At 30.6% G+C, this 102329-nt stretch overlaps 1 protein-coding gene across 2 annotated transcripts; it reads left to right on the top strand.

The window, feature by feature from the left end:
* Positions 1–3696: 3696 nt before the first annotated feature.
* LOC140046518 (pre-B-cell leukemia transcription factor 1-like) lies at positions 3697–97883 on the top strand. 2 transcript variants are annotated; one of them, XM_072091188.1, is made up of 9 exons: positions 3697–4297; positions 5072–5145; positions 59754–60004; positions 60673–60863; positions 78713–78848; positions 82523–82679; positions 86075–86199; positions 86568–86705; positions 93437–97883. In XM_072091188.1, the coding sequence occupies exons 1-9, from the start codon at positions 4059–4061 to the stop codon at positions 93608–93610; spliced, it is 1485 nt and encodes a 494-aa protein (XP_071947289.1). In that variant the 5' UTR covers positions 3697–4058; the 3' UTR covers positions 93611–97883. The 2 variants fall into 2 exon arrangements, with proteins under 2 accessions (XP_071947289.1, XP_071947288.1); XM_072091187.1 differs by having other exon boundaries at positions 3701–4297; positions 82523–82697; positions 93437–97882.
* The last annotated feature ends 4446 nt before the right edge of the window (positions 97884–102329 follow it).

Below are 102329 nucleotides of genomic sequence, written 5' to 3'. Positions count from 1 at the left end.
TCTTGTACTGCATTTACTCACGAATGTACCTACTGTATGGCATGCGCTAAAAGGCCTAGCTAGCTAGGCTGTATTAGATGGCTTGTTTCAAATATTTGTTGATTTTTTGTTATTTATTGTGTAATACCTGTACGTGACTCGATTCTAAAATTACATCAGGAATGTATAAATGTTATATCCGTAATATTGAGGTATTTATTTAAATAAATAAATATTTTTAATTAAATATATTGATATACAAATAATTGGCTATGTTTACAAACAAAATAGGCTATTGAACGTTCTTACGAAACTGTTAGCATACCTCTTAATCGATAACATTATCATAGCAATAAAATTATGAGGTTATCTAAAGTTATTTTTGAAAAAAAAAAACAAAAAAAAAATTTTTTTTTTTATTTTTTTATTATCCATACAAATAATTACGTCATGGGCGTCGGGCCATTTGTTACTGAACCAGGAGTTATTTCTTTATGCGAATTTTTATTTCAAAAAGAAAACGATACTCTGTGTGAGGTCTGCATAAACATTTGACACAAATACACTTTTTTATACCAATTATAATTCAAAATCAACTGTGAAATCTTAATGAATCTGTATATCCTTTATTGTATTATGGTTTGCTTCGTTTTTTGCTAGATGCAGTAAGCATAGATGAATTTTAGCTAATTCATATTCATAGCTAATCTGATATTTATTACACATGCGATGTTGTATCTAAGAATATTATCATTTAAGTACGATCACAATACTTTAGGTCCGATCAATACAGAAAAATAATAATCATGTATTATTAAATTATGATTACTATTTATTATACGATTATTAATAAGAGACAACAATTATTTTTATTGAAAATGTATCTAATATTATCAAATTATTGTCTCTAATCAGGTTTTTAGTTTTCAAAATAGTCATAAATATAGTGATCAGCATTTTCTTTGGCGTACCGTAACACATATCGCTTAGGCCTATTTATGCTGTATAATAAGCGTTGCAAATCATTGTTGTTATATATTTCTTTTTGTGTTTAATACATATAAATTTGATGCAAAATCTGTTTTATATTCATCATACAATCATCATCTATAATCAATAAGTAAATATAACTCAGTAAAGTATATAATGTACAGTAATTATTCTACTGTATCACAGTATTATGCCAAATGTAACAACAGTACTTGATATTGTAATATGTATACTGCCCTCTATAGGTATTATACAGTAATGAGAAATATTGTAAACTCATAATGTACAGTAGGTCCTACGCCTTTTCAAGAAGAATATATACACGTTTATTTTGTTTTGATAAATAAATACAATTAATAGAATTGTTTTATAAAGATAAAAACAAAATACCATAACTTCATAGGCATGGGCTATAGGTACTCTACATCTATACAATTGAATAAGAAAGAGCGAATCATAAGTGACTAACATTAACAAAATATAGAATAAAATATTGGTTCATTGTGTAAGATAAGATAAGATAAGATAAGATAAGACAAGATAAGATAACTTTTATTGATCCTCAAAAAGGAAATTCATTGCTCGTCATAATAACAAAGAAAACACAATAAAAACAAATATAGCATAAAACCATTCATATAAAAACATCTAAAAAAATACAAGATAAAATTATCTTCTTGACTTCCTGTTGTACTGGATGATACCGGAGAGAATAAAGGATTTGGCATATCGATTTATTTTCACACTGAGGAGCCTCAATCTACCACTTTGTGGAGAGGATGAGAGGCATCCGACTCAATGCGTTCGCCAATATAATGCACATAGGCCTATAGGTTAAATAATAAACAATGCGGGCCGTTTAAGCAGGGCTACATGGACCTCTGAACACTATTTGTTATTTGTGGCCTAAGCCAATCAATAATATCGGTATCATTTTCATTGTATGTCATGAAATTATCTAATAATATCGTATTCATAGTATTATTTACAAGAATGAACAATTAGTTCCGTTTTTTTGTCAATACGAAAGTTGGTACCAATAGTAATGTTACATTATTCTAGGCCTATTCATTATTATGATCATTGAAACATCGGAGGATATACCTCCATGATTGAACTGATACAGACACAAATTGTATCTCAATTCAATATGATAGTCTTTTCATTCAAAATAATAAGACATAGTACTTAGTATTTCAAGGTTCTCAAAGAAATGGAGGAGAGTGATGATTCTTTCGTTAAAACAATACTGGTAGAATTTTTAAAGAAAGTGTTTATATTACACCTTTATAGTAACATACGAAAATATATATGCCTAGGCTCATAAATGTCTCTGTCTTTTTAGCATTAAGCCTACTATATTAAAATTGTGTTTCTTATTAGGACCTATCGCATTGATAATATCTTATATAAAACGCATAATATGCAGAGACGCCTACGTGTTTATTTCTGTAAAGATGACACGGTATTACGCGGTAAACAAAACACGTTAAGTTCTTCATAAAACGTTTCATAACCACCATCAACTTTATGAATTTGTCTTTAAAAATATGAAAAAATGTTCGTACGTGGTTGAATCATGAAGAGAGTTTAAAGTGAAGCAGTTTTACCTCTTCTTCTTTCTTGGATACGTTATTTTAAAACTAGGATCGAGGAGGCCTGTGCGTTTCTTCACATGGCTGATAGCCAAAATATTATGTAAAACATTTACTTGCTGGCGGATAATATAACATTATGTTGAGAAAGAAACCGGATGAAATAACTAGACCTACAAAAAAAATCCCATTCCTTCGTATTTTAGCATTACAAAATATATATTTTTTTTAAAGTTGGAGGGTTGTACTTTGTACTAAGAGTTTTTGCTTATAACTAAGGAGTCAGTCATAAACGTTGTATCGGTAGCTGATACATGTTTTATACGCGGTTTAGAGCCACTTATATTTAATTCAACAACTTTTATTTCAGAAAATTGTCCATATATGGTATAATACATTACAAAAAAAAGAAGGAGAGAGGACCAAAACTTTTATCTATTGATATATAGTGCCTTTCTCTCTCCATTTGAAATGCTGATCTCTTTTTGTAGGCTACTACTAGTACTCTGCAGTAGCAAAAAAGAAGAGTAGTACACGGTATTGTCATTCGTTAAACGGCAAGAGGAGGAGCGAACAAAAAATAACAATGCGTTTAAGTTGATAATGACCTTATACGGCTTGTCACGCGCGCGTACACTTAAATTTCCTGGTTTCACTGATGAATTGTTGAAAAAGTTTTGATACCACATTTTAACAAACAATTTGAGAAACAATTAGGCCCACCGGTACTTAATTAATGGGCAGGCTGTCCTATTTATTCCTATACATAGGTACGTCTCAATGACAATGTAGTAGGCTAGTTAGTACACGAATATAAAAGAACGTGGATTTCTACTATTATTAATGTTAATTAATTAGGCATAATTCATTTATTCGCATTAGGCCCTATTTGTCGTTACCTATAGAAGGAATTAAGAATATAACATTAAATGGTTAAAATCATGAGGCATAGGCCTATTTAGTATTAAGTACTCAAACTGTACTAACTGACTTCGTGATTGGGCTCAACTTCAAATTGTATCCAGTGAAATTTTGTAACGAATTCTTGATAGGCCAATATTTAGACGATTATTTCCATATATAAATTGCTGTAGATAACGCGAGAACAGCCTGTGCTTATTACAGTACTTCAGTACAAGCTTTAATAGTACTGCGCTGCAGCTGAGCAGCGAATTGAATTTAATTCCAATAAGCTAGGTAGTTGCCAATGGTGACTGTCAGTCAACCATCATAGGCGGGGCTTGTACGCTTGGGCCTAGACACGTCTTGACTTTGAGTGGCGTTTTTGAGCCGTCAGGCCGTGGTTTTCCCACCTACAAATAACACTAGAATAAAAACAGTTCGTTTCATCAGCTTTTTACTACGGCAATTGACAGCCTGTTGAAGTCGTCCACGTGCTTATTTTCCTTCATCGTGTGATTTGTTGGCTGAACCTGACAGGATTTTCGCAAGCGGTGGATTTCAGCGGCGAAACATTTTTTGCCGTAAACGGTTATGGATGAGCAACAAAGGCTACAGCCTCACCACCATCACCACCCCGGTATGCATGTCCCACACACAGCCACGCCAGGCCATATTCACCAAGCTAGTATGCTATCCCATATGCAGCCAACGCAGCAACATTCGGAGCAAGGTGCTCCCCAGGACCAAGAGTCTAGAAAGCAAGAAATTGGAGATATTTTGCAGCAGATTATGTCTATAACAGACCAGAGTTTAGATGAAGCACAGGCCAGGTAAGCTAGCCGCGACAAGCAATCACTCGCGTGATCAGTCGCCCAGACTGTCTCATCAGTTGTGCTATGTTGTCGCGCTACACATCGGCCTAGGAAAATATTATCTTACGGAGATTATACTTAGTATTTTCAGTTGATTTTCTGAATTATTCAATATATTTATGCAGTGTTTATTATTCTAAAGACAGTAATGTATCTTTCGGATTAAGAAAATTAACATTTTTATGTTTTTTTCATGTGCCACACCAGGCATTAAACAGAACAACAATCCTTCATTTCATGTAACCATGAATGGAAGAATGTATACTCTAGGCTAGGTTTTATTTAATGCTTTATTTTATTGAGAAAAGTTGCTAATAAATTTTGAATTTAGAATTCAGTTGCACTGATGATAACCTACCTAGGCCTAGAGTACAGTAGAAGTAGTAGCAAGATGTATGATGATGATAATCATTTGTTTTAAAAATTAAATTAAACAAATAAACAAAATGATGCATTAAAAAAACGTAGCGTAAAATAAAGCATTACGATGCTCTTTAAACAATAGGTATACTTAATAATAATCTGCATTTAATTTATTCTAAGGCTTCATCCTCAACCTAATACAACATAATGTAAGATATCCAACAGTCAATGTCAGTTCTATTCTATTCTAAATGTATTTAAAAAAATGTTAGTTAATTAATGAATGTTCACAATGAGTAAAATTGTTACAAACTATACTTATATTTAAATTTAACATTAATTCTATTTGTATGACTTTGTTTTTGACAGAAAACATGCTCTAAATTGTCATCGTATGAAACCAGCACTATTCAGTGTACTTTGTGAAATAAAAGAAAAAACAGGTAAAAATTCTACCATCATTTTTAACTACAGTAACTTTACCTTAGGATTATATTTATCTGAGAAAATAAAAAAACAACAATTATATTGTTCTGAATATTACTGTACATACTGTAGGGAAGATTTCATTCAAAGTTTATGATAATTTAAGTAATAATTGATAATCGAAATAGAAAATACAAATTGTAATAAATTATTTGCTATCTGTGGCTGGTGTTCAGCATTTTTATATAGTGAGAGCAAAAATGTTCCTTGGGTTTTGCAATTGGGGATTTTGATACCTGTTACTTTAGTACCATGATATAACTAAGTTTTACACTGAAAATTCAGAGTGAAGGTGGTGTTTACAGTATAGTAATACTAGGTAATACCAACTTTTTAATCGTAATGTTGAATTGTATCCTTTTAAGTATTTTGCCCAAGGTAGTAGGATATCTACTGTATCTAGCATTACCTACCACATACTGATTCAGTCCACATAAGACTGTTGCCACTTTTCCATGGGATAATTTAAAAAATATATTGGTCTTTTGTTGTTCATTGTTATCAAGTTGACAGTATACTATATTAGTATTTCAATAACGCTAACTACTAAATGGTTTTACTCATTTTACAGTTTTTTAATTATAACATTTAGTTTTAAGAGAAATAATCACATTCTTTTTTCATTTGTTTCCATTTTTTTTTATTGAGTTTTAAATTATTAAATTGTACTACTGTAATATACAGTAGTTAGTTTAAAATAAAGTTTTCACAGTATAAAGATTATATCAATTATAATTTGTAATGTATTGGTTGTATTATGTAGATAGATAATACTGTACTTGAACAGTATCATCATACCATACAGTAACTCACTGTATTGCTGGAAAGCATTTTCAACAAACGTTTACCTACCAATAATGACATTGACACTTACAGTATCTATAATTTGAAAACATAGTGTATCCTTTTTGTAGTTCTAAAACCAACAGAAAATTTGCTCTAAGCACGAATGAAAAGTTGCGAGGTATCGTTTAGGTACCGACTAATTAGCAGGAAATTATTTCAATATCCGTTGCAAACAAATTGAGTATTGTTTTTTTATAGTTCCTGTGTAATCTGGTGATATTTCAAATATTGATGAAAGGGTAGCTGATAACTTACTGTAGTTTGTAAATACTAAAGATTGAAATGTACAATATTATGTGATGGGTGCTGAAGAAGTAGGTCTTTTATTGTGCCAACCATTGCTATGTAATAAGGCATCCAGGAGGCTAGTAAATTAGTGCTCTGTACTGTAGGCCAGAAAGTACAAATATTAAGTTAGCTACTGTAGGCTATTGTAGTAGAAATCTGGGCTAGACCAGTGGGTACTCTACACTTAAGTCTTGGTATTCCAGTGTGGCATGCTGACGCTATGGAATTATGTTTTGAACATAGAGCTTTGCTAAATTGTACAGCGTATAGTACAGTACTACTACTGTGACTTTATAGGTAAACATTCTTCAATACTCACAATTCTGTTTTTGTATTAAAAGATATGAATACAGTATCTACTGTATAAAAATGGTTTATTTACTTTTTTCAAATGCTTGATCTCTGTGACTGTTTCATATACTGTAGGCCTATTTTCACTTTTTCTTTTTAGACTTAATGTAGTTGGTTTATTTTCTATATGTAAATTAAGATCCAGACAATGTTACCTACAGTAGCTATAGAATTCTCAGGAATTTTCCTGTGATGAGATGAAACTGTTTAAAAGTTTAATGTGAGGGAAGCTGTTAGTAGACTTGTCACTAGGTAAAATCACAATTGATAACATGTTGTGTATTTGAAGGCCTTGTAGCCTGGAAAGAGCCTGTAGCTAGGAGGTAGCTAGTAAACTTGCCCACTATCAGAGTTCAGTTCTGGTCAATTTGCTTTTTAATTAGGAAGTTGCATATTACCGTGGGCCCTTGAATCTCTGTATGTTCTTCCTTTTTAGGTTAGACTTGTAATTCTGACAAACCTTTAAAACAAACAACTAAGATGGTTGGCCCAAATTACTGTAGACAAAGATGACAACTCTACAATCACATACTGAATTAAAAAAAATATTTAAAATCAATTGCATTGTGTATATTTTATAATAAAAAACAGTTTTTCTTCATTTATTTAATTACTACTGTACTAGTTATCCGGATTGAGAAAAAAACAAAAATAAGTCATTATTAAATTTATAATTTTATTTTGTCTAATCAGCAGTTTTCCAAACATACTATGAAAGATCCTGCTTGTAAAGTACAGTAAGAGAAAACAATTTTAAAATCAAACTTAGTAATTTTGTACACGTTTGGTCAGAAGTATAAAGTCTTCATTCTATTATTTTTTTTGTACAGATAAATAAGAAATTCAAAAATATTCGCACAGGACTTTTTTATAGATAAATTTTCTGAGATTTGATTATTGTACATTTAAAAAAAAGTCCTACAGTACTGGATAATATGCCAAACGCAATGAAATGTACAGTAAATTTTACAACTTTTATTATTATCAAAATAATTATTAGTATTGGTGTACAGTAGTGCATTTCATTAATATCTCAAATTAAATGTTTATTTTAACATTAATTAATAATAATTGTTTATAAACAGGAAGTATAAAACATTTCCAAATAATTAAAAAACAAGAAACGATTAATCACTGTCTTTCAAAGCATCCAAAGATGGCAATGTAAACAGTTTGTTAGAAAGTGGATAATTATATATCCATCTATGTATGAAGGTAATTTATCATTCGTATTCATTGCTGGTGGAGATTACTTTTATCTTATCTTCATCGGATTTTGACAACTTCTGTAAAGTGGTGATAAGACTTGCTTGCTTGCTGTTAGTACAGTATAGTAAGTACTGTATGTGTTCTCAATATAATATCAAAAGCACTGTTACTGTGTTAGTGTTAAATATTGTACTGTAGTACTAAATTAGGTTCTTCCTTTCCCAAGAAAGAGCCTACAGTAGTTCCGTCATAGTTCCAAGTTCTATCTTCCATAAATGTACTGTAGGTGTATAGCATCATGTTTGGTAAACAAGACATGTGACAGCATGACTACGTGTCCAGTTATTACAGTATTTATCGCTAATTTATTAACGGTAAACACAGTTATATTTTAGAATAAATAATTCCGAATAAATTATTATTTTATTATTAATTGTTTTCGAATAATTTTTAAGTTTGTACAGTATCCAGTTCTGTGGGAAAAAATTAAATGTCTGTAGTAATTGACAATAAGTTATACACTACAGATTTAGTTATTTTTACTGTAGCTGTGGATACCTACAGTACGTAGGGTGGGCTTAGACTCCGCCTAATTTGAATATAGAGAACCCACCCAAATCACTGGATTATTGGTGCCTGAACATACCATTTATTTTGTTAATCCAAACACCCTAAATTGTCCTAATCTGATGTTGTGATATTCACTCAGTCATTAATTGAAAAGTTTGATAAATAAAATGAACATTTACACTTTAAATTGACTAAATAATTACTAAATTATACCAGTTATTGTGAAGGTTGTATTCTTAATGCCTGTATAATCTTAACATGTTTGCCTATCATTTACATAATAGCATAATACTGTAATTTACCTAGTAATTAAGACTCCATTAAATGACTATAGCCTTTCTACTGTACTTGTCTGGCATCCCTTCATTATGCAAACAATAGTGTTGTTTCTGTCTTTGTTCATTCCACTAACACCTGTATTGTTAATTAATAAAGACTAGCCTTAATTATATGATAAGTCTAATTGATTTTACCATTAAAAATGTACACTAAGATGATAAGTAACATTCCTATAGTGTCTTCCTTCTGAATTAATTTATTATAACTGTGATGATAGCTAATAGGGCTACATCTGGTATGAAAGTTTATGAATGAATTCTCTTGTTTTAAACAATTTAGATAATTACTACTGTAGTACTAAAATAATTAAACTTTGCTTCTATGCCATACTATAAATCATTCAAATTTAATCATTCTGTAATTCTTTTTTTCCTAGAATTTTTCTGTAATTATGTAAACCAATCAACTCTTTGTTTATAATTATTTTAATGATTTATATTTTTGTATGTTTTGTAGTATCAATTGAAATTTCTCATTAATATTTATTATTTGCTCTTACTTTTACAGTGCTTACTTTCATAAACGGTCTTTAGAAAAGAAAGAATAATTTAATAATAATACTTTGCATTGCTTTGCAATATTATTCTAAATAGTACATAATTTATGATCATTGTAATTATTTAATTATATTTTTGAGCTAAAGTTTGAATTAAAATCGGCATACCATAATTAATAATATCAACTGGCCATTTTAATCCTTTCCCTCCTGTTATGCTTGGTGTCATTAACCTACTGAACATTCCTCTTACTGCTCTTGACCTTTGACATCGCACAAGAGCAATCCATCTCTTTGTGGGAGCCCAACAGTCAGACCAGACTAAATTCAGTTTCTGTGTTTCTCCTCCTGGGAACCTAGTGCAAAGAACGTTTTTATCAACTCCTCTTCCTAATGAAATTGACCAGAAAGGAAATTAAACTTTTTTATGTATCAAAAGCTAGTTTGAAATCTACTATCAGTATCACATTGAAGACACACAATTTATTGTTTGCTGTTCAGCTGTGGCAGAATAATTCTCATAAATCTACCACCAAAGAAAATCTAAACCTCCTCTATAGTTTAAAGTAAATGTTCAACATCGTCTCTCCTCAATGCTTTTAATTTACGGTTGCCTTTTGTCTACCCTAGCTTGGGAGTATTTAATCATCTTTCACCAAATTTGGAGGCCCATTATGTAGTGTAGGCTGGGTTGGTTGAGCCTGTACTGGATTCTGTTCCCAGCAGGATTTGCCTGATTTATGTAGTGTAAGTGTAGTGTCAGCTTGAATTTGGTGTGTAATATTTCACCTAAAAGACTAGCCTGTTGCTTTTATAGTTCCTCATTACAATTACTATAAGTAATTTATTTGTGATGCAATAATATTACAGTTCAGTAAATGGTTTCATTTGTATTATTAATAGTACATGTTGGGAATTATACTAAATGTTTTATTATTGGTTATCCGCAACGAAGTTGCAGGATAACCTCTTGTGATTGTACGAAATCATCTTTTTTTTCATCTTCTTTCTTTCTGTATGATTTTTGTGTAACGCTTTTCTCTAAAACTTGCAAACATAACATTTTGTTAACTATGTTAACATTTTGACATTCACGTAACGTCGTCAAGCGAAGCTTTTCATGATGTTTACAATTGCGCAACGCGACGTACGCGCGATTTAACGATTTTCTCGTATTTAACATATGTCGAAAACCAAACAACATTTTAAAATGAAACTTTGCAAAAGTTTAATTTATATCATGCGCTAACTGTCTGTTGAAAAAAAATTGCGTGTTTTACACAAAGTTACGCGCGCACGCGCATTTAAAATTTCAAAATGCGCAAAATTAATTTCTAATCAACTTTCTACGCGTTTCATGTCGTTTTGAGCATGTCAAAAATTCCCACGCGTGCTCACATTTTTACGTGTACGGTGCGCACGTAGCATTGAAAACGTATTTTTTTCGCGTGATTTATGTTTTTTCAGCCTTTTCTAGTAATTTTACCAAATTTTAAACAATTTAGACTTAAAGATACGTCATACGAGCACGTCGAATTGGACAATTTGCGCGCGTTTTTTATGAAAAGGTTAAAAAATTCGTTTAAAATATGCCTTTTTTTAAACAGTCGTAATTTCTAAACTAGACGGTCAAATTTTTGTGGATGACATATTCTGGAAGTAGATGAGTTGTAGATATCGGATCAGGTATTAATATGGGTAACCGGACATTATGACGTCATCGTATGGCCACGCGAACATAAAATTTAGGATTTTTGTATCTTTCGTCATAGCTCATCACATTGAATAGAGCGCATCTCCACTTATCCGTTTTCCATTTTCACCCCGATTTTGATATTGTCTAGGTCAATCAAGTATCTTTCGCATGAGTTAAAAATATTTTATTTTTTTTGACGTCATCGTGCCTTAAAATTTAAATCACGTGTGGCATTAATTTCATCTTTACAGTAAATTTTAATCTGTTATAGCTCGTAAGAATAAAATGTGATAATCACGATTAAAACTTTGTCTGGAAGCTATTGGATTGTAGATACGAAATTATGTAAAAATTTTGCCAATCGGATGTTGTGACGTCATCATATGGCCAGTTAAATAAAAAAGGTCGTATTTTCATCTTTTGCGTCATAATTCATTACATTTAAAAGAGCGCGCATCAATATTTCACGTATTCAAATTTCTTCTACACGCTAATACGTTGTTGCTGAGATAATTTCCTTTCGGAATTGCTACCTTCGCGTTTCATTTTAAAACCGTCAACATGTTAAAAAATTGCAATAAATAGCGGGTCCCGTAATTTCACCTATTCTACACTGTATGTGATATGGATACAGATTATACTGTGTATACTATATATGAATTTAAATAATAAAATTCAGCAATAACAACATATCATATTCTTCAGTTCAGGTCATAATGCCAACGTGAACACTTCCTTTTGTCCTCAACCTATCCCCTTAATGTTAATGTTGCACCACTTGCGCGGCGGATAACCAAACTCGTCAAAGTGACGAGTTACATGTCTAGTTATATTTAAAACTAAAACTACTATTATTTGTATTCAAGAAAAGATTTATTGATATATACTATAATAATACGTAATTTTTAAATGGAATAGTAACTTCAAACATTTTAATGTGAGACTGTTAAATTTGGATTAAAAAATATTGTTACTCATACTGTACTGTATTGTAGCGTTGATAATATTTTTTATGAAGATGAAAAGTTTCCAAAGTTTTGAACATTTACATTTTTGTTTTGAATATCATTGAGTTTTTGGACCAAAATTGACAAGAAAATAGTGCAAGTAAGAAGAAATCTAGATGAGCAACAAGGCTTAGGAATTCAAATGTTTAGGTTTTAAAAAGACACTTTGACAGCCAAAGAAACAATGAAAAGTCTGTGCCTTTATAAACCAACTCCAGTTTATGAAACTTGCAAAGGTGGTGAGAGATCAATGTTAGGAATGCTTGATTTGTTTATTGCTTTATATCCTAGATCCAAGCTACAGTATTGGCTGTCATGTTTTAAATATGTTGAAAATGTCAAATGCCCTGTATGGAATATGCAAATACCCAATGGTATCTCTCTTTGGAAACAGAGAGGGTGAGGATAGTAGGTTAAATATCAATAAATTTCACCAAAAAGTGAGATGATTTTGTAAAAATTTTGAAATTGAAACTTTTTATTCTGACTGGTGGCATAGTATTATTGAGGGAGTTCAGAAACATGCCACTTTTAGTTTTCCTACTTCTCTCTTGACCTGCATTTCTCAGTCTGGGCTATACCATGTTACAACAGGGTAAGCTACAGTACCAGTGAATATATTACTGTATGTTTGTTACTGCTTTGTCCTTTCTAGAATCACCCTAAGTTTATTGACCTACAGCAGTGTACAGTTGCTTGTTATTCTATAGAAATTGTATCACTTTTTAGGACAAAATTAGTAATTTCACTTTAATAACAATTGTAAGTAAGAAAAAAATCAGTATCTGTTGTTGATAAGAATTAGTGTTAATGTGATTGGATTTAGTACAGGAAATCTTATAACTTTGAAAAGAATAGTACAAACAATTTGTGAAACCTGCGATGAACAATATGGCGACTTAGATGAGAGTGTGCGACTATACTGTATGTAAACAGCAATAGATGGAGAGTTACAGAAACAAAGTGACTGAAGAAAAATAAATTTAGTATACAAGCAGGTGTGATTATGATTGTTAATGCTTTATATTGATTTTACCCTCCATAAAAAAGTGGTAAAAATTCTATCAATTGCGGAGTTGTACGAGATTGATTGCTGCGCGGAAAAACTCAATTGTTCATTGTCTAAACATTTCCTACGTCTTACACCAACTTGTTCTGTCGATTTTTCTTTCTTTGCACTTTAATGTTTTCCGACTTCATTTCCAGGCTGATGTTTTATTAATTATGAAACTGAAATTATAACGCTGCTGTTTTCAAATCAAATTTAGCCCGAGTTCTGACACTGACCTGATTTTTTTTTTCTATTTAATGACTATGTGTGAGGGTATGTTCTATTAAAGACGTTTTACCATAGCCGCAGTTACATGATGAATTGCTTCGTATCTACCCAAACAAGGACACGCTTTAGGAAAGAGGTCATAGCAGAGAAAGTGGAATACCCACACCGAATGAAAGAAAATTCAATGACATGTCAGTTTTGGCATCTAAAATCAATTTCAACTAGAGCAGTGAGATTTACATTTACGCCCATAAGTATTGTCTACTCGCCTTGATTAACAACTGAAAGGCTATGGTTCAGTCAAACTGCAAGTGTACAGTAAATTTACACTTTATAAAGTATGGTTGTACACTATGCAGAACAGCAACTGTGATAATATTAAATCATATGGTAGCTAAGTGAGATGTTACGCTTGACTGCCCAGTGTACATCATCGTCGCCACCTATAGTCTCAGACATTTCTGTACAAGGGGTTTTTAGCTTTAATAGTTTTTGTTTTGGTGAGAATAAAAAAAAATGAATCCACAAGGGAGCTACCCGTGGCTTAGTAGTGTCCAAATCACCTTCAACTAGGGACTTTGCCAATTTTATTTTGGTATTCCATTGGGTTTTGGCAAATTAAGATGTTACAGTACTTTCTTTTCTAGTTTTGTTCAGGAAAACCAATTTATCAGTCCTTCCTTGACATTTCAATTTATAATTTGGTAATTTTGCTTGGTGCTTGAGGGCTTATTATTATTGGACAGTGATACGCTAGTTAGAATTGGGACTCCCTAAAATTATTCGGAATTATTTAAAACAAGAGTCTTATTTATAAATTTATTCCATCACTTAATTTCTGCCTATGTTGTTTAATGCTACTACTGTATTATACTTAGCTACAGTAATAGGACTATCGGCCTAAAGTTAATTTTTTATAGAATTTAGAACGAATACAGACGCAAAGTACATGAACCATACCTCCATTCCTGAAATTATAAATTGATGTGTATTTATTTTATCACTGGATAAATTTTGATATTAATTAAAATTTAATTTTAAGCCGACATGCTTATTATAGTTATACTACAGTAATGATGTGAGCATTTAAGATGGGCAAAAATAGTACATCATTAATAAGCATTTCTGTATGTACAGGTATTGTATTGGTACTGTAGTCTAAAGTACAATATGAATAGGCCTACAGTATACTGTAGTGGACCATACAGTATTATTAGTAGTACTTAAAACCTACCAAGATTATCTAAGTAGTACGTGTAGACACAGTATTTGTATAACACAGCTGGTATTGTATACCAACACATGCCAAGTTTACTCAATAATCGTACTCTACCCACTTGCTATTTATAAGTATGCTTGCTGTCCACTTTTAATTATTACTAAATCTGGAAAAATGCATTTAACGCCAGTTAAGATGCAAGAAATTGCATTCGCCCTAACAGAATGATTTTGCTAACAGGCGAAATGCTTGAATTGCGGTGTGTATTGTTGATTGAACAAGCTAATGTTGAATACATGATGATGATCAATGTTTGCAGGACATGCTCAATTGGTATTTTACTATGTTATAAGACATTTAATACTTACTATTGGTGGTTAAATTATAAGCCTGTGCTAAGAGTAATATTGAGTCAATCAAATAACAGCGATTGTACTTTTTTAATGTCAAAACAGAATAATATTTAATTTATCAATTAATATCTTTTAGATCATTGTGTAGTAATTATTTAAGGTTTCAAATAATTAGAGTCTATTTCGTGCCAAGCTTACCTGGATAAACCTACAAATGCCTTATTCTCCTAGATAATGTACTTGTAATATTATTTGGTTTTCTGTTGGTGATATTGATTCGCAGTGGTCTAATGGCAGGTTGTCTAATGGCAGGTTGTCTAATGGCAGGTTGTCTGTTGCATTAACAGAGTTCGAAACCTAATTTTTTTATAAAAAATAGTTTTTTAGAAAATCTAATAAATTGCATAATCTTTATTCTGTTTAATTATTATACTTTTACTGTAATGTAATATACAGTAGTATAAAGATGAGAAATTTATTTGAACCATATCGGTCTTTTTTTAAACTGTAAATATTCTATGAAAATGAAATACAGTTGAAAATAGAATTACTACAGTAGTTTAAAACAATAATTATGCCTTAATTTCTACGGCTTCATTGTTAACATGTATTTGTAAATGAGATCTGAAGAGACAAGAAAGTCTACAATTTAGAATTAAAAGAGCCTTTGACCTATTGTAAATGATGAATTATTTTTAATACCTACCACTCGAAAAAACTATCAAGGCAATCAGTGTAGGTCTGAGTGGAGACAAACAGATTATTATAAAGAACATTTAGAACGGATAGAAATAGCAAATATATTATTGCTCATGTTTGAGAGGATTTCAAATGAAAAGAAAACAAATGGTTTTACTTTGTGTTGCTTCTAATCTAATTAATCTGATTGGACAATCAAATACCTACTGTAAGTATTGGCACTTATGTCAAAGGTCGTTCTAAGGAAGATATTTTTGGAAGAAAGGATTTATAGAAAATAAGAGGAGAATTGTAGAATGATCAACCCTCTAAATTTATAAAACATCATCTATACTGTGGATAATAAAGACAAATTCTTCATACAGTTACTGTGTTCTATACTTTTTAAAGTTTTTAACTTTATTTTAAATTATTATAGCTTTAAAACTTCAGTATTTTGAGAGTTTTACCAGAAAATTGGATATTTTTCAAAGATTCATGTTTTTAGCTACAGTAAGCCTGTTCTTTCTCTAGAGTAATGATCAAGCCACGTCATCCCATTGAATAAAAGTTTGTGGTATAAGCCAAAAGGTGTTTGTTGATTCTTGGGAAAAGCCAGTATGTACAGGTCACAAATTGGAAAACCAGACATGTTGGCCTCGGTAGTACTAGTAGTACTAATACTGTAGTTAAATACAGTATTGGAGAAAATGATAGTCACATAATATGGTAGTATAAAATCAAAGTTGTGTATTATTATAGTTCCATATCATGTACAGTATGACAGTTTTCTATCTCACAGAATAATTTGAAAAGTATTTATCAAGATTTCATATTTTGTCCTTTGATCTAATTACTTCATTCTACTGTAAGGTAAACTGAATAACAAATTGAGAGTACAGTAATTATGCAGGGATAAAAAAATAAGATGCCAAAATGCCTATGTGGATTAGGTGTGTAATTTCATACCAGCATTCTTTACATTTACATTCTCTACAGAACTGTAGCAAGTAACATTTTCTTGAATTGCAAAACAACAATAAACAAAGAAATGTCAAGAACTATGTAGGCTAGCATCATTTTGCATCATCAGCACTTTAAGACCCAGTACCTAACTGTGTATAGGGCAAGTGCAATAGGGACACCACTTATTATGGGGACAACAATATTAATGGCCAACCCTTAAAGCTTGGTTCCCACTAGCAACGCAACGCGAGGAAGCAACGTAAGTGATTTGACCAATCACAATCCACTTAAAAACATTTCTGGGCCATATTTTATATGTGGAGACCGGATTCAATGATAGGTTACCTGCTAGGCAAGTGTGTTAGGCTAGGCCATATTTTATATGTGGAGACAGGATTCAATGATAAGTTACCTGTTAAGGAAGTGTGTTGGGCTAGGCCATATTTTATATTGGAGGTAATATCTCAAGGATCAGCTATACCTTTTGCAATGGTGGGAAGAAGTGATGTATGGTAGTCAGCTTAGCTTTATAAGTAGTATACCAGTACACTTTAATGATGATCACTTCCTCTTATTGGGTACAGTTAATTTCTAATCACCAACATGTATTTTCTCACTAATTGGCTTAGTGACACTAATGATGAATAGTCTTGGTTTTTAAATCAGACATTTTTATTAGTGAAAGTGGAGTAACCCTTGGTGTGGTCCTCCATCTTTAAGAAATTAATCATCAAATTTGAGTGGTTCTACTAAAGAATACTGTAGGTTTGTTTTGACCTATCCGTGGTCTAGCTTAGTGAAATTTGCCTACTGGGTAAGATAGGATTAGGATTGGGCTAAAAATTCATGAGCTAGGCTTATTACTAGCGCTTCTGCCTACAAACAAACTATGTCACACATTCAGTTCTTTTGAACATCAGTATTTATTACATATAAAGTGCTTTTTTTACATCCATATTCCAATTTTTGTTGATTCTACATCCTTGTCTTTTTGTTTCCTATTCATTTTATTTTCTTTCTTCAGTTACCATAGATTAACAGTGATACAAAACTGCTTGTGGTACACAGATGAATGACAACATTTTAAAAAGTCCTTTGGGGTTATCATTATGGGTTGGGTCCAGGGTTAACATTAGCTTGGCAAAAAGCCCTAAAATGGGTGATAGAAATATTAATATTATTCAATTATTTAAATAATGTATACCTATGTCTGAAATGTTTATAAAATGCAAATTAATGCAGATTATCGAATTATTCATCTTTAAATATTTTATTGAGGTCATCCTCATTTTTGAACACAAAATGACTCACGATAAGACTGAGATAAATTATGTAGATCTTTAAATGCAAATCAGTATCTACATCAATAAAATTCCATTCCTCAGGGATATTATGAAGGTTATGTTTTAAAAAATACTTAAAATTATTAAAATATTTATATAAAATCACAATTGCTGAGACTTTAATATTATATTAGAGTATTTGATGAGTTATCATCGTTTGTCTTGATGTGTTTTTTGAATAAAATATAAAGCATACCCAGAACATAAATTATGAAGACTCTTCTGGCATGTTTCTGCTACATACGATTTTAATACCATATTTTAAATAAATGAATAGTATTTTTTTTGTCAACAAAAATAGGTCCTACATAAAAAGCACCGATTTGTAATACAGTTTTAAAATCCTAATTGATTCAGTACGATCCTGACTTTCCAGATTTCCAGTTTTAAAAAGGTTTTATCTACAAATAATGCGGTTTTTTTTTTCAGGAGAGACCGGCCTGTATATTACAAAACCTCTATAATGCAGGGCCTAGGCTTACTTAGAACTGTAAATAAATGTTCTACTTTCTTTTTCTTTTCTTTCAATTTTTTTTCTATTTGAACATACCTTTGTATATAATGTCACTGTTAGCTCCATTATGATAAATCATGAGAAGAAGGTACCCTACCTCTTTTCAATGTCTGATCCTATTTCGCCTATGATTTAGGTTCTGTGACATTTCTTTACAGTGATTGTTTTATAGTTGATTTATATTGCGCTATGTGCTTTACTGTCACTGTTTACGAGTAGGCTACATTTTAAGGTTTTAATGTGCAATGTTACATTTGCTATTGCATTACTTCACCTTATAACAACATACATCATACAATAATAGATTAAATCTAGCAACCAGTCAATTTTTTCCTGTGTTGTTTTGACCGATTTCAGACACAAACTATTTTATTTCAATGTTCTACTACACTAAACTATGAAAACAGCAGAATATTTGTTTCAGTGCCCATGGGCACTACAGTTCAATATTAGATATCTGGAGTTTATAAATATTTTTATAATGTTGTTTGTACAATCCGGTGCTGTTTGTACGCACTTTTCAGAGGGTACTATACAATAGTACTGTACTGCGCTTATTAAATACAGTAAAATAAAAGCGGCAAAGAATTTATTCATACTATAGTATTTTACTAGAATTGTAGAACAAGAAGGAATCAAACCAACACTAGGGTTCCCCCAATAGAAACATTACATAATCTATTATTAAAAAATTACATATGAGTGTTGTACAGGATACTAAAATATTAATTATTAATATCAAATCCGCTCTGTACAGTAGCCAGTCTTATGTATTTTTTAGACTCTTTGAAATAAGAATCTAGTTTTAAATGGTTTCTTCATAAATTTTAATTTGATATGGGTTAGAGTTTTTTTTCATCTTCTGTTCTTAAATGTTGAACATAAATCTTCAGATATAGTATACTTTGTCTAGAACATGTGCCGCAAATCACTTTCAACAGTTATATATCTTGACGTTAGATCAATGTTTTGCTGATCAAATCTATTGTTGTATGTGTCTTCATATTACATTACAAACATTTTCAAACAATGAAACCTATTTGCAATACAGTTGTACTACTGTATGCAGAAAATGTATACAGTAGTCTCTGCAGTACAGACTATAGTACATGTCTCTGCAGTACACACTGACATAGCCTCTGCAGTACAGACTACTGGTATGTATGTGGTACATACAATACTGTGTAAATGTACAGTATAAGTCATAGACTATTGCAATGCTTAAGTATGATATGAGTACTGACTATATTATACACTATAGTACGTTTGTAAGAGTATGCTTTTATTACACATGCTAGGGACAGGTAATGTGACATAAGTTAAAGATGCGCTGTAAATAACAGCACCAGCAGCAACTTTTCGCTGTCCCCTACATATTCTATAATAAGAGTAATTTGCATACAGTACAATCAATTAATACTGTAAAGTTAATTGATGTATAGTATTGTCATTATATATGGTCCTCACAGTGAGTGAAACCTATAAAAAAGTAAATAACGTACAGTAGTACTGTACAATAAAGCTACTGTAGTGTATTGTATGTTGTACGTGGATGATTTTTAGGTGTCTTTACATACACTAAAGGTATACAAGTACAGTATATTATTGTGGTGTAAATTTTATAGTATTTTTATCGCTAATCATCACAATGTTGAATGAATGAAGGCAGATATTAAATATGTGGTACTCGCACAGTCATGGAATTGAAACTGATTTTTGTGGATTTAAGCACAGCAGGTCCAACTGCGGTAGATTCTTTATAAACCACAAGTTTCAATATAGTACTGTACATCCAAGTTGTTTGTATGAAGTCTTCCTTTACTCTATTATGCTACCAAAGTTTTTCATTTGCACAGTATAATAACTGCAGTGAATTAGATAATAATTAACCATACTATAATATGTTCGCAATTACTATATCATTTAACAACATGCCTACATTATCCTTTTTCTTTATTCTTAGTATGTATAAACAGAAACTTTCCTTTTATGGATGTCTTGTTGCAATCATTTGCATACAAAATATTTAAACAATAAATGTGGTGTCTCCCATTAGAAAAAAAGAAATAGGTATAAAATGTTGTATTTAACTGAGAGTGAGACAGTCAATATCTTTTATTTTACCAAACAAAATGGAGGTTTGTTCCTATAGTAATTAGTTTCCTATTGCAGTATAATACCTTTGACAATAGAGGGCTGTGTGAAGTTTAGATAAAAATAAAGTTTTACATGAATTTTACCAATTTTAATAGTGTTGCCCAGTAAATTATGTTTGTGTGAATACCATTAATAATTGTTACTGTACAAAACATGAAGGAGGTTCTTACAAAAATATAATACGTGTATCGGCCAAGTAATGAAATACAGGCCATCGTGATTCAATATTTCGACATTGTCATCATCAGCTGATGAATCCTGCAACAGTAATGTGTATACATTTACATGGAGATGTACTTTTGTATTGATTACTACTACCAGACAACATTACCAGGGAAGATCAGATTACTATGAGTACAGTATTGTTTTTACTCTAGAAAAAAAGAATTCTTCTTTATTAATATTACTGTACTGGGACTGGGAGGGAGTAGAGTACAAAATGTAGTAATAAGTAAGTTCTGTGGTATTGGTTTTTATACTGTAGATTGTAGTCGGTATGTGTGAGGTTCTGATATATAAGTTTATATTCTGACTGGTAATGTGCTTTGTGTTGGAATCTATGTAAACAATGCAACTGAAAAATGTCACGACCTTGTCCTCTTTCACCCTCCCCATATTTGCATGAAAACAACAATGAGTACATTGTCTCATTGCACAACTCTTCCCCACTTTTTGTGTACCTTTTTTTTTTTTAAACTTTTATAGTGTATGCTTTTCTTCTCTTATTATTTTCTACACATACGCTTTTCTCGCATATTATTTTTACCTTTCGTCTTTTCTTCCTGTAATGGTCTTATTATATTATTTTACTTCATAATGATGCATTTTACAATACAGTAATAAGAAAAAGCCCTCTAGTGTCAAAATATGTGTTCATTCTTTTCAAAAAATAATATACAATAGTATTGTATTATAATAATGTTCTCTTCTGGACAAAAACAAAACATGTAAAAAATCAATTGATTTCTAAAAAAATAATTAAATGTATCCAATGTTACTGTTAGTGTTACTAATGTAAGATTTCCTATTCTGTAAAGTATTTCTAGTTTCAAAATGAGTAATGCATATAGAAATTTAATAAAAAAACTATTTTTTGTGGCATTATTGGTTGACCAAAGGGGGTTTAAAAAAGTATGCATACATTCAATTTTTCTAAATAATGTCAAATATACTTCGTGAGACACTTATCTCCAGTAACCGGTTACTTGTTTCGTTGCATTATTTTGCGGAAAAAAAAATCATAATTTAATAATCATTTTGGAGGCATTATTGGTTGGCCAAGCTATGTGCTGTTTAAAAACTACTGTATGCGTATTCAATCTCTCAAATATTCATTATTCAAATAATCGAGAAATTAATTTCTTTTAAAACAATGTGCAGTGAAGCATTAGGTCTCGAAGTGTCAATGTTTCCCTCGTTGATCATCACTAGTCGCCCAAGAGACCATTTGCTTTAATTACAATGGAGATATTCCCCATGTCTTCCTATTTATTTCTAGTTAAGATAGGTTGACGACTCAAAGTATCCAACACGAAAATATTGCAAAGACACTGAGACTGATAAAGAGAGAGAAAATAAACTTACTGTAAAATATTATTGATGGTAATTTAGATGATGAAAATTAATATAAAGTTTAGGTCCCAAAAAAACCCTAAACATTTGTTTCTTAATACACTTAATGTATTTATAAAATAGTATTGATGATAGTAATTTGAATGAAACATATGACATATGAAAAGGTATTCAATGTTTGAAAATAATATTATAACGCCAATCATGTGTATTTGTTGGAGTTAATGTTTGTTTTAATAGTGTAACAAAATTTGTAATTATGATGTAATTAATTGTTGTTAATAGTGTCATGTCAACATGGTGTCCCTTCCTTTAATGAGTACATGCGAAAATCTACCTCTATGGTTTTATGCAACGTATGTTGAATAGTGGTAACAATAACATCCTTGTTGCTTGTGCAAAAATATGCTCCATAACTCCAAAATGTATTGTAGATGGAGAAGCATTCTATATACTTAAGTTTAGAGTTTACGATTTTTTATTTTTTTTTTCTGTTTATACGTTTATTAATATGGATGATATTTCCGAAATAAAAAGGAATTGAATTGAATAGCATAAATGCATGTCATTTTTATTCATACACTTCTTGCTTAATTGTTGTTAAATAAGACTTAATCCTTAAATTGAATTGATGATCAGTTATACCATGAAGCCTGATTAACTAATTATAGCTAGTTGGTTACACAATACTCTAGGCCTAATAAGCAATCCGACTTAAGGGACTAGACAAGCCTAGTTCAACTAGCAACTGTTCCGACCCCCTATGTGGTGTTGTTCCAAATCGGCCATCGCCCAGTTGCTTTGCATAGTCCGCCAGCAAGGTCTGAGCTCGAGTTGCATTGACCTTAAATGAAAAAAATGTGCACACTGTCGGGGGCTACGTGCAAAATTGATGAGTTCCGTGCCGCACGGCACCAGGTTAACTAAACACACAATGGATTATTCTCGTTGTTTTAGCTGCTCTTTACCTCATTGCCCCTGCGTTCGGTTTACGAGATAATGAAGATTCTGATGTCTTGTGACGGCGCAAATACGTGTACTGGCCGCTTGGGTGATGAGGTAACATAGCTTTTGAGAGTCACTATCGCAAAGTTAAATACATGATGTGTTTAGCCGTAATCATTTCTGACAATTGAGTGCTTTAAGTAGTATTTACTAAGTAAACATTTGATAATGTTACCATCTAACTGGTGTTACTTTATATACCTATTATACGTTCACCTGTAGAAAGAAAAACAGTAGTACATTATTCATACCAAAATTAACTGTCTTTATTATAGAGATGGCAATTATTTGATATACTTAACAGTAATCAACTTACTACCTACCAATTTAAATTGTTTTTAAAATTTCGAACTATTTATAAATAGCTAACTTACGTTGTATTATTTCATTCATTAAACATTTCACTTTGTGCTTGCTGTCAGGCTTGAGAGGATTGATAGATACAAAATAACATGGAGTTTAGAAAATCAACCTTTTCAAAGAATTCACTGTACATCTAATATTGTGTTATGGTTGTGTCATGTTTTGAATGAAACCAAATGGAAAGTTTAGGAAGTAGGCTGGTGAGGGGAATACATATATTGTCCCAGAGGAACTCGGGGTTGAATCCATTGTGTTCGTCTCTGTAAATAGTAACACAAGAAACAAAAAACATGTGTGCCAGAAGTTGGTGACGAATCTGAGTTGTGTTTAGAAGAGATTAGTAAGAATTGTCGCCGATATTCCCTACAGATTTTGTAATTAAATCATGTACTTGACTATCCTGATTAAACAATAAGAGTGGCTCTTGTAATTCAGTTACTTTGAAAGCTTGTTGTAGTGCCCCATTACCCATCGTTCACATTATAATATGTCAATAGAAAGTGTGCCACAAACCTATTATTATTTCATAATTTGTTTTAATTTAATTAAACAGATACAACTACATACTGTACTACCTGTATGCAATTATTTTACATACAGTTTTTAAAGTGATATGTGGTTATTGGTTTTCTTTTTAAAAAAAGAAAATTTGTTTAATAGTATATATTTTTGATGGTTTATGTGAACTATTATCCATTTTTAGTACAGTATGCAATGGTAATCAGTAAGTTAAATATAAATAATTTTCATTAGTATTATTATTATATTATATTATCCAGCAATGATTAAGTTATCAAAAATACAAATTTAATATTTTTCAAAATAAAAATCAATTTTCTCTACTATACTATAGTGAGAATTTAATGTCAGCTTAAATATGAAACTTATTTGGCTAATGGAACAATGAATTATAAAAATGAAAATTATACTCTAAAACCATGTCCTGTGTGTGATATTCCCATGAAATAGAATACACTTATGGAAAGCATTCAAGATTTTTTTTCTTATATAGCTTCAGGCAAGTGTGTTATCTCAGGCATACATTCTTGCACTACTGTATAAAATCTAAAATCCATTACCAATAATAAATAGATCTATGAGACAGATGGTTTAAAAGTTCTACAAAGTTATTTGAATTTGTAATTTGTAAACAATATGTGCAAAAAAAGAATGTGTTATAACTATTGTATGATTTTGTTTTATTTAATTGTTTTAAATAACAAAAATGACTACTGTACATCCTCTACTATATTAAAAAATAACATTACGTATTTCCTCTGTATGTAATCGCTGCCAGAAACATGTTTATTTTTCATGTACTGTTGTTTTTTTATGTATGAAGACCATTGCTATTTTAGAAGCAACTGCTTTTGTTTTTCCAAATCAGCATCTAAAAAAGGATTTAAAATATGCCAAAAATGAGTAGATAGCTGATACATCATCAGCTACGGTATCTCTTCCTACTGTACATTTGTACGGTATGTACTGCAGACTGCAGTATGATCCAGTATAAATATCATGTCTACAAATATCGTGCAAAGCCTTGAACATAGAGACAGCATTTGGAAAGCAGCTAGGCCTACTGATTGGTTGTCTTTGCTGTGATTGTTTATGTTTGAATACCATGTTTAGAAAATGACAATTCCAACTTTGTACTTGCATGGCTAAAAGGTATGGTTAAAAAGTAGTCTCCAGTTTCATAAACTGTAATATACTTAGAATTTCAGTTTGATTTTGATGTTTGTTATGGTAATCCATAATTCATCAGTGCAATCATGTTATACGTAGAATCTATCAATGACAGTTATTACACCCAATAATGAACATTAAACCAAAAAATTACAAACTTCATAAAAAATTAGAATTATGCTTAAATTTAAATAATTTTTACAATTTAACGTTTTAATAAAAGTAAACTATACAAAAAGAGAAAATATAAAAAAAAATAACATGACAAGATATTTTGTCCCATCGTGCCGTAATGAGCTGTAAAAATGAAGTTGGAATTGTTGCGGAGACAGCATGTAGCTATTATGCTAACCGGTTGATTTAGTGAGACTCACTATGAGCCCCTTTGCACTACTTAGCTATCGTCTTATTCGGTTACTATCTATGATGGTACAAATGAAACATGGGAATTTAATAATATTATGTATTTTTATTGGATTGAGATAAATTATTCTGGACAGCAATATTGTCAGAAAGTACAAAAGAAAATTGTATAATAAATAATTTTTATTTGAATTTATGATGTAATATGGTTACTAAACAGATTTTTTATTAATATTTCATTTTTAGTGATAAATGATTGAAGAGTTAATAATAGATACTGTAGGTACAGTATCTTGTGAAATGAATAAATTATACTTAAATTAGTAATAATATTGTTATGGTTGTACCATTTGTATGGGTAAATTAAAGTCCTATTTATGGTTATTAATAATATTTTGATAGTATATTATGCTATAAACAATAAATAACAGTGATATTATTGTTTTAATAATTACGGCTACATTAAATGTGTTAGAGTGAGTTGAATTACAATAAATAAAAAATGTTCTGATTATTATTATGATGTATGTTCTTTAGGATGCTATAAATTTGCTGCGTGAATCGGCCATCGTTAAATGATAAAACACGGCTCAGACAAAATGAGAGACATATTAACAACAATGCTACTACTAATAATAATATATGAAAGGAAGATATTCTAAAATCCATTGGAACACTTAAAATAAACCATTTGATTTCTTCACTTCACTTTTTTGCTTTTGTTATAAATGATTTATGAAGCGGACAAAATCATACATGTTTAATTTTGTTAAACTTGCTGAAATAATATTTTGTGTTGATTGTAGTTTTAAATTAGTCTGTCTAAACATGTTATTGTTCAATAACATTGTAAAATAACATGTTAAAAATATACATTTAACATCCGATTTATATCTGTGATTTTATTTGATTTTTGTAGAAATCAGTTTTTGCTGTGAGGAACAGTTTAACACCAAATCAGTGACCCCATACTATTATAATGCCTAGTTTGTTTATATTAACACATAATCCAAGAAATGTGATATTTTTCTCAGATTAAATAAAACAAAATCACAGTCAACTAATGAATTAAAGGAGCCAGACAGGCTATTGTTAAATTGCTGTAAAACAGTCAGAATTTTTCTAATGAGGCAAATATTTACAACTTATGTCAAAGGGCAATCTAAGTGATTTTGTACCTTGATATTGTACGGTATATGATGGGCCTACCCACGCTATTGTTGTAGGTGGTAGCACTAGACTTGCCCCAAGTCTGTATTATCTTTTTTTTTTATTTATTTGTTTTTATTTCAACCGCGATTTTTGTCTGAAAATACAGACTTGTGAAACACGTATAGAAATCGATTTGCAGACCGCAAACATCTGATAAGAATGACGTAGGTTATCATACCGTATTTGGCTATATGGGGCGGGCGAATGTAAATATGGATTTCGAATCAACCAATGATCATTTTGTTTCAAAATGAAAAAGATCGAGTACGTACAGTGCTGAATGTACGATCAAGACTGTTGAAATATAAAATCGTAATGCCAAGTTGTTTTGTTTATTAATTGTTTAGTCCTTGTTCGTAGGTCCTACTCAACTCGCACGTATGACCTGCCAAATAAAACGCCAATAAAGTAGGCCTACATACCACCGGCACACAACAACAGGGCTACACCACCACACAGAACAGGACAGGGTCTGGGTGGGAATTAAATCAAAATTATCTCCGCGTAATAAATGATCCATTCAATGTTTGATTTGCGGAGAAGCTAGCCTATCATATCAAGACGAGTTTTCATGTTCTTGGGAAAAATCCCATCAAATGTTTACCAGACTACTAGGCATATAAAATAATTTCTAGCCTTCAGAAACTTTCATAAATGTACCCAAGTACACATTGTCTAAACGTAACATAGCGCATGCGCATCATCTTAGTTGTTGAGTCTTTGAAATTCTGAAATATGAATATTAAAACGGTGTACGAGTGAGTAGCCAATCGCATGCAGCTGAAACTAGTCAACCGGATAATCGTATGCACCAAGAATTCTTGGTGTCAAACCACGTGACTTGTGCGTGTTTCCCCAGACGGAGTATCCAAAATCAAGTAGTATACGTATGAAACGCCATAGGTGCCAAAATATTTATCTTTTTACTAATATTAAGACAAAACTCCGTCTGGAACCCAGACTAGTGGTAGCACTAGCAGCAGGGCACAAAAATGTAAATTTAACAAATTTGAATATTAATTACAGTAGATTTATAATAAAAGTATAATTACATAGTACTTTAGTACTATTATTAACAGTTACATTATTTATACTTAGCTATAATGTAATAATTATTATTAACTGGCATGTGGTATTTCTGGGATGAAACGCAAATTCTTCTATATACTTCTAGCATATACAATTATAATATATGTTAATTAAATTTATTTTCTCAATTGCATGTTATTTTATACTGTTGATAATATTGATAATAAATGTTTTTGTTGTTGGTCATACACCATACAGTATAGTAATGTACAGTAATTTAATTTTGTACCGGCACTTTAAACTGTATAGATTCATAATGTACATTTGCACATGTTTAATCCCTTCTTGGGCAAGACGGCTAGTGTTTTACAGTTTTCTATAAAAAAATGTTTAGGTAAATCATTCTAGTATATTTCAGAATGTCAGTGTCGTTAAATTAGGACTAGTAAGATCAGTATTGCTAATAAACTGTATATGTGCAATTTTGTGCATTTTAAGACACCATATTTTTGTGTGGCTTACGAGATGTTGCGTCTTCATTTTAGAGTGGATTTTACGATGTGTTTTGTAGGCTTGTATAGCTTATTTGCAGTGTGTTCTGAATATTAACTTCCGGAATTGTCTTGAGGACATTCAAAGTATTTACCATAAGTAATCACAAATTACTTATTGATAAAAATGAATAATAAAAGACAAATCTGTATAAGACTATAAATCATGCATAATACCATTTTCATATCATGGATCCTTATTTTGCGCTTGACACAGAATCGTTTAATTATATTTTTTGGTCGTGCAATTAGGTAGCATTAATTTTTTAATGTAATGGAACAAGAGATTATTTTGTACTGTGATATATTGAAATAAATGATAATTTAATAAAAAAAATATGAACAAACTATCAATTGACTGAGAAGCAAACATACTCAAATAAGATATAAACTAATAAGGCTTTTGGATATCTAGACATCTGACCATTAGACTATTAGAGGGCCCAGTTATGAGTGGTTATGTATACTAGTACACCAGGGTAACTAACCTCCTACTCGTCTCGAGAGATGAACTACAGTAGGCTTTTTAGCAAAAGTGTACACTGAACCTAGAGTTTATAGTCTATCTGAGAAAACTTGTTTTACCACCAAAAGCATGAGACAAGTGAGCCTCGAACCCTTGCCTATGTTAAGGCTACTATTACGGTTCCAGTGTCTTAACAGCTCGGTCATTGTACTTACTGTACCCGAGAATTCATACTTTGTGTTTTCTTTCAAGACAATTTAAGAAGGTGAATTTGTTGGACCTGATGAAATGGAAATAAGTTACTGTGTAAGTCTTAATTCATTACTGTTTCTAAATAGGGACCAATTATGCCAAAAGTCACTTAAGCCTATTCGCAAGTGGTCGTTAATTAGAGTTAAAAAACGTGAATGTTACTAATACTGACTGTATTTTATGGTCTGTGATCTGTCTGTAGGATTCACATTATATTAATAATGTTTAATGCCCTATATTTCTCTATGAAAAAAAATGAAATATTGTTTTAACATTTTCTCTGGCAAAAATTATTGAATTAAATTATTATTGGAAAGAAAGTTAACATTTGAAAATTTTGTTAATATAGAAAAAAAAGAGAAATGGCCTGGATACACATTAAATACAAGTTGACTAATTCACTTTCATTCAGCCACATTTCTATATGTCAGTGTCAAGGGATGCTAGATGTTCCCTTGTCATGAATTTGCATTTTTTATTTCATAAATGAATAAATCATAAAACTGGGACCACTATCCAGCACACTTGTTTGTAATAAAATCATTTTGAGTGAAACTGCTTTTCCGTTTGAAGATAAGAATTTCAATTAATGTTGTTTCCCTGTTGGTATTAATATTGTTTATTATAAAATAGCTTATATCGACATGATATTAAACATGATAAAAAATGCCTCTGCCGAATAATTGATCACATTACAAAACACTGAACACTGAAATCTCAAAAAGGTTAATTTATATAGCATATTCTCCATTTTATTTTATAAATGAGAACTTTTAATTAATTTATTTATAAAATGATTCAGTCTAGGCCTAACATAATTATAATTTTACTGTACCGTAATGTAACCATGTCAATAATTACTCTTGAGTCTTTGTGAAGCATTTTCTGTGTTCCAATTACTCCAGGGAAAAACTCCTAACTAGGTAGCTTCCCCGGAGGAAACAAAAACTGGGAAGTTGATGAATATAGTAAAGGATAGGAAACTTTCATTCATTGCCTAGTCTCTTACTCTATAGTCATATTTTTACTTGAGTGTTGAAATATAATTCTAAATCTACTTCTTATTTTATGTATAGAAATAAAGTTTATATGGTCCTGGCTGCTGTATTCAGTGATTGTAACCGTATTTGTTTACACATTGTCATATGTGTTACTTTTATTATATACTTTCAAAATTGTATTTTGATTTATGTTTTATTATCTTTTCCTGTTATAAGTGATCTTTTTATTATTTATATAATATATTTATTACAATTCCTATTCATACTTAAAACATTAGTACATTTACCTTAGACTGCAAGTGGGTAGAAAAACAATGTATTACTGTATGAATACCTTTATATAAATCAAATTAATATTTTAAAGCCCTGATTTTATTTTTTTATTTACGCCCATAGTTTCCTATACTACAGTACAGTACATCAAAACAAAAATAGAATAATAATAATATTTATTCGGCAAAAGTTCATAAAAGTACAATTCACAATTTATCTTATACAAGTACAGTACTTTGCAATGTTATCTATTAGGTTAACGACCAGTTTCTGTAGAACAAAATCATAATGTGTAATTGTATTACATTTGAAAGTATGTTTTTTTTTGTTTCATTAATCAGATCCTCATTATAAAAAATATGAATTTAAATTTCATATTGATATTAGCATCAAATGACTATTTTATGCATGTGATTGATTTACGATATGATAGATCTTTACAAGTAATTGCCTCATTATTTCTAAAAGAGCTTTTCATTATTCTTCATATTTTGACTAATTTTCAAAAGTGAATTTCTATCTCTTCCACCGGCAACATTCCGTCAGAGCGGACACCTTTCTCACACAACAGCTACGCGTTCATATTTGTACGTTATGTGATTTCTATACTAATGAATGACAACCGTTTAAAAAATGCCGTTGATATGTTTCGTACGAAGTAATAAGCGTGTATACGCTACATGACGATATTGATAAAGTGATTGGATAGAAATAATCCTATGGCAAAACGTATGGCCCGCCAGTTATGTTTTGTGTAATTACACTTTTGAATAACATAGTTATAGAAATGTTATGCCATTAGTAGTCAGTTCACAATATTTACAGAAATGCATATAGAAAAACTGCTAAAGTGGCCTGATATAACCATGGGAATTATTTAGTCAGCGAAAGCCAGTTTTAACATAGCTGAAAAGACAATAAGTTAATGTAATTGATTCTTGGTTTTTGTTTTTTTTTTTGCTGTGTGTGATCAATGCTTATGAAAAGTCTTGGCATTTCTCATTCTTCTCACAAAGCAGTTCAAAGTTTTCAAGGCTAGAGATGTCATTAAAACTTGGTTTTATCCAGAAAAATTTGCATACTATGTCAAAACTAGTAGCACCTATTACAATGTAGGCTGTTTTTCTCATTTTAATGTCTCTCCTTAAGGGCAAACACTCTGACCCCCAACTACTCAAAGGAGGCTGATTTTAGATTTCCATTAAAATAGGAGCTGTGATACTAACCTATTTAACCCTGTCTACCTTTGTACAGAGTGTAAACTAAAATAAAGTATAGAACTTCATAGTTTTTAATTATTTATTTATAAATTTGAAAAATACTTTTTTTTTTACAAAGGTAAACATTTTGATATTTACTTACACATATTTAAAAATGATCTGAATGCATACTCTATGAATTAAATTTCAACTCTCCCAAAACACCCTTGGGCTGGCCTAAATATTCTGCGCTTTTTTTTCCCTAATGCAATTTCGATAAGAAGAAAGTAGATTTGATGTTGGTTGAGGTTAGCTTTAAACTCAAGCAAAAGATAACAAAATAATAAAAAACAAACTTAGGTGGACACCTTTAGGTGAAATTATAAAGTGTCCGCTTAAAAAAAGGGGTGTCCCCTGAATATGTGTTGACTGTAGTGTTAACATTATTTCTTCTCATTCGTTTCATGTGAAAGTGACCCCTATAGGAGTGTCTCCTTAATCGAGGTGTCCCAAATTAGGATTTCTACTGTTATGGCACTACTGGTAAAGTTTCACCAATGTGATATTTCCTATCCATACTATCAGTAACAAAGTACATTGTAAATAATTACTTTCAAGTCAATGATATGTCACATAGAAATGAAGGTTTGATAATTGCCAGGGTCAAACATTCTGTCATTTTCCTTGGGTTTTCAGAGATCCCATCTGGTAACCATTGAGGATCACTTAACACCAACAATGGATTGAGACATGTGCAAATTATCCATCTATCTTTTAAACTTCTGCCACAAAGATCATCCCCATAATCATGGCATTATTTTGATAGTTATATTAGCAGTATTATTAATTATCCTGCAAAGTAATAGCACTACTATAATTTTTAGTTTAACAGAAAGAAATGTGGGTGTGGGGTTCATATGGAATGGGGTGATGGTAATGTCACAAACACATTATGAAAGCAATATCATACGAATTGATGGTAAAATTGCACCACAATCCTCTAAGCGCTACCTCTTACTGTATATATTTCAGAATTGAATGTCACCTATAAAAAAGTCCATTTTCCTTTAATTGTAAGCATAGGACAATTCAGGCTTTTTTTTTAACAATATTCTATACAATTCCTTTTTTAAGGATAATGATTTATGATGTAAGATTGATGCAGTAGTTAGTTTTGGTAGTGTTCCTTTAGGCCTAGGGCGTTGCCCTAAACAAAGTTATTGACAGAGCAAAGGTATAATGATTAATTGTCTTTTCAAGATGTGACAGAGCCCACCCTAACAGCTTGATTACAATAGTACTGTATTATAAAAAATGATTACGATGAGCTCTAAGGGCCTGTTTCTGCTGCAACTGCTCAAAATACGGTATAAAAACACGATATTTTTTATACCGTATTTTTAGTACCCCGTTTCTGCTAACAATACTTCTTGGGTGGTCGTGTTAAAATATTTGGTCGATAATTAAAAATCGCAATAAAGGAAGTTTTACGTCTCACTTTCAACAGCCTAGCCCTAGTGATAGAGATGTTGAGAGCTTTGAATTTACTTGCTTTGGCGACTATTCCGTACTCCTGCTGCTTTATTTTTTTACAAATGTCTTTATAAATGTGGTTGTCTCTTTTATTACCTTTTAGTTGGCCGGACATTTTTAGCTTCCCCACCCCTTTCCCACACAGATTTATATAGTAAATACTGTGACGTCTTCGCTCCACATTTTCGCCGAATATATCTATACACATGTGTAAAACAGCTGACAGCGACAGAAAATAAAAACACGATGTTGACCTCATGTCACAGGTTAAACAAAATACGGTATTTTTTATTGGCAGCAGAAAAGGGTACAAAAAATCCGGTATAAATTTGTAAATACCGTATTTTATCCACAAATTTTGTGGGGAAAATACGGTATACAAAATATGGTATTTTTTTTATGAGCGCAGTTTCTGCTGCCAAACAAATACGGTCTATATACGGTATTCAAAAAATACGGTATTTTCTTGGCAGCAGAAACAGGGCCTAAAAGGGCCTAGTACCTGAATTTTTGTAGGGCAGGCCACTAATTGGTTCAGCTCAGATGGTAACATCTATTGTTTAGATAGGAATTAACCTGGCCCACTAACCCATCCATCATCTGCCTGTCGTGGTACCAGATTGTCAGATTATGTGATTTATCATCTACTAACTCTTGCTGTTGGCTATTTTTATTTCCTGTTTTATTGTGTCTTTTACTTCATCTTAATGATAATTATATTAATATGAATGAATATTTTCATAAAGAGAACTACAATATTTTAAACAATGTTTAAACTGTACATTCTATATTCTACTCAGGTACAAAACATATCTCGAAATTGTTAACAATTTTGACAATAAAGTTATCTTGTATCTTGTATGTTTTTTTTTATAAACATGGTTAATTATACAAAGAATGTTTTATTTACCATCTTTTACTTACTACTTCAATTCAAGTGCTTTGGTTATATATTTTATTAATCTATTTATAAATTAAATCTGTTCTGATTTTGTTTTTATTTTAATTCCTATCTTATTTAATACTGTGTATATACTTTCAAAATCTTCAACATTGCTGTTATATGTACTCTGGATCTTGGCATTTGACTTTACTAACTACTACAAGAGGGTGTGCTGTATTAGAAATAGAACCAGAATTTTAAAGAAAACGTGGAATGTACAGTCAAAGTGCTTTGTACGTGAAACTCTACTCAAGCTTCTACTACTAGCAAAATATCTTGGTTGCTCACGCGGAAACGGACGAGAGTATCTTAGTCTAGTTATTACAAATTTTTGAAGCATAAACAAAGCCTGATTAATAAATACGATCTTTACAGCGATTTGTATTGGCCAGGCTAATACGCTTCTATGTTTCTGAACAAGAAATGAATAACTCATTAATAGTGTTTTATTTGCCCCCTTGAAAGTATCTTAATGAGAAGTTAATGGTTTTTACTTGATTATCATTTTCTTATGAATTTGATTTCTTTTAGGTAGTAGAGTACACTTTTAATTATGAATATACAGTATAATTAGTAATTATGAAGGTAATTATCAATCATGAAAAAAGGCAATAATGTATTCATTATTCAGGATGTACTTCCTTGATTTTAATTTTGAAACAAGACATTTTGCTATTAGTCACATTATTTTTGAATTATAATTAATTTTGCATTTATTATGATACTGATAGTACACATTTATTAATTATTTATATTCTTTTTGTTATTAAACCTTAGGATTCATACCTTTTAATTATTTAAAGTACAGTCTATTGATTGTTCAATATTTTTGCAATTAAAATCTCTTATATAAATCAACTATTGTTAAAACAATGAAAATAAAAGCAATTTCTTTAATTGTTCTTACTGGTATTCATAAAGAGGTAAAGTTTACCTTTAATTAATTTGAAATACAGTTTATGATTTATTTAATATTTTGCAATTAATTTTGATAATATACTAGAATTTAAATAAAAATTATTAATAAAGTGTGTTTAAATCTTCTAATCAAACATTAACAATTTTGTTACAATACAACAATGAAAATTAAAACAATTTCTGATTATAGTCTAATTCGTGCCTAGCTTACCTGGATAAACTGACATTGGCCTTTCCTCCTATAGGGGAGAACATTACTTGAAAAGTAATAAAAACCTTGATCCAGGCAATTTCTTTATAATTTTTCCCAATTTTGATACTGCTGGCTGTATAAAAATTCTTTTCTTATTTTAAAAGTGATATTAATGTGTGATGGATAGCAAATATCTAAAATGACCTATTAATGAACCCAAGTAATTGTCATTAAAATCATTAAAATCGGGAAGTTTCATTGTCATAATCATGTCCAATTAACTACTTCATCACCATCTTCCACTAACGCATCTTTTATTCCTTAAGATTCAATAAAAAATGAACAATAATTCAAAACTATTACTGAGACGAATCTAGGGCAGAAGTTACCATTAATCACTGTCTTGTGAAGGATAGAGACAATTATCATGTACTGTGTGAATCTTTATCGACTCAGATTTACTTTAAATTCTAACCGAAAAGCCGGAAGATTTGCTAGCATTTACAATAACAAAGGAAAGAATAAACTTATTGTAAAATTAAGCCAAATTTGTACTAAATATGCTATGCTTCATTGAATCAGTTCACATCCACTTTCTCTTCACCCGCCGTATTATCCGGCAAACGATGGAAACACTAGCATTTTGCCGATCCATAATTAATAAGATTAAAAACAATGAGAGTAATTCGATGCCTCTTTGTAAAGCGCATCTAATAATGTTTTAATCTGCACTCAATTATTGGCCAGAATCGACTTCGATGAGCCGTTAGCCGAGAGCAGCGAATGAAAGATAGCGTCGGGAAGCCATTTGGCATGCTTTGCAACGAATTAGTGGTAGGAATACAGGAGAATTTACTTGCACGGCTTTTAGTTGTATTTGGTTAAATCCATCTAATTGTATCATAATGTTTGTTCTGCATAGCAACTGCTTGGAATATTCAATTAAAATGTCTGGCTCAAATCTGAACGATTCCGCAGAGTTGAAAATATCACAACATATTGATTGCACTGACTAATTCCAGCAGTCGTGTGAGATAACGACCAACAAAACAACAAATTAAAATTTACTAATTTTCTGTAATAGGTAATTAGTAACAGATTCGAAAATCTAATATTGTACACTATCATAAAAATATTTGTATTAATATTAATACCAGGAATTATATTTTTATTTAATAATTTATTTAATTGTAGACCCAATTGTGATTGATTTCAATAATTTTTAACAATCATGTCAATTAAAAAAATTAGTTTCTTTGATTGAAGAAAATATACACCATAATATTTTAAATAAAAGTTGTATTTTATTTTATTTAAAATACATTTTCATACAGTTAATTTGATACAGTATAATAAAAATTAAATAAGTACAAAAAATTATAAGTACATAAATTTAATACAAACAAATTGTAAGTAGAGTAATTAAATACAAATTATGACATCTATTTTTAATATTTAAAATAAAATAAAAAAAAAAAATAATAAATACCATAATGAAATATTGCTATATATCATATTTATAATGAGACAAAAAATGTAATAATGTTTAATAAAAATGTAATTAATGCTAAAGAGTTGTGAATGATGTTTAATAGGTAACAGGCGGTGATTTGGCAATGATGTCATACTTGCAATTGTGTGTGTGTGTTGACATTATGCAATACACACGTATACATTACTCAGGATCACCTACAGTATATCGAAGGAAGCTTTGTTTCCGGAAGTTACATGCTCAAAAAAGTGAAACATTACATTTAAAATCTACTACTGTAGATACTTAATGTAGGTCTACAGTACGTTTTATTGTCACAAAGACAATTATTTTGCTTTCTTGTACATGTAGACAAATTTAATATAAAATACTACAGATAAACATTAAATTGCTAGAAATTCTGCTAGTTTAAAACATACGTTTTGAACCAACTGAGGCTACTATTAGCGGCACACCACGAGTTGTCATGTTGAAAAGTTTCTTTGCGCTGGTTTAGAAATTTAGTTTAGTATTCACAGAATGTGTGGCATGTCAAAAAAATATGGTCGCAATTTAGAATTGTACAGTATACTATACAGAAAATAATAATAATAAATTTAACTAAATAACAATTAAAATTTAAATAAAATACTACAAAGTTAATAATGAATACATACAAAATAACACTTGACTGTAAGATTTCTTCTCATTTATTTGTCTTAAATATATTTTATTTTTGTAATACGCCAATTAATTTTCTTCAATATACTGTGATTAAATATTTGTATTTGTTTTATAAGCATCTTAATGCTTACATTACTTGACAACTTCTATGAAAACAAAGATCATCTCCATCAGCATAACATAATCCCTTTGATACTCTGCTGTATTTCTTATTATGAAAAGGTGTTGAACGATGATGAATGAATATATTACAGAGATATGCTGCAAGACGATTGAAGATGGTTTGTTAACCTACGATATAACCTTAATGCTTGATGGAATCCGTATAAAATTTTCTTCGACGAGCTTTTAATTTATTTAGTGTTAAATTTGCAAGCGATATCTGTTCATAGCGTTGTTTATTTCATATTTCACACGTATTAAGTGCAGTGGAAATAGACAGCAATCATTGTTCATAATCTGTATTATTAACAGGCTTACAAGTAGCTCAACCGAATTGAATTAAAATCTCTCTGAGATGGATACAGCTTGAATCAACAAAAACAGATATTGGCAATAGATCTCCGTTTGGTTTGACGAATCATTTAAAACTGACTTTTCATGTCGTGGCACGATCAAGTGCTATGTAGTAATGATAACATTTGTTAGAAATTGACATAAAAATAATCATTTTTTTAAACAAACAGGCATGAATTCTGCTCGGTTTTCCATAAAGCAGTCAACTGGAGAAAATTAAATGACAGCTATTCATAATAGTGATGCTAATGTAAATTATTTTCTGTTTGACCTGGCAAAAATGTCCCATAGGGCATTTGTCAGCTTTGTAAAGACAATGAATAGAAAAAAGAAAAAAAATCCATAATGTATATTTTGACATCTAACCAGTAAATACAGCTACTAATACTATAGACTACGTGTTTATGAATACCATTCAAAAGGCTGTATTATTATTCAGTATATATGCCATATCTTTGTATGATTGTTGCTAAAGCTTGCGTTGCGTCTATAATCTTGCGTTGCATCTCTAGTGGGAACCAAGCTTTATAACAGTTTTTTTTATTGTGCGCATCCATACACATATGTTATAAAAATGACCAGAATTATGATACAGTACTGGGAAGGTTTTAAGCTACATTTGAAAATGATCTACACCATACTATTAGGACTATGTATTGCTATTTTGTAAAGTATTGATTTATGTGTTGTAAAATATTTTTTCTGTCTATCAAATGCAAAAACCTAGAAAGATCTACTCTACTCAACCAATTTTTAGTGATCTATCATTGCCAAGCCCAGAGACATTTCAAACCTCCCTTTAGCCTAAAAATGCCCCTTTTAACTAGAAACCAGCAACAGCTGTATGCCTATAGTATCTGGCCCAGCTTGTTTTTGCCCTTTTTCTGGAAAACTGAACCCTGTAAAAACCATACTGATCACAATGAAACATTTCTGTTTAGGTGATACCAGCCAACTACCACATAAATTCATTCCATTAAGTAGTATTGTGGTGTATTCTACCTGTGTGGTACAGTTACATTAAGGGACAACACTTCTTTGTAACAACTCCTTTGGTTTAGGATTATTTATTTTGGATTATCCTCAAGTGTGCACTTAGTTTATGGGATTAGTTATTGGGATTATCTTCAAGTTCCTTCTTAGCTCAAGTTCATGTTCATGCAGTAGACAATGATGTTTGAATGACATTGAGTGTTCCGGTGGGATTTTATGTTTCTTTTTTCATAACATCATTAATTATTTATGATTAACATTAACAATAAATTATTAATTATTATTTTTATCACCTCAATCAAATTTCAATAACGTATTGTTATGAAATAGGATACAGTAAAACCTCGCCTTTGGGATATTCCTATAGGAGACACTTTGTTGTAATTCAAATGAGGGGAAATACAATACTAGCCAACCCCTATGCAAGCAACACCCCATTTAAGGAGGAACATTTAGGGTCCTGAAAGTGTCCCTTTAATGGGAGTTCTTCTGTATTCACATTCACATTCACTATAAACATACTGCCTATAAGTATAAGTGTGTGACATGTAAACTAAATTGGTTACAACAATAAAATATAATATTTTAAATGTATAATATCACCATTTTTTAATGTAATTTTGTTATTGACTCGCTCTAATTATTTGGTTTAAAAAAAAAGTAAATAACATGTTTTTGTAATCTAGATAAATACCACCGACATACAGTATATAATCACTAACGGTTTAATTTTAATCGCAGCAGTCGGTTTTCTCTGTATTATGTAATTTCACAGGTATAGTGGTTGTACTAATAGTACACATAGTAATGTGAAAAAAACACATTTAATGTTTTATTATGTTAAATGGACCATCTATAATGGGAAAAACAGAGTTATAGATGTTTTAGTGTACAAGTATTTATACTGAAGAAGTGAATAGTGATGGAATTTCTATTTTAAAGGTGTTCAGATTGGGTGTCTGTTTCAAAGATTTACTGTTTGGGCTGAGTTAAGCCAATTAAACATAAATTTAAACAAATTTAAAAGAATTACTTTGTGGTTTCCAGGGCTTATGAAATTTGTCATAAATTATCATCGGTTTTGTTTGGTTGCTTTGAGGGTAGTTGGGGTTTGTTGATTATGTTTAAAAAAATGATATATTTCAAGTAAGAAAAGCCATTTTTTGTTTAATTCAGATTTTTATAAGTTGCACAGTCATATACTACCACTTTCAGCTTTTGTTGTATTACTACACACACACATACAGTATACAGTTATTGTATAGGCCACACTTCTACAATTGGTCAACGAAAAAAAGCCTTCCACATTTTTGTATGCAATAAACAAAATACAATACAACAAAAGGTATTGACCTGAAGTTGACTGGGTAAATTTGATTCAAGCACTGTATGTATATTTATCTTAACAATCAATGTACTCAATTCACATTAATTGTTCAATTTCCTGTACAGTATTGGTATTATTTTTATCGCAATTTTTGTCGCGTAGGCTAGAAAAGGAAACTCTTTAATAAATACATCAATGAAAAGCAAAATGTTTATTATGAAAAATGCTTTGTGATGATCTATGGGTAATGATACTGTTCAAAGATTTTAAATTGCAGTTATCATCAGTGTCATAATTACTGTATTTTATTCAATTTAGATTCTACTAATAATAAACCAACCATCATTTTAAATTATATTTTGTGACCCCAAATTTTCATTCATGTGCATTCTCAATTGTTTTGCAGTTCATAACATTACACTCAATGAGTGTAAGTTAGATTATTTGAATGTTAAATTTATTTCTACCCCAATAGTACTTTATTCATTTTTTTTTGGAATTACATTTAAGATCTAAGCAAAGAAAGGACAATCACAATTACAGCAAATCTTCAAACAAAGTGGCATGTATAGTCTTTTGTATTAAAATTAGTAATGTGATTAAATTAATACTACTAACTTAAGTAGCAGCATGCATTTTGATACATCCTTAGATACAGAGTAATGTGCAGTGTGTATAGGCTTTAGATATCTAGAATTGTTCTTAGTCGTCTAATGGTGTGGATGTAGGGGAAAATAGCAGCTGTTCTATTCAGATATTTTTGGTTGCTAGTGGATAAAAATGAAGCAAAAGAGGGTTTCTGTAACAAATCAATGAAATAGTTGTAAACATACTGTTACTGTTAGTGTATAGGGGCATTGACCAGGCTATATTTGTAGTCATTGATTAAAACATTTTAAAAATAAAAATTGAACAATATGAACAAAATTGACACCAACAATTTAGACGGATTTAGATGAGACACCTTTTATCATGTATGATGATATAATAAGATCTCATTTAATTAAATAATTTAATAAAAAAGAATTTAATATTGAAATAATCGTGAAATAACTTAAAAGCGTAAAGAAGTATAATTAATATTTATCTCTACATGGAAATCTACTGTATTGTAAATTGTATTTTTTATTTATAATACAATTTTTATAGATAACTTAAAAGATTACATACTTTAGTATTACAATGAGTGTGAAATACTTTTATAATTTCTTAATACAATGGTACATCTACCGTATGTAAATTGTAAACATACAGTGTATTGAAAATGTTAAATAGCTGCCATGCTTTACTCTGACATTAGATATTGATAGATCTCATGCTGAAATAAAGTGTTGAAGAATTTGTATAGATTACACTGATCAACAACATGATGTGAATACAAGATTGCGTACAGAAAATGATTGTAACCCGCGAAAAGGCGGCATGTTCACGGCTGTTGAACCTTTGTAATTTCACAAGCTCTGCGCGATTTGCATCCTAAATTGAAGAAAGATTAGCGCAAACCGACATTTAATCTATCGCTAGAAAGTATATAGATCTGTTGTAATAAGTACAAAGGGTTGACTTGATTATTAAAGACAACTTAAGACTTAAGGGGTTGTACAAATAGGTCAATTATGGCCTAGAATTGCTGCCAGAAATTGCATATTCTATGTCCGTCTGCCAACAATTACATCTAATGAGTTACTTTGGCACTCGACTTGGGCTAAGTGATATTCACAAAATCTTCCTCGACATCAGGCTGCGACTTGAATTTTTAAAATCGAATTGCAAATTTGTTCCTCGCTACTTGACTATTGAATGTTGCTCTACCCTATAGCGTCAATTTACATCATTTGCATTGGAAATGTTGTAAACATTGCAACATCTATATTGATTTAAAAGCTACTTTTACCCTGGTAATATTAAGTGATAAAATATGTAAATAAACGCCAGCTTACGACAATATCAACTCTTGACATTAGCAATACATAAATGTATAACTAGTACTAGTTTTGAATAAATCTAACTTTATCTTTATTCGTAATCTTTAAAAATCTTTATAAACAAGCCAAACATACAGTTTTTCTGTGGAATAAAATATATTTCCTCTTTTATTATTTTTTATCTTATTGCACAAATTATCTCTCTACTATCTTAAATCTTGTTTAAGAGAATAAAACTAATTCCTAATACTGATAGCCTCCAAATAAACACCACTCTTGCCCAGAATTCAGTGTTCTCCTAATTATAATTCTTGAGTTACTGTAGGCTTTGGAAAAAAGTGAGGCAAGCCTTTAATGATCCAATATTTTACACTATTTGTTCATTAATAATAATAATTATTTTTGGACAATCAATTGACCAATTAAATTTCCTCCATTGTTATACAGTACATCGTCAATTCTATACTTTATCTTTAAAATAATAGGATCAACAATACAAAACTTGGTAGATTTAATTGAAATATCAAATCTCCTTTTGTTTTGAATTGTACATATCATTTATGTACTATCTATAAACAAAAATGACATGGTTATTTTACAATAGACGCCATCACGTCTACCATAAACAAAAAAGGAGAATACGAAAGTTTGTTAATTTCTAAACCTTAAAAAATGCAATCATAAAAAGACGTCTTTATAGTTTTTTCAATTTCACTAAAACTACCAACGAATTAATTTAAAACCTAAAGAATACTATAAACTAGCTAGCAGCTAAACTGGCCACCACTATTACGATATTCAAGGCAATAAATCATGACAATATGAGACAAAAATTAAACTCAAGCTGGCAAAATTAAATCTCATTTGATCCCTTTTCAGGTAATTTTCTTAAAGGTAAATTAATGCCTTAAGTTATGTAAGGCTAATAACATAGATATTTTTTCGGGGTCACACAGGAGAAAAAATTCTTTCATCAAATGTGATACTGTATGTTTATAATATAATTTGAACATACTGTACTGGACGTACTACAATTCACTTACTGTATGCTAACCTTTGTTTGTTTTTTTTTTTGCTTTAAAAATTCAATATCATTAATAAAATAGCTTTCGATTTGCGATGGCCGAGGACCGACGGCCAACCTACTGTTGGTCCGGTCAATTGATGTATCATCGGTCATCCCCCAGACTAACTAAACTTTAAAATCGATACTCTCAGTCTCGCCGACAACTATTATGGATTTAATATTTAAGATTTCTTTTAAAAAAAATGCCCTTGTTCATTTCACTAATAGCAGAATTGATTTTGGTTTTGGAAGAAAACCAAACTATCAGTATCATAGGGTCTGTTTCTGGTGAAAAAATCAAAATAATCAATTTTTTCCAGTCACCGCAAACCACAAAAATAATCGCGTTGCAATTGAAAATTGCTACGACTTTAATCGGTTATTCAGGTAATCGGTTTTTTAAATCACGTCATCATTCCCCCACAGCGCAGTTCAAGTTATGAAAGGCCGATGAGAGTTGGTTTGTTTACATCCTATCGCTGCCTAAAACTCTCACCATATAATATCTCTATGCTCTCACATGTAGGATTAAAAATTACTCTTACCTAAAGCTATATTATTTGTAAAATAAACATCTAGGCCTACTACCGTACCACATACAACAGAATAATGATGTTATATTAATAAGGACACGTCGGCGAAAAAAGTTCGTTTCGCCGTTCGTTGGTTCTACCTTCGGCCTGCTAGGCCTATATAGGCTATATATTTCTACCGAAACAAGTCAACAGACAACAGGCCTAAAAAATGACATGTAAAACATCGTTAGCCTGGACTGGTGGTATGTAACGGGTGTACTTGTAAAACAGAATCCTGGAGTCTCTCGGTATAATTCTCCCCCACAAAATAATAAAAATCAAATGTTTAACATTTGATTGTTATTCGGTCTACATCCCGATCGTGGTTTTGCTGATCGTCGTCGATATCGCGCAAATAAACAGCATGCTTTGTGAAGTGAAGTTTGTCATACTCTAGAGGTCAAAGTGAGGTCAATAATCGCTATTTGTGTTGCAGCTCAAAACTGCTCCGCAATAATCGGTTAAAACAAGAAATAATCGATTAAAACACGCAATGGATTGAGTGTTTTTAATCGGTTATTTTTAATCGGTTATTTTATTTTGCGCCGTTTCTGCTGCCCAAAAATAATCGATTAAAAAAATAAACGGTTAATAATCGATTATTTCTGCTCAGCAGAAACAGGCCCATAATGTGCATTGTGTTGGGCTATTTATAACTACAGTATGGTTTATTTCTGGTAACTAAATCCCTATTTTATTCTAAACTGTAATGATTATGATGCACCTGTCTGGAGTGGATAATACTCTATTTTGCTACTGCTAAAGTGTTGAAATGATGTCAATACTTTTAGTATTAATGTTATACCCAAAGTGCTCTATTGACCGGCAGCAACTAACAGTACCTACTGTATCCATAATAAACTTAGGTGTCTACCTCTGAGGTGTGATAGATTTTGTTGGCAAAATGCAGTTTATGACTATTTAAGGACATCTAATATTTCTTTTTGAATTTTAAAATATGTATTTGTATAAGATTTCTGACAATATAATAAAGTAACTTTACATTCTCCCATTTGTATACCAAAATACATGCATTTTATTATTTTGCCAGTTTTTATTTTCAACATTTAAATTCATTCATATTAAAAAGTTTTATTTTGTATATTAGATTTTATTATGATAAAATGTATGTATTAAAGGTAGGAATATAAAATATTGTAAAAATTAATCATGAACATGAAATATTAAAATAAATATACCCTTGAATTTTGCCAGTAAACCATAACAATTATCAATTTCTATTCATGTCCTCATCAAAACAATTATATACCATGATTGTCTAGTTTTGGTTCATTAACAACATCTAGTAGTCTCACAATTAGTAATAATAAAAATTGTAAAAGGCTACTGCTTTTAAAGTACTCTGTTGCTACATTAGTACCCCGTCATTAGCTATATGACCTGATTAATTATGCTAATTAATTGAAGATGACTAATTTGCATCTTTGCCTTTAGTGAATATTTGAGATGAAAGGATAACCAATCTGAAAATGACATCAATGACGCTAATAGTTAAACTGACGTTACAAACAATTTTCACCGTTTAGCAAATATTAATAAAAAATTGTGAGGAAATGCTTTTAAGTGTAGCTGTTAATGTTCTCGCATATCATTTGCATTGATTATATACCTATGACCTTTACCCTTTATGCTATAACCATTTATCATGGTTAAGGAATTCAAGTGACCACAAGACCCTGGTCTCAGCATGTGGGCCTTGGAGGAATTCCTTACAAACAAACTAGCAACCTATCATACAGTATGTAATGAATATCTTACCAAGTTGTGTATTATTTTGGTAACAAAGCCAGGTTGACTATTGTTGTTAACAGAAACATGTGTGTGTGTTATTTAGAAGTTATGATACTATAATATTGCCTATACATTGTGTTCTGTTCTATCATTTTAATAAATTTATTTCCTTTCAATAACAAATCTCCATTTTTATGGGTTTATTCTAAGAATGCTTGTTATATTAATAAAATAGAAAGTGACATTCTCTCACGTTAACAAAGATGGAAGAATCAATTAAGATAATTAATGTGTTATTGGGTTGATACATCCACATGTTTAGATTTAAAAAAAAATTAAATATTAATTTATTTCAGGTTTTATTTTACTGTTGACTGTGTATTGTAAAAATATGGAGTAAGCGCTTGGAAATATGTTAAGATTTTTGATCTACTGTATAGCGGCAGTACGTTTTATTGAAATATATTCGATATATTTTTTATTTTTACATAATATTTATTTATTGGAATATTTATTGAATTGAATTTAAGTTTTAACTGAAGACAATTTATTATATTTCTTAACGATGGTGTTTGATACAATTTTTGACACTGATTGAATAAACAAGATCCGTTGAGAACACTACATTATCAATTCTCGCTTTGTTCAACGTCGTAAACAATAAAAAATAACGATAAAAACTCTCTTAACAATGACACCTTTAATAACATTTCAATTATGGCTTTTTACTTTAGGTTGATGGAAAAAATATAGGTTTACAGTTGAAATGAAATGCAGTAGTGATGAACAATGTTTTTAACTTAATAATGAATTCAATATTATCACTGATCCGTCATGCCCAGATCAACACATGCTTGTTCTTTCGCTTGGGCATGCGCACATTCAGAAATACAATACAAATAAATTTAACAAACTTAAAATATTATATTATATTATATTTATAGTAAAATAAAAATGCATTATGTTCAAATGAGTGTAGAGTAACAATACTAATATCAATATTCTTGTTTAAGTTTCTCCTTTATATACACACTTTGTTTCTATAATTAAATTAAACTCTTTCAGTTAATAATTCAGATGAAATGATACATTATAAGTGGTTCTAATAGGGGACAATTCAAACTCATTTCCCAAATTGTCATAATTACAGTAATTATAGTATACAGTATTGTAAATAGCATACTTGAAGCACAAATAGTACAGTTTAATATGTGAATGATTAGTAAAAAAAAAATGCTTTCTAAATGTTTTACTGTACTATACTTTGTGTAAAGTATTTAAATCAATTGTCCAGATTTACTATAAGAACCATTGGTAAACAAAGCTTTCAATTTTGAGATTCAGATGTACAGTACAGTATTATGTATTATTTCTGTGACGGCAATGTACAGACTGAACAAACCGTTTCCTAATGAGGAAGTGTAAAAACATGGTTATTTAATGTTCTATAAATAACATTTGTTAATACAAAGTCCATTGAACATTAACATTTGAATGTGCTGATGTGAATGTTGCCTATAAATGCTATCAAGGAAATAAATCAACTCAGCACTAGCCAGGCACTGGAAGGCTTGTTGTAATGTATACCAAATTCATGACAGTTTGTTAGTTACTGTATTACAATAGATTCCCTCTGACTCAAATTTCTACTTGGTGTAATTGTTGATATTTTCTTATAAAAAAATAATAATTAATAAAAAAAAAGATAAATTGAAAAATACATTTTTTTGATAATTGTTTGATTCTGTTGGTTCATAAATTTTTGTCCGTAAAAGAAAAGGAAGCAAAAATTACCACTGATCTATTCAATTTTAATAATTGTAGCCACAGTAGCTTTGTTCATATAAATTATTATCATTTGCATACTTGCCAAGTTCTATAGAAAAGTACACAAGTGCTTTTGCTTAGTGTTTAAAGCGACTATTTTACTCTCTCGTCACTTTTCGCTGTCTCGTAAAAACAATTAAAGAGTTACATTGTGATCTCTCACGGTTAGTTTGCCATGCGTAGATTTCTGTATCGGCACGGCCACTTTAATACGTTGACTCTATTGAGCTCATGATTCACATCCTGGTACTAGCATATGACTTGCAGCAGGGATGGCTCGCGGCTCAGCCAAGTCCTCGCAAAGGAAACTCTTACTTCCTATTTATAGCCTAGTAAAGGGGGTGATGTAGATGTTATCCCTCGTCAGTACCAGGGGAATGAGAGCCAATTAAACAGTGTTTATTGGCTTTAGTAATGAAGATGTCAAAGAAGTTGAATTAGTTCTTGGTATACATTGTAAACAAGTTCTAAAGTTTTTTAATAATTCTTTTCCAAAATACTTTTTCAATTTTATTCAATAAGTATAATGCTTATCTAATTACATTTGTTTTATTATATTAATTATATTATAATATATGAATCCATATAAGAACTGCTAAATTTTTCATGTATTCATCAAATGAAAATATAAATAATTAGCATAAATACATATTTATTTATATAATTAAATTCATTTAATTTATTCAAAAATACCTTAAGATGAGGAAGAGATACAGTAACAGCCTTTAACAACATAAACACCATCAACATGTACATGTTTCATTTGTTTATTTCAAAACTTTTCAGAATAGACATAACAAAAGTCAAGAAAAAACAACTAAAAGTAATTAAAATTACAGTGTAATTTACATAATTCACACTCCTGAAGACGATCAAAGCATATTGATCGAAACGTCGAGAAAATCAACAGTTCTTTTCAGAACTAACACGTGGTGTACCTCAAACTTTATATCAACATTTGATTTCGCCATGCAAACCTTCAAACAATAAATTACATAATTAACATAAATCTTTATTCTTAATTTTATATGAACTTTTGAATGTAAAATATACATTCACAACAATCTTTTTTTGGTTATGAATTGGAAGTATTTAGTATTCACACACAGTGCGAATGTAGGAAAGCTTTCATCATCATAAAAACAAGTGCTAACGTTTTCATTTTGCTGATTAAATCTGTTTAAAATGCACCTCATTGATTTATTCATCACAAACTAACAACATGAAGCGCTTTAAAGCTAACTTAACAGTAGCCATTTAATCCCGGCATTTACTGTTTAAAAATTAATAGGATTGTAGTGCATTATTACATAATAAGGCTTTCTATTACAGTATCATCGTGTGTATTTAATTATTAATATCGGTAATAATTTGGTCATTTGATCTTGCCCTATGGTTAGCCAATGAATTTCTGATTAGAAATCGACTATTGTTGATCCATTTTATGATAAAGAAATTACATCCTTTGTTAAATGTGAATAACCAGTGTCAAAAGTAATAAGTTGATACACACTGACAATAATAAATACGCAATTAATTGTTTAGATAAGCTATGTGCATTGAATACCTCGCGTCGTCTTATACCATATCAGATTTGATTTCACACCAAAACTCATTAACAGCGCCAACTAACGTGAATATACAGAAAAACTGATATTCTTTATTGATTTATAGATTTTACCGTATTTAAAATGTTTACCCAAGTCGATCTTAATAGGAAATAGTTATATTAAGATGGTGTACACTGGCAATACTCGCCTCTGGCGTTCATCTTGATAATATCAAAGCAATGCGATAATATTTACAGATAGGAGTATAGAATTATATGTGATTGTTGAATGGTGTCTTTAGCTAGTCATAAATTACTGATTATTTATAAACCCTTTGAGGCATTTTGATTATCACTTACCACTAATATTATTATAAATATGCATATCATGAACAAAGTAGTCAGTAGATGGAAGGGGGACAAAGTTAAAAATTCAATTTTTTACATTGAAGACTTTTCGTTGAGGAATCGCCTTTCACAGGAAGGTATTAAACGGCCATGAACGGCAATTATCATAGTCCTTGACAGTTCTTGTTTAGCCCGAGGGAATGAGGAATATCTATATAGTGTCGCGAAAAGAAATAAAGAATAATAAGATAAATTGTTGGTATTAGAATGGTTTACGAAGCCTCATAGCTTTACCCTGATCTCTAATACAAAGGATTAGTAGTATCAATGGAAAGGATTATGAGTAACTACCACATTATTCATCTTCTGACAGTCTCCGTTTAGTGCTACAGCATTGTTTAATTATACTTTACATACACATGTTTCACGGCACATAATGTACGAATAGTTTTGTAGAGGCAGTCAAATAATTGTAATGTAACAATCCGGTTTAGTACATACTTTTCAGTTTCAAATTAAATTTCTCAGGATTTTAATGTTGGTTTTTAATGAGAGACGGCTTTACAAATGATGCCCCATGAACTTTGACTGTTGCCGATGGCAACACCCGGGGTCTTTACTCCATCAGAGTCATTTGTGGAAATGATGTAAATGCAATGCAGCGTTTGGGAATAGGTTTTTACTCGTAAAAACTGCCCATTTTCCACGCTAACCCGTATAAGCTGATGTTGTGATTAATACTGACGCGTGGCAATTTCAAGTCATTGAAAAGATATCTATGTTTCGTTAAATGAACGTTGTAAGTAAATTCTCCAATTTGCAATGAGACCATTTTCCATTACAGCTCAACTGCTTGTAATATCGTTTTCCGTACTTAAAATCTGGAAATGCTTTAGATAGACGTATTCCACATTAAACAGTGTTAACACTTGAAGCAGTACTCTATTCAATAAAGAGATCATAGTACGTATAGTATAGGCATTCATATTATGATAATTCTTGATTTCTAAATCAAGTAAAAATAAGATGTAAACGCTATAGAAAATGCCTTTACTCTCAGTGATTTTCTCCCATAATTTGTTACTGTTTTTTTTATTATTGGGAAAATTTGAATTAACAATAATTTAAAATTTGAGTTAATATGAAAAAACCCCAAATTGTATCTAGTTAATGTCAAGAAAGAATGAGATTTGGCCTGCCATACACCAATAGAAATAATAAATAGTATGAGAGCTTTCGATTTTCCCCGACCAACAGGACTCACTTTTATACAATTTATATGTTCAATGTTTTATCAATGGTAAAAAAAATTATCTTTTGTTTTGTGGATTGAAATGTTTATATATAGCCTACTGTAGTAGGTATTTGATTCAAAAGCCTAGCAATGGAATTTCCTTTAATAAAAAATAAATAATGATTTTGCCAGTGTCTACTGTACCTACATATGTACTATTCTATCTTAATATAATGCTTTAACAAATTGTGGAATAAACGGTTTAATGGACATTGTATTATAGGCCCTGTTCAGACCCATGGCGTTAGACCGTTTTAGCGTACGACGCTAAAAGAATGTGTGTCTGAACAGTACAACGCGTTGTACAACGGTTGTAGCGTTGTAGTGGAAAACGGTTGATAGTACCGTTTTAGCGTACGACGCTACTGTAAGTCAACGTTGTATCCAATCAGAACGTTTCCTGGTATGACGCGAAACAAGGTTTGACCTAGGCTGACATCTTGTATCGTCAATGTGTGAGATGGATTTCAATAACAAAAAGGCCAGAATAAATAAGGCCTAACTACACTACAAATACAACTGTTACAAAGGCTACAAACTATTATCAACTGATTACCATTATATTTTCTAACAAATGACATAAATACATGCACCTTGTATTTAAACCATGGAGCTATAAGTTATAGCTCCATGTTTAAACATAGGGACTACGATCCCATCCGCTTTTAGGCCTAGCTAGGCCTAGAGCCATTTACGCATTTCATTCAAGCTAAAAACTAGCGTGGGACATCAAGTCACTTAAGGCAGACTAGACTGGACAAGTTTAATGCTGAAAACCCCCTAACTCCTAAAAAAATCAGTAAACAAACAAGGGGAGCTGTGTCCCTTTTATTAGCAAGTTAAGGGTTATTTTCAACCGACTGGACCAAAGAATATATATCTTTGACTGGACTGGATAGACTAATCACAATCATTTTTTCTCTTCATCATTACGAGGCCTGCTTTATTTTCGTAACACAAGAGCCTGGGGAAAATGTTTTTTACTACAAAATAAAAACAATAGAAACAGAAATTTGGCTTTACTATATTTTTCTTAAATAAATGCTGAGGTATGTTTTATTTACGGCAAATTTTGTCATAATTGTAGGGCTGAGATCTAGGCCTATATACAGTGGAAATAATGATGAAAACACGTGGGTAAGAGCACATGAATATGCAACTAGAAACAACCTGGGTGACGTACTTCCGTTGTAACGATCATCGTACGCTATGGGTCTGAACACCTCGTTTTTTTCTCTGCGGTTTGTAACGTGACCTTGATAGTAACGTTGTACGCTAAAACGGTCTAACGCCATGGGTCTGAACAGGGCCATAGTAGTGGTGTACTGTACCAATCATGTTGATGATACAAAGTCATTTTGTATTGTTTATAAAATGTCATGTTGGTGTTTCTATTGAGAATTTTAATACAGTGTGAATGATTTTCTTTTGTTTGATAATTGCCAATTATAGTTGATGATAGTGGAGAGATGATTAGCTATGTTACATGTGAAGGATAATTTGACATGGGCGTACTTTAACGGTTTGACATGGTTGGCTGCTCGCAATTCAATGTTTGAACTGGTCTTGACTGAAGTCTGGTATTGTTACTGTGATTCTTTAAAGTTTAAATACGATTTTACAAAATTATCTTAAAATATTTGAAAATTGAAGTTTTGTCAAAATCATGGTCATTATCAAAATAAATGTTTGTCAGGTGAAATAGATGATATGACATAAATCTTGCCCCGGTGTAGACAACCAGAAATTACATTACCTTTTTAGATTGGACATATGTCCATACCTTTTGTGTGCAATCCGAAATAACACAGTTCTATTCTTAAACACTACAACCATTTTTCATGATTAGAATCCTGCGTCAATGTGAACATAACTATCATGTTAAAAGAAGTTATCAATAAATGCATCACACTCACAGTTCGATAGAGCCTGAACTTGATTATTCTGAAATTATATATTGAAAGTAACATCTGAATCTTGACAATGTTTGTTACAAAATTTCTTAAGAAATTAATTTATTGTGTTTTTAAAATTTAATAGTTCCATTTGTTCACCTGCCGATCTTACAATTCAAACGCTGTTGCAAAATATTGTATATTTCCATTATTGATTTCGCTATCATAAACATTATTAAGGCTTTAATATCCACATATACACCATGCATGGCATACCATGCGCTAAAAATTGGTAAAACAGTTAAAATTCTTTAGCTGAACATGTGTAGTACTTAAGAGCAGTTACACTTTCTCTCTCTTTCAAGTCATAAGCATCCAAATGAGATGAAAGATAATGACCTTTTAGTGAACTTTACCATTAACAAAAAAATGTCCAATGACCTCATAACGACAGGACTGGCGACAGTAACTTTAGCATCAATAGATTATTATTATTATTCAAATATTAATAAAAACCTTTAGAAACTACTGTTATTTTAATATTCTTGCAAACAATTTATCATTTTCAGATTTATTATAATATGATGGTCTTTTATTTAATGTAAATTAATCATTAACAAAAAATCTATGTACCAATATATGTTTCTTTTTTTAAACAGTAAAGATTATGTGTGAAAAAAAAAATATTTGGGATATTTTTTATGCACATTAAGCACTGATTTATTAAATAGAAATTTATTACAATTCTTTAACTTCATTTTAAATGAAATCTTTCTTCAAAAATTTACATACATACAGTACAAACAATTACTAATTTTCTTCTTTCACAAAATATTTCAATGTAATTTTACTTCCTTCAGATGTTCCTAATTTGGTTGCTTTAAAAAAATGTTCTTTAAATCTTTTAACAAACAAGGTACAAACAATAATGTTGATAATTTTATCGTTTTAGTTATTGACTGCCAATCATACAGAAAGGTTATAAAAATTCTTTAAATATCACACAAAGCTAATATTTCCAAAGTGTAAATTAATTGTGATTGTGAGATGCTAGAAGTAATTTTAAAACAATATTATTTCATGTATGCCAATATTCTCCATGTCATTTGAGAGTTACTTACCAATTTAAAGATATATATTGGCGTGATTTATTGTTAAATTTGATAAGTTAATCAATATAAAGGGTCTAACTGCTCGGCCATTTATGAAGAAATCTTGTGTTATCCTTCCGAGCAATTAGGTTAAACGGTATATGCTATAAATTACTTATCATAATACATGAATAAGTAATTTGAATGGTTAAAAAAACAGCACAGATCATATCGGTGACTTTTCAAATAGGTAGAGTACAGTAATTTGTTATAGTTTTTTACACATTGAATATTTTTTTATTTATTATCAAAAACAATGTGTTTCAATTTGTGTTGTTTGTATCACAGATATTTAAAAAAATTAAATATATAATATTATTATTATTATTATTATATTTACTTATAATAATATTTAATGACAAAAAACAAGAAGATCGACGTTTCAGAACCATCATGGAAAAATTTTCAAGATCAAGTGATCGAATTATACAAAAATAACAAACAGCAATGGGTGACAGGAAATACTATTTGTCATTAAATTTTATTGTAAAGTTATATAGTAAGCGTCTATTAATTCATATTTACTTATTTTTGGTATTATTGTTTATCAGAAATAACAATAATAAAATGAATAATTTGAATACATTACATCACACTCAATTTAATAATAATACAGTATACAGTATATTATTTTTTATGTTTTTCAATATACAGTATTTTTTACTCTATTGATTTCTAAAAATTATTCTTACTGTATCTCTTTAATGATTCACTTATAATAACCTTGGTATATACAGTAATATTAAATAACAGTTACAGCTTTATAATCTAGTTGTAAATGATAGTAATTGATTGTTCATTTTAGAAATTGATTTAAGAGTCATTAATTAAATTCTTGATCAATTTAAAATCAAAATATAATGTTTGGTATTTTGTATTAATTGATTTCTCAAGTACAAAGGTTGAATTAAATTCTTTTGACTTAAATAAATAAACTGTCAATTTATCAATTGATTTATTTCTTTAAAGGTTTGACAAAATTTGTTTTCTCTTGATTTGATATTTGATTTTGAGATTGATATTTTACGCTGTATTGACTGTTGTAAGGTTCAGTCTCTCCTTTTGTGTAAAAAGCAATTCACTAGAAAAATATACAAATCGCAATACAAATTGTCGCATTGTCTAATCTTTGAATACGAGCATGTTTCATAATGGACAAATTCCCGCATTGAAATTCTCGAGGGAGTTACCTAACTACTACTAACATTTTTTCAGCTAGGAAAGTGAATTTATTAACGATGAAATGAAAAATCAGTTAAGGCTATTGGAACATGTGATCCTTTGTTACTCTATACCAAAGCTGCATGATAGAATTACATAGTAGCACAGAAAAGAACATTATAGAATTAATTTGTCATTCGTATGAATGTACACATTTTGAATAGCGATGTTAAATACCTACACTCGTCTACATTAACCTTGAGATTTTAAAAGAGTGAAGAAAAAAAAATCAATATTTGTAAAACTGTTTTGATATTAGCCAGGAGTTGATGTTTTCACGTCTTGACTCCATCAGTTTGAATACATCAAAAATGACACGTTGAATCAAGCACACTTATAAATGAATAGGCATGTTAACCATATTGATTACAAACTAGCAAAGATATTAAATATAATACAATTCATTTATACATACTTATTTAAGTGTTTATAATATCCATTCGTTAACATTTTGATGCATTAGTATCGTGTTTACATGAGATGTTTCAATAATCTCTAAAATGTGAGGATATTCTATTAGATTTGCTACAATTGCCCTGTCACGTCTTTTTCCCCCAGCATAGCATGTCAGTTTTCATTAGTTGTTGTATACGTTATCACACATTTAAAGACGTACATGAATTTGGTAATGAAAGCCGAGAGTCATAACATTTTTGCCATTTCCTTTCATTATTTCAAAGGGTCATAAAAAGACAATATTGAGAAGACTAGTATCTACCATCATATAGTAATATATAATAAATGTGCGAGTGATTGCTCATTTTATTACTGATTACTCTGTGCAATGCATACTAAATTTCATGTTCATATTAGCAAACAATTTTCAATACACAAGGAATCGTGTAATGTACAAAAAATTAACCATAGTATTCATAAAACTATTGGATAAAAATTCTGTAATTTAGTAATGAAACAGCAATTGTTTAAAGTCGCAAATATAAATCGTAAAAGAGTCAGACTGTAAGTAAATCTGAATGGATATTTAAATTATTATTTGTGATCTTCACCCATTTGTCCTTGGGGAAGAATGTGTTTGGTTATAATGCTTACACCTCAACTACAGCAAATTTACAATTTACTTCGTCTTTGTTCCAGCAGATTGCTTAGGATTTTACGTCTGCAGGCTCGTAAATTCTCATTTTCTAGTTTAGGTAACTAACATCATAGCCTGATGCTTTACCCAGTGAGTATTCAGCGAGTTGTTGATATTCATACACAGCTCAGTTCTGTGAGGAAAAGTGTTGACTAGGTGTTGAGTCGCTGAAGCGGAAAGTGGAAGTTAGATGTCGTGTCTGCCAGTAGATAAAAATGATGATAGATATGATTGATGGCAGATAATGATTTTAAAGTATTGCTAAATGATTTTATAATTATTTTATAAATCATTCCTATTGTTGTATTATTATCCAATGATTAATGGTGGTTGTAAAATTATTGAATATTAAATACACTAATAAAATAAGGATGATTAATAGAGATACTGTAATAAGATTTAATAAAAAAAAAAACATTTTACAGAAAATTCAGTAAAAAATCTTAAATAAGAATGTATTTCATGCATAAATAATTAATGTAGTAGTATTATTATTTCTATTGGTTTGTGATAACCATTTTTTATTCTAGGTCTAACTAAATGATTAAATTTTGCTCAATTCAAATTTATAATTTATTGTAAAATTTTAAAATAGAATATAATTAAAAAGAGAATTATTTATTTGTTATATTTATTATTTAGTTTTTCTTTTATCAACAAAGAAAAACAATATTTATTAAAATACTAAACTGATGCTTTTTGTTTTTCTTGATGTTTAATGATCATTTGATAAAATATTTTTACTACACCAAAGATTTCAGAAAAAATATTAGATTAAAAAACTATGTATATCTACAATGAACACGGTACATATGTGCCTGTGCAATTTTATCTTTAATATCTCCTAACTACCTAGATATTTTTCTACATAGCATACATAGCACGTTATTGATATAGACCCAAACTTTGTGTTCGTATGAATTGCCTTTTGTGCACAGTAATTAAGTGTAAGTATCGTTGATTTCATTTCAAATATAGAGCGGGTCGTTACAAAAAAAATGGACGAATTGCGATAATTATTCCGATTTACCGACGGTAATGATGATTGAGAAATTTTTATCTTGTTGGGCAATTTTCTCAACGGCATATTTCTAATGGGTTGATTATCGCAGGGTGACATTTTTTCATGTTTTGTTATTTAGTTCACTAGCCTAGAGTGATTGAATTCTATAGTGGAGATTGAGAAAAAAATTCAACTAGGAGAAATGTGAGCTAGGGAATGTCTTAATCATGTGATTGTAAATGTAGGCCAAGTGACATAGTTGGGTCAAATCAGAATATGTAGGGTTAGCCAGGAACTGGCCTAGAGCAGTGTGTGTTTGTGTATACTTGATTGGTTTGTATGTTCAATACAGTACCTTCACTATACTATAGCTTTTGAATTTCTTTTCAGAATGTCTAGCTGTCAACTTGGCTAGGCCAAGCTGTCAGGTAAACCTAGCTAGGTTGTAAATCGTTGGTTGTCAGGCCTACTCTGTTAGTAGACACTTATTTCTGGTAAAGTAGGCTAAAGTGGCAAAGAATTTACAGTTCTGGTTCATTTTATGGTAAATTAGATAAGCTATAAAAAGTTTTAAAATAGATCATTCTTGTTTCTTAGAAAGGTTTACTAATCAATTATAAACAGTTAATATTTTGTCTTCATTAATAAAGTACTGTACAGTGCAGTATCATTATATTACTGAGAAATGAATACAGTACAAAGCATTTTGGCAAGTAGAATATATTTTTAATAATTTTTGTTTAATTATACACATTTTATAATACAAGCTGTACATTTTAAACATATAGTTCCTTTGTAAGTTATGTTGTAAAATTGAAATAGATCTTCAAGACTACAGTATATTTAAACAATAACATGTACAAGTTGATAGAATTTAAGTGAAACAATACAGTAATAAAAAATCCTGTATAAATATCATTTCTACTATAATTTCTAAATTGAGTTGTTTATTGGTATAAATCATTGTGTGTTGGTGACTCTTTTCATCAAGGCGTTCAGTTTATCTTCCTTGTGGTTTAGAAGATAAATGAGTCACAGTGTGCTGGCTCACAGCCATGTTATTAACCTTACCTTTTTCCCTATAGGGTGACCACAAGGGGGCTCTCTATCTTAAAAACTCTAGTACAGCTTTTTCAATTGCTACGTTTAAACAGTACGATCATATTGCCGGGATTAACTGGATCATCTAGGAGATTACCAGTTGGATTGCATGTGCCACACTACATATGGAACAGGGAATAGGCAACCCAGAGCAACAATTTTGTTGAGATTTTCCGACTTAAACTCTGTGTTGTAATTGGCGTAGAAAATTATGAGCAGTAACATTTTTTCTGTCATGTTTACCACATTATTTATGGCCCTGTAACGAAATGAGTAGAGGGTACTTTTTAGGGCAAAACCTTTAGTTTAGGTTGAAAATTTTATATACACTATGAAATAAATCATTTTTTATTATGGAATTTTGAAAGGGGGAAAAGTGAATTGTTTCAATTTCTGGGATGAACATCGAAGAATCTTAGATTAAAGTATTCCACATCACTTAACTACATACTATACTAAAAATCTGCATCGATTTACAACATTTACGGTTATTTTTCAAGGCATTAAAGTGTAATGGCAGAATCAGTAGCATTCAGCGTTGTGAGTTCATTTAAATTATATTATAAAATATAGTGAATTTGAACTTTAAGTTTGATTTTATATTATGATACAAAACAAAATACTTTGAGGCTCATACTTATTAATTTTTTGGAGTATTTAAAAGAAAGAATAGTCACATAAAAGTGACAAGAAATTTGTATGTATGCCAATCATCAGCCTGCCAGCAACAAAATAGTATGCCGACCTTTTGAACAAAGCTGTGCAGTATAGAATTGGAAGGATACATTATAGAAATTGTAATGCTTTAATAAGAAAAATAGTATAAATAATATTTGTGAAAACTGATACAAAGAGATCAGTAGTGTCCAATTAATAAGTCAAGACTTTATTGTGTACGTATTCTAGAGGACAGTCAAGTAAAGAATACAAATAGAATAAAGTACAGTAATTTGTATTTTCATTCTATCTTTTTATTTACTGATTCATTCTAAAGCATCATTTTCAAAGTGGTTCAGTAAAGAACATCAACCATGCCATAGCAAAAATATTCGATAAATAAATAGTGATTTTATTTAGGATAAAGTTGTAAAACTAATAATTTATTTTCAAATGAATTATTACAAAAGTTTAGTAAGGAACCAAAATTTATCTTAATTATTACAAATTATTTAGTGTATTTAAAAAAGGATTTTTTTTTGTTCTTGAGTTTCTAAGTTTGCAGTTCAGATAAGTAGTGCAAATTTAACGCTGATTAGGTCAATCAGATCATCTGTAACCTGAACTGTGTTGCTAAATTGTTGGTGATCGTTAAAATGTTTCAGTTTTGCCAATTAGGATTTTGTTACTTCAATCTGCAATAGGACCATCTTCATTAGAATCTATAGTGAACTAAGACCGAGTTACTTGCTAATGAACTTGTTAAATGAATTAATTATGAAATTTAATGAGTTTGTATCTGTAGAAAGTAATAGTAATAAAGGTCTCTCCTAAACTATAGACACAGAAAACTAAAAATCTCTTTAAAAGCAGACTTTATGTACAAATAATGTTTGTATTCTTTCAAATGCATGCCCAGATTTTCTGCAAATACAGAAAACTGAAAATGTCTTAAAATTAGACTTTTCAAAAGTTGCAAATAATGCTTGTATTCTTTTAAATGTACCCTGAAGCTTTTCTACAGAAAACTGAAAATTGGGGTGGGGGTGTTAAATGGGACGCCAGTGAGAGTGATTTATTTTTCATTATTATGGATCTGTCAAAAAGTAAATTTGTTCACAATCACAGTTCTATTGGCACATACAGATAACTTTGACAATGACTGTAAGACATTTTATTGTTGATATACTGTTAGTAAATTTTAACAACCAGTTAAACGATGCACTTTGTTTTTTATTTTACAGTATTAAGTATTCGAGGAACACAAGAGGAAGAACCACCAGATCCACAACTAATGCGATTAGACAACATGTTGATAGCAGAAGGTGTTGCAGGTCCAGAGAAGGGTGGCGGATCAGCAGCAGCAGCGGCGGCAGCGGCAGCATCTGGAGGTGGACCAGGACAACCAGAGAATGCAATTGAACACAGTGATTATAGGGCAAAACTGGCACAGATTAGGCAAATCTATCACACAGAATTAGATAAATATGAACAGGTATTGTTTGTTTTTTGTTTACAATTTACAATGTGTGTAAAATAAAACAATGAATGATTGTTATGTATTTGTTGAAATCAGATGAAAACTGAACATTTTCATTTAACTCATAAACTTTCATTTCTTGTATATTTGAACTTGGTTTCTTGGCAATTCCATATAAGGTGAAGTTCAATCACAGATCCCAAAATCACTTTGTCCTACAGTATTATTGTTTTAAGAGGTAGGAAAATAAAATTGACCTCTTGTGCAACTTTTAATATTACTATACAGTAGGCCTACTCAAGTGTGTGGCACTGCAATGACCTTTGGTGACCTTGGCTTGGTAAAAACTTGATGGCTGAACTCCATCATAATGCATAATAACAATAAAACCTTTCTACAGGATTTGTGACGACAATTTTAATTTAAATCTTTTTGTTTTAAATTTTAACAAAAATGTTTATTTTCAGATTGTGTTCAATTTCTATCCTGTATAATTATCAATGTAGTGTATGGTAGTTGCTTTATTTATTAAGGGAAACGCTTTTTTTTTTTTTAATTGGCTAAAACTTCACTTTTTCCAAATAGTTATACTAATCAAGTTTTAAATTCAAGACTGAATTGGTTTAAATGAATATTTATTATTCATTATTAAATCATAATATTTATATTTACTGTATACATAGGCTTGTAATGAATTCACAACGCATGTCATGAATCTGTTACGAGAACAGAGCCGAACGCGGCCGATAGCACCCAAAGAAATAGAACGTATGGTTAACATTATACAACGAAAATTTAACGCAATTCAAGTACAGTTGAAACAAAGTACCTGTGAAGCAGTTATGATTCTCCGTTCCCGATTTCTGGATGCAAGGTATGTAAATCTTCTTGGTTTAAAATTATTTTACCATTTCATTCATGTACATTGGTCCCCAATATTTCCACGTGTGACTGCGAGTTACTGAATGAACTGACCTTTTGCTTCAAAGGGTGCGTTTACGAAACTTGAATTTCTCGGGGATTTCCTTGGAAAACTGGCTAATTGAGCATTTCTTAACAAGTTTTTAATGGCTGTCCATCTGGATTTAGTGGGGCTTTAGAGGCCGGAGTTGACCTGTCAAATTTGCCGGGTATCCTTCAGGAGTGTGTACAGTAGTGATCTTTCAGATATAACCAAAGGATATATTCTTTGCAAATCCTACTACATTCATGATTCGTGTGCTTAAAACAAAATATACGAAGTGTATAGCTGTACGTTCCCACATGAGGGCGTGGTTGCGGACTGGTCCATTATAATACAGGGGTGTTCTAGGAACTTTTCACTTTCGTATCTGAGCCCTCCCTCTGGAGAGCATGGGCTATTGTCGGTTTATACAGGTAAGCTAGCACTCATAGACTACTAACACCAATACTGGTTTGTGTATTCTCTGTATTTAGGCCCCCTTAAAGGCTTAGTTAATTTACCAGGGTAAGTTGGTTCCTAACCAACCAACCAAAGTTAGTGATAACTCTGCCCATGGGTAAATAACTTAGTGGATGCTATAGTATTACAACATTTTACAATACTTTTTATTTCTTTGTTAAATTTTTCTTCCAGAAATCCAATTGTATCGGTATCCCTATTATTTTTACTATCATTAAGTTTGACCTTTTTTTGCCTGTATTTGATAAATTAATATAATTAATATTTATTATCACAGTTTCCAAAATCCGTCCAAGGTTGTAAATGTCAACCAGCTCGAAATATTGCTAACTTTTTGAACATATAAATTTACTATCTTTTCTTATACATTATAACGGGTATACAAAATCTGTATACCAATAAATATTAGGAAATGAAGATACTGAAATTAAAAACTATATTCAACTGTACTACAGTACCTGTATGCAAGAACACAGATACAAATCAAATCATTTGATTTAGAAAATGCATGTAAAAAAATATGCATTTCAATTTACTTAAAATTAAATAAAACGGTTTGATTTATCTTTTCAAATTATTTACCTGTGTAGTAATATCAATATTGATATTATTTAATATTCTAGAAAATCTGCTTGATCAACGAATCTAGTTAACTTGTCAAGAACATTTTATCTTCTATTAATCAAAAATATTTAAGCTAAATAAATATAACCTTTTGTCATAAAAAAAAAAGCAGAGATGTTAAATAGCATACAAGGCCATACTTTGGGAATATCGTTTCATGGGAACATCCAGCCAGTCAAAAATGTTTCATTCCAAAAAATGTTGTGGGTTTAAAAAACAAAAGATTATACTATTAAAGGCTCCTGGATACCTACCTACTCACAAGACATAAAAAAAACCTCCCAAAAACTGACAAATTTGGTACTTTTAATCATTTTTTGTCCAATTAAATTAACAAATAACACACCACAAATTGAATTAATGTAATCTTTTAAATTTTTCAATCTCAATTGATTAATGAAAATAAAGAAATAATATAGCAAAAATAAGATGTTGCTAAATAATACTATAACTACTGTTCACACTGTATAATACCACAAATTATGAAGTTGTCAGTTATGAATGAATGTTAATATTTCTATAAAGGTATAATTAAAATTTAAATTGCAATGCTTCAAGTATTAAAACAAAATGTAAATTTCTTTAATAGCCGCAACATTTTTAAACAACCTTAAATTCCTCTTTTATGACAACAATTAGTTTTTTCTTATTGCTTATTTCTTTTAGTGTAATGATAATTATAGCAATGTATATAGATAAAGATAATAATTCTTATAAAAAAAACAATAAATATAATACACTTCTTGGATATTTTAGTAGTCTATACTTCATTCCAATAATTATTATTGAGCCATGTGTACAAAATTGACGTAAAGGTTAAAACAAAAATAATACAATGCTCAACTAAAAGTCTAGAAATTTCAATCAATAGAAATAAATTGAGACTAGAGTGATTTGGCTGTAGAAGCTGTAGTATGTTAGGTTTATGAGCTAGTATATGGGGTCAGCCGGGCAAGTCGACTAGGTGAATGGACGCAGTTAATGACGGTTGCGACCATTTATCACAGCTCGCCATCCTCTAGCTTAATGTGCCAGAGCTTTGAGCTGAATTTGCTTTCAAAGCAAATTACCAGAGCCCTAAATCCGTGTACATTTGCCATCCCCTCTGAGGGATGAGATATTAATCCGTCGAATAGACTCGAACGCCACAGTCTGCAAGGTAAATGATTGTTTCATTATGCCGATTTCCGATACATTCAATTTACTCGCTGCTTCAAAAGATCCACCAATTTTCTCTCACTTTACTGATGCTGAATTTATACATCATCTCTAACTTACAATTCAAAGACCGGATTAAACTTTCTATATGTGTATTGTTATGAGATTAATATATTTGTCGATAATAACCTGAAATTGTTGTTTATCAATTTATCCGATAAAATACACTGCGCATGGCAATCGCTTGATCGCATCGTTTAAAGGTTGAAGATAAATATCTAATGCGTGTTTTGTATTTTTTGCGTTCTCTCTTTAAAAAAAGATTGCTATGTTATTTGTATGCAACAAAGAAGCCTTCAGAGAATTACTATCTCAAAGGCATTATTAGTGGTGTCTTGTGGAACCGGTTTGTTAAAAGTGTGCGTTACTTAAGGGATGTATTAACTAGGCGCTTTTTAAATTGGATTGATGAGATACTTTATAAGATGCAACAGGAGTCTAATGGTAACCAATTTCATTAACCATGTTATGGGGCATGGAATATTAAGGCACCTGGGAATATGATAATGAGATTTGTCTTAACAGGTGCAACTCTGGATTTTCTCTTGATCCCTAAGTGTTTTGGCTTTGTAATGTGTTAATTTCTATTCATGTATATTTAAATTAGTAAGTGTATTTATACACAGATTGCTATACATAGATGATGTGAATAATGCATCGTGTATTTGATTTCGCAAATGTTACACTGATGGAAGTTAAATTATTTCAGAAATATTGTGTACAGTACACTAAGCCCTGATGCTTCTCACCCAAAGTTTGTAGTTCGTTTGTTATTGAAATTGTATGTTTTTTCTATTATTTTTGTATTTAATCATGTTTAATGTGTGTTCTCACAATTATCTCTCTGTCTCTGTAACTTAATTTATTTTAATGAAAAATAGTACTTTATTAGCATAATTATTTTATGTAATACTGCTGAGTGTACAGCATAAACGTTATCAAATAATGAAAAAACACATTTTATCTTCACCTTACTAATTGTTGCTAATGTATTTTTTAGCAAATTCTCAGTTTACATATAATTATGTGAAAATATTTTTCTTGTTAGAATATAAAAACAAGTCTGCCCACGTTAATTGTATACATTTGTTGCAATGACATGAAATATTACTTAACAATGGTGTTAAAAAAATATAAAAACTATTAAAACTACTGTGCAACCATGTTGTAAAATACTGATCATGCAGTTAGCAGACTTCATATTGTTGACGGATAAATTAGTGTTTTTATGTGGTATGATTTATTTCATTTATGATATTTTTTTTATTATTCAAAACAGCTTAAAAAAATATTTTTGACCTTATTAAAAGTAAACTGAATTTCACAGCAAAGTTTTTAAGCATTCCAAAGCTTTCAATCATTATTTTATTAAGGAAAATGTTTAATTAAACTAAGTTTGAAAGAAAGCTTGATTTCTCACCTTTTTACATAAAGTACAGACAGTGCCTTTGATAACATGCTTTTACCTGGATAAACCAATATTGGCCTAATCTCTGATGATAGTACTATAAACACTAAATGTTAGTTTGCTAAACTATAAATATGAATAGAAGTAGGTAATTAATTTACCAAAAATCTGGATTTTGTTTAAATTACTGTGAGGAATAATAGTAATGTTTTCAATTGGATTGCATCAATTTTTGTTTTGGGGATATAAGTCTGAAAATCTAAAAGTTCAGACTAATTGGAAAAAGTTTAAGATAACTGGATGTTTTTTTTCCGGGTCCAAGCTATATTGAAATTGGGCTGGAAGGAATGCCAAAAAATACCCGCTAGGCTTGATAGAAGTGTTTGAGCCCATCACCTACCTACTGTACCACAATTACATTCATGACATTTAATTTTTTTTATTATGTTTATGTAATTTTTAGCTACATCCACAATACCTCAGCTATAAACTTTGAACTATGACCTTTGATGCATAGATTCCATGTTATGCTTTAAAGATTAAAGGTTCAAATCTCACAGAATTCATCTTATTGATGTTTTTTATGACTGTTCTCTTTACAGTGACGGCAGGCCTATGTTTTAAGTCTGATTTTTATAGATAGTTAAATTGGATTAAATTTAAAGCTTGTTTGTAGAACAGCAAGATAAAATATGTTTTAAGAGTTTCCAAAAAAAAAAAAATGGGGATGACATTAAGAGCCTGTTTCTATCAAGAAGGAGAATACATTTTAAAATGTGTTTTTTCTGATAGCAGAAATGTGTCCAAAATAAATTACAAACAGAACCAATTCTGAAATTGGTGTCATTTGTTTAAAAAATTCCAGAATTAATTCTGGTCTTGTTCCAGTGGAGCCATTTTTAGCAATCGTGTTTTCCAATTTGACATCACCTGAAAGGTGCAAAAACATTTGTAGACAAATGGAACCACAAACGATTCACAAACAACAATTGGTTTTATTTTGCATAATTTTCATTAAAACAAACTACAACTACAAGTTTTTTTACGTTTTTTAAAAAATAATGTACAGGTTCATAGTGTAAAACTATATAATTTTAGCTTTAGACTTCTTAATTAAATTGATCAATCAAGGAGATCGTTTTTTAAATAAAGTACTGTAAGTACAGTATGTTTTATTATAATTATATACTACTAGGATTTATTTTATTCAATAAGATATATTTTAAATATATAAATGTTCTTAGAACTAATAATTGGATCTCTTTTTTTCTTCCTAAATTGTAATATTGATATTGCAATATACAGTATATAAAATGGAATTAATATTTGTTTCAAAATGAAAATATGTCAAATATACCTTAAAATGTAAAGAGCCTTTTGGCAGGTTTACGAACGAATGACGAATGTGTCAATTAGATGATTAGGTGAAACATTAGGTCAGTGCCCCACTCACTACTGTATACATTGCCAGTACAGTTGTAATTAATATCATGTTTTTTCCAATTAATCTGGGCGTTTCCTTCTTTTTTAAACTTTTATATTAAAAAGGTACTGTAAACTCATTTTCAGTTTTGTAAATTTGTAAAATATACAAAAAAAGTATGTGTAGACTCTTAATTTTTATTAGAAGGAAGTAAATTAAAATGTAAATAAATCAATCAAAACAGCTTCTATTCAATGTTATCAAATTGTAAATATCAGAGGTCAAATAATTATACTAATTAGTTGTTATTTAATAACTTTAATTATGCATAATTTAAAATTGTTTCTGAGGTAGAATTGAATGTACTGTAATTAAGGGATCATGTTGATTACTTAATTGTCATTAATTCTACTTTCATTTTTAATTTCAAGGCAAATGATTGAAACACCTATAAGAAAACAAAAAGCTAATCCTACAGTTTTCAAATTAGGTTAGGTCTTATATACTAGTCAGTAATTAGTAGTAATTAATATGTACAAACTGTAAGTACTTTCTCACTGCAGTTCAATTGGAATCCAAATTTTTTCTTTTTGATGGAATTGGTTTCATCCGCAAATTACAAATGAAATTTAGAAATTCAAAGTTAAAATGCAACTTTGGCATTTTAAAAATTATATAACAGTGACTTTTCTACAGATTCTTTCATTTATGTGTTCATTTCTTTGTGTTTGTTTATTTGCGTTTATTTCTTTATCTTAATTTCTTTGCATTCATATCTTTGCGTTCATATCTTTACATTCATTTCTTTGCATTCAATTTGGTTTCCTTTAATAATCGTATTTGTTTCATTTTCATTTTTTGCATTCATTTCATTTTGGGTTTCTTTTTTAAGCTGACTGTTAAGTCTATTAAGAAAATAACATTTTTGAGGTTAAACTTGAAATGGTATTATTATTTTGGTATTGTATTAAATTACTTATTCGTGAATGGCATAACAACTTGAATTTTAAATAATTAGGTTGTGAGGTAGAGCATAGAGGTATAAATAGGTACAATGTTGCAAACATGAAGGAAAATGTTGTTTGGCATTCAATAACAATTTTATAATTGAATACAGAGATGAACAAGTCAAGCGATGAACACACATTATAGTTGTACGTTATTGTAACCTAGTTGAACTATAAAGCAAAAGTTCTATAAAAGCAATAGGGCAAATAGTGAATTGTGTTGATAGGAAAGTTATGACACAGTGTCGGCCAGTAAATGCATTGCCAAAATTGCAACCGACACCCAGTCAGATGTTGATTCTGCAACATGGGTAATTCGGGAAATTGTTTGATGAACACACATTATAGTTGTACGTTATTTTAACCTAGTTGAACTATAAAGCAAAAGTTCTATAAAAGCAATAGGGCAAATAGTGAATTGTGTTGATAGGAAAGTTATGACACAGTGTCGGCCAGTAAATGCATTGCCAAAATTGCAACCGACACCCAGTCAGATGTTGATTCTGCAACATGGGTAATTCGGGAAATTGTTTAAGGAAGTTTGATGAAATCAGAGACAGTAAAACATCCTGATGTAAACGAAGAGAACGTTGATTAACTGACGAATACATGATAGCCTGTGAATAATAATTAATGATAAGTTAAGTGCATCAAACAACACATTTTTATATATAATATAATAATACTGATAGTAAATAAAACTATTAGATCATCAATTTAATCAATATATAGTAACATATTTAGTATTTTCAACTAATTTTAATAAAATATTCTTAAAAAATGCATTTTATTGATATGTCCAAAAAAATACATTGTAGTATTAATAAAATTGGAATTTGTTGTTTGCCATAACAAACATTAGAGATATTATTAAATTTAATATAATTTAATATTAATATTCTTCAAAATGTTTTTTATTGAAAGTTTATTGGACTTGTATGCCATACAACAGTAAAGATACTAAATTAAACTACTTCTCAAAAAACAATTATATTCAAATTAATTAAATATATATTCAAATAATGGTCTTCCTTAATTTTAACCATAGAAAAAAAAATTATATTATTAATAAATACAAATATTTAAAATTGTATGTTACTTTTTCTTGAAATAAATGTTTAAGAATCAGAATCTTTTGACAAACTTTTAAAATTTGTTTTATACATTAAAGCCACAGTACTGTATAACAATTCTAATTCCATTAAAAAAATTCACTTATACTCATTTTAACCATAACTCATTGAAGACTATGTAAACACAGCCACCTTCCCAACATAAAATATTGACCGTATCAAAAATCTACCAATAAAAATATATTATGCTATTATTTAACAATTCTCATACAACACCACGCCAGCTTGTATCAGTGATGTGTATTCCCATAAGTAACACACTGCAACATTCTGCGTGCAAATGTGTTTTCTACGGTGCTAGCTTAAATAAGCCATGGGACTTAATGGGCTTAAAATTGAACATTATTTAGAATGTTTGTCCAGTGTGATGAGTCTGTGGTTTAAGAGATTGAAATCATGTCACTTTAGTAGATAAGGTGTGGGACAGGAATTCACAACTTTTTAAAATTTATTCTCCGTGAGTTTCTATGTCATATGCAAACTTGCGTACTGGTTATTACTTTTTATTGAAATAACTAGTTTCTTTTACTCTGCAAATTGATATATAACAAATGTTTTAATCAATCTTGTCGAAAAGATCTTTTAAATGATATTGCCGATAATAGATGTCTATTATTATTGTTGATGTATGTTATGTTATTAACTGAACCATCATTTATAATTCAGAAAAAGAAAATTGTTTTTTTCTATTAACTGTAAAAGTCTTAATATTAATTTGATTCACCTACCTACATTACCTTTAACGAGATATGAAACTGCGAAAAGTGTGGAGTAGAGTGTCATTTTGATACATTGTCCCTTTAAGCTATATACCCATGACTATTCATCATCACTCCATTAATGTCAACGACTTCTATATGCTCTGCTACATCACAAGCGTTTCTGTTAAAAATTGTTAATGATATGTTAATTTTATGCTAATGATATGCATACACCTTCCGAACTCATTGGCGGAGGTGATTGGGCTAAAATGACATTGACTTTATCACAAATTCCATTTACCGGTAATTATACAAACAAACACACTGATGTAACATGTCAGTAAAAAAACAAAAACAATTCCTCTTTATTTAAAATCTGTTATTACTAAGTTAAATTATATTAATTATTATTTATGATACATTAGATTTATTTATTGTTTTTGATTACTTTTAGTAAGTTTTTTTTAACAATTTAAAACTATACTGCTCTGCAGTATACCTAACTGTAGTTTGATTGAATTCACAATATAGTCAGTTTTCTGTTATCAAATATAACTTTTTTTGTGAAATCGGGGATCAGTAATTTTGATATTATTCCTATTTCAACATGCATGATTGATCTGCAGGCTTTACCCAGTGTTTTATAATAGCAATCAGTCGATTTGAATGAAATAAAGAAATTCAACTTACTGTAATTTATAAATAACTCCAGATAAAGTTATTAGAATTTTAATCAGTAAACAGAGTAGTCGCGAAAATATAGAGTTATAAGGATTTAAAAGTGAGCTAGCACTAGGATTGTGGTAGGCTTGTGTTGTCCATGAGATGTATGAGAGAGATCAATTAGTTAAAGCAGCTAGGAGAAGCAGAAAGCATTAGCAAAAATACCTGTTTAAAGGCTTATAGATTTAAAAAGAAAATCACTTGAAAAAGTTTCCGAGTTTACTAACCCATGTAAGGCGATTGCCTGACTCTGTGAGAGTGCTACATCCGTTTTTGACAGATCTTGATGTCGCAAAGTTGAGTGGCTCTTACTAAGCCAAGTACCCTCCCTATATAGGAACTTAGCACTCTAGACAATTGAGTATGGAGACACCTGTCCTAGTGTCTGTTACAACGAGACGAGGAGGGGGTAAAGATTCGCCACTCAGACTCGTTAATCCTGATTACACGTTAGTAGGGAACACATTGACGCGTGTACTAGATTTATCATCAAATGTTCATTGTATGATTTTAATATACACTACTAAATTGCTTGTACGTTTTAATCCTTTAGGTTTATCATGGGAATTCAAAATAGGATTTGTTAATTTCGTTTTATGGCATCATCCAATACAGTTAGGATGTAGATTTATTTTTCAATTTTCTAATTACCATTTAATGTATGTGTTATTATAGAAAAAGCTTACTATTAAAAACTACATCAAAATATCGACAGTGATACCCAAAACTAAAATCAGCAATATTAATAATTGATAAAAAAATTGCTTTATTTCATCATTTCAAAAATTACAAGTCACTAATTTAAAAAGTTTGCATAAAAAACTTTATTAACTTACAGTAGTATTTTATAAAGATTTTCTAACAAAAATGAATGATTTCCTTTATAATACTGTAGGTCTATCAATACTTTTAAATTTTTTTCACCATACTTTCTATACATTTATACATAATAATAAATAATAGTTTATATTAAAACTTTCAGTGGCGAATCTAGGTTTTTGAAATGGGGGAGGAAGATGCCAAGAGCCTAAAATTGAAACGTTGAACTTAACCGAATATCCTATATTTTTCATTGCATTTTTATTTTTAGAAATTTTAATTAAAATATCAGCTAGCACTATTAACAATGACTGGGTAGTACAAGTCTATGTACATGTACATGTATGGATAGTATTAAAGGTGAGAAAATGTATAAGAAGTATTGATAGACCTACAGTATTATATAGGAAATCCAACATTTTTGTTAGAAACAATATTTGTATCGTGTGTTATGATACTATAATAAACTATTTAAGGCCTAGTCAGACAAGTTTGATTCATCATTTCACCATTGAATATTGAATATAATTTTTACAATATCTCCTAATACTGATCCGTGGCATTGTTTAGAGCACAATAGTAATACTGTAGTAGATCCTCTTTTATTCAGATTTCACAGTCTGGTGAACTTTACTTTGTATATAAAAGCAAGGGGAAGAACAGATCGCATTATTCTACATGACCCAGTTATATAATAAATAGTTTTTATCTGACAAAAGTATACTAAAAATGTATGTTTTTACAATTGCACAATACACAATTTAATAACGTATAATTTTATTTTATTGTTAAAGTAAATCCTAAAAGTAAAAATTCCATTAAAAAAAAATGTTTTTTTACATGTATAACAAATAGGGGTTGGGTGTAGTGTTCAAATATAAATCCTCCCTCCCCTTGTTAGGAGAGAAAGTGTCCCTTTAACAGAGGGAATGTTGTCACTGTACACTTATTCTTACATTTTGTATACAAATAAATAATACAGAACAATATTAAATCATAAATCATGTTACTTCTGTAGTAATGTGTTTATTATTCTTTTTAAGATCTTCCTAAACATTTTTTCATCATGAACTTTTGTTACATACAGTTTTAATACAAATTAATGTGTTAATATGAATAGCTTTTAACTTTTGTTAATGACCTAGCAAGATTTAATTTTGACTTTTGATGCATGAGATAAGTATTAATGATTCTTTGTTGAACCCTGTTCTATTTTCAATAATCACCGAAAATGACCGCAAGTAACAAATCCAACTCTTTGTAGTGAAAAAATACTATAGCAACAACTCCCAGTAAATTATTCATTGAATATAGTTAAACGGCACAAATATCATACTTATGTAGATTTCTGTAGAAACCTTGCTTTAACGAGATGCAAATGGTTTGAAGCCAAAGGGTAAAACAACGCTTTGAAATCATTAAAAACGCCAAAATTTGTTATTTTGTTTGAAAAGATCATAACCGGTTGATTATGCATAAAATGATGTATCGCGTGAATGATTAATAGTCGTATGTTACATTGTAGTTGTGTATTTTAAAACCAATTAAAATATTTGCTCGGATTATTGTACACTTGGTATCACCTTCGACTAATGATTCTCGTCTTTATTTGAATGCAAATCAACTTTTGTCTCGTTAGCGTACATCTTGTCTGTGATTACCAAAACGTCTTAACTCCTTATTGGTGTATATCCTGAAGGTATTTTTGTAAATTTTGCATACGTATTTATGTAAAATAAAAAGCGGAGCTTTAGAATCTCTCCGCCACCAATCTAACAAATTATTTATAAGAAGAGCATTAGAGATGCGGTATTTAATCGGCCTTGGAAATTGCATTCATTGCTTTTCGTGACAAATAATATTTTTAAACGGTTTGAAACATGTGCAAAGTAGGTTGAATTTCACAAACCCCCTTTCTTCAGTCAGACAATGGGTTGGGTATGGTTTTACAACAGTCAAGTTGTTTCAGTTGTGTAGATGAATAAAAGTGGTGTGGCTGTGAACTTGCAAAGAATGTGATACAACAGTAATTGTATTTTATAACCTTGGCCTTGTTTTAGTACCAAGTAACAATAATTTAAAGTTTAGTATCATACATACATACACCAAAACAAGCAATAAACAGATTATGGAAGATGATTTTTGTCATTTAAAAATTCAATGAAATTAGGAACTCAATTTAAAGAATTTAGGACAAAATTGAGGTTGAAAAAAATTTAAATGAACAGTAAAATACTGTGAAACAAATAGACAAACAAAGTGGTGTGAAAACATAACCACATAGGGCGCGTTTATACAACACGCTATTACACGCATATTCTACACGCCTACGAAAAGTGTGTTGTATAACAACAAAGAGATTCCGTGTAATGAGATTTTAATTGCAAAAAAGGCTACTTGGCTGAATCCTAAAATTTGGTGGATTCCCGGTCGCCGTTACCGTGTTGGAAGTGTCCTCAGGGTATATTTTGACCTCTCGTTAAAACAGGTCGTAATATCAATCATGTCATGCGACATTGCTAACAAGATTGGGCCCATTTATTGCTGCTTCGCTGCCAGCAATCATCCTCCTACCACGTCTTACGCCTAGTCTAGTGGGGCCAACTCGTAGTGGTAGTAGGCATCTATCGTTTCCCACTCCAAACAGAATAAAAAAAATAACATCGCAAAAATGGCATCTTCTTCCATAGTGTATAGATGAAAGAATGAAACCCTTAAAATAACTTTTATTAATTTAAATGAACCGAGAACAAAATAAACAACAATGCAAACGTGAACGAATACCGTACAATATAATGAAAATGGTAAAAACCGCGCGAATCGACAGCGAGGAGGCGACGATGATTGTTGACAACTCAGCCAATTCAAGCGCGATCAACGATTTGACCTTTTATCCTAGCATGCACTGCGTGTTGATGAAACTTCCGGTATAACACGGTATCGTGATTTCTAGTATAACAGCAAACGTTAAGGTGGGTTGACCTCGGTCCGAACAACACGCTAAAAATTAAAGCCGTGTTCAAATTTAGGGTGTTGTATAAACACGACCATAGACAGAGGTAACTTGTATTTTATATTCTTTATTAATATCGCAGAAATACAATAACCAAATTGCATTGTTGTTTACTGTACATTAAATTAATGGTAAAAGACAAAAAAAAAACATTAAAAGTTTAAAAAAATGATAAAACCAGTAAAATTACAATAAATAAAAAAAAATAACAATCATCATCATTATTAAAATACATTTTTAGCATAAAATACAAACATTTAACAAACAACAGAATTTTTAAAAAACAACACCAAGCACCATGGTATTCAACAATCTGTTAAGATTAGATATATGGGCATTAAATGTAATAATCATAATATATTAATTTAAAAAAAAAATTGTTTTTTCAATGTAGAAATAAAATAAGAGTAGAAATAACTTCACTTTGTAGAATGAAACTGGTTTAAAAAAAAAATGAGTGTGTGAAAATGTACTGGTATTTAAAATAATAGATCACATTTATTGAAAATCTGATGAAACCTCAATAAAAAAAGCATCTAAAATTAGAGAGATACAGAACATAGCCATTAAAATTGAATACTGAAAATGGTTGTAATTGAAAGCGGTGTTTAACTCAATTGAATATTTTTGTAATCCATGCTTGAATTTCAAGCTTCGCTATACCATCATTCTTGATTTATAGCCTATGAATTGCAATGCATTTTGGGTAAATTGCAACGAGGAAAAAAATTCAATCTATCAACATTCACTTAATGCACAGCTAGTAAAATGTACTGATGAAATAAAATATTTCGTGAATAATTAAAACAAAAAAGTTAGTCCTACAGTAGATTATAAAATATGTTTTTGATTATAATTTTAGAGCATTGTTTTGATATTTTAATTTTATTTCTATTCTATTATAGTTGATAGTTAGAATTCTAATTCTACAGTAGGCCTACTTTTTAGAGTATTTTTATTTGTTGTTGAATGTTTAAATGTGCTGTTGTTCATGTCCAAATATTTAGCATCATACATATATTATTATTTCCAAAAATGTAAAGAAATCTTGGAAATTCTTTTGGTCGTGGCAGCCGGGACAATAACATTTGATAAAATATGTTTAAAATATACAATATAGTTAACATTAATACATTAGAATAGTAGGCATACTAAAAAATATTAACTTAAACATTCACTTCATTGTAATCATAATTGGTTATTGTAGAAGTATAGTAAATACCATAAGTTAATATGAAAGATATTCAATAAAGAAATACATTAATGACATATATTAATTAGTTTTTGTAGCGTTTTATGCCTGTCGTACAATCATTAGTTAAAATTATTAATGTGAAAAATTGACAATGTCCTATGATTCAGGTCCAACCCCAGGGAGAGAGCTCGTTGAAGAGGATCATCTACGTACCCCTTGGGCTTAAAAGCGTTATCCGCTCTAGTATACGGCGGCCCATTACTACACAGATCGGCACACGAGAGAACAGTAAAAACACATAGCAATAATGCATTCTTACTTAGCGGTGAACACATGGTAACGAACGAGGCCCGCAGAAGGTTAAAGGCTTTAAAAGGATAATACGGCAACGTTCTGTTGCATTCTAATAAAACAAAATTAAAACTTTCATGAGTATAAAAAAAACGAATGTTTCAAATGCATACATTGTCTTCAAAACCAAACATGTTTTTTGTTTGTTGAATATTTTTACTGTATAAATATGTCCTTAGCAACTTTATGTCAGTGCTGCCACCAGTTTTTAATAGTAGTCTATGTTTTACTTAATATTGCTAAAAAGTTAGATAGTTTGGCACTAATAGCATTTCATACATAATACTTCTCAGCTTTAGTTTGCATTAAAAAAAAACCGAAATGAAAACTGCTTGATGCGTCGGGGACGGGAGGGAGCTGGTGAACAGAGTGTCTTTGTTCATTGGAGTGTGACATTTTATTCCTATTGAACCAATAACCATCCCACTAACCCTCCACATTTTATGGCATTGAAATGTTCATTTTATAAACACAACATTAAGACATTTTATTACAAAATAATAGTTGTTTTCACAAGTGATCTCGACATTTTGAATTGACAGCAAATATGTAGTTTATTGCTCCTAGAAAACGTTGTACAGAAGGCTGGGGCATGCGCCGTCTAAAAGTAGGCTTTAGTAATTGCCATCATCCAGCGCTTCCCATCCTTGCGTAGTCCCTATAACTAGAGACCTAGGGCAATGTTTATAGGAAGTTTGATTTCATGACATGCTTTATTTAATATTTGAATACAATCCCCCATTAAGGGATAACGGACAACTTTGAGACTCATCAAAGTGTGTCCTTAACGTGGGTGGCCAGGCTGTTAGCCATAGTATTAAAATACAATTGTCTTTTGTTCGTTGAAAATGTCTCCTTAATAGGAGTGTCCCCTGTTTATTTTAATAACTTATAATAATAAGAAAAAGAGTCTGGAAGAAATTTATTATCTGATCCTTACAACATGGAATACTTTTAACTTAAGTTAAAAGTTAAGTTTTTGTTAGATTTTTTGTATATTCAATTGTCAAAAATGTTGTACAGTATCCAGCCGTATAATTCTACAACAACAAAGGAAATGACATGACATTAGGTCATGAGTCTAGAAATCACACTAGATATGTGCACTCGATCCACCAAACTACTTTCACTTTTGAAGCGATGATCGAAAAGATGTATTAATTGCGCTTATAAGACCGAGAATGGTGCGAAGAACGTGTGTATGGGATGTATGTATATGGCTATGATAATCATGTTGACAGTTGGAATAATGTTACAGTGTTGAGAAATTATTTCATTTGGATGTTTTTAATGTAAATGAATTTAATGCCTCTCATTAATGGCTAACGTGAACACTTTAAAAACATGGTTCATATAAAAAAAATAACTGGTCAAGAAATACAGCATACAGCCAAGTCTACTTTTCATCTTGCATTTTCTTTAAAAAAAATAAAAATTATTTACTACACAGTCACTAAAATATCTTTATTTTAGATTTTAGATCAGTGGTTGTTATTAATTTTTTTGGCAAAAATCGACAAAAATAAAATTTGAAAAAATTCAACATCAAACATCTCAATTGCTTGGGTAACATCAACATTAAAAAAAGTCCTATAAAATTCAACATTTATATAGCACTTTATATCCTAAATTATAAACCAACCCTGGAGTCTAATGGCTGGCTACTGTTAATATACAGTAAGATATTACAGTATTTTCAATTTGAAGGCATTTAATTAAAATTTCAACCCTTTTTTTTAAGCCAAATGTTTCTGAAAAGGATGCGAAAAATATCGATGGTTTATGGAACAATTGTGTATATTCTACGAATTTTAAACAAAAAAGAACAAAACTTATTCAAATAGATTCAAATAGGTATTTACTACCCATGAATAAATTGAGAATCCCATGAATATATTGAAATAGGCCATCAATCATGCTTAAAAATGCCACTGTGCCTTCCAGTTTTCGGCAATTACTGCAACTCTGTAAACGAGGCAGTTTACATAAAATTGGTAATTTAAAATGTTTACATGTTTGTAATTCTTATACCTTTGTTTTGCACATACTTAATTTTTAAGATTTGCACAAACAAAATGGGATATCGAAAATTAAGGGACTTATAAAATTCAACAAATCCAAATTAATTCGTACACAGTCAACTTTTATTTTAGTAAAACTGAATTTCCTTTTGAATTTTATTTTTGTATTAAATGATAAAAAGTATCTGGCTTGTATTTATTTTGACACCATACATCTTCAAATACAAATACAATACAAGCCACTGCTCGGCCTAATGGCCTAAACTTGTCTTGTTTTCTAAAAGTATGAACAATTTAACCCTTTTCAAATTCTTAATAAAAATTCAAATAAATTGTTGACAAGATGCTTGTTTTTGTGTAGTCTGGTTTTTTTAGAATTGACGAGAAATTATTATATAATTATTGTGCAAGGTAACAGATAATAAAACCTGCAATTGTGAATTATTTATACATTTAAGATTTTGTTAACATTTAAGAGAGAAAAATAAATGCACAAAAGCTTAAAGATTTATTATTCATTCCTAGTAGCCTCATTTCTATCCAAATTGATAAATTAATACATTAACTTTGTTGCAATAATTTGTACAAATTGTAATTATTTTGGGACCCATAAAAGTGAGTGCTTGGCCTTAGTGTTAAAACATGTATTTTAGGCCCCTTATTTGTTTCATGGGGTTTACCCTGAATATACTTGATGTTCTATGCTGTACTTTCTTTGATAACATCATCAGTTTTAAAGTTAATCCTAAATTTTGCTTTTACTATGCTATTGTTGAACTAGTTTGTAGTAACAGAGAGATTTGATTTACCACAATAAATCTTCTGTCATGCCTATACTATATAGCATAGGTCCATGACTGTACAGTAGTACTGAGTATTAAACAAAATCACCCTCCTATCTGACTAAGAGCTTGTCAGCTGTAGTTTATAAGCTGGGTAACTCATGAATTTTTACTGGGGACGACTTAGTGTCTAGTCCTATCAGCTTAAATCGGGTGAAGGCCACGTCAGGATATTAATGTTTACTAAATACAGATGTTAACTGGATGACATCACCAGTTAAATGGAGTAATACCGACTAATTATGGCAACTATTACTACCACTTTGTTATAAATAGTAATGTAACCGTTAGGTTAATGCTCTTGTTTAAAATACTAGGTTCAAATCATGTTATGACCATTTTTGTTGCTAACTAAGTTTAAACCTGTTTATTGAAAGCCTGCTTTGTTAAATAGAGCATTCAATATTCAGACTAATGGAAAAATTATCTCCATATATAAATCTTATAAAAAATGTTTGGGTCTACAGAATTCTAAATAAGTAAGTAAATAATAAAGGGTGATTGAAAATGGTAATATAGTTGACCCTCCCAACAAATTATCAGAGTTCATGAAACGCTTGTAAGGTCCAAGAGATCTCAATTTCTTTTTTACAAATAAAAAAAAAGATTTTAAATTAGACCTGGTATTCAATCCAGGGAGAGTTGACTGTATTCATATTGGTTGAGAAGAAAATTAGTAGAAAACGATGTATTGTAAATTTGGGTGATCCCTATTACACACATGTCCAATAAAACCATCTATCTAGAAAGAGATGTACAGTATATACTGTATTGCATTATTTGGAATAGAAGATAATCAGCTTGTTACTTTTGTTTTTGCAGAAGAAAAAGGAGGAACTTCAGCAAACAAGCAACAGAGATCCTGAATGAGTATTTCTATTCCCACCTTAGTAATCCGTATCCAAGTGAAGAGGCAAAAGAGGAGTTAGCCAGGAAATGTGGACTTACAGTTGCACAGGTAAATCTATTGCTGACTGCAGCCTTTTATCAATAGACTCATGGTCTTTTTATTCTTGTTGATATAAAGTTTGCAGTACACCACATATATAATTCTCACTCTTGAGGATGGTCAACAGAACTATTTCAGAACTAGATATACGTGGTATACTGCAAACTTTATATCAACATTTGATTTTGGCATGCAAACTTTCAGTTTTCAAACAATATAACTTCTTTTTCTTCTTCTTTATTGCCAAAACCATCATAAACACAACAACAAACAACCACAAAGTAGCAGGAATCACAAAGGCAAACTAAACCTCTAAGAGCCAGTGTTACCTTCTTAACTGAGTAGCACATTAAGATAAAATAGAGAATTTCAATAAAACATTTTACGAAATATTTACAATAACAATTTAAAAATCATTTATAAATACACAAAAACTTGCAGCCAAAGAGAACAACAATGCATAAACACTTTACTCCAAGAAGAAATTCATTTTGAGTTTAAATTCGGATTTGGTCCTATAGCAGTGCAGTCCACGTAATCAGCGCAGCGGTAGGCGATCCTTAAAAATACCGTTCCTTATTGTGCATTGTATGTTCATTGGGCCAACTGCTTTATGTCTCATCTGAAGGATAAGAGTAAAGTATCTTCCATAAGGATACCAATAGTATGGCAAAGACACCTTCCTCTCAGTCTCACTAGTGTGATCCATCATATCAACTATAAGCAGCTACACTGTAGGTGTATGTTTAGAAATAATCTTTGACCTCTTACTCTGACATTTCAGAAGGCAAATCGTGCAGCAGAATATGTAAAGTTTGCTTTTCATCGTATAACTAAATTAAAGGCATCATAAATAGCAGTCGTTTCTATTTATAAAGTGTAGCCTTTGAAATTAGTGGGAAGGATAGGCTAATTGTCCGAAGTAGCAATTGTGACGATTGATATAGTGTTCCACTAAATATAGTAATCATATATAATAATATTATATCTTGTGAAGCTGATACCGTTTTAATGTAATCTTTTAATATATACTCCTTCCCTTTTGGAACTGAGCGAGAAAGAGAGCAACATAGGGCATGCTTTTATTATTATTTCAAACCATATTGATGATAAAGATAACTCAAGATTTTAATTATCAATTTTTCTGAAAATCAATGGTCTATAACTATTAACTCCCAAAAACTTAGATAACTAATAAAATGGATGCTTCAAGTGTAAGCAAAAAAAAAAAAATCAAATCTCACTTACAGTATAAGTAATTTTAAACATCAATTTGATATACCTGTAGCCTTGTAATTTGTTTTACTTTTGTTGCATAACATACAACAGGTATTTTCGAAATTCATTGATGAATTATAATTGCTAAATTCTCTTTTGATATTTTAAATATAATGAAAACTTTATTTAAAATTAATTACAAAATGTTTTATACTACCAGTAATTATATTTTAATTATTATTTGAAAATCCTACTGAAATATTAATTATATTTGATAACATTATATCATCCCACAGCAAAAATTGGAGCCAATTAAAACTACTTTTAAGAAGTGTACCCAGTGTAATAAAATGATATTATGCTTTGGTACCTGCTAAAAGATCTGACAGTCTGCCAATCTTAGGCTATTAACATTCAACTATGAAACTCCAACATTATAAGTATTGCATTTTGTCTAATGATACTATCAGTATCATTTAAGAGAAAATGTAAAATTAAAATTGAGTTCATAATGTTTTTTATTTATTATGATATTTATGATGATATTTAGACAATATGCAACACAATTTCCCACAAAAGTAATTAAAAAAAGTTATAATATTGTTGTTAATATTTAATCCATATTTATAATTCTTGGTCTGAGATAGTCCTCTTTCAGAAATTTTTTTTAAGATAGCCCTCTAGCCTAAAATATACATTGAATCAAGTTTTCTCTCATGGTTGATGATAATGCTGAATAGTGTATGGCCTTGCCTAGCCTACTGTACCTGGATAAAACCGCCAATAGCCTATTCTCAACAAACAAACAAAACCAAGATATAGTAAATCAATTTAAAATGTACACCCCTCTCCATAATTATATACAGTAGGCACTACTACTGTAACTCTAACCATTTTGTTATTTTTTATTTACATTAATACCAACAGGTCTCACAGCGCTTAGAATAAAGAAGGACAAGCTTTTAGGAACAGATTTAAACTGTTTCATGATGAACGATAAACTTTATTGAACTTTTGTATCAGTGGCACACATTCTTAGGACATGCTGATAATCAATAATAGCATTTAAATCTATCTTTATTCTTAATATATTCAGTAGAATGAGAAATACATTTTTTTTCAATTTCATCAATAGAATGATATTTAAAAAATCTGTTACCTTAAATATAATTCATGTATGATTTGTTTATCAGAAATGACGTTACTATTAAATGTTTTTTTTTTAAATATCTTTTTTATTCTATTTTTTTTTAAAATGATGTTCTAATCATTTATGCCCCTTGGCATTTCAACTTGATTTGGTAAAAATATATCTTCATTGAATTTATCCATAGATATAATTAAATTTTCTTCTTTCTTATCTTGCCTATCAAAAAAAATGTAATAGTATTGATAATGGTAATTCAATTTAGTATGATCAAGTAAAGGTTTTTATTTTTTCTACTGTCGGCCTAGCTTACAGTACTTCAATTAGATAGAGAGCCTAAGGGTATGTTGAATTGAGTGTTTAAAGCCTTGACCCCAATTCCCCTTCATGGTGAGTAATATGTTGGCAACAGTGATAAGCCAAACGGGGCAGATAACATCGCAAAGTCCTTCAAAGAGGAACTGAACCAGTGTTTGTGTCCCCGCTTAGAACCCCAGCCTGTCAACACGCGGCACGCATGGGGGCTCATTATAAAGCCAGGAAAAGACGAGACTCGTCGCTATCTGACTCCCCTTTCCACATGATAGGAAGTATGGCCTCTTAAGATATGTGTAATAACTATCTACTATATAGAAGGTCCCTTTGCCAATACTGTTCCTGATCTACTATATAACTTGGTTTATAAGTTATATAGTAAACTACCATTAAAATTCTTTAAAAAAAGTTCTTTACTTTCTTTATTTCTTTCAAAATACCAAACATCTCTAGCAATACATACACAAAACACCAGCAAACCAAAGTTTCTAGTATAAAGACTGGCATAAAAATAAATTCACTATCATTTAAACAAAAGAACTATATGTATAGCATACACACAAAGGTTCCTGTACAACACATACTAACATGCAACCAAAGGGACTATACAACCATACAGACAAAATCACCAGCACAATTAGAGGCATTACCATACAACCAAATGCTACAATATTACTACATCCTACACCCTTGCTTGCAACCAAATAGCATACAACCAATGTCACTACCATACAACCAAAGGTGATACACCCACGTGCAACCAATGGCACTAACAACAAAAATCACTACAAGTCACTACCATCAATTAAATGTACTGCAACCTATTTTGCAATCAAAGACACTATCATATCTGTACAACCAAAATCACAACCATAGGTACTACATCGAAACATACAACCAAATGTACTAACATACAACCAAGTCAAGGTGCTCAAATCAAATTTGCATACCATTATTTTGAACTATTAAAAAACCTATTAATTATATGATTTCCTGTTTGCAGATTTCTAATTGGTTTGGTAATAAGCGAATTCGTTACAAGAAGAACATTGGAAAAGCGCAGGAGGAAGCGAATCTGTATGCCGCAAAGACAGCGGCTGCAGCAGCGTCTGTAGGCTCACAAAGTCGTTCACCTAGCTCCACACCAACGACACCGTCAGGTACGGGACCTAACAGTGGTAAGATTTAGAAATAATACAAGGTTTTAAATGCATGTTAGAACTCTGTCTCTTTTACGAAAATAAAAGTCCTTATCTGATGTCAAGTGATGGGTCATTTAAAGCTTTTAGTAAAATCAAGCAAATTAACCATTGTTGTAATTTGTCTGCTTCGTTTTATCATTAATTGTCTGATTAGTAGACCAGATAGAAAGTCCTGTTTTTCCCGAGGCACTTCATTTCTCTTCATAACTCTATCTGTAAAATGCCCATTTATAATATAGGGTGTACTGTGTACGGTTTCTCCTAAATTGAACATCCAAATAGATGTATTGTATGTATTGGCCAAGTAATAATTCGGTTATGAAATTATGATTATATTGAATATATATGGTACGGTTTCACCTGTAGTAGAACTGGAATCTCTATTAAAGGGACACCTATGGACCTTAACCACATGTCTCCTTAATTAGGCTGTCCCCTATACTGTATATTTCTGCCATTGTACATTTTACCTGATACTGTTCCTTTAATAGGGGTGCCCAGAGGAAGGGTACTGTATTTCGTACAATTTAACTGAGATTGACTCTGTCTGTCTTACTGTATCTGATAGATTACATACATCTGAGACATCCTATTTTATTGAAACCAGGCTTAACCTTTTACCTACCTCCAATTGCTTGATTAGTGTTTGTAAATATGAGAAAACCCCTTTGGCTACGACCGAGTTTGATATTAATTGGCCGGCAAGTATGCCCTATTTCCTAGTTTCATTGGCGATCTATTGCAATTGAATGGAAATTAATAACTTTTGCAGTACTAGTACAGTACTAATTATAGCTGTTATGTTGGACCAAAGTAGGTTGATGTAGTCTTTGTTTGCCTTCATTGTTTATACCATGTAGAATTCTCAATTTTGTATAAAATACTTGGAACCAGTTTGAAATTATAGAGGGCACTATAACATAATTTCTTACCATAGTCGAAGACTTGATCTTTCTCAATATTTAATTTTAAGATTTAACTGATCTTATACGTGTGGAATAAATTTTGATATATTTTGGGCTTAAATAATACCATGAAAATAATAAAAATATATTGTCTAGTCTGAAATAAGATAACATTTAACAACTTACGAAAATACACGGCATTACATTTTATGGTTACCTTCATTCTTTAAGGTGACGCCTAAATTAGTGATTGACATCGAATAAAGTATTTTTTTAAAGATAATTATTAGTTATCCGCACTCAGCGGATAACTCCTTGTAGCTGTCCTGTTACTTTTTTTTTTTTTTTTCTTTCTTTCTCCTCTATTTTTGTGTCTCGCGTATCTCAAAAACGTGTAAACATAACATGTTATAACTTTGTCAGCATGAGATCATTCAGGTGAAGTTGTGCACCTCCTATTTTTGAATGACGTCAGAGTTGCGCAACATGACTTACGCGCATTTTTACGAATTTCGCCTATTTAACATAGATTGAAAACCATATAGCAATTTAAATTGAAACTTAACAAAAGTTTAATTGATATCTTGCGCTAACTGAATGTGAAAAAAAATTGGCATGTTTCACACGAAGTTACGCGTGCACGCGCGTTTAAAATTTCAAAATGCGAAAAATCACTATCTAATCAACTTTCTACGCGTTTCATGTCATTTAGAGCATGTAAAAAATTCCCACGTGCGCTCAAATTTTTACGCGCGCGGTACGCACGTAGCGTTGAAAACAATTTTTTTTCGCGTGATTTATGTTTTTCCAGCCTTTTCTTGTAATTTTACCAACTTTTGAACAATTTTGACTTAAAATTGCGTCATACGGGCACGTTGAATTGGATAATTTACGTGCATTTTTGATGAAAAAGTTCAAAAAATCGTCAAAATTTGTCAAAATTATGCCCTTTTTTAAACAGTTGTAGTTCCTAAACTAAACGGTGAAAGTAATTTTTTTTGCATATTCTGAAAGTTGATGAGTTGTAGATTTTGGATCATGCATTTATTTGGCTAACTGAACATTGTGACGTCACCGTATGGCCATGCGAATATAAAATATAGGATTTTTGTATCTTTCATCATAGCGCATGACATTTAATAGAGCGCATCTCCAATTATCTGTTTTTCATTTTTACCCCGATTTTTATATTATCTAGGTCAATCAACTATCTTTCGTATGAGTTAAAAATATTTTAATTTTTATGACGTCATCATGTCTAAAAATGTAAATAACGTGGGTCACTTATTTTCGTCTTTACAGTAAATTTCAATCTGTTATAGCTCGTCAGAATAAAACGTGATAATCATGATTAAAACGTTTTCTGGAAGCTATTGGATTGTAGATACGAATTTATGTAAACATTTTGCCAATCAGATATTGTGACGTCATCATATGACCAGTTAAATAAAAAAAGTTGCATTTTCATCTTTTGCGTCATAATTCATCACATTTAAAAGAGCGCGCATCAATATTTTACGTATTTAAATTTCTTTTACACATTAATATGTTGTTGCCGAGATAATTTCCTTCAGAAATTGCTATCTTAGTGTTTCATTTTGATACCGTCGCTATGTTAAAAATTGGAATAAATGGCGGGTCCAGTCATTTCACCTATTCTACACTGTATGTAATATGTATACTTTATTGTACCCGGTATATATATAATATGACACAAAATAACAGAATTCAGCAATAACAACATATCATATTGTTCAGTTCAGGTCATATTGCCATAATCTTTTTCTGTGTGCAATATTCTAACGTATGACGTCTACGTGGCCTTTGTCGTGCGGATAACTAACTCGTCAAAGTGACAAGTTACATGTCTAGTATATATTTTATTTTTCTATAACAGCAGTCAAAACGAATAGAAAATGACATAAAAACATATAAATGCAACAATTGAAAGGAAAATATACTACAAAAGGACAACAAAAAAGACGAAAAATATTATACTTTGTTGAAAATTATAAAATTCATTGCTCATCACAACATTTTTTTCAACTAATTTTGACATCAAAATTTATATCCAAATTTGTTGCAGAGATGCTATTTTTTGTTTTAAATTGTTTAAATAAACCCTGGGTTGAAGAGATTAGGATCATCATAAGACAAGAATCTAATCTCCGAGTCTTGTGTCTTCATTTTATAGACAATATTTTTTTCATCTTAATTAATTCAGTAAGGTTTTAAATTGAAAGAATTATAATTTAGAGACAAATACTGAGGTCTTTATTTTATTTCTTAAAAATCCAAATACAGTATCCATATACAGTGAAGAACCCCTCCTTGACCAACCCCTATTCCGAGGGGATGTTTTGTTGGACACTGCGTTCAAATAATTTTTCATTTATTTCCCAATACAAATATGATTATGATTTATTAAAATGTATCATTATTTTTTAGGCTCAGGGAGTTTTTCAATGACAGGACCAGGAGGTATTATGGGAGGTTCAGAATACTCAATGGGTATGCAGAATGGAGACAGCTATCAGATGGCGAACCAGGTTGGGGCAAATGTTCAGTCACAGGTATGTACTACTCAGTGTAACATAATCCGAATGATTCAATCAACATACTGTAAACTAGGGCAAAACATAATTGTTGTTGCCAGGCTTGAGTGCTATTAAACATTCCAATATCTAGGGTCAGCTTTTAATTTTTCTTTTCTTCCTTATTTTTCATATCGTCTCGACTTAAGATACTGTTGCATGCATTGTTCTAAACAAAAACAACATTTTTTTCAACAAGGAAATAACTATTGAAAGTTCGACGTCTTTAATATTAATTTTTCAATGCAATGATTACAATATTTTGAAATTTGGCAAAAGTTTGTGCATTTTTACACGTGGTTGCATAGTAATAAACATACATTTAATTTCATTGTTTTTTTTAATAGGTTCAAAACCTTCGCCAAGTAATTTCACAAACAGGGGGTTACAATGACACAGCGCCCCCAAGCACCCAGTCTTCTATGTACAACATGTCTCAATATAGTAACCAACACCCTGCAAGTGGAAATGGAGGAAGCGATATGGTAGGTGCTTCATGATGTCCAACTCGCTCAATTCCTTCCCATCATGCCTTGCTTTTAAGTTGATGTGCTCGATCCTGCATGCCATAAATCAACCACACTTGCATCGTAGATTTTGCATGAAATTATACCCACTCATTTTTCATTTTTAAAAATCAATAAATACTGTAATCGCTTGATCATTTACCCATTCTGATAGAGCTATGTAGCGACATATACAATTGAATCTCATATTTTCACGATGCTTCATACAGCTATGCTCCAATTTTTTTACTGCATGGCGCATCATGAAAACGAAAAGTCACTAATAATTTGTGCTCAATCTAACACAAACTGAAGCTGGACCGGAGCAGGTGTGAAAGACCAACACCATGAACAAAAACAAAATCTTAAACCAGTTTAGGTTGTTGTTCCCTTGTAGGACACATTCATAAAAGTATTTTTTAAATTTCGACTGTTCATTTATTAGTATACTTTGTAAGAATTTAACCATGTCCTCTTTATCCTTTTGTTCTTTTCTATATTCACTTACAAAAATAATGATGTCCATAATAAGGGTCCTTATTCGCCCTGTACAAAATAAAATGTACCTTCACGTGTCCAGGTTCATCTTTAAGCGTACGATGTTATCGTTTAGTGTTAAATGTAATTTTACGAATAAAAATTTAGCTTAAGAGGAGATAGGTTCCAACTATTTATTAAATATTTTAAAGATCTTTTGATAGTGTTGTGCAGCCAAGTAACTTAAGGTATGAAATAAAATCAATGTACAGTATATTCTAAATATTTAAATTGATCATGACATGGAAACTCTATTCCATTCCATTTAACCGTCTTTTCTTGAAATGCACAAAGGGTTGTGATCAATGTGTAAAATCGGTTAAATTAAAAAAATATATTACTTGGTGATTTTAATTTTTACACATCTGCTAATGCATAAATTGTACAGAATTTTTAACTTATAATTTGTATTTTTAGTAACAAAATAAATCAAATCATTAAAAACTTTATAAATTATAGATGTAATGTTTTTCTTATTTACAATTAAAGCTTTTATCATATATAAATAGATAGATAGATAATGAACAAAGTCATAGTTGTAAATCCTTTATTTTTGTATAAACAAAGAAGAAACACAATCAATGCATATATTTTTTTGAACTGCAGTATTTTTCTTAGGTCATTGAATCATATGAATATCTTTCATAAATAGATTTGATTCCCTAAAGGAGAATGGTAATTGCGATACATAAACCCAATTGAATGAAAAAATAGGTAGATAATCCGTTGATTGACACCACGCTGTCTGCAGCGGTCTTTGGGAAATAGTCCTGTTGTATTTAATTGCCTTCTTGGCTCTTAAGCTAATTTTATTTCAATGCACTACACTTTATAATTTTGTCATAACACTCTAAAAATTCGTAATTTGTTATCCTATTAATAGTATTACAAATAACTAAACTTTTGGAATTCTGTAATAAATAATTTATAAGTTTTAACGTTTTTGTTTAAAAAAATCAAATTTAGCATATTTTTGTATTTAATAATCCAAACATTTTAAACATTTTGTGATTAATATGATACAAAACATTATTTTATTGAAAAGTTGAAATAATTCTAATATTTATTAATCGGTTTTAAATTAACAACTTTAAGGTATAACTATAAATATAGATCGTCGTATAAACACAGTCCGAAAATTTCTTAATAAATATATGTGTAATGTATTGCAAAAATGTGTTGTGTAGTCCAACAAATAGTATCTTGGTAAAGTTTTTGATAAAATATTATCGTTTTCAGTTTACATTTTGTAAGGTTTATTTTAAAATTGGATTTGTAAACCTTATGTTTCTGTTAAATCTTATATATTGCACAAAAGCTTAACATGTTCGGCTCACCTATTCACTTAAAGCATTTGATAGTTTAAAAGTGGAGAGTTTAAATTGATTTACAATAACGTCTGTTAATGTTAGATTTTTTTTTTCAAGGGCGATATATGTATGTCATCTAGTATTTATACGTTAATTTTTGGTTGTAATCCGCAAATCCAACTAGATCTCTCTGGGATTAATAATAAATCAGAAATTACATCAAGAAAGAAAATCACTTTACCAAGATTATTTTATATTTGAAATCTACATGAATACTGCGAAAAATAGTCTATTTAGTGATAACTGTTAATTTTATTACAGAATTTAGAATTTCAATCAACTTTAATTATTAAATTTTTATATAAATAATATTCTTAAAATGTATCTATCTTATTTTATTTATCAATTTAATTGTTAATTTTACCTAATAATTGATAATCTGATTTATTTGGAAAATGAATATCTTGCTTTAAAATCATACAATTATCAAATTGTGTTCTCTATATCTGATCTAAATATATTAATTTTTAAATGTTCATGATTAAATTTAAGATAGCATTAATCCTAAGACCAAATAAGCCAATTTATACTTAAGATTCAGGCAAATATTTCTATTAATTAAACATTTTAAATTGCAAATATAAAAGTATATGAAAATACAGTATTAACAAATTATGATCTTCATTCTTATATGATGTAAATCCCAAAATTCTAATCTCATTAACACTGAAAACTCTGATCAAATTTAAGACAATTCGTTAAATCCTAAGATCAAATTAAATCCATGATAATCACATGATTAAACATGCTTAAGAGATTTACACCGAGGTTGAATTAATTCATCTGATCTTCGTGTTGAACTTGCGAGATCTGGCACAATCTTGAAATTGATATCTTAGCTTTCATGTCAAGCAACGATACAATCACATGTCTGTATTTACAATTTGGCCGAGGTTTGATTATTAGGTGGAAATGCTATTTGGATTCTATGAGCGTATATTTCATTTACTACTGTACCTAATTTAACTGCCACCTTGTAACAAATTATTGTCTACAATAATGCTATTTCTACTTTATATTTGCCAAATTTGATTAATAATAATAAACATTTCATACTTATTAATTTCACTTAATTAATAATTATTAATATATAAATTATGCAAACATTTAAAAAAGATGAAATTACACTTGTTTTCAACAATAATTATGATAATTATTATTTATCAATAGTTAATTTGACAAAATGATAATTATTAATAGCAAACAATTCTTCTATGAATACACCATTTTTTCAACAATAATTGATATCAAATAACACTTATTAAATACAAATTATTTTGGTGACAATAGGTTGAAATTATTATTAGTTTATCAATTTCCATATTTGTCAACAAGAATAAATAATGAAATTATGAATATTGATTAAGCAAATTTTAATTATATAAAACTATCACTTTTATTTGTAGATTTGTGTAAAGTTAATACATTTTACCACCATTAAGTTAAGCGCAAGATAATTGTTTTATCAATTACCATATTTCTTTAACTCAAACTGCGCTGATATTTTGTTATAACCTTGGAATTATTCATTTATTGCTGAACTTACAGTTGTTTTAATTTCTTTAACATTTTATAATGTGTCTAAACATTGAATTTTGATGTCGTTCCTTGTAGTGCTTTTGAATAATTCACATTGATAATTTGTTTTAAACCCTTTAAGAGATTTAATTGTCTTCAGCTTAAGGCTAATGAGGCTTTTGATTATATTTATGCTTTACTTGGGTTTAAATGGTAATTTTTGTTTAAATATTAGGCCTAGTGGGACTCCCGATAAAATACTGTCAAATATTATTGGCTTATTCCCATAACACTATCATAAATATTAATTCTAGTGGAACCATCGATTAAATCTGTCAAGTATTGTAAGTAACACTCGATGTACATTTAAGTAACACACAATGTACATTTAAGTAACGCTCAATGTACATTTAAGTAATGCTCAATGTACATTTAAGTAACACTCGATGTGCATTTGAGTAACGCTCAATGTACATTTAAGTAATGCTCAATGTGCATGTAAGTAATGCTCGATGTACATTTAAGTAATACTAGATACATTTAAGTAATACTCGATGTACATTTAAGAAGCACTTGTGCATTTAAGTAACACTTGATGTACATTTAAGTAACACTTAATATTAATAATAAGCAACACTCAATTTTCATTAAGCAACAATTAGTGTGTTCTTTGCTATGAAGAATCAATTTACATTTAAGTAAAACTTGATGTACATTCAAGTGACACTCGATTTACATTTAAGGAACACTTGATGTACATTCAAGTGACACTCGATTTACATTTAAGGAACACTTGATTTACATTTATGTAACACTCGATGTTGGATATTAGATCATTTTGAGTGTTTTTAATTTCCATCACAATTGGTATGATCCTAAATAAGAATTTATACATAATTACAGTCAAACTTTTAAACTATCTTGTAAAAGTATTTAAAACATGATGTATAGGCCTTCTTTTACTGGCTGATGTGTTTTTGTAAAATTAATGGGTGCTGTTTCTTTTTTTATTTACTATTACCATACTAGAAAATTATTAACATGTAAAATGTATATTTTGTATCTATGTGATTGTAAAATGACTGTTTTTTTAACATTTTGTATTTTTTCATAATAATATACTATTGTTTATTTTTATTTGTACAATTTTAATGTTATAGGATTCAGTGAAATTAATATTCAATTTCATCTATTAAAATGTTTTAATAAAATAGAATGGAGATTTTTATTGTACATTCATCTTAAAATATTTAAAAAGTAATTGTTCTGTTTGATAGCGTTGTTGTAGGTTATTATTTAGTAATATAAGATTTTTAAGTAATATTAAAGAAACTAAACAAATATATTTTAAAATTCATTACCAATCTTCCCATTTGGAACATCGGACAATTTAAAAATACACCCCTTCTATTTAGTGGACTCCTCTATTTCGGAGACCATTTTTTTTTAGAATAGAGATTCTACTGTTTTTACAAGTTACAAGACTAAAACCTAATTTTGGACAATTTCTCAGTTTAATCCGTAACAAAATCCAAAGATACCAATTTTCAGGAACTGACAAATGTGCTGTCATGTTGGTATCAATTGGAATTAATTTTAAGGTTATCTTTGGGTTTTCCTAGGATTATTAACATTTCCTTACGGATTTTCTACACTTTGCAATCTCTACCCGCCTCTGTTTGGATTAGTTGTATATCACTTATAATGCCTTTATTTATTTATTTTTTTTAAATGAGGGGAACAATTTAGATCCAATCATTTTAGATAATTACTTTATCATTTTTTAAAAAGATTATATAAGAATTATTTAAAGATTTGTTAAAGAAAAAAAACCAAATTCTATCATTTTAGACATTTTTTTTTATTATACAAAGGAATTATTTAAAGATTTGTTAAATTTATCTTTGAAATTATCTGATGTTTTAATCTTGTATTTTCTATTAGGTTAGATTTTATAGCAACATCATTTCATAACTGCATGATTTTATTTATTTTTAATGGTAGATTTTATACCAACATTACTATTTTATCAGGATATAGCCGTCAAATCGCACACACATCTTTATCAACCTTTTATGTGCCGTTAACTTTGTCTTTTCACGTGTTTTAGGTTATAGCGTAGGTAGTATGCTTGATTCAATGCATTTCAATTACCCAACACCAATGATTGGTTAAAAAGGCTCGGCTGGACAATGATCACTGCATTTGTTCTTTGTGGTGTAGATGATGATAAAGCTGGTATAATGATAGTTGGCCAAATTTGAGGCTTACTTATTTACTTTACCAGTAACTTTTCATATTTTAATTGATAATAGATAATATCTAAATTTCATTCCAAATTAAAGATTGCCTCAATACTGTAAGATATATACATAATATAAACACAATAGGATAAACAAGCGCTAAATTGAAAATGCAGATAACCATATAAGTTAAAGTACTGAATCTCCAATGTTATAGTAATATTTATTCATTCACAAATCCATTTATTTTCTTTATTTCGGATAGTACATTCATATACAAAACATACAGAAACAGGAAATTAACAATAACATCATTCCACAAAAACAACAAGATATTAATTATAATTTTATAAAATTCCCTAAAGCTTATTTAACCATTTACAGTTACATTTTTAATTCAAATTTATTCAATTTAACAATTCATTTTGTTACAGCTAAAGAGTGAAAGTGCATCTATAGATGCTTGCATGTTGTTTTTTTTTTCACTTGCGTTCATAACAGCATGAATTCTGATTCATTCAATGTGTCATTGCATTGCAAGTGTTAAAAGTTCATCAATGACCTTTTTCACAACTTTTTTAGTTAATTTTAATTCATACATCGTTGCACCTTATGCTTTTGTTGTCATCTTTGAAACCCATCCATCATTTATCACTGATTAGCATGTTCAGTGGAATTCCAAGATGAAGTGAGTATTGCTTAGTTGTTTGTTATCATTTCCTTGTAAAAATGACCCGCTTTCAGGCCAGGTTCAATTAAAACTAATGAACCTTACAGTATTTTACTCTATCTGCACGTACCTGACCATTCAATGTGGACAGAAATGAAATGAAATGAAATGAAAATAGAAAATTCATACATCTTTCAAATGCAATAAAGTAAATTATTTATATATTCATAACTGGCCAGGGATGTCCGGCACATCCATCTATGCTATTTGATATTGTTCCTTAATTAAAAGAGACGCAAAGGGTTAAAATTACAGCATCAAGTTATAAAAAATATTAACAATAATGCAAATTAATTTTATTTGATGTTGCAGGACTCAACGCACGAGCACACCAATCAGAGGTCGCCACGTAGTGATGACAAGGTGCATCAAGGTAGTAACGGGGGGAGTAACGGCGAAGGAGGGGAAAGTTGGAATGATTTTGCAGGATTGCAGACGTTAGATGAAGATAACAGTAATTCTCGCGATAGTCAAGGAAAACACTAAAAGTTGTCAAAAAGTTTGCTAACAACTATTTTTAAATTGTATAATATGTCGTGGACAGTTTTTGAATAGGAATGACCTATATAGAGGGCGATTCTTGAAATATATTAAGTTACTGACGCTGAAGAAGCCCTTAATTGAAGACATATGAACCTAATTATTGGTTATACCTCAACCAAACAGATGTATGAAATGAACACAAAATTACAGATTCATGTCTGAAATTTTATTTAATCAATATCGCAACTTATAATCTTAAACTATGTCTTTGTGTTGTAACAGACTGACATAGTTTAGCCTGATTTAAATGGTGCTATCATCATGGTTATATAAGACTTGGGTGAATATACTTCATACTGAACACCTGCCAAATCTTTATCTATTATACTTTATGGTACCAAATGGGTTTCAACTTTAAAGGCATCTTAATGCCAACAAACTAATGAAAATTGAATTAACGATAGTGTAAGGCTGCACAATGGAGCGTTTCTAAAATTGTTTTGAGTATGTATGCCTGAATCAGCTATTTATCCACTTTCAAAAGTATTTATAACAAACTGGTATGCATATTCATGATGAACAGTGCATATTCATGATGAAAAATGCATTATGTTTTTGGATGAATATTGATCAATACATTTACTGTAAAATGTGATTGTCAATTCTGATGATTGTTAAGCATGAATATTCATGATGATTCATTTACATGCAATGGGTCAAAAGTGTAATTTTTTTATTCCTTCATGAATATTCATGTTAGATCTTTTACACAAATGATATCTACTTATACCTATGTTATTTTTTTAAGGTTGTATACTTTTGTAAGTGAGTTGAAGCTCCACCCACATTATGAATATTCATGTTAGATCATCTGCAAAAGTGAATCTACTTGTGTATCTGGAATTTGGAGGTTGTATAATGCATTTGAAAGTGAGTTGAAGCTCCACCCACATTATGAATATTCATTGCAGCAAAAAAATTGAATCTTGACATGGTTATGTAAATTGTAAAAAATATAGAGGATTGCATCTCATATAGAGTCTAACCCAGATCGCACGTATCATTTATGTTATATAACTCTGGTGTGTCTGTTAAATGGGAAAACTAGTCCAAAAAAAAGGCGGATTGGTAACTATTGTTGTGTCTGATTAAAATTTGGGGGAAAACCAATTAAAAGGGTATTTATATAGATTTTCCTATCAATTTTATTTTATTGATGACTGAATATAACTAACAGTAGTCGTGGAAAATCAATTTGAAAAAAATACTGCATAGATTTTGAAAGGAAATTTCAGCAGTTTATGATAAATTTTCTGTAAAGAATTGTAATCAATTATGCATGAAATTAATAACTTAAGAGCGCATATTTAAATTTTTTAGTTTGCATAAATTTAAATATTCATAATTAAAGTGTGAATACTAAAAAGTAACTTGCAGTATGGCTGCATATTAACATACAATGTATAAAGAAAACAAAATCAATTTTTATGAGGTGTGAATAGGGTGACAGTTATTGTTGTGAATCTCCTTATATGGCATGGTGTGTGATTTACATATCATGAATATTCATCGTACAGTAACCAATTGTAAATATGTTTGTACCTTGATGTAGATGTAGAATGCATAAGCAGTATTTTCTATTTTTGTTAAGTTTTTTTCCCTTTCAAACTTGTAATACATGCTGCTATTTTCAGTTGATGTTACCTGTCTGTTTTGGGAAGAAAAATTAAAATTGCCTTTCAGATAATATAACGTTGTTAAATAGAACTAACAGAAGTATTACTGAAACTAAAACGTCATTTTTTTTACGTTTAAACGCCCAGTGTTAGTGAGCTTTCGATTCGACGACCGACGACCAAATCAATCAATCAATCAATCAATCAATCAATCAATCAATCGTTCGATTTATATAACTACGTCATGCTAGTTTATTGTGCGAATAATAATTGGTAGTCGCTGCTTTGTCGTCGCGAATCGAAAACTCCCTATTATTAACCTAAATTGAAACATTTTTTGTTCAATGTGTTTAGCATTGTATTTAATTTGATGTTTATAAATACTTATTTTTACTGGAGCTGCTCTGTTATGTTGCTTCTCTGGGTAAACATAAAAGGATGTATAGAGGGCGTTGGGTGTTACTACTGGATGACCTTTGACAGAAATCACTTATGTGTGCCTTTTGTTTTATTTTTACGGTAGTTTTTTATGTTTAAAATGCTTTTTAAACAGTTGACACCATTAATAAGAATTTGGCGCGTGCGTTCCAACACGGATAAAAATGATTGCTTTTATTATACAGATGCGTCAATTATACTTATGTTTCTTAAGCTACGTTCCCACTGACCACAGAGGTGGCCGGTAAAAACTCTTAATGAGGTGTTCTATTTCTAAACATCTGATCAAGATGCGTTGGGTGGTGGGTGGGGTAGATTAATTTCCTTTCAAGCGTCTCCGTTTTATAATTAGGGTATTTTGTTTAAGACAACTAATATGATATTTTAGAATAAAAAACATCCCAAATTAGGAATATTTTGTTGTTTCGTTTAAAGAGTAAATACTTTTATTTTTGTAATACATTGAAATATTATGTATTGGTATTAAACAGAAACCAATTCATGAAACTCCTTATTTGTATTGGTAAACAATATTCATGAAAGCAGTAAATAATGTTTAAAGGGAATTCATGTAATTGCCCCTTTGTGCGCATTTTCCCCTACGTAATTACCCCTTTGCCATTTTTTTCTTACATAGAGGGATTAAGCTAAAATATTGCCTTAGCTTCCAGCTTAAGAACGATAAAAATGTGAACATCCGGGATACGTTAATGTTTTGAGGAGAGGTTTAGTTGTTAACATGGTTGTTAAGTACGAATGAATTGTTGATAGTTTGTCACGTATGGTAACAGCATTTTAAAGAGAATGTCGCGTGAATGACACCTGCGACGACACTGAATACCAATATACACATTTAAATTCATTTTTCACTAGAATATTAGTTTGGTTTAATACATTTATTATTCTATTAGTATTATGAGTAAAGAAAAAGAAAACATACATAAATAATACCGTAACTGATCGAACAAGCAAAACATAAAATGCTAGAGGTTTTTTGCACTTGCGCAGCGCTTATTCGGTGAATTACTTGAATGACGTTTTCAGCTTACTGTAGGCCTGGCTTTACAGTACTATTAATTTGGCCGTTATAATGTTCAAATTAATTACGACTTCTCGCATCATCAAAATTAGTGTGGCGAATATTACTCTACTGAACTTCGGCGAGCTTATTCGATCATTAGGGTAATAGTGTAAAACAAATGTATTTAAACACGCAAAGAAAAAAATCCACTGCATAACTCAACACTGATAATATTGTATTTCGAAATATCTACCTCAAAACACCTGACATTGTAAAATTGATTATATACCTTTAGATCAACACCTTTGCATTTGAAGTATTTTATTCATAATTTTTGCTGACAAGTTGCTAACTCAAGAGTAGTAACGACACGTGACCTTAACTAGTAGTCAAACTTACAACCAATCACAATGAGTGTTACTTTATTAAGCAGATGACTGATTATAATTTATAAATGTGTATAGTTACATGTGTGACGTGTAAAATCGATTGCTCGATTCATACTGGCGAATGAATTCGTGTACAGTATTCAACTTAACTTATTCAACTTCCTGAAAAATGTTCGATTGGCCAGTTAGCATCACGTGATGTAATTACGATTGATAATGGTGTAATTAACTCACAAAGCCTGAGTAATGTTATTAATTAGTATATGTAGCAACTAGGCGAATGTGCCAAAAATGTTTTAAAAGACTTCCACATATGAATATTAATTTCATAAAGATTCCCGTAGGGATTACATATGATTTTTTTGTTTGCTTGTTAAGTTTTAGAATTGTTAAATTGATTGTTAAGCGCTTCATATAGCTTTATTTTCAGACTCATTTTTCAGAGAAGATTATTTAACTGGTTTTTTCGTGAACGTGCCAAATTTATCACGTAGTTCATCGTTTAAATCAGTATACAGAATTAAAACAAAAACAGAGAGAGTGAATAATTACTTCTGAATACGGCTTTTACTTTATTTCCGACTGTCTGTTTTTTAATACATAAAATTTGTTAGCCAACACTATCGTTAGTCTGATTAAAAACGAAGTCGTAACATTTTTAAATGTTTTTTTCTTCTCCTTTCTCATCTATGGTGAACTTGCATCTCAATTAGAGGGGAAATTTCTCTTCCGGAAAAGACTGATCGGTAGCTTTTACTTTTCACACTACAAACTTGTCGCCCAGAGCTTGTTTTTCCTACAGCGCGTAGTTAGAAGTGTTAAATATGTCGGTATTAATCTTGCTAGGCAGGGTATTCGGCCCGTAGCAGTCGGCTATTTATCTTTCTAAGTATCATGGTAAACTCAGCCTAAAACTCTCGCCCACTTTTCTTTCGTGAGTCAGGCGCCTTGCGATCAATCAAAACAGAAGAAAGTGACTATAGAATCACTCTCCTTTGGATATGTCTTTAAATCGTATATTAATCGCAATCGGAAGAAAAATTATTAAATGTGACCGAAAATATTAAAATAAATAATTGGTAGAAAGGTTTAAAACAAATATTTCTACTTAAGTAAGTAAGTTCAAATGCAAGGTATGGAACGCCGGTAATCTCTTCTATTCGGTGACGTCATGCTTTAATGCTTTTATACTCTTTCGTTATGCTCTCTCATGCTCTTATACACTCTTTTATGCTCTTATAACTATACATCATGCTTTTATATTCATTCCTAATGCTCTTATCCTCTTTCGTCATTCGCTTGATATGCAAGTTTGTAAATGCAACGCGAGTGTAAGAGCATGAAGCCACCGGCGGAGAGAAGAGAATACCGGGGTCCCATTGCCGGCTGTCATCTTTGTGTACGTACAATATATGAAATAGTTAAACAACATTCGAGTTTTGTTGCAATACCACAAGATAGCGATCGGAAGTTATTGTTTTTAGTTTATTTATGCTGTACTGTATATCGAAATCGGGTTTCTCCTAAGACTTAATATTTTTACCTTTAAGCAGTTATATTATTTCAAGAGAACGGAAGCATTAGGAAACAGTTTCCATGCGACGCCGCCTATGCTACTGTATAGGCCGTAATGTGTTTTTCAAAGTGTTTCTGTCCATTACTATACGAAACACCGGTTCTCGCGTCAGATCACCGAATTTAAGCATGGTTGGGCCCAGTTGCGTGGCGTGCTGTACATATGCTGTATATACCGCCTTAGAGTGATGGTGATAATATCAGACTAGCATGTGATATGCATGGGTTCAAGCCCATTTATACCACATCAAGTGCCCTCCAGCGTTTCTGGTCATTAATATACGTTTACAGGAGTTGGAAAGCCGAGTGGTTAGGACACTTGACTGTCATATAGATAGACCCAGGTTCAATTCCCGACAACTCCCAGTCCACTCAGCTGTAAATGAATACCTGGTTGAAAATACTAGGGAGAAAAAAGGCGGCGTGGAAAGGAACTGGTCACCCTACCACATAATGCCGAGGCTTAGTACAATGAGCTCCTAACAGATCATTTCCCTACGTTCATGAATACGGGACTCGCCTCACCTCACTATACGTTAAGCATTTTACGCCACCAGGGATATAGGCTGCCATCAAGTGCCTTCCAGGTTTCTGTTCATTAGGATCGTCTAAACTTACTTGGTATGAACATTTATTTTAGACAGATTATACTTTCTCCGTCATCTTTTCCTCCTCTTCCAAGTCAGCGCATGTCTTGCGATGTCGGTTTCCTTAACCTATGTCCTACTGTAGCCATCATCTTCTCATTTCATCTTCCTTTATTGTGCTCGTTTCAGTATAGTCGCGTCCACATGGGTTTGTCATATTTATGCAACTGAACTTCCTCTACTTTCCTTTTTAAATGTTGTGTTGTACGTTTTTCATTTATTTATTTATTATGTTTTGCACATTTTTTTATTTTTCATAATTGTAATAATATTAGATTTCTAATTGATATCAACATAATAGGAGGATTTCACATTTTTTAGGCTACATCATAACACTTTAGACACGTGCCTTCGAAGGAAGAGGGTTCCACTGTACGTTCATCAGAGCAGTGGCGTATCCAGGATTTTGAAGTTGGGGGGGGGGGGGGGAATTGCCAATTTGCCGACAAAATTGGTGTCAATAGAGAGCTTTCGCTATCTCGGATCGGGAACGAGAACCAGCATTAATTACCGGTTCTCGATCTCGTTTTAAGAATAATAGAGAGCTTTCGCTATCTCGATCGGGAACGAGCCGCCGAGAAAGTAAGGGTTTTTTGAACGAGTACGAGATCGAGAACCGGTAATTAATGCTGGTTCTCGTTCCCGATCCGAGATAGCGAAAGCTCTCTATTATCTGTACATACACGACGTCTCGTATCAATATATGTTCTAGGATTACATAGTCATATTGTCTTATATGGGATAACGATGCAAAATTAAAACCAAACCAACATTATCTGTTAGTATGTTGTATTCATATTACAATAAAGAAAGAATTAGGAAAATCTGATTTGTAGTTTTCGAAATAGGCCTATAGGGTCTAAAACATCGCCGAAAATGATCGTTTTTAGCCACGAAAGAAGTAAAACAATTTGCGGCCTCAGTCGACAATTCTATTAACTACGCCATTTTTGGTTAAAATAATTACATATAATTACGTTTTTTAGTAATTTATTTTATATATCACCATTGGAAATATCAATAAAACATGTTATTAAATGCTTATAAAATATATAAAGTTGTTTACTTAACGGAATTCGGACAAATTCATTGCTCTAACTTTGTGTAGTAACGATCAGAGAGATTCATGGTACACGCGCGAGAGAAAACATTCCGCTGTGGGTGATTCGCATCCACCAATCAAATCAGCTAGAATCCTAAATCATTCAACCGTGAGCAATGCCAATCGCGAGAAAGCTCAGCTTTGATTGGCTTACGATGACATCATATCACAAAATGGTGGTTTTGTAGTTGAGCCTCACGGAATATTCTGTTCCAAAAATGAAATACATGGATATTTTTTATGGTATATGTGCTTTTTCTTTAAAAATTTTGAATAATAAAGGCCTCATATCGAGAAAAAAAACCGGGTTTTTGGCACTTATAATAAATATATCTTAGACAAAAAAGCACATGGCATGTGGAACTATATAATCTCTTAGCGTAGGAAGACATACAAATCCCAGGTCATGAGAGGCTCAACTGCATGCAAAAACAATGTTTTAGGGTAAGGTCAAAGACTTTTGAGTAAACAATCTACCGCGTACGGCCGTACGTACGTGCTACACATTTTTTACGTGTTTCGTTAGATGTAATGAAAATAAAAAATAGTTGATCTGAAGGGATCAATGATGATATGATATGTAAATAAACAAACACTCAAAAGAATTATGTTTACAGTTCAATTATTGTCAGAATAAATAGTTTATTTTTTTCCCCGGCACCTTTGTTTGCCGACGGCCGCGATGATGTGCCGACGGAAACGAAATCAGGGGAGCCCGGGCCGCGATTTTTTTTTTCGTACATAAGTTGGGGACCCCTCATGAAACGTCACAAAATATACATGAATAATTCATCAGTTAAATTTGTTGTTCTGTGTGCACCCAAGCGTATAGCAACAAGAAGTGATTACACAACTGCGATACGATACTTTCAACAGTAGGCCTGGATTCTAAGTCAATTCACGCGATTGCCTTCGCGCACTCTTCTTCACACAAAATTTGTCGAGTCGAGGCTAATCGACAGCTGGGCAAGACATTAAACTAAGTAGTAATTCATTGGACATAGCCCAAAGAAAGCTTAGACCCACAAGAATAAAGAATGTGTATAATTTGTGTACTGTATTTTTTTAATTCTGCTATTTTATTATCAAACAATATGCATGTACTCAGAGGAAATGCGCGTATATGAACACATGAGATGGGAAGATTTGACCCACGAGAATAAAAAATGTATTTTTGTGTAATGTTTATTGTTTAATTTTGCTGACTTATTACTCGGATTGTGTCATACCAAAGATAGTGTAACTATCTTTGGTCATACCTAACACACACACGTCACACACACCCACACAGCTACTACTAGAATAGACATGGGTTTAGAGACTAATAATTAGGCCTAATAGTATTAATAGAAACTATAATTTTAACACGTAATTCTTTAGTAATAAATTATTTAAAAACACCATAAACTAAAGGCTGATTATTTCGACAATCCACACAAAACGCCGCTATTCTTCTATGAAATCGCACGCCGCAACAACAGCGGAGATAGGCCTAGAATCGTACCGCACTTGTGTAATCACTTCTTGTTGCTATACGCTTGGGTGAACACGGAACAAGAAAATTTAACTGATGAATTATTCATGTTTATTTTGTGACGTTTCATGAGGGGGTCCCCAACTTATGTACGAAAAAAAAAATCGCGCCCGGGCCTCCCCGGCTCCCCCTACTGGATACGCCACTGCATCAGAGCATGATTGTGACACTTTCACCAGTCACAAATCTTGCAGCAAGCCTCTGTACTTTTTTGACCACCACTGGTAAATAGGACCAAATGCTTGAGAATAATTATTAAAGAAGCCTTATCGCATGGTCTTTTGTCGTAAGAATCGTCAAAAAGACGGTTCTTTTAAAATTTAAAAAAGAAAAACAACAT

The sequence above is a fragment of the Antedon mediterranea genome, chromosome 4 (assembly GCF_964355755.1).
Source record: "Antedon mediterranea chromosome 4, ecAntMedi1.1, whole genome shotgun sequence".
In the NCBI taxonomy this organism is placed as follows: domain Eukaryota; kingdom Metazoa; phylum Echinodermata; class Crinoidea; order Comatulida; family Antedonidae; genus Antedon; species Antedon mediterranea.
This window is presented reverse-complemented; position numbering and strand designations above follow the sequence as displayed.

What these genes read in the sequence shown, in the direction of transcription:
- LOC140046518 (XM_072091187.1), top strand. Translation starts at nt 4,059, where the DNA reads ATGGATGAGCAACAAAGGCTACAGCCTCACCACCATCACCACCCCGGT. An exon ending in TTAGATGAAGCACAGGCCAG is followed by an intron (nt 4,298 to 5,071) that starts GTAAGCTAGCCG and finishes TGTTTTTGACAG; the next exon opens with AAAACATGCTCTAAATTGTC. An exon ending in AATTAGATAAATATGAACAG is followed by an intron (nt 60,005 to 60,672) that starts GTATTGTTTGTT and finishes CTGTATACATAG; the next exon opens with GCTTGTAATGAATTCACAAC.